A 135,318-nucleotide genomic window follows, 5' to 3' on the forward strand; every position below is an offset into this window, starting at 1 on the left:
CAGTGGGTAAGGCCCTGGACTAGAAACTTGTAATGCATTGTGTGGATTTATTATTGTGTGGATGTATTATATTTCCATGTAGGCTACTTGTTTACAGAAATAACAAATGTAAAAGGGGTGACAGCATTCACCAGGGAAACATTCCAGGGACACAGACAAAGCAGATTGTGTTTTCATGTAATCAAATTTATTTGTTGTTGATCTTTTTTATATGACAGCAATGTTCACAAAAATGATAGCTTTGTATTTTAATTTCACTCAGTTTTGATCTTTACATTGTACAGTTGTGTAAGGACCATAGAAAACCCAATCGACCTCAATATTGGTACAATGTAGTCTACTCATGGGATTTAAAGCATGCAATCTGACTTAAAAAGGTTTCATTTTACAAAGATAAGTTATTTTTTGGAGACAAAACTCACATATGAGAAACTAAAGGAACATACGTCATCTCAGCAAGCCACACGTCTAATTCTATAATTTTGCAAACTATCCTCTAAACTACAGAAAGTTTGTTTCTTTTCCTTCTAAAGTCGATAACAGTAGAAAATATCCACGAGTAAAAGGAATTTCTCACAAAAGAAACATTCATGTAAACAAAGGCAAAAAAGAGGGCATGACAGAGTATCGTACACATGGACAGCTTAACCACCAAATGAGATGATCAGACAATCATGATTGTTTTGTTCTTTACTGGAACGTGAACTATATGAAGGCAGTTTGGGCCGTCTGTTGACTAACGTGCTGTAAATATTCAGTGTTTATCAGTCATTGTTATCAGTAATAATGTTCAGTAATGACCACAGATGAATAGCTTTATGATCCATGGCTGATAGGGGATGACTTATGGCTGTTCATTCTGTTGTGGACTAGCCTTCTAAGGTAAACCGTCCTTCGGGTTGTTCCAAATAATACACGAAAACAATGTTAGTTTCTTAGCTACATTATCGAACAAATGAACTATATTATCAATCTGTTTATTATTGTTGAGTAATATTGTAGTGAGGAACATTTCTTTACAACCCCATTGATGATAGTATTGGTTATTCATGAAAACATCACCCCTGCATACAGTATTGTATAAAGGTTTGAATGGTCTCTTAAATTGACTCTATCCGGGGATTCCTAGCACCATGGTAGAATGTTGAGTATGGTAAGATACTATTTTACAGATATGTCCAAAAGCACTGTCCAATTCGAATCAACTTTGTCATATGGTGTGTACAGTATGTCTGTGTATGAGTGTGTGTGTGTGTGTTTGTGTGTGTGCAAGCATGTGTGAATTTACAGAACCAGTAAAAAGTTTGGACCCAACTACTCATTCAAGGGTTTTTCTTTATTTTTTACTATTTTACACATTGTAAAATAATAGTGAAAACGTCAACAATATGAAATAACACTTATGGAATAATGTAGTAACCAACAAAGTGTTAAACAAATCAAAATATATTTTATATTTGAGATTCTTCAAAGTAGCCACCCTTTGCCTTGATGACAGATTCGCACACTCTTGGCATTCTCTCAACCAGCTTCATGAGGTAGTCACCTGGAATGCATTTCAATTAACAGGTGTGCCTTGTTAATTGTTAATTGTAAATTGTTAATTGTAAATTTGTGGAATTTCTTTCCTTCTTACTGCATTTGAGCCAATCAGTTGTGTTGTGACAAGGTAGGAGTGGTATACAGAAGATAGCCCTATTTCGTAAAAGACCAAGTCCATTTATGGCAAGAACAGCTCAAATAAACAAAGAGAAACGACAGTCCATCATGACATGAAGGTCAGTCAATACAGACATTTTCAAGAACTTTGAAAGTTTCTTCAAGTGCAGTTGCAAAAACCATCAAGTGTTATGATGAAACTGGCTCTCATGAGGACTGCCACAGGAAAGGAAGACCCAGAGTTACCTCTGCTGCAGAGGATAAGTTCATTAGAGTTACCAGCCTCAGAAATGAGTCCTGACGAGTCCAAATTTGAGATTATTGGTTCCAACCACCGTGTCTTTGTGAGACGCAGAGTAGGTGAACAGATGATCTCCGCATGTGTGGTTCCCACCGTGAAGCATGGAGGAGGTGTGATGGTGCTTTGCTGGTGACACTGTCTGTGATTTATTTAGAATTCAAGGCACACTTAACCAGCATGGCTATCACAGCATTCTGCAGTGATACACCATCCCATCTGGTTTGCGCTTAGTGGGACTATCATTTGTTTTTCAACAGGACAATGACCCAACACAGCTCCAGGCTGTGTAAGGGCTTTTTGACCAAGAAGGAGAGTGATGGAGTGCTGCATCAGATGACCTGGCCTCCGCAATCACTCAACCTCAATCCAACTAAGATGGTTTGGGATGAGTTGGACCGCAGAGTGAAGGAAAAGCAGCCAACAAGTGCTCAGCATATGTGGGAACTCCTTCAAGACTGTTGGAAAAGCATTCCAGGTGAAACTGCTTGAGAGAATGCCAAGAGTGGGCAAAGCTGTCATCAAGGCAAAGGGTGGCTACTTTGAAGAATCTAAAATATATTTTGATTTGTTGAACACTTTTGGGGTTACCACATGATTCCATATGTGTTATTTCATAGTTTTGATGTCTTCACTATTATTCTACAATGTTGAAAATAGTAAAAATAAAGAAAAATCCTTGAATGAGTAGGTGTGTCCAAACTTTTGACTGGTACTGTATGTTGAGAGTGTGCGCATAATTGCATAAGGTAGTCATTAGGGTCGACCATCTCTCTGCCGGTGTGCTGGGGTTTATGAGGACCAATTGGTTTTTGCACCAAGTTAGAGGAATGCCTGAGTTTATATAACTGTAGGATGTCATATCCAAGTGGATGAATTACATGCATCTGTATTGAATAGTGTAAGGTACACAGTTATTGTGGATGTATTTAGCCCGTACAGGTGGTTAAGAACATGTGTTGATAAATGTTTTTTTCTTAGGATTGTCTTACTGCAGTTTTAGGGCTCTATTCAATCCGTATGGCGGAAGTTCAGCGTTACAGCGTGATTGAAATTTAAAGGCAACGTTCCCGCGTTCGCGGAGACTGCATTCACGGTGAATATGTCGGCTCAATCGGAAATGACTATAACATTTCTATTGCGCAATCTGTAACTCCTCAGCGAATCAGATCAAATAGACCCCTTAGTTACGCTTGCATTCAGATCTTGGTAAATCATGACTAACATTTAAGATATACTGTAGTAAATGATATGATGGATTTAGACAGCTTTTGTCTGTCTATAGATGTATTTACTACTTGGAAATAATTGACATGCTATTCTGTCTTTATGACTTGTCTTGGACACATGCTCTTTGGTGAGACAGAATGTCTTCCAGACGTCTGGTTAGGTTTTACCAGAGGAAACAGTACAGAACAGCAGTAGCAGTGGTTCAGTGCTCGGCAGTAGCTCCGGCAGGTCTACTAAAGTGCCACTGTCTCAGCTGCATTGAAAGCAGTGTAAACGTGGGGAGCAGTCCCCAGTAGTGTACAGTGCATTTCATTTCCCAGACACCCCCTGTTTAAACTGGAGATTAACGTTTACTGTTGAGAGAGACTCCCAGTTACCATGGTGATTGAGACGGCCAAAATGGTGATCATGAACAGAATAGTAATACCATGCTTTTCACACAGCGTCTGCTCTTTTCTACCTCTTGACGTCTCATCCAGACTTCCCCCTACCAAGAACACACGCGCACGCATGCACGCACGCACGCACGCACACACACACACACACACAGAGAATAAAATACACTCACATGGACACCGTCAAATACACCCCCAAAACCTGTATTGTGTTACCATGGTAACGTATCACAGTTGTTTCCCTTGCTATTTTTAAAGGGTGATATGATCACTTAAAATTCCTTCTACATTCAGCGACGGTTGCATGTCTTCAGAATACAGCTAAGAGGAACTGCTGCAAATATTACACAGTAGGGTCCATTGCAACACAGACCACGCCTAGTATTGATCAAAAACAGATTGGAGATGGACTGTGATGTGACTTCATCATGATAAGATTCATGGATGTGAATATGGATTGGTACCGTGTGTATGTATGGCAGTGGTGGGACTAAAACAATCAGACAGAAATGTAAAATTGTATTGTTCAGTTAAGACTGAGCCAACAGCCATCATTTGAGTACAGCCAGAACGGGAGGTGGAATACAACTCTTTTAATTGCAAAAGGGAATTGGTTAATACATAGAGTGAAGCACTGAAACAAGCCACTGTGACATTGCAAAAACACCATTAAAGAGGACGTTGTACATTTCCCAGTAACCCAAGTCATTCCATCAGAGATGCATTCAAAGAGAACAGAAGGAGAGTACGTTTGCACTATAGTTACCCTGGCATTCTACAAAACAATGTATGAGAGATCACACTGCGCTGATGGCAGCTCTACAATTCAAGACATTTAAAAATGCTTTACAAACAGTTTGTTAACAAAGAGGACATGTCTTAGTTTTCCTGTTTTTTTATTTGTTTTTTTTTTATCAAAAGACGCCAATCAAAAAAAAAAGGCACCACTGGAGGTGAGAGTTTGGCCCACACCTCCTGTATTATATGGTGGTGGCAGCTTCACACAAAACAACGGACCGACACTGTTAATGTTAAGCTGTAGAAAATCTGGGGCAAAGAGACAAGATATTGAACAGCTGGTGAGATAAAGTAGAACTGAATTCTCCAGAAAAGACTTTTATTTTACAAAGTGTTGATTCCCAGAAGATGTAAAAGTGGACATGCAGCTGTAGTGCTGACATCACAGTGACATCACTCCCTGCAGATGGCGGGTGTAAGTAGTCGAGAGTGTGCTGTGCTGCTCATTTGGGTCAGATTTGGGTCAGATCCAGAGAGAGGTTCACACTGGATCACTTTACATACGTAAATACCTTACATACGTAATACTTGGTCTAGTATTTCACACTATTCTTTGGGACGACTGCCACAGAAAAATGTCCCTATGCCTGCACTATAACACAATGATGTGTTAATCAGATTTCGCCGGACATCCTCTCTAGGAACATGACGTTACTATAACCATTCATGTGTTATCCGTCAAGAAAAGGAACAATGTTTTATACATATATATTACTTCATTTTTTTAATAATACTTTTTTCCGAACAAACAATTCAATTTCCTCCTATCTAAACTTTGAATTCAATCAGTAAGCGCTAAGAAAAAAGATTTAGCCATGCAAAATGTGAGAAGCTGTACTTATTTTTTTCTGTGCTGGTGAAAATCTATTTACCCTACAAGGACATGGTCTGGTTAGAATGGTCTCATGGGAGGCCTCAGTAACAAGCAGACAGTACAGCACAGTAGCAGACAGGTATGTCTCCACTGGGGGAACTACGGATGATCTTCATTTTAGATTTCCACTTTGCTTGATACAATATATACTTTGGCTTTGACATTTTTTATTGTAAGGATCATTTATTCTAAACTTGCCTCAATATAAGTACACCTGGCTTTATCACATCTCCATTGAAGTCTCCATCTTAGAATCAGTCACAAAAAGGAGTTCAAATAATCATCACCAAAATACATTTAAGAATCCTAAACCGTTATTTAATAAAACAAAAAAGGATGTGCTTGTTTGTTTTAAAAAAGGGCCAATTTTTTTTCTGGCTTTGGTTGGGTTTGTACACACTAATAGAACTTCCCCCAGTACCCCTACTCTATATGCCCACGGTTTCAAAGCTGCTTGGCGCCACTGTGCCTTGCAGTTTTTGAAGACCTCATAGATAGATGATGCACAGAAAACATGTTATGTTGACTCAACGTTTGGCAGGCGTTGTATTGACGTTTTTATGAAAGCATAGTTATGAATGTTAGGCATTAGCTGGGATGTTGCAATGGCTATACACAGTATTTACAGTAGATGAAAAGGAGGACATTCACCTCTCACGGCTAAAGCGCCTTCCCCTAAAAATGTTCTTATTACTTTTAACAGCTTGAACCATAGCACAGAAAGAGAGAGGACAAAGAGGGACATTATGAGCAAAACTTGACTACTGACTACTACACCCCAGAGAAATAGTCCATTTGCTGCTTGGAATTGTGCACTTGAATTGGGAAAATCGTAGAAATGTGTGATTTGCCCTATATCAGAATGCATGGTTTTCAACTGGAAAGAAATACACTTTTGTAGTTACATTGTGGGAACTGCATCTTTGAAATTGCTTGTTAGTAAATGATGTGCCCCTTCTGAGAGCATAAGAGGAACCATTGGACTTTCACACAATAGAAGGATTTGGCGAATTTGTAAGATGCAGTAATTCGTACATCATTGTCGTATACGCCCAGCATATACATTCTTAACAACATAGGATATAAAAAACAAGATCTAGTGGTGAATTCTCAAGCAGCAAAAGGTGGAACAGCCGTGGTGGCCAAGGTCAGATAGACATAGCACGTGGCACCAGGGAGAGATCAAATGGAGAAGTCCTCCCGGATAGTACACTAGAGGATGCTGGCCGTTAGTGAAGGTGGAGAGCACCAGAGATACCTCCAAGTGGCAGGCCAGGGGGAGACGGGTAGGCAGGCAGCAGCTGACAGACAGGAGGCTCTACATGGACTCCCCAAGAGAATCATCATCATCCAGAGATAGGGGCAGGTAGAGATCCTACAGGGAAAAACATGGGAGGATCAAAGTCTTAATGAGCTAGGGGACACTTCCAATTCAATGAGTTCTGAGCTAAGCTATTGGGCTTGTAGGTGCAGTATGAGAGAGAGGGGGGGGGGGGGAGAAGGCAGTATGAGAGAGAGAGAGAGAGAGGGGGGGGGGGGGGGGGTAGGTAGTGCTATTTAGGTAGTGGAGTGAATGGGGTACCTTCTGCTTGCGGTGGATGCCTGGGCTGTTGGGGGTGGAGGTGGGGGACTGCTTGGAAATTGGGGTGGAGAGCTGGCTGCTGGAGCCCGTCCCATTGGCTGTGAGAACCCAAACGGAGCGAGAAAGAAAGGGAGGTGTAAAGAGAGAGAATACGAAAGGTAAATGGAGAAAGAAAGAAAGAAAGAGAAAGAAAGAAAGAGACCAGTGAATTAGACAGTGTGTATGCCAGGACTCCTTGGCCCCAGAGTAGGGTCATTCCTGGGCTTTGCCCTCACTTGGTTGTAGACAGAGTCTCTCTGGGCGGCTGACTGACTGACCGGGTCCCTGTTTGTTCCTCTCTGCTGGAGGACATTTGGCCATTGCTCTACAGCCCTGGCAGGTTGCTAGGATACCCCTGGCCTTGACAGTGTTTACATCTGAGAGTGGTGTGATGTGTCGTAGTTTGTGTAGTAAGACTTTTTAAAAGGCTTTTGTCTTTAAGAGAAAAACAGAACCCTTAAGGAAAGACTTTGAAACAGATGGTTAGCCTCTCTTCCAGTCTGAATTGTAAACAGGCACAGTGGACCAAGAGCTTTGCAGATGAAGCCAACTCCAATGCAATGAAGTTCATATCTTCATCCAGACCTAAAATATCTATTTAACTAAAACCAGGAAAACAAAAGTAAAAAGCCAAGAAAGGCCTCAAATGTAGCAGTGTCATGTAGAGAGAATGACATGAAAGCAGTATCTACAGAACTAGGTGAGGAAGGCAATAAAGATATCTATTTTAGTCCATAGCCTATTTCAGAAGATTGGTCTATGGCTGTATGTATATATGCTGTATGACAGTATAATGGCCAGGAGATGAACTTCTCCTGTCACATACAGCCAACTGTTAGTCTGATTCCAGTCTTTCAATATAAATCCAATTTTGAAGCAGGGGTTAAACAGAAACATGCACCACAGATAACTGAAAACATGGCTTTTATTTCAAAAGAACAAAACATTTGAAATAAAAACGAAACAAACAAACAACAAAACAAAAGTGTTAATAAAATTGTAAAACCCAAACCACCCCGGGGGGAAGGGGGTATATGGGTTAATATTAGGGTATATTGGGGTATAGGAGTTAATATTGGGGTATAGGGGTTAATATTGGGGTATAAGGGTTAATATTGGGGTAGATGTATAAGAGGGCAAGCATGCTCGACAGGTAGAAACCATATCAGTAAGCCAGCCTAATAAACATATAAGTAATCATATAAGTAATCAGTGTATCAGTACTCAATACAAAACTGTGTGATTGTTAAAAGGGTATATGTTGGATGACTTACATGTACAATAATGAAAAACCAAAAAGAAAACAGTGTGGTGGTGTCATTTAACAGCGTACTATTTTGATAATGTGTCTGACTGCGGTGTAAAATCGGGGCCCCTCTACCCTAAGTGTTTCCCCACCCCTCCTGATCCGTCGCCCACCCGGGTGGCCACCCTACTCTCATGTCTTGACTGTAAAGAGGCTGCTTAACCTTGGATACATTAGGAGGAATACTAGCCACTTGGCTGTCCATCTGCTGCCTTTAAGGGCAAGCCCTCCCCCGACCCCCACCAGCTCTCACTGAAATATTCAAGAGCACTGAGAGAGGGAGTCGGGCAGCAGAATCTGGCTGGGAGGACACACTGACCTCACATTCACCCGCCACCAGCCAGACTAGCCAGCCAACTCACTGTGGAGTGACACAGGGTGACAGGGGGACACCAAGCAGCATTCTACACTATACCCCAGCCTGACACGTCAGCTAGGGTAGCACCTGGTGCGTGTGTGTGTGTTTTAGCCTACGTGTACACGTCGCTGGGTGAATTGATGTTTAGTTGTTCAAGGTGTGAGAATAAAGTGCCTAATTAACGGTCTCTCATGCCATAATCCCTTGACCCATGTAGTGAACCCTCTGACCTGTATAATCAGTGGTTACAACGGGTCTAGTAGTTAGAGCTGAGGGAGACTGCTGCCCCTTCCTGAGTGTTCTCTTCAAACCTCTGTACATCTCGTTGTACATCTCGTTGGCCCTCTCTTTGTCACAGACAGCGTATGTCAAGAATATTAACCGCTCTAAGCGCTTCAGACAGATGTTTACAATCCTCCACTACCTTTGTTTTCTTTTCATATTTCATCTTTTTTTTATCAATGCTTAAGGACAGCAGATCTGGATTAGTATCATTTTGTGATTCGTAATCTGTTCAGATTATCCTGATCAAACAGAGGCTGGATTTCTTTGTGTCCCCATTTCTATGTATTAGTGGGGGTTTGGTGCGGCGCGCAGAAGGTGCTGTGCTACGATTAGAGGACAGTTCCCGCCGGTAAACACTGTCTGCCTCACTGCCTCACTCACAGGACAGACAACGAGCACCAGAGTTTAAACACCCTGTCTGAGCAATACAATCCCGGACAACAACATGCAGATTACAGACATAAAGTATAATTCAACATAAAAAAAAAGAAGAAGAAATGAAACTAAATCAAAACAACAGAAAAAAACTCACATCATATTAATGACATGTAAAAACAGTAATCACCACATGCATTCATATCAGTTGGTTTAAATCTAGCTGCTTTTAGAATCAGGGTGGCTGGATGCTGAGAGTAAGAGGGTGAGTAGTAGTAACTCTGTAATAGTCTATGTGATGAAGCCGGTCTATGTCGGGTGTGGGCTTCCATGGGCAGTCACATTATAGATCAGACAATAATGAGCTCACTCGATTCAGCAGGAGACTTGCTGCGCCGGATCTGACCTGGACTTTTCTTCTTCATCATCCTGCAACCTTCTGTGGAGAGAAATGTACACACACAAACACACACACCACACAAACACCACACACACACACCACACAGTGTGTGAGCATAAGACAAACAAAGGCCACAGTAACTACAGTAGCGTCTTCCACATGAAAGGCCGCATTGACAAAGAAACAGACGTTCATGCAAACAGACTGACACAATGGGAACATGGACACTGTAAATGGTCATTTATGGCCACATATGTGTCTTTCACGGAGTCCACTGTTGCTGCAATGTTTTCAGTCAGGGGGATTGGGTGACAGTTTGGTAGTGTCTGTTGTACAAAGAGTAGCTTCATAGTGAGCTTCAATCTATGTGACTTCTGTGTGTGTGGTCCCGTGTGGCTCAGTTGGTAGAGCATGGTGTTTGCAACGCCAGGGTTGTGGGCTCGATTCCCACGGGGGACCAGTACGGGGGGAAAACATGTATGAAATGTATGAAAAATGTATGAAATGTATGAAAAATGTATGAGATGTATGCATTCACTACTGTAAGTTGCTCTGGATAAGAGCGTCTGCTAAATGACTAAAATGTAATTGTAAAAATGCAGCAATTCTATGTATGGTAGTTTGGTGATATTGTACTGCAGTTTGGTGATATTGTACTGTAGTTTGGTGGTACTGTAGTTTGGTGATATTGCACTGTAGTTTGGTGATATTGCACTGTAGTTTGGTGATATTGTACTGTAGTTGGGTGATATTGTACTGTAGTTGGGTGATATTGTACTGTAGTTGGGTGATATTGTACTGTAGTTTGGTGATGTTGTACTGCAGTTTGGTGATGTTGTACTGCAGTTTGGTGATATTGTACTGCAGTTTGGTGATATTGTACTGTAGTTTGGTGATGTTGTACTGTAGTTTGGTGATGTTGTACTGTAGTTTGGTGATATTGTACTGTAGTTGGGTGATATTGTACTGTAGTTTGGTGCTGTTGTACTGTAGTTTGGTGCTGTTGTACTGTAGTTGGGTGATATTGTACTGTAGTTGGGTGATATTGTACTGTAGTTTGGTGCTAGCCTTGTATGGCATGCAGTCTAATGTGTGTATGTAAAGCGTTGAGGTTTGCTGTATGTACAGTAGTTGTGTATGCCGTGTGGTTTATTCTGGGTCATTGCATTAACAGTGAAGCATGAAGCCGACATCCACAAAGAATCCTAGACATCCTCCCCTCCTCCCTCGCCTTCCTTGCCCTCCCTCTCCACTCCCCCTCCACTCTCTGCTCTCAGTACTCCACAGTGCCTCCGCCTTCCTCTCAGTACCACACAGCCGTTCTATACCTCCACCATCCTCTCTCCTCCTTCAGAATGTCTGATCTTCCACCTCTGTGCTCTCAGTGCCACACAGCCGTTCTATTCCTCCACCCTCCTCTCTCTGTAAATGCTAATCGCACTGTCTGTCTGTCCTTCCTGTCTGCTGTGAGCTGATCACACTGTGTCTGTCTGTCTCTGTTTTCCTAACCTTTACGCACCAGGAGTCACCCACACAGCCAGATGCTTGTGTGCCAGCGCTAGTGTGAAATGCCACCGGGCATTCAAAAATCCTTCACATCCAAAGAGCACATCAGACACTCACCTCCCCTCTAACGCCCCTCTCGCCCACTCTCTCTCTGGCAGAGACTTACGTGTTTAGGAGACACCTGCTCTGCTGCACCCCCTAAGGAGAGGAATGGCATGGCCCAAAGGTGACAGAAGTGCCAGATGGGCTTATTCTGAAAATGGGCATGTTATGCCCTCACTAAAACAGTTACTAGTTCAATAACATACTGCGTTTGGCAACATGTTTATGATGTTTTTCTCAAGGCTTATGCATAATGTATTCAGGCCTTGAACGGGTTAATTAAAGGGCCTTGAGTTAAGCCCACATTTGCCATTTGAACTGGATCCAATTCGGCTTTTAGTGATGCTTATTACATACTGAGCTACAAACTCTCCCCTCTGTCTCCTGCAATGGCCATAAAATCTGGCTGAACTTTAATGTGCAAATCTGATAAAACAACAGGATCCAAATCTATACCAAATAGGGCTGTGTATGGTGATAAGATTGGACTATCGATGTGAAAACGCTGTATCAGCTTGGACCAGAGATAGGGCCCAGTCCTTCCCCTGCCTCTGGCCCCACCCAGGCCAACTCAGTGGTCTCCAGCAGACATGATATGATGTCAGTGTGATGTCGGCATGACCCCACTGACCTTGGTTATTAAAGGCCCCCTGGGCTGATTTGGGTTTGGTTCCAGAGGGGTAGTGTGCTGAAAGAAAGGAACCACAACATTAAAGCACACGGGTCAACTCCTTCACACAAGAACCCAGTGAGAGGCAGGCAGCGGGTCAGGAAATGGACCCTGTCTAAAACACATCAAACCTACACCGATGCTGTATAGTAGTTGTGTATATTATGAGTTCCCTTTACTTCTGATCTCCCTGCTAAACTCAGCAAAAAAAAGAAACGTCCTCTCACTGTCAACTGCGTTTATTTTCAGCAAAATTAACATGTGTAAATACACTGCTCAAAAAAATAAAGGGAACACTTAAACAACACAATGTAACTCCAAGTCAATCACACTTCTGTGAAATCAAACTGTCCACTTAGGAAGCAACACTGATTGACAATACATTTCACATGCTGTTGTGCAAATGGAATAGACAACAGGTGGAAATTATAGGCAATTAGCAAGACACCCCCAATAAAGGAGTGGTTCTGCAGGTGGGGACCACAGACCACTTCTCAGTTCCTATGCTTCACCCTATGCTGGCTGATGTTTTGGTCACTTTTGAATGCTAGCGGTGCTTTCACTCTAGTGGTAGCATGAGACGGAGTCTACAACCCACACAAGTGGCTCAGGTAGTGCAGCTCATCCAGGATGGCACATCAATGCGAGCTGTGGCAAGAAGGTTTGCTGTGTCTGTCAGCGTAGTGTCCAGAGCATGGAGGCGCTACCAGGAGACAGGCCAGTACATCAGGAGACGTGGAGGAGGCCGTAGGAGGGCAACAACCCAGCAGCAGGACCGCTACCTCCGCCTTTGTGCAAGGAGGAGCAGGAGGAGCACTGCCAGAGCCCTGCAAAATGACCCCCAGCAGGCCACAAATGTGCATGTGTCTGCTCAAACGGTCAGAAACAGACTCCATGAGGGTGGTATGAGGGCCCGACGTCCACAGGTGGGGGTTGTGCTTACAGCCCAACACCGTGCAGGATGTTTGGCATTTGCCAGAGAACACCAAGATTGGCAAAGTCACCACTGGCGCCCTGTGCTCTTCACAGATGAAAGCAGGTTCACACTGAGCACGTGACAGACGTGACAGAGTCTGGAGATGCCGTGGAGAACGTTCTGCTGCCTGCAACATCCTCCAGCATGACCGGTTTGGCGGTGGGTCAGTCATGGTGTGGGGTGGCATTTCTTTGGGGGGCCGCACAGCCCTCCATGTGCTCGCCAGAGGTAGCCTGACTGCCATTAGGTACCGAGATGAGATCCTCAGACCCCTTGTGAGACCATATGCTGGTGCGGTTGGCCCTGGGTTCCTCCTAATGCAAGACAATGCTAGACCTCATGTGGCTGGAGTGTGTCAGCAGTTCCTGCAAGAGGAAGGCATTGATGCTATGGACTGGCCCGCCCGTTCCCCAGACCTGAATCCAATTGAGCACATCTGGGACATCATGTCTTGCTCCATCCACCAATGCCACGTTGCACCACAGACTGTCCAGGAGTTGGCGGATGCTTTAGTCCAGGTCTGGGAGGAGATCCCTCAGGAGACCATCCGCCACCTCATCAGGAGCATGCCCAGGCATTGTAGGGAGGTCATACAGGCACGTGGAGGCCACACACACTACTGAGCCTCATTTTGACTTGTTTTAAGGACATTACATCAAAGTTGGATCAGCCTGTAGTGTGGTTTTCCACTTTAATTTTGAGTGTGACTCCAAATCCAGACCTCCATGGGTTGATAAATTGGATTTCCATTGATTCTTTTTGTGTGATTTTGTTGTCAGCACATTCAATTATGTAAAGAAAAAAGTAATTAATAAGATTATTTCTTTCATTCAGATCTAGGATGTGTTGTTTAAGTGTTCCCTTTATTTTTTTGAGCAGTATATTTGTATGAACATAAGATTCAACAACTGAGACATAAACTGAACAAGTTCCACAGACATGTGACTAACAGAAATTGAATAATGTGTCCCTGAACAAAGGGGGGGTCAAAATCAAAAGTAACAGTCAGTATCTGGTGTGGCCACCAGCTGCATTAAGTACGGCAGTGCATCTCCTCCTCATGGACTGCACCAGATTTGCCAGTTCTTGCTGTGAGATGTTACCCCACTCTTCCACCAAGGCACCTGCAAGTTCCCGGACATGTCTGGGGGGGAATGGCCCTAGTCCTCACCATCCGATCCAACAGGTCCCAGACGTGCCCAATGGGATTGAGATCCGGGCTCTTCGCTGGCCATGGCAGAACACTGACATTCCTGTCTTGCAGGAAATCACGCACAGAATGAGCAGTATGGCTGGTGGCATTGTCATGCTGGAGGGTCATGTCAGGATGAGTCTGCAGGAAGGGTACCACATGAGGGAGGAGGATGTCTTCCCAGTAACTCACAGCGTTGAGATTGCCTGCAATGACAACTAGCTCAGTCCGATGATGCTTTGACACACCGCCCCAGACCATGACGGACCCTCCACCTCCAAATCGATCCCGCTCCAGAGTACAGACCTCGGTGGAACGCTCATTCCTTCGACGATAAACGTGAATCCAACCATCAACCCTGATGAGACAAAACAGCGACTCGTCAGTGAAGAGCACTTTTTGCCAGTCCTGTCTGGTCCAGCGATGGTGGGTTTGTGCCCATATGCGACGTTGTTACCGGTGATGTCTTGTGAGGACCTGCCTTGCAACAGGCCTACAAGCCCTCAGTCCAGCCTCTCTCAGCCTATTGCGGACAGTCTGATCACTGATGGAGGGATTGTGCGTTCCTGGTGTAACTCGGGCAGTTGTGTTGCCATCCTGTACCTGTCCTGCAGGTGTGATGTTTGGATGTACCAATCCTGTGCAGGTGTTGTTACATGTGGTCTGCCACTGCGAGGACGATCAGCTGTTCGTCCTGTCTCCCTGTAGCGCTGTCTTAGGCGTCTCACAGTATGGCCACATCTGCAGTCCTCATGCCTCCTTGCAGCATGCCTAAGGCATGTTCACGCAAATGAGCAGGGACCCTGGGCATCTTTCTTTTGGTGTTTTTCAGAGTCAGTAGAAAGGCCTCTTTAGTGTCCTAACTTTTCATAACTGTGACCTTAATTGCCTACCGTCTGTAAGCTGTTAGTGTCTTAACAATCGTTCCACAGGTGCATGTTCATTACTTGTTTATGGTTCACTGAACAAGCATGGAAATCAGAGTTTAAACCCTTTACAATGAAGATCTGTGAAGTTATTTGGATTTTTACGAATTATCTTTGAAAGACAGGGTCCTGAAAAAGGAACGTTTCTTTTTTTTGCTGAGTTTATATAGAGAGGTGTCGATGTATGAGAGGGAGCTGAGTGTGCAGTGGCCTGTGTAGCTATTATGTAAAAATAGTCTACGAAGCTTGTAGGGAGTAGCCAGGGAAGCTTGGTAGCTCCTTTCTTCTCCACTCAGAGTCAGTATCAGCACCACTGGATCATCTGACCTAAACCTGTCACCACCAAGATGAATGACTGTTCCTCTTCCCATGCTTATCCCTCCCTGTTGCTTACTTCACACAACACGCACAGCAGGTCTATACATTAACATACACTACCCACACATAAATACACAAAGCCACACATTCACTGAGAGGAGTGATACATTTACTCTGGTATGTAAGAGGCATCTGTCCCAGCGTAGCATGGAAAAACCTGTCCTATATGTAGACCCGTCTTTTGAAATGTGATGTGAGGAAAACATAAAATGGCCATTCTACAGTCCTTCCCATATGGCCCTGGTGGTGCCTGAACCTATTTGGCATTTGAGGCGCCCTAGAGACTACTTATCGATCAGTTAGCATGGCTAAAGCCTAATTTACATCAACTCCGTCTAAATAATGAGCTCTAGTTCAGTACTGATGTGAAAGACCTAAGTGTTGGACTGCGAGGAGAAAACTCAAAAGGAGACAAAAGGGGATTTTGCTATGTGATGTATTTACCAGTCATTCCATTGAACAGCTAGCTAGCCTACATGTGGACTGAGCTGCTGTATGTTAACTCTAGACAATATCTGGGTTCACTGGCGTGCAGATATTTATTTAACTTTCTATTTCAGATAGATTCTTTACTTTCTAAATCAGACAACAGACCTGTGAGTTCCTGTCTGAGTTCCTGTCTGAGTTCCTGTCTGAGTTCCTGTCTGGGTGGATGTGAGAGAGAATGAAATATACAGTAGTCAGCATACACTCAGTGTACAAAACATTAGGAACACCCTCCTAATATTGAGGTGCACACCCTTTTGCCGTCAGAACAGCCTCAATTCGTCGGGGCTTGGACAAGTTGGCTGGATGTCTTTTGGGTGGTGGACCTATCTTGATACACACAGGAAACTGTTGAGCGTGAAAAACCCAGCAGCATTGCAGTTCTTGACACAAACCGGTGCGCCTGGCACCTACTACCATACCCTGTTCAAAGGCATTTAAATATTTTGCCTTGCCCATTTACCCTCTGAATGACACACATACACAATCCACGTCTCAATTGTCTCAAGGCTTAAAGTGGAACTGACAGCATTTTAGCAACATGAAATCTTAGTTGTTCATAAACACCCCCAGGAAGAATATGACACTTTTAAAAAACATTTTTTGACAAGCGATCACTTAGATATGGTGATTTTCACGTTTTCATAAATTCTTAGAACGTTTGAGAATTACGTATACTAAGGCATTTGTGAAAATTCTATAGCAGTATAGAGTGGGAAAGCTTCTGTGCGTTTGGACACTTAGTAGACACTGCAGTAAATAAAACATCTGTCTCATCCAGGACTGGAGTCTACGCTGACCGGTGCATCATAGCCAATCAGAGCTACAGTAGGCCTTTATGCCAACAAGCCATTGCCACATAGGCCTGCTATCATTCACTTTGAACTGGCCTGTGTGTTTACAGGCAGTTGTAACAGCTTGACTTTAGATCATTAGAAAGCATTCGCCAAAAGCCACAGAATACACCTGAATGGATTTCTGCAAATATGTCAATACCACGGGAGTCCTCTTACATTTGGGAAACATACAATCGTATTGATCAAACAACCATAAAAAGGTTGGCTCTCAACAAGATCAAGAACTAATGCTAACCAGAGCAAGATTAGCTCAAACATAACAAAAGAACATTAGATAAACCCTCTCAAACTTTTTCAGCTAGTTGGCCGTCAAAATTGTACTGATAAACAACGGGGAATTGTAGGCTATACGTCCTTCTACAGCTTGCCTGCCTGGCTAAAGTTGGCTAGCTTGCTATCTAGCTACTTCCAGAGACAAATGAGAGAACACCTCACTCTGACCATTTTACTCATCCTAGCAGAGCTGGTTAGCTAGGCTGTTCACATGTTATCTCGAGTGTTCGTGACGAACCATTTTTTTTGCATATGTTGACTGACACTGGTAATATTCAGCAGGTTTGGCGTAAATTCATCAGTTATTCTCAGTGATGTAAAGTACTTAAGTAAAAATACTTAAGTACTACTTAAGTCGTTTTTTTTGGAGTATCTGTATTTTAGTTTACTATTTATATTTTCCTAAAGAAAATAATGTACTTTTACGTCCCTACATTTTCCATGACACCAGAAGTACTCGTTACATTTTGAATGCTTAACAGGACAGGAAAATGGTCCAATTCACGCACTTATCAAGAGTGGAGGCAGCAAACAATGTACCAGGCCAACTGTGATTTACCTGGTAATCTTTTTTGGACAATCAAGAAATGTATTGGTGAATTACATTAAGCATGCATTGAACTGCATCCATCTAATCTGCCAACAATTTCTTAGTGTACGTCATGGAATGTTGAGTCAAATATAATCTATTTTTAAAACCTCTTATGAAGATGGATATGTAACATAAACTGGGAATTTGATATGTTTGGCTGATATTCTGATTGTCTGTTCGTTTCATACATGCAAAGTAGTTAAAACGCAATCAGTTCCACTTTAAAAATCCTTCTTTAACCTGTCTCCTCTCCTTCATCTGCACTGATTGAAGTGGATTTAACAAGTGGCATAAATAAGGGATCATAGCTTTCACCTGGATTCACCTGGTGAGTCTATGTCATGGAAAGAGCAGCTGTTCTTAATGTTTTGTACACTCAGTGTATAGTAGCACAATCACATTGACAGATGAGAGAATGTCTAAAAAAGCGTTGTTACAGTGGTGTAGTATGTTACTAGTGATGTTACAGTAATGTAGTACGTGACTAGTGGTGTTACAGTGGTGTAGTAGGATACTAGTGATGTTTCAGTGGTGCAGTAGGTTACTAGTGATGTTAAAGTAATGTAGTACGTGACTAGTGGTGTTACAGTGGTGTAGTAGGATACTAGTGGTGTTACAGTGGTGCAGTAGGATACTAGTGGTGTTACAGTGGTGCAGTAGGATACTATTGGTGTAGTAGATGACTAGTGTTGTTAGAGTGGTGTAGTAGGTTACTAGTGGTGTTACACTGGTTTAGTAGGTTACCAGCGATGTTACAGTGATGTAGTAGGATACTAGTGATGTTTTAGTGGTGTATTAAGTTACTATTTGTGTAGTAGATGACTAGTGTTGTTACAGTGGTGTAGTAGGTGATTACTTTTGTTATAGTGGTGTAGTAGGTTACCAGCGGTGTTACAGTGATATAGTAGGTTACTAGTGGTGTTACAGTGGCGTAGTAGGTGACTAGTGGTGCAATAAGCTAATAGTGATGTTACAGTGGTATAGTAGGTGACTAGTGGTGTTACAGTGGTGTAGTAGGTGACTAGTGGTGCAATAAGCTAATAGTGATGTTACAGTGGTATAGTAGGTGACTAGTGGTGTTACAGTGGCGTAGTAGGTGACTAGTGGTGCAATAAGCTAATAGTGATGTTACAGTGGTATAGTAGGTGACTAGTGGTGTTACAGTGGTGTAGTAGGTGACTAGTGGTGCAATAAGCTAATAGTGATGTTACAGTGATGTAGTACGTGACTAGCGGTGATACAGTGGTGTAGTTTGACAGATGATATTAAAGTGGTGTAGCAGGTGACTAGTGGTGCTACAGTTGTGTAGTAGGTTACTAGTAATGTTACAGTGGTGCAGAAGGTGACTAGTGGTGTTATAGTGGTGTAGTAGGTGACTAGTTGTGTTATAGTGGTGTAGTAGGTTACTAGTGGTGTTACAGTGGTATAGTAGGTTACTAGTGGTGTTACAGTGGTGTAGTAGGTTACTAGTGGTGTTACAGTGGTGTAGTAGGTTACTAGCAGTGTTACAGTGGTGTAGCAGGTTACTAGTGATGTTACAGTGGTGTAATAAGTAACTAGTGGAGTTAGAGTGGTATAGAAGGTTACTAGTGGTGTTATAGTCGGGTAGAAGGTGACAAGTGGTGTTACAGAGGTGTAGTAGGTGACTACTGGTATAGCATGTTTCTAGTGGTGTTACAGTGGTGGAGTAGGTTATTAGTGGTGTTACAGTTGTGGAGTAGGTTACTAGTGGTCATACAGTGGTGTACTAGGTTACTAGTGGCGTAACAGTGGTAAAGTAGGTTACTAGTGGTGTTACAGTGGTGTAATAGGTGACTAGTCATGTTACACTGGTGTAATATGTTACTTGTGGTGTTACAGTGGTGTAGTAGGTGACTAGTGGTGCTACAGTGTTGAAGCAGTTTACTAGTGGTGTTAGTAGCGCAGTAGGTTACGAGTGGTGTTACAGTGGTGTAGTAGATGACTAGTGTTGTTACAGTGGTGTAGTAGGTTACAAGTGGTGTTAAAATGGTTTAGTAGGTTACTAGTGACATTACAGTGGCGCAGTAGGTGACTAGTGGTGTTACAATGGTGTAGTAGGTGACTACTGGTGTTACTGTGGTGTAATAGGTGACTAGTTGTCTTAGTGTTGCAGTAGGTTACAAGTGGTGTAATAGATTACGAGAGGTGTTACAGTGGTGTAGTAGGTGATTACTTTTGTTACAGTGGTGTAGTAGGTTACCAGTGGTGTTACAGTGATGTAGTAGGTTACTAGTGGTGTTACAGTGGTGTAGAAGGTTACTGGTGATAAAGTAGTGCAGTAGGTGACTAGTGGTGCTACAGTGGTGTAATAAGCTAATAGTGATGTTACAGTGGTGTAGTAGGTGACTAGTGGTGTTACAGTGGTGTAGTAGGTTACTAGACATGTTACAGTGGTGTAGTAGGTGACTAGTGGTGTTACAGTAGTGTAATAGGTGACTAGTGATGTTACAGTGGTGTCGTACGTGACTAGTGGTGATACAGTGGTGTAGTTTGTTGACTAGTGATATTACAGTGGTGTAGTAGGTGACTTGTGGTGTTATACTGGTGTAGTAAGTGACTAGTGGTGTTACAGTGGTATAGTAGGTGACTAGTGGTGTTACAGTGGTGTAGTAGGTGACTAGTGGTGTTACAGTGGAGTAGCAGGTTACTAGTGATGCTACAGTGGTGTAATAAGTGACTAGTGGTGTTAGATTGGTGTAGTAGGTTACTAGTGGTGTTATAGTCGGGTAGACGGTGACAAGGGATGTTACAGTGGTGTAGTAGGTGACTACTGGTATAGCAGGTTACTAGTGGTGTTAACGTGGTGTAGTAGGTTACTAGTGGTGTTACAGTGGTGTAGTAGGTGACTAGTAATGTTACAGTGGTGTAATATGTTACCTGTGGTGTTACAGTGGTGTAATATGTTACCTGTGGTGTTAAAGTGGTGAAGTAGGTGACTAGTCGTGTTACAGTTGTGTAGTAGGTGACTAGTAGTGTTACAGTGGTGAAGTAGTTTACTAGTGGTGTTACAGTGGTGTAGTAGGTTACAGTGGTGTCACAGTGGTTTTGTAGGTTACAGTGGTGTTACAGTGGTTTTGTAGGTTACAGTGGTGTTTCGGTGGTGTAGCAGGTTACTAGTGATGTTACAGTGGTGTAATAAGTGACACGTGGTGTTACAGTGGTGTAGTATGTTACTAGTGCTGTTACAGTGCTGTAGAAGGAGACAAGTGATGATACAGTGGTGTAGTAGGTTACTAGTGATGTTACAGTGCTGTAGTAGGTGACTAGTGGTGTTACAGTGGTGTAGTAGGTCTCTACTGGTTATACAGAGGTGTAGTAGGTGACTAGTAATGTTATAGTGGTGTAGAAGGTGACTAGTGATGTTACAGTGAGTAGTAAGTGACAAGTGAAATTAGTGGTGCAGTAGGTTAATAGTGGTGAAACAGAGGTGTCGTAGGTTACGATTGGATTACAGTGGGGTAGTATGTGACTAGTATTGTTACAATGGTGTAGTAGGTGACTAGTGCTGTTATAGTGGGGTAGAAGGTTACAAGTGGTATTACAGTTGTATAGTACGTGACTAGTGGTGCTTGTAGTAGGTTACTATTGGTGTAGTATGTTAAAAGTGGTGTTACAGCAGTGTAGTACGCTACAGTGGTGTAGTAGGTTACAATTGGTGCAGTAGGCTACTGGTGATGTTACAGTGGTGTAGTAGGTAGGTGATTAGTGGTGTTACAGTGGTGTAGTAGGATACTAGTGATGTTACAGTGGTGTAGTACGTGACTAGTGGTGTTACAGTGGTGTAGTAGGATACTAGTGATGTTACAGTGGTGCAGTAGGTTACTATTGGTGTAGTAGATGGCTAGTGTTGTTACAGTGGTGTAGTAGATTACTAGTGGTGTTACACTGGTTTAGTAGGTTACCAGTGATGTTACAGTGATGTAGTAGGTTACTAGTGGTGTTACAGTTGGTGACTAGTGGTGTTATAGTGGTGAAGAAGGTTACTGGTGATGTTAAAGTAGTGCAGTAGGTGACGAGTGGTGTCACAGGGGTGAAATAGGTAACTAGTGATGTTACAGTGGTGTAGTACGTAACTCGCGGTGATAGAGTGGTGTAGTAGGTTACTATTAATGTAACAGTGGTGCAGAAGATGACTTGTGGTGTTAGTGTTTTAGTAAGTGACTAGTGGTGTTACAGTGGTGTAGTAGGTTACTAGTGATGTTACAGTGGTGTAACAAGTGACTAGTGGTGTTAGAGTGTTGTAATAGGTTACTAGTGGTGTTATGGTCGGGTAGAAGGTGACTAGTGGTGGTACAGTGGTGGAGTAGGTTACTAGTGGTAAAACAGTGGTGTAGTAGGTTACTAGTGGTGGTACAGTGGAGGTTACTAGTGGTGTTACAGTGATAAAGTAGGTTACTAGTGGTGTTACAGTGGTGTAGTAGGTGACTAGTGGTGTTACAGTGGTGAAATGTTTACTAGTGGTGTTACAGAGGAGTAGTAGTTTACTAGTGCTGTTACAGTGGTGCAGTAGGTTATGAGTGGTGTTACAGTGGTGTAGTAGATGACTAGTGTTGCTTAAGTGGTGTAGTAGGTTACTAGTGGTGTTACACTGGTTTAGTAGGATACTAGTGACATTACAGTGGTGCAGTGGGTGACTAGTGGTGTTACCGTGGTGTTATAGGTGACTAGCGGTCTTAGTGTTGCAGTAGGTTACTAGTGGTGTAATAGATTACTAGAGGTGTTACAGTGGTGTAGACGGTGACTAGTTGTGTTACAGTGGTGTAGTAGGTAACTAGTGCTGTTACAGTGGTGTAGAAAGTGACTAGCGGTGATTCAGTGGTGTAGTTTGTTGACAGATGATATTAAAGTGGTGTAGTAGGTGACTAGTGATGTTACAGTGGTGTAATATGTTACTTGTGGTGTTACAGTGGTGCAGAAGGTTACTAGTGGTGTTACAGTGCTGCAGTAGGTTACTAGTGATGTTACAGTGGTGTAGTAGGTTACTAGCGATGTTACAGTGGTGTAGTAGGTGAGTAGTAGTGTTACAGTGGTGTAGTAGATGAGTAGTGGTGTTACAGTGGTGTAGTAGGTTACTATTGGTGTTAATGAGGTTACTAATGTAGGTTACTAGTGGAGTTACAGTGGTGCAGTAGATTACTAGTGGTGTTACAGTGGTGCAGTAGGTTACTAGTGGTGTTACAGTGGTGCAGTAGGTGACTAGTGGTGTTACAGTGGTGCAGTAGCTGACTAGTGATGTTACAGTGGTGTAATATGTTACTTGTGGTGTTACAATGGTGAAGTAGTTTACTAGTGGTGTTAATGAGGAGTAGTAGGTTACTAGTGGAGTTACAGTGATGCAGTAGGTTACAAGTAGTGTTACAGTGGTGTAGTAGATGACTAGTGTTGTTACAGTGGTGTAGTAGGTCACTAGTGGTGTTACAGTGGTGTAGCAGGTTACTAGTGATGTTACATGGTGTAATAAGTAACTAGTGGAGTTAGAGTGGTGTAGTAGGTTACTAGTGGTGTTATAGTCAGGTAGAAGGTGACAAGTGGTGTTACAGTGGTGTAGTAGGTGACTACTGGTATAGCAGGTTACAAGTGGTGTTACAGTGGTTTAGTAGGTTACTAGTGATGTTACAGTGGTGTAATACGTTACTTGTGGTGTTACAGTGGTGCAGTAGGTTACTAGTGGTGTTACAGTGGTTCAGTAGGTTACTAGCCATGTTACAGTGGTGTAATAGGTTACTAGCGGTGTTACAGTGGTGTAGTAGGTGAGTAGTAATGTTACAGTGGTGTAGTAGATGAGTAGTGGTGTTACAGTGGTGTAGTAGGTTACTATTGGTGTTAATGAGGAGTAGTAGGTTACTAGTGGAGATACAGTGATGCAGTAGGTTACAAGTGGTGTTACAGTGGTGTAGTAGATGAGTAGTGGTGTTACAGTGGTGTAGTAGGTTACCAGTGGTGTTACAGTGGTGCAGTAGGTTACTAGTGGTGTTACAGTGGAGCAGTAGGTTACTAGTGGTGTTACAGTGGTGCAGTAGGTTACTAATGGTGTTACAGTGGTGCAGTAGGTTACTAGTGGTGTTACAGTGGTGCAGTAGGTTACTAGTAGTGTTACAGTGGTGCAGTAGGTTACTAGTAGTGTTACAGTGGTGCAGTAGGTTACTAGTGGTGTTACAGTGGTGCAGTAAGTTACTAGTGGTGTTACAATGGTGCAGTAGGTTACTAGTGGTGTTACAGTAGGTTACTAGTAGTGTTACAGTGGTGCATTAGGTTATTAGTGGTGTTACAGTGGTGCAGTAAGTTACTAGTGGTGTTACAGTGGTGCAGTAGGTTACTAGTAGTGTTACAGTGGTGCAGTAGGTTACTAGTGGTGTTAGTGGTGCAGTAGGTTACTAGTAGTGTTACAGTGGCGCAGTAGGTTACTAGTGGTGTTACAGTGGTGTAGTAGGTTACTAATGGTGTTACAGTGGTGCAGTAGGTTATTAGTGGTGTTATAGTGGTGCAGTAGGTTACTAGTAGTGTTACAGTGGTGCAGTAGGTTACTAGTGGTGTTACAGTGGTGCAGTAGGTTACTAGTGGTGTTACAGTGGTGCAGTATGTTACTAGTGGTGTTACAGTGGTGCAGTAGGTTACTAGTGGTGTTACAGTGGTGCAGTAGGTGACTATTGGTGTTACAGTGGTGCAGTAGGTTACTAGTGGTGTTACAGTGGTGCAGTAGGTTACTAGTGGTGTTACAGTGGTGCAGTAGGTGACTAGTGGTGTTACAGGGGTGCAGTAGGTTACTAGTGGTGTTACAGTGGTGCAGTAGGTTACTAGTGGTGTTACAGTGGTGCAGTAGGTTACTAGTGGTGTGGCTGCTCTCACCATTCTCATCCAGGGAGAAGTCATCCTGGGCGTAGCGGAACTTCTCTGGGCCACAGGCAATGAAGACATCATCATCACCAAAGAAATCCTGAAGACAGGTGACCTGGTGGAGCAGAGAAACACGGGACCATGTGAGAATGCAGCTCTGAGACAATGCATACATACAATTCAGTGGGATCTTAACATGACATATCAGATATAAAATACATTCATCTTTGACAGTGACCAGTCCGACATCTCAGCACTACCACCTCCTTGACTCTGCACTTTTCTCCAGGTCACATCATGTCAGTAACAGCTTTACTGTAACGGCAACAAACAGATAGAGCAAAGAAATTCAGCAGCCAACGTGTGCCCCAAAAAGAAGGGGGCTTAATACTGCATTAACATTCTCAAGTTCGCTAAACTGCTTTTAAAATGCTGGCTGTGTGTTAATTAAAAAAGATAATACACTTGCATTCAACCGCGACAAAACATTGCATATAATTGTGCGAGGTTTGAGATTAGTGAATAGCTGTGGGGCTAGCTCGTAGAATGATCTAAAATCCTGGGTTTAATACCGCTTAAATTGGAGATGGTTGTTGATGATAAAATCTGTGGCTGGTAAAGGACTAAGACATGGGAGATAATACGTGCAACATCCTACTTTACATAAAGAGCTATTATTAGGAAGAACTGACATTTTTAGTATAAGGAGACAAAGGTGAATTTATCTAAGATTTCATCTAATGAGTCAGACCTCCTTCAGCCTTCAATGGAGTCCAACAGCAGACAAAAACTCTCCTACAATAGGTTGTATTCAGCCAATGAAAGAAAGCTGGTTGTATTAAGTATTCTTGGCACGTTAGCATGGCTACTAGAGCCAAACATGTCCCAATCACACACAGTCCAACGTTACTGAGTCTTTAATAATTGTGTATCACAGAGCTCGGTTTAACCCACTCCTCTAAAGGGTCTGATCCCCTTCACTGCAGCTGTTCATATCAGAAGCTACTTACTAGACAGATGTCTTGGGCCACACCCACTTTCACTGATGACCCTCCAATAGAAAAGCCCTGTTACTGGAACTAGCAGGTTTATTAGGCCCTCCCCCGCCTCACATTCAAAACACAGTCTTCCTCTCTGGTCTCCTGGGTGACAGGCGTCCAGGTTGCCACGCCACGGAGGTTCAAAACCTGGAGGGTAACACCCAGGATACATCACATCACAACCTTCTTTGTGACACACTTCTAAACTATGAGCTGATGCTAATTCTGGAGCACCCCACCCCAGCAGCTGCCATGATGCTTGTCGCTACTGGAGGAGTGTCTGGTCTGCATGGCGTCTGGCAGCTGTACATCCTCCATGTCCCACGGGTCCAGGACATAGACAGGGGCAGGAGTGGCACATATCCCTAGGGTCAAACCCTAGTGATGAAATTACTATATATAATCCCATTCTTATTGCTTTTTCATTGTAGACCTCTAATTAACTCACCCAGTCTTTCAGTGTATCATTAAACAGTCAATATCGTGAGCTTAAAATTGTGATTTTAATTTTTTTATTATCTTCAATCTTACAATTCCCGTATGGAATTTAGCAGGAATGTAGCTATAATGGGGACATTTTAAGGATGCCTCTCGGGCTGTCAATCATGTGTCAGATGGGAAGCGTGATGGGGTCTGCCAGCCCTCCACCCAGCCCCCACCACATCTCTAGGTGGTGCTAATGGAGAGGGGATGTAAATGAGGTCTTTGGCGGTCTCTGGGGGGTCTGTGTGTCAATCCCTCTGATGACAACAGCCCATCAAGGCTGGCTGGGCTCCCCAGCTACACTGGTAATGAGGGGGGCCGAGGGGGCTAAGCAGGACACAGGGCCCTATGAGGGAGGCCAAACTTGACTATGGTTCATAACAGTCTCTCTCTGTCCATCCCCCACACCCAACCCCCATGCTTTTGTTTAGGGTCAGGACGAGGCAGAGGTCATTAGAGTGATGACAATACAACAGACTGAAGAAAGGAGTGATAGAGTAGAACTGCTTAGAAGACTGAGAAACATTTAGTGAAAATATAATGGTCTGTAGAAACTAAGCTTTTCATATACCACTTTATGCAGTGATGGTCAACATTAGTACAATTCAATGTATTTATTTATCGATCTTGTCCATTACTTTAGAATGAAAGGTCTAAATCAGATCATCATGATCCTGGACATGATAAGATCCCGGACACGATAAGATCCCGGACACGATAAGATCCCGGACACGATAAGATCCCGGACACTATAAGATCCCGGACACTATAAGATCCCGGACACTATAAGATCCCGGACACTATAAGATCCCGGACACTGTTATTTTGTGAAGGAATCCATTTCTGAGAAAAACATTGGAACTCATAGCCAGCGAGAAGCCTTTTGGAAACCAGCTGTGGTGTGTGAATGTGGGCCGAATAGAAAACATATTAAGCGTATTACTGGGTTTCTGCAGTAATGGAAATACAATACTCTGAACCACAGGAAGGCCCAGATATTCAGCCTTTCCTTTCCAGAGATCAGGTCATACGGCACTACCATTACCACCAGGGAAGTAAGTCTGTCTCATTATACCCATCTCACTATTGAAAAGCACTACTTCATCACCTAATACAACTGAATGTTTGTGTCTATGATCAGACATGAATGCAGCCACTGCTGTAAAGTACTATTGACAGCCTGCTCAGCACACCAGTGTGCTCTACACTAGAGGAGCCGTCATGTCATCCAGTGTGACAGCCACTCTGTGTGTAGATTTGTGCTGACAAATGCATAGAGCTAATTGACTGCAGAGCTTCTGATTATGAAGATGCCTGTCTGATCTGACAGCACTGTTACTGTGACACACATGGCCTAGGAAGGTTCAGGAGGGACAGGGACAGTAGTAGAGGGAGAGAAACATTAGAAGAGGGAAAGGGACAGGCACCAGGGGTGAAGGAGGACCTGGGGACAAAGTCAGGGTCCTTGCTACCCGGGATCCTTGGGACGTCCCTACCCCTTTGAAGTTAACATTTTTAATGGTTAAGGTAAGGGTTAAGGTTAGGGTTAGGTAAGGGTTATGGTTAGGGTTAGGGTAGGCGTTAAGGTTAGGGTAAGGTTTAAGGTTAGGGTTAGGTTTTAGGCTAGAGTTAGGGTAAAGGTAGGCGTTAAGGTTAGGGTATGGTTTAAGGTTAGGGTAGAGTTTAAGGTTAGGGTTAGGTAAGGGTTATGGTTATGGTAAAGGTAGGCGTTAAGGTTAGGGTAAGGGTAGGCGTTAAAGTTAGGGTAGAGTTTAAGGTTAGGGTTAGGTAAGGGTTATGGTTATGGTGATGGTAGGCGTTAAGGTTAGGGTAGAGTTTAAGGTTAGGTAAGGGTTATGGTTATGGTAGGCGTTAAGGTTAGGGTAGAGTTTAAGGTAAGGGTTATGGTTATGGTAGGCGTTAAGGTTAGGGTAAGGGTAGGGTTTAAGGTTAGGGTTAGGTTTTAGGCTAGAGTTAGGGTAAAGGTAGGCATTAAGGTTAGGGTTAGGGTATGGTTTAAGGTTAGGGTAGAGATTAAGGTTAGGGTTAGGTAAGGGTTATGGTTAGGGTAAAGGTAGGCGTTAAGGTTAGGGTAGAGTTTAAGGTTAGGTAAGGGTTATGGTTATGGTAAAGGTAGGCGTTAAGGTTAGGGTAAGGGTAGGGTTTAATGTTAGGGTAGAGTTTAAGGTTAGGGTTATGGTTAGGGTAAAGGTAGGCGTTAAGGTTAGGGTAGAGTTTAAGGTTAGGGTTAGGTAAGGGTTATGGTTAGGGTAGGGTTAGGGTAAGGTTTAAGGTTAGGGTAAGGGTAGCGTTAAGGTTAGGGTAGAGTTTAAGGTTAGGGTTAGGTAAGGGTTATGGTTAGGGTAAAGGTTAGGGTAAGGGTAGGGTTTAAGGTTAGGGTAGAGTTTAAGGTTAGGGTTATGGTTAGGGTAAAGGTTAGGGTAAGGGTAGAGTTTAAGGTTAGGGTTAGGTTATGGTTATGGTTAGGGTAAAGGTTAGGGTAAGGGTAGGGTTTAAGGTTAGGGTAAGGGTAGGGTTTAAGGTTAGGGTAAGGTTTAAGGTTAGGGGTAGGGTTTAAGGTTAGGGTAAGGGTAGGGTTTAAGGTTAGGTAAAGGTTATGGTTATGGTTAGGGTAAAGGTTAGGGTAAGGGTAGGGTTTAAGGTTAGGGTAAGGGTAGGGTTTAAGGTTAGGGTTAGGTAAAGGTTATGGTTATGGTTAGGGTAAAGGTTAGGGTAAGGGTAGGGTTTAAGGTTAGGGTAAGGGTAGGGTTTAAGGTTAGGTAAAGGTTATGGTTATGGTTAGGGTAAAGGTTAGGGTAAGGGTAGGGTTTAAGGTTAGGGTAAGGGTAGGGTTTAAGGTTAGGGTTAGGTAAAGGTTATGGTTATGGTTAGGGTAAAGGTTAGGGTAAGGGTAGGGTTTAAGGTTAGGGTAAGGGTAGGGTTTAAGGTTAGGGTTAGGTTTTAGGGTAGGATGTCTCAAGGGTGCCAGATAGCACTAACCCAAAGCAGGTCGGACTTCCCATTGGGCAAAACAGTCATTATGACGTCACTACAACTAGTTTTGCCCACTTGCTTGACCTGTCCTCCATCCTGTTTTGCTAAAGACGTCTTACAGAGAGAGAAAGAGCGAGAGAGCGATAGAAAGAGAGAGCGATATATAGAAAGAGAGAGATAGTGTTGATGGGAGTCGAAGCAGATCAGGTCCGAGACAGCAGAGAGAATGACAAGATGCCTGTATACCAGGTTAATCCTGATTGGTCTGGCTTCCACCAGCTCATATAAGGACCTGTGTCACGCTAACCAAGGTAAGGTGGGGCCACTGACCCTTTTCTGTCAACTCCTGTCACCCCTCAGCCCTGCAGATACCACAGCTTACACTGACCAGCCAACCAATCCCAACCGTCAGCCAGGCAGACACCACAGCTTACACCGACCAGCCAGCCAATTACATCTCACTAATTATGAGGATGACAGGTGCCAATCAGAGGCACGGTGTACACTTACTTACACTAAGATCAAATATCTATTTGGAGATACTATATGGGTCATTTCAGTCTTATTAAAGTACTTATCCAGAGAGATTGCAGTTGTCACCTTTTACAAGTCAATACATTCCAACTGCTGTTTGATTTTCCTACCAAACTGTGTATGTACATACAGTGTAGTATAAATACATTGATACTAAATTATATCTAAATATACCCTGACATACAGCTAAATCTGTTCATAAACCCTCCCATTCCACGGATAATAGTGGGTCTGAGAGAGATCATTCTCCAGATATCACATCTCTACATCTACATTAATGGCTTTGCTTAGGGCTTTCTTCTTGCAGGGCAAGGGTCGCATTGCCACACAGTGAGAGTGAACGGTTCAGGAGCACAGTAGTGCTGTAGGATGAGGCTGTTGCTGACAGGGCAGCAGACAGTGGTGATGTGATCTGAGTGGATGGGAGAGAGAGAGCGCCCCACAAAAATGGACCAGGGAGGAGGGGGTGACCTTCAACGTGGGTGAGCCTGTCAGACTCGCCACCAGCACAGTAGACACACACACACAGAGCTGGAGCCAGAGACGGTCTACAGCTAGGTCACCAACAAACAAGATCAGACACCATCCAAAAAAGAAGACCGAGACCGAAGCCTCAACAGAGGAACACACAAAAGTAGTCCTCAGCAGCAGTACTGACATATCATCACACCAATCAGAGAGAGAGGGATCGAAGCTAAAGAAGAAAGGAAGTTTAAAACTGATGATGTGAGATGACAGGTTGATAGCAATGCATTATGTCTGAGTTCATGCAATTGTAGACAAGCCTTACTTACTCTTCTGTTGGACCTAGTCCCTTCTTCCTACTCTACCATTGGTCTGTGCAGTTGGATTAGTAGCTAACACTGTAACTTAAGACCTCCGTTTCAGAGGGATGGGTGAATTAGCACTTAATGGGTTAATCCTGTAGCCTACCGTATACTGGGGAGTTTGGAAATAGCCACAGGATGGTTTTAAAACACTGTCAATACCGTTGAAAATATTTATTTGAAGTTTTTCCATAAATTGTAATATTTGTAGCTACTTTTTAAGGAAATACCTGCAGTCAACGTGTGCAATATGTTAGGAGATAAAGCAGATCGCTTTCTTCATTTCACGTCACATTACTTTCCATTATGATGCTTACCATAGTTCCCCAGAACAGTTGAGCCAGTCATGTGTTTGTTTGTAAATAGCACAACGGGAGAAAGCGGGAGTAGGCAAGTGTAACACTTGTCGTAAGTGGTAGTTGAAGTGGACCAAGGTGCAGCATGGTAAGTGTTCATGATTACCTTATTCATAAACACACTCAAACAAAATAACGAAAACGCACAGTTCCGACAGACACTAAACAGTAAACAACCTCCCACAAACACAGGAAGAAAACAGGCTGCCTAAGTATGATTCCCAATCAGAGACAACGATAAACAGCTGCCTCTGATTGGGAACCACACTCGGCCCAAAAACATAGAAAGAGAAAACATAGAGTTTCCCACCCGAGTCACACCCTGACCTAACCAAACATAGAGAATAATAAGGATCTCTACGGTCAGGGCGTGACAGCGAGTCCAACTTTGTATTGACAGAGGTCCCATTTTATATTGAATGTCTAGTGTTTTTTTTGTTGCTTCAATAGTGATCAGGGACGTGCAACTATAGTTTTCCTTTACAGAAAATACACTACCGTTCAAAAGTTTGGGGTCACTTAGAAATGTCCTTGTTTTTGAAAGAAAAACACATTTTTGGTCCATTAAAATAACATCAAATTGATCAGATATACAGTGTAGACATTGTTAATGTTGTAAATGACTATTGTAGCTGGAAACGGCTGATTTTTTATGGAATATCTACAGAGGCCCATTATCAGCAATCATCATTCCTGTGATCCAATGGCACGTTGTGTTAGCTAATCCAAGTTTATCATTTTAAAGGCTAATTGATCATTCGAAAACCCTTTTGCAATTATGTTAGCACAGCTGAAAACTGTTGTTCTAATTAAAGAAGCAATAAAACTGGCCTTCTTTAGACTCGTTGAGTATCTGGAGCATCAGCATTTGTGGGTTCGATTACAGGCTCAAAATGGCCCGAAACAAAGAACTGTCTTCTGAAACTCGTCAGTCTATTCTTGCACTGAGAAAAGAAGGTTATTCCATGCAAGACATTGCCAAGAAACTGAAGATCTCGTACAACGCTGTGTACTACTCCCTTCACAGAACAGCGCAAACTGGCTCTAACCAGAATAGAAAGAGGAATGGGAGGCCCCAGTGCACAACTGAGCAAGAGGACAAGTACATTAGAGTGTCTAGTTTGAGAAACAGACACCTCACAAGACCTCAACTGGCAGCTTCATTAAATAGTACCTGCAAAACACCAGTCTCAATGTCAACAGTGAAGAGGCGACTCCGGGATACTGGCCTTCTAAGCAGAGTTGCAAAGAAAAAGCCATATCTCAGTCTGGCCAATAAAAAGTTAAGATTAAGATGGGCAAAAGAACACATACACTGGACAGAGGAACTCTGCCTAGAAGGCCAGCATCCCGGAGTTGCCTCTTCACTGTTTTCAGCTGTGCTAACATAATTGCAAAAGGGTTTTCTAATGATCAATTAGCCTTTAAAATGATAAACTTGGATTAGCTAACACAACGTGACATTGGAACACAGGAGTGATGGTTGCTGATAATGGGCCTCTGTACGCCTATGTAGATATTCCATAAAAAATCTGCCGTTTCCAGCTACAAGTCATTTACAACGTTAACAATGTCTACACTGTATTTCTGATCAATTTGATTTATTTATTTTAATGGACGAAAAATGTGCTTTCCTTTCAAAAACAAGGACATTTCTAAGTGACCCCAAACTTTTGAACGGTAGTGTATACTGAACAAAAATATAAATGCAATATTACTGAGTTACAGTACATATATAGAAATCAGTAAATTGAAATAAATTAATTAGGACCTAATCTATGGATTTCACATGACTGAGCAGGGGCGCAGCCATGGGTGGGCCTGGGAGGGCATAGGTCCACCCACTTGGGAGCCAGGCCAACCCATTGAGGAGTCAAGCCCGCCAATCAGAATGAGTTCTTCCCCACAAAAGGGCTTTCTTACAGACAGAAATACTCCTCAGTTTCATCAGCTGTCCAGGTGGCTGGTCTCAGACGATCCTGCAGGTGAAGAAGCTGGATGTGAAGGTCCTGGGCTGGCATGGTTACATGGTCCGCGGTTGTGAGGCCGGTTGGACATACTGCCAAATTCTCTAAAACGATGTTAGAGGCAGCTTATGGTAGAGAAATTAATAACATTAAATTATTTCGCAACAGTTCCGGTGGACATTCCTGCAGTCAGCATGCCAATTGCACGTTCCCTGAAAACTTGGGAAATCGGTGGCATTGTGTTTGAACATTTTTTTCAGTCAGCTAAGACAAATTCTTATTTACAATGACGGCCTAGGAACAGTGAGTTAACAGCCTTGTTCAGGAGCAGAACGACAGATTGTTTACCTTGTCAGCTCAGGGATTCAATCTAGCAACCTTTCGGTTACTGGTCCAACGCTCTAACCAATAGGCTACCTGCCGCCCCGTTGTATGACCAAACTGCACATTTTAGAGTGGCCTTTTATTGTCCCCAGCACAAGGTGCACCTGTGTAATGATCATGCTGTTTAATCAGCTTCTTGATATGCCACAACTGTCAGGTGGATGGATTATCTTGGCAAAGGAGAAAAGCTCACTAACAGGGATGTAAACAAATTTGTGCACAAAATTTGAGAGAAATAAGTTATTTCTACGTATGGAACATTTCTGGGATATTTTATTTCAGCTTGTGAAACATGGGACCAACACTTTACATGTTGCGTTTATAGTTCTGTTCAGTATACATTAGTCCAACACATTTGGCAGAAAATAGCTTAATTTTCATCAGATGACAACAGAAGTGCAATGCTATTTGGCTGACAGTAAATGAGCTTACAATAAAACAGCAAAGTATTTCTGGCAAAAAATTATGCATGGCCATCATATTTCTAATGTTTATGATAGAAAGAATGTAGCCAGCTACATTTGCTAATGTGAATTCTTATCCGAGTGGAGAAGTGCAACTGAAGAACAACATTTGTCTGACCCCAAGCAAAAATTACAATAAAGAAGCATTTTAGATCTGCGTTTACAAAATGCAGCAATATATTTCTTATGCTTTTTTGTTTTTCCTGGGTGAAAAACGATAAATGCTGCGTTAAGTTTAACTTGCTAGTTATCTAAATAAGTGGCTGAATGGTTAAGGGCTCGTAATACAACACCTGTTGTATTCGGCGCATGTGACAAATAAAATTCGATTTTTGATTTGATTTGAATTAGTAAGGTGACGGGGCATCATACTGTGTTAGCTTTCTGCTGTGATTGAGAATTCAAAGCCCTTTGGATGAGTTATCTGTACAGCTGCCGCTGCAATCTTTAGATTTCTTCTCTGAGCAGAGCAGGCAGGCCTGTTGCCCTAGCGACTCCAGACTCCACACAGACACCGCGTGTACACATGGTGCTCCAGAGCCAATACTGTTGTTTCTTCACACATGCATGCATCAAGACTTTGTTAAATTGCACAATGCCTCTCGTTCGCATTCGCTTGTAAATGTCCAAACTCAAAAGAAAATGACATTCGGTAGCTCCAATATGTATAACTTCATGAGCTGGATTGCCTGCCTTTGCAATTCGTATATTTTGTTTTGCGCTCGTTAGGATATTTAGCTAGCAGCCTCCATGAACATTCCATGAAAACACCCAATGGTCTTCCTTGCATTTTTTGGCACGCCCTAGTGTACTAAGCTGGTAATAGCGTAAATCCCAGGATGAGTCAAGGACGGTATGACCATATGAAAGTCTGGATACTGCTCCTACCATTGAACACAGTGGAGGAGTTTTACAACAGCTCAGTATAGCTCTCTCTCTGTGTGTGTGTGTGTGTGTGTGTGTGTGTGTGTGTGTGTGTGTGTGTGTGTGTGTGTGTGTGTGTGTGTGTGTGTGTGTGTGTGTGTGTGTGTGTGTGTGTGTGTGTGTGTATGTGTGTGGATGAATGGGAGTATATGCATGTATGAGTGGCTGTGTGTACACACGTGTGTGTGAGCAGAAGTCCTCACAAGGATAGTAAAATGGGGAAATTACAGCGGTCCCCACAAGGAAAAAGACAATTTTAGGCTTAGGGTTAGGCTTTGGGTTAGGGTTACAATTAGGGTTACAATTAGGGTTACGGTAAGAATTAAGGTTAGGGGTTAGGATTAGAGTTAGGGTTAGGTTTAGTTTCAGGGTTAGGGGTTTTGGGTTAAGGGTAGGGTTAGGGAAAATAGGATTTTGAATGGGAATATATTTGTTGATCCCCACAAGGATAGTAAAACAAACATGTGTGAATGTGTGTGTGTGTGCGTGTTTGTGCTCTGAGTGATGTAGCACTGCACCAATACTGCCTGTGCCTGCATCCCCCCTCTCCTCTACGCATGGGTGAGTACTGGAGAGGTTCACTGGGGGGTGGGTGGGGGAGACAGCCATATACCTTTCTGACAGACAGCCCCAATCTACAAACTGGCACATTACCATAATTACATTTACATTTCATATAGAAACACATTGGAGCTTTAAGGCCACTTGCACTCATAAAACATTGAGCAGGAAACACAAAATCAATGAGCAGGGTAACCATGGAAACTGACACACAGGCTCCACATGGTGCAGGGAGCCTGAGACTACAGTTTCCCTGTCCTGTATGTGTCAGTCTGTCCATCCCATTCAATCTCCGGTCTGGAGGTTTGGACAGAGATTCTCACTCCCTACTACTAAAGTATGTCCACTACAACAGTCAAGGCGACTTCAGTATGCAGACCAGTCAAAATTACTTCAGTATACAGACCAGTCAAAATTACTTCAGTATGCAGACCAGTCAAAATTACTTCAGTATGCAGACCAGTCAAAATTACTTCAGTATGCAGACCAGTCAAAATTACTTCGGTATGCAGACCAGTCAAAATTACTTCAGTATGCAAACCAGTCAAAATTACTTCGGTATGCAGACCAGTCAAAATTACTTCCGTATGCAGACCAGTCAAAATTACTTCAGTATGCAGACCAGTCAAAATTACTTCAGTATGCAGACCAGTCAAAATTACTTCAGTATGCAGACCAGTCAAAATTACTTCAGTATTCAGACCAGTCAAGATTACTTCAGTATGCAGACCAGCCAAAATTACTTCAGTATTCAGACCAGTCAAAAGTACTTCAGTATGCAGACCAGTCAAAATTACTTCAGTATGCAGACCAGTCAAAATTACTTCAGTATGCAGACCAGTCAAGGTTACACCATAGGACATTTACTACTGGAGGGCTTCCCAGAATTCATCAGCTCATCTCTTGTGCACAGACTTCACATTGCAGCAATGTATCTTCTTCAGTCCTAGAGACAACTGGCCACTTGGCGAAATATCACTTAAGAGGATTCACTGGAGTCAAATGTTGTTTCAATATGTCTTAACAGGCACTCAACCCTCTGCCCCATTGGTCCAGGGAGACAGAATGCAGCGGCAGACAGCAGCAGACAGGATAGGAGATGATGTCATCCCAATCTGCCTGCTCCCTCCCGACCTGCCTGCCTGGCTAAAATGGCTGTACCAGCGTAATCCCATTAGAGCTAATCCCAGCTCGATGCGTCTCTCCTGGGTACAGCTCCCTGCTCCGTACCCCTCCACGCCCTCTCTTTCAACTGTTATGCCTCTGTGAGGGGTAGGGTGGGGTGAGGGCACACAGGGAGTCTAGGATGCCTCCACTAATTGAGATGTAGAGGTACAGCGACATCCGAACATGCTGATTGGCTGTGTGAATGGCCCTGAAAATGCGTGTAATCCAAACATTAGCTCTCATTATCATAGAGAGAAAATAGTGTTTTTAGCTAATCCTATCCAAGCGTGTCCTGGGACAGTGCCCATAGTGACTGAGGGGTGATTGAGGTTATACACAGCACAGCACACACATGCTTGCCAGCCTTGTTACAGGTCCATTGTTTCACCATATAAACCGGTCTGTGGAGATCAGTAGTGGTGCGTGGGTAAAGTCACTGGGTTAGCCAGAATAAAAAGCCATATTACAACCTATGTGTTGTGATAATTGTGTTGTTTGCTCTATAACCTGTTAGTTCATATGCCTTGCGACTGTGATATATAGGCAAAAAGGCCGAGACAATAAGAAGACACAGCGGCAGAATAAATTCAACCACACCTTTGTTTCATCACAAAACCGGAGAGCAAACTATGTCCAATGAAGTCCACAAAGAATATTGCATGTAACAAACAGCATTGTCAAGCAAGTTAATGTTTCCGACATTTTCGGATTACTAAACAACTACTGATTTAGAAACAGGGAGAGTTACCGCAAGTCACCAAGAAAACAGGAGCTGCTTCCACTATTCCAGCACCGTTTCAACTTCAACATTTCAACATCACCAAATCACCTCTGCTTAGTTTAATACAGTGACAACTAATAGATACCAAAAACAATTTAGTCAACGTAAGCTAAATATGATGTGGATGTCCATAGTTCTGATTTCTGTGTATGTGTGCGTGTTCGTGCAAGTACAAAACATGTCGACTCACCCTACTTGTAGAGAGACACCAAAGCCATCCTCCTCTCTTTCATATTGATGAAACGGTCTATCACTCTGTCATGCAGTACACACCTTTATTGTTTTGTTGTCCTAGGCTACCTGGCTAAAATGTTCTCACTAGCCTAACTTCCTTTCATGCGCAACGTTAGCTAGTTAGCCTTCTGCATCTAGCTACATACTGAACTTGCATCCTCTCAGTCCAGGGGCACAACAATGTATGAATTAATGGTTGGATCAGAATCACTGTTATTATCATTGGCCATTACGGAGAATTAAGTAAAACCACAGTTCCAAATCCCTATTTCCATCCATGGCTAATTTAGGAAAGGGCCCATTTTAGCTAGCCCCCAAGAGGACAACAACACAACAAGATGCAACAATTCAAGTTGTTTCAGTCTATGACGTATGCTCTCAATGCGATTTGATGGGAGTGACGCTTCCCTTGACACTTTGTTTTGGTGTGCCAGGACCATTCACATTTGAGCTCACTCAGTATAGCTCAAATCTGATTGGCTATTATTTTATACTTTTTTTTTAATCAAGGGAGGGCAAATGCTCACTGGCTTCCCTTGCATTCAATGCTACGGGATGCAACAATGTCATACTCTTTTGGACCAGACAGCATCAGATAGATGAGCTACACATACAGAGACAGAGGGGCGCTGTTTCGCTCACTCAGATGCTTTCTCCGGTGAGACACATTCAGCCTCTTGTGAATTGAAGGAAAATTGGCATCCCTTGGCATCCATGAATACATTCCACTGGTGGAGACACACCCAGGGGTGTTCATAGAATAGCTCTAGTCATTTCTATCACAGATCAGGTGATTGTGTTTCAGTTTGGGGTGTTAGGCTCAGAACACTACTGTATACACTGAGTGTATCAAACATGAAGAACACCCTCCTAATACTGAGCTGCACCCCCTTTTTGCCCTCAGAACGGTCTCAATTCGTCAGGGCGTGGACTCTACAAGGCGTCGAAAGCGTTCCACAGGGATGCTGGCCCATGTTGACTCAAGTGCTTCCCACAGTTGAGTCAAGTTGGCTGGATATTCTTTGTGTGGTGGACAATTCTTGATACACACGGGAAACTATTGTGGGTGAAAAACCCAGAAGCTTTGCAGTTCTTGACACACTCAAACCGGTGTGCCTGGCACCTACTATCATACCCAGTTAAAATGCACTTAAATATTCAGACTTGCCCATTCACCCTCTGAATGGCACACATACACAATCCATGTCTCAAGGCTTAAATTGTCTCAAGGCTTAAACATCCTTTAACCCGTCTCCTCCCCTTCATCTAGACTGATTGAAGTGAATTTAACAAGTGACATCAATAAGGGATCATCACATTCAGCTGGGTTCACCTGGTCAATCTATGTCATGGAAAGAGCAGGTGTTCCTATTGTTTTGTATGTTTCTCTATATACACTCTATTAACACTCTCTATAACCTAAAAGGGTTCGTCGGCTGTCCCCATAGGAGAACCCTTTGAAGAACCCTTATTGGTTCCAGGTAGAACCCTTTTGGTTCCAGGTAAAAACCCTTTTGGGTTCAATGTAGAACCCTTTCCACTTGGAACCAAAAAAGGGTTCTCCTATGGGGACAGCTGACGAACCCTTTTGGAACACTTTTATCTAAGAGTGGAGAGCGCTGCAGCAGCTTCTACACACACAGCTGAGAGGTGAAAGCATAGGATTGCATCTTCCCCCGTTTCTATGGCGACAGAGGATGTATGCTTGTTTTACATTGAACTGTTTGGTAGATATGTGGTCCATACAAATAAGGTCTAAATATTCCAGCTACACGTCTCACTATAACCTATTATACGGCATACAGCTAGGCTCCTATTGTAATGCTATAAGAAGACATCCATATGCGTACAGCACATGAGCAAAAATCTATCTAAAGTGTTTTACTAAACACCTATTGATCCATACATTGTATGCTATACAGCACTTCTGCTCGAGTGAATGAATAGCTGTTATAATGGCACTAGAATCAGTTTTGTCCTGTTCTGGCCCCTGGCTGTTTCCCCTGGGAGTCTGCTATGTCAACAGAGACATATTCCTCCACCATACTGCCCCACTGACCTGTCGTTCAGAGAGAACCATGTGATTAAGCCGTCATACATAAACATGACACAGCTCTGTCGATCAGTACCCCCTGCAATCACAAAGACTGGAAGGATCTCCCAAACAAATGATGTAACTGAGCAAGCAAACATTTTTATCTCAATTAATATGAATTAAACAATTCGGTTTTTTTTTTGTTCTCTGACTGCAGGCGAGGCACACTGCATTTTGCGGCCTGTATTTTGGTTACTGAATCTACATTATGAAGCCAGACAAAGAATAAAAGAACAAAGCAATGGGATAGGTTCTAGGGCTCTAATTCTTGATGATCAACGTCCCTGTATTTCCTAAACAGAAACCAGTGACCAACAGAAAACCCTGGCCAGGGACAGAGACAGCAAGGCTTCCAATAGGTGCCAACGTTTGTCTGAGACAAAACGAATAACCTCTTCAAAGGAAGAGAATTGGAAACAATGAGTCTGTTGACTGTAGCCTTTATGCAGTGTGACTGACTGGGGCCTTGAAAGCAGACTAGTTACAGCAGAGGCTGAGGCTGAGCAGAGGCTGAGCAGAGGGTGAGGCTGCCCAGAGAGACAAGAGCCAGAGCCCGCGCTGCTACAGCTCCTTCTTCTAATCCCCTCCCTGTTAAACGTTGCGAGCCGGAGAATGATTAGTCCTGTACTCGGGCTCTCAGGGGTGCCAAGGAGAAGCTGACATATGCTAAACGGATCCTTATCAGCTGCCACTCACAGGGTGTTTTGAGCTGTGATTTCCATAAATCAGGAGGAAGTGGAGGAAGTGAGAGAGCTCACACTCTCCTGCTCTCATCGGCAACTCTCTCCCAGCACTGGAAAGGGATGCGGTGTTTGGAGGGGTAGGATGGGCTGGGAGGGGGGAGGGGATGCTTTCCTCTAGGAGTCTACCTCACAGCAATGTGGTCCCATGTGGCCCGCTGTTTCTAGCCGCTCTTTATAGAGTTGATCAAACAAATGTAAACTCAGTGCATCCTTGAGGAATAAATTGGCCCGTATTTATTGTGTGTTTTTGGAACACAAGGGGATTCTGAGAATCTGGAAAACACACACTAGAGGCAACATTCAAATGTGACTGAATCTGACAGGGTGTAAGACAAAAGCGCGAACGCACTATCATCTTTACACGTCTTGGGACAGACGCGACAAAAGACAGACGACTGTAAACAAACCATATTTTCTGAGAGTTGGCATCTATGTCTAGAGGCCTACCTACAGCTGGTATATGAAATGTCACAGTCCCTCAGAGCCATGGCTATAGTTAAGGGCATTCCAGCTTGAGGGATATTCATATTAGAGAAGATGAGCATCATGTCTGAAAAGGTCAGGTCACCTTGTCATCTAGACTCACCTAGCAACAGTATCCAGACAAGTGGTGGGGTGACACAAGACTCACTCTCCAGATGTTTCAATATTCATCTTTTTCATCTTCTACATGCAATAAATATGTATGTTTATTTAAATTTGTCGACATGTATGCTCTGTACCACAGTACAGTATCCACAGTATTTACACTGCATAGTCTATGTCAATATGCCAATATGAAGTACAGTAAGTGTGTCTGGGTTTTCAGCCCCCTTACCTCTCTGATCTACAGAGAAAGTCCTGCTGAGAGCCTGGCCACTCCCTCACTCCTCACTCCACGTTCTCCCCGCCCCTCTGCCCCACAGAGCCCACCCCTAATCCTTGCTTTAGCAGCTGTCAGGGCCACATGGCCCCCCAAAACTACCACCACAACCAGGACCAGCAGCCAAGCAGGGACCCCACAACTACAGAAACTGAATTATTCAAAGCTCTTTTCTTGAATGACACAATTCCAAACAATGGCTCGTAGTCCCAGATGCTTTACAATCTGATAGCAGTGGATTAGTGAGTAAAGTAATAAAGTCAATGTGTGTATTCCTCTACACTACTTTTATCAACAACAACAAAAAATGGAGAGTGCCCTCGAGCCAATGGAAAAATGCTATCATTTCTCTGAGGCAGTGAAAAACGTGTTTTCATTCCAATATCCAGTCTAAAGAAATAGTGGAGAAACATGACCCAATTACCTAGTCCTAGGCCCAGACGCTTTGCCTTTTAAGGAATTCATTTTCACAACCTTTTCACAAAGTTGCTAGAGGCACGGCTAAGAGAAGGTACTATAGATCACCTCCAAGAAGAGAGCTCATATACTGTAGCAGGAATGACACATACTTTCTATAGTGTAATCCTCATTCTGTGGTTGAATGTTGTGGATTATTGTCGGTATGATATGACTCATACAAGCCAATAAGAACAATAGGGGTATTACTTCCCGGTTTGACAGCTGAAAATGGGCGCTGTATTTAAAACAACAGGTACTACAGAAAAAGGTCCATAACTGGACTATTAATTATAAGTCAGGACCAATGCCATATAGTTTCAAATAAAAATGCAAGTAGCCACAGAGTAGAATTCCAATATATCTATACCCATCAATACATAGTTAACCACCTTTCTTATCATTTTTCTCTGAGAAACAAAGACTTGAGACTTCAGACATCAGACTAAAGCATTAGGATTTCATGCCAGATAATAGCTGAACACCAGTTCCTTGACTATGACCTTGATTTTTGTGCCAGATCTGACAAGCAGCAGGAAGCATTCCCTCCAATCCCCACTCTGGAATCTTCCATTCTCGTACAACCGCCACGGGGGTTTGTCTTGAATGCATTTATTCCCATATCTCTTTTGGACGGAAATTAATGAATGAACAAATTATGAGCCGAGGTACCTCTTCTCTGCCTGGACGCCATCCTTACTGTTGCCCCGGGCAACCATGTTAATTCATCTCCATGCACGACTAAAGTAGAGCAATTACTGCATTTTGGCTGAGAGGTGAGATGGGTGGCTAATGTAATCAGGAAGGAGCACAGACATGGGAGGGATCTTACTCCTCTTACCAACACTTGAGACTCACAACGAATGTTAATGAGGACTCAAAAGAGCACTGCGTTGGAATCAATGATTAAACCATCACTGATTACAGTCATTATCAGAGATCTGCTCCAATTTCCCCCGAAAAATCAGTCGGTTACAGTCAGACACATGTCTGCTTCTATTACAGGATGCAGCTGTTTCATATGCATCCAGTGCTCCTCGTCCACATGTATCATACTATCAAACTATCATACAAAGACATATGTAACTCATATTGCTTAGCATAAGTCAAAAGGAACAACAGTAAACTTTGAGGGAACTTTGTAGGAGTTGTCTTGGGTATTTCAGTCAGCGAGGACAGCCAGATTTGACTAATTGGCAGCCTGTGATACTATTGATCTGACGGGAGCTGTACGTGGGACTGTGGGGCTGTTGTTGTATGAAACGCTGTGTTTGTGTGCGCAGCACAGTATCAACCAGCAGGCCGTCTCACCACTGCTGTATTCTACAGGAGGAGAGGGGCGAGGGGCGAGGGGCGAGGGGAGACAAAAGAGGGATCTTCTAGCTACAGACCCAAGCAGCCATGCTAAATCATTTCGGGCAGCTCTTCAAAGAGCAATTTAACAACATCTCCAGATTCACTATATGATCTGCCTCAGTACACACAGTCCATGATATCGCGAAACAAAGCAAGAGCCATGTGAAATATTAAAGCCCTCGGAACATGGGATATACGCTGTAGCAGAGCAGAGTGCATGCTGCAGCAGTTTCTGCCGCACTAGGCTTTCTCAGAGGAGAGCGTCGGGGGGTAAGAGGAGCAGAGCGTCGTCCCCCTGGCGAGGAGAAGCGGAGCAGTGGGCGGGGCCGGCATCTAGGTGGAAAAGACACGACTCGTTTTTTTTTATTATACAAAACCATACATGTGCTTGTACTGTACAATGTCCAACTGAGTTCATATAAAATGGCATTAGGGATGTGAACGATAATAGGGAAAACAGGCCAAAAGACTACTTTGTAAAACAGTTCGGAACATGCCACAATGTTTAAGCTGTCCGCGATTTTACTGAGAGGATAAATCCTGTGCCTGATTCCAGGCAGAACCAGTACCTGACCATGCTCCGCTAACCCTGAGGCCAACTCCCACTCTATTCCTCCCTCTGCAGACTCCTCACCAGGATCGATAGTGTGGGCTCTGAAGCCTGCATAAAACAGGACACTTTTATCTTCCCAAAAACACTGTATTTCCCTCACCACTGCCTGAGTGCAGTTGATAAAGCACTGTGCTACTTTTCCCTATTGATTGTGTGAAAGGTAATACTCTACGTGCTTTAGTCCTTAATGAAAAGTTAAGCAGAATGGATTACTACCTTTCTCAACCAGCCTAATTCACACTAGGCTCCTAATCAACGCGTTTGTTTCAGTTATTTTAATTGAAAGGAAGGGCTTTGTAAGCAAATTAATTGCTTATTCCGCCGGTAATTTCTTTGCCAGGGATTATTCTTGGAAGAGATCTGCTGCACTATTAAAGAAAAAGCCAGATTGATGTAATCCCTCCAGATCTCTGACTAAGTTAATACGAAGATGGTGAAAAACAATGTGAATAGTCATAATGGCCAAGACTCTCTTTCTCTCTCCCTCTATCGCTCTCCTCTCTCTCTCTCCCTCTATCGCCTCTCTCTCTCTCTCTCTCTCTCTCTCTCTCTCAAAGAGTGGTGTTCCTCTTCAGATTTAGAATACAGAAGTATTACAGCTGTATTTGACTGTATCTGTGAAGCTGTTTCCTCTCATGCCAGAAAGGCCTATATTGATCTGTCATATTTTCCTGCTGCACTCAATCAATACAACTACTGGGGCAAAAAACATGCATTGCACACATATGAGTTATTGGACACTGATTCCATGTCCCATTTATGTCCGCACAGAATATAGATCAGGGAACAACTGAAGGGGAGGACTGGTGGCCAATAAGGTGGTCAATAACACTGTATACTTCTCCTCTGATGCCATGTGGCTTTGAGACATGTTTTAATGTCAGAGCCTAATCCAGACCGGGCATTGAAAAATAGATTATTTCATATTAATGTACATCAGCATTCTCTGGGGGAAAAACCAGTCAGCTCTCTAACAACTGAAAGAGATTTTTGGTCCCGGAGAGTTTGGGAAGGGTTCAGGCGTGTCAGCAAAGCAACATTCCGGACACTTTGACCAAAGACTCTGTTAAAGTCAAACACGAATGTTCCCCAATAATGTAACTTGTTAGAATAACATTTGTTCCAATATATCAGTGTCCCAATATTAGGATATTTGGGAAAATATAGCTATGAAAGGATGGTGGCTCCTTTCACAATGGAACAGATACACTACCGTTCAAAAGTTTGGGGTCACTTAGAAATGTCCATGTTTTTCAAATAAAAGCACATTTTTGGTCCAATAAAATAACATCAAATTGATCAGAAATACAGTGTAGACATTGTTAGTGTTCTAAATGACTATTGTAGCTGATTTTTTTATGGAATATCTACATAGGCGTACAGAGACCCATTATCAGCAACCATCACTCCTGTGTTCCAATGGCACGTTGTGTTAGCTAATCCAAGTGTATCATTTTAAAGGCAAATTGATCATTAGAAAACCCTTTTGCAATTATGTTAGCACAGCTGAAAACTGTTGTTCTGATTAAAGAAGCAATAAAACTGGCCTTCTTTAGACTCGTTGAGTATCTGGAGCATCAGCATTTGTGGGTTCGATTACAGGCTCAAAATGGCCCGAAACAAAAATCTTTCTTCTGAAACTCGTCAGTCTATTCTTGCTCTGAGAAATTAAGGCTATTCCATGTGAGGAATTGGCAAAAAACTGAAGATCTCGTACAACGCTGTATACTACTCCCTTCACAGATCAGCACAAACTGGCTCTAACCAGAATAGAAAGAGGAGTGGGAGGCCCCAGTGCACAACTGCGCAAGAGGACAAGTACATTAGAGTGTCTAGTTTGAGAAACAGATGCCTCACAAGTCCTCAACTGGCAGCTTCATTAAAATGTACCCACAAAACACCAGTCTCAATGTCAACAGTGAAGAGGCGACTCCGGGACGCTGGCCTTCTAGGCAGATTTGCAAAGAAAAAGCCATATCTCAGACTGGCCAATAAAAAGAAAAGATTAAGATAGGCAAAAGAACACAGACACTGGACAGAGGGAGATTGGAAAAAGTGTTATGACAGACAAATCTAAGTTTGAGGTGTTCTGATCATTGTATATTTTGTCATTGTATATTTACCATTGTTCAGTTTTTTTCAGTGTGTCACACACTTAGGTTCTTTGTGGCACCTTTTTAAGTTGAAAATGATAACATCCGAATACCATAACATAAAGTGGGAGATTTGTACAGGGTAAAAGGGATCTTGAAGAAGGAAGGCTATCACTCCAGTTTGCAATGCCATGCCATACCCTGTGGATGGCGCTTAATTGGAGCCAATTTCCTCCTACAACAGGACAATAACCCAAAGCACAGCACCAAACTATGCAAGAACTAGTTAGGGAATAAGCAGTCAGCTGGTATTCTGTCTGTAATGGAGTGGCTAGCACAGTCACCAGATCTCAACCCTATTGAGCTGTTGTGGGAGCAGCTTGACCGTATGGTACGTAAGAAGTGCCCATTAAGCCATTCCAACTTGTGGGAGGTGCTTCAGGAAGCATGGGGTGAAATCTCTTCAGATTACCTCAACAAATTGACAACTAGAATGCCAAAGGTCTGCAAGGCTGTAATTGCCGCAAATGGAGGATTCTTTGACGAAAGCAAAGTTTGAAGGACAAAATTATTATTTCAATTTAAAAAACTGATTTAAAACCTTGTCAGCATCATGACTATATTTCGTATTCATTTTGCAACTCATTTCATGTATGTTTTCATGGAAAACAAGGATATTTCTAAGTGACCCCAAACTTTTTAACGGCAGTGTATATGTACCTTGTTTTAGAACCAGCTCTCTGCTCCATTACCCTCCAAACAGACAGCTGAAATGACCTATTTTGAAATAATCAATGCCCTTATCTATCCCAGCAGTCATTTGTGTATTTTCCAAGGGGAGCTGGGGCCTGTGATATTTTGGTGCGACCGGCGCTTTGAAGCCAGAGAAGAAGAGGAAGTGAATCGGCGGGTTTGGCGGGTTTAGGGATAAGACAGGCCCATGGAAGGGAAGGATTAGCAGGATTTAGAGGCAGCATCGTGGGTGTGCAGCTCACGTCACATAATATACTGTTTCTATCTTAGCCACTGTTCTGAAATGTTATGAGAAACCTTCAAAGCAGAGATGATGACTTTGTGAAAGCGCCACGGGTCATACACACCATAGGTTACTTTGAGGTCAGAGGTAAATACAACAATTCTCTGTCTTAACGACCATTTCATATCATATGGGATCTTTTGACGCTTCTGTAATAAGGGTGGCACACCTATGACAAAGGTCAACTAGGTCTACAAATAAGACAATGACAAGTAATATCGAGACACAACTTCAGTGAATCAAAGTGTTTACCAGCTCTGTTGACAGCGCATTGCTACAACGTGTACCGTAAGGGAGGGGACTCTGCGGTAAATATATGAAATTCCCATAAGCGGTGAGCTCAATTCAATGAGGTTCAAACGACGGGAGAATCCGGGGGAAAATAACGACGCTCCGAAATGGATACAGTGCGTTGATTTTGAAATGAAAGGCCACCAGAGTAAGGGATGAGAGAAACAAGCCTGGGTACATTCAGCAAACAGACAGTAAACAGGGCAGAGGGACAAAACCTGGCATGCAGCTACAGATTCAGTCTCCACATATTGTTGGGGAGAATGGTAAGTGCCACTGGAGGTCGGCTCACAGGCTCGTTGTGGTGGGTTTAGTGCCGTATTAACCATGTTTTTTAGCCGGCTCTCTGGGTGGTTTCTCCCCTGATCCCAGTGTGCAGAGTTGGGCCAACTACTCTAAGTAGAGCACCCTACTTAGTAGGAAAGTGAGCACTATAAATGCCCTCTCAATCTGACATATGAGCCCTTATTTTGGTGTAACACACTAGATTGTTCATTACTGCAATGACAGCGGACACAAATAAAGGTGCGCGGCCGCACGCCGCACGCACGCACGCACGCACGCCCCCCCCCCCACACACACACACACACACACACCACACGCACCACACACCAGAGTAATCACTGTTCAGGGAGCATTGAGGTGGATATTGGACCTTCTCTTTTTGTCAGCTTGTAATCTGATAAGGCTAACTGAGGAGCCTCTTGCTGGTGAGGTAAAATGAACTCCTCTGCTTTTCTCTACATAGAGGTGAAGAGTGGCAGTAGGCCAGAATCTGGGGGTGGGGGGGTTGCAAGAGACACATGTTGGTTGCAAGAGACAAACGTAAGTGCCTTCAAATGGTTTCCCAGGTCATGAGACTTCTAGTCTATTCTCCCCTAACTTGCGTAAAGCGTTCTTTTTTTCCTAACTGTGTTATCTATCAAATCGAAAAAGTCTAGAGGAGATTTCCTGATTTCCGTGCTGCTCGCCTCTTCCATATAAGGACACATAGGTCCTAAGGAGTGGCCACAATCATCACAGAGTCGGGGAAAGGAGAGAACTGTTGAGTGCAGGCCACACAGAGGGACCAGGGGCGAAAGGAAGGAGACTACGCTGCGGAATGACAACATCCTTAGATCTAGTGTTTCACAACCATGGCCTTTGGACCCACACTCACAGAAACAAACCATGCTCAAATCATTACATTAGTATTACTACCTGTCCACTGGTCAGATAATACAACATCAGATAATACAACATCACCATGAACCTTTCTTCCTTAAGCACCCACCAGCTAACTGTTAAATGAGGAGATCCCTGCCTGTAAAAGCCCATAATCACCCTATAACAGATCTCTGATTGGCCCATGCTTGGTGCTTTCAACGGTGTTGAGGGCAGCAGTAAAACAGAAGAGTCAGCCAGGCAGCCAGATCTTCAGAGTCCTGGGGGCCAGCTGGTGCCTGATGTTCCCAGAGGCCCCCAGGGTCATACATCACAGCAGTGATGCCACTAATGGGCTCCAAATGCTTCTGAGGTTCCACCGTGCACACACTGCTGCCTCCATGCTATCTCCATGGAGATGGCCAGGCTGGCCATGTGACTCTTGACTGATGTGGCTCTGCAGTTATTGGATTTATTCTGCTCATCCGCCCCAGGTTGTGGTCACTTGTTGATGCGGGCTAGATATGGGGATCGGGGTTGGGGGTAGGGGCATCCCCGGATGACTGCTGCAATGTCTCATCAGTCAGGATGCTTTATAACGTGAGCCACGCCCCTTGGTCAGCTCATCCATTTCTCTCTCGCTCAAATCCTGTACCAGCGGGCTGGGGTAGGAGGAAGGAGCGACTGTGAATGCACACGGTTACGTGACAGGTTCGGAGTTCTGCGGCTAGCTAGTCACATGGGGGGGGGGGACGGGGGGTGAGGAGGAGCTCCTGTAGGTAGCGAGGGCAGCGTGTACAGAATGTAAAGAGCGCGCTCAGCGTATTACGCTGACGCAGCCATTTGCCACGGATACCGAGTCCATCACTGCGGAGTAAATTGCCATGACAACCGCCTCCTCTAGCATGCCTTGCCAAACCTCCCCTGAACGGAGGAGCATGCAGACAGAAAAACCATTGGAATCGCCAGAGAAAGGCTGCTTTTGATGCGTTCAACCTGGGAACGTTTCAAACCTAAATCATACAATCTTGTGAATGTCCTCTGTGATTCACTGGCCAAACTGGATGGGTCTCTACTGTGCTAAGACAATAGCAGCATGAACTTATGCAGGGAACATGAGATTGTATGAGATTGAATTGACTTCCAATTAGCGTATACACTTACAAAACATGAATTACACCTGCTCTTTCCACGACATAGACTGACCAGGTGAATCCGGGTTAAAGAAGGATTTTTAAGCCTTGAGACAATTGAGACACGTGTGCCATTCAGAGGGTGAACGGGCAAGACAAAAGATTTAAGTGCCTTTGAACAGGGTATGATAGTAGGTGCCAGGCGCACCGGTTTGTGTCAAGAACTGCAACACTGCTGGGTTTTTCACAGTCAACAGTTTCCTGTGTGTATCAAGAAAGGTCCACCACCTAAAGGACATCCAGCCAACTTGAAACAACTTTGGGAATCATTGGAGTCAACATGGGCCAGCATCCATTTTGGAATGCTTTCGACACCTTGGTAGAGTCCAGGCCCCGACAAATTAAGGCTGTTCTGAGGGCAAAAGGGGGTGCAACTCAATATTAGGAAAGTGTTCTTAATGTTTTGTACACTCAGTGCCTATTTGTAGGAAACGAGTTGAAAAGACATACGGCCATTCTCAGCAGCTCAGAACCTCGATAACGAGCACTGTACAGCGAGCGGGCTGCAATGCAGTGTACTCATTGTGTCCTTGAATGATTATGTGATTCAAAGACTGGAGAGCTACGCCTAATAGAGTGATATTAGAAAACGACTGATGTGAAAGCCACAAAGAATCGGATCGACAATTTGCCAGAACCCGCTGCTATAGGCCAAAGACAAGCAAAAAAAAATGAAATCACCTGTTCTGGGAGAGCCATCTAGTTAAAGGACAGTGCCAGTCAGTGAGTCACTCTACCATGAACACAGCTATTAGGTGGAAATAGGGACAAAATGGCTGCCAGGGAACGAAGTCTCTCCTCCCTGATGTACCCTGTAGAGATGCTGAGGGCGAATGAAGGAATAATTATCCCCTGCAGTGAATATAAAACAGATCCCAATTTGCTGTCTTTTAAACTGGAGAATGCATCCTGTTCCCAATCACCCCGCCCCCTGTTCTCCATGGGTCTGAATGCGCAGGGGAAAATGTGGGCGATTTGCTCACTGACAGCAAAGGAGGGGGGATGCGGCTTGAGGGGCTAGCTTCACACAGACAGTGGTGAAGTCTGCATTCAGGGACACATAGCCATATCATAACATGCAATGAGCTGGTTCTTTGCCTCTCTCTCTCTCTCTCTCTCTCTCTCTCTCTCTCTCTCCACACACACACACTGTCAAATGCTTATGCAATGCACACACACACGTACCCAGACAGTGTACAATGAACATACAGTACATACATGACAGCTGATATTGAAACACACACACACACACACCAACACACCCACACCACAGGATGTGGTGACTGACAGACCAGGCCACACCAGCTGGGCTCTCTTTGTGCCTCGGATGTGGTCTCCTAGCAACCAGTCACACCAGCTGTCGGTGAGGAATGGGAAGAGGAGGAACGGTGCAGGATCAGGGAGGGGCTGGCACTGCATCAAGACTCCCTCTACCATACCGCCAGCAGCACATCGCTCCTGCCTCGCCTGCAGTCTGCAGCTAGCCTAGCCAGCGCTCCTCACCTGCTTCAGCACACAAAGAGCCCTAATACTACACATCACATTAGTCTTTTATCACTCCAGAACAGGAAGTGAACCCTGTGTCTGTGCAATACAATGAACCTCAGGCCTGGAGAAACATTCTGAGACAGAGACACTTTGATTAGGTTTATGATGTGAACACATGGTTGGAGTGTGTGTGTGTGTGTGTGTGTGTGTGTGTGTGTGTGTGTGTGTGTGTGTGTGTGTGTGTGTGTGTGTGTGTGTGTGTGTGTGTGTGTGTGTGTGTTAGTGCTCCACAATATGGTATCTGAGAGCCATGTGAGTTCACGAGCGTGCCGGGTAATACCCAGATCCAAAGCAAATATGTGGGTTTGGCTGTGGTAAAAACAAACCACATATGAAATGTTCAATCATATCACATCAAACTGTACTGTACACATGCCACACGCCAGCATTCAAATCAGTAGGGAACGCATTCTGATCAAAGATGTATAGCATGCAACAGCTAACAGCTCCTAGAGAGAGAGAGAGAGAGAGAGAGAGAGAGAGAGAGAGAGAGAGAGAGAGAGAGAGAGAGAGAGAGAGACAAAAGATCTGAGATACAAACCAACAGAGAGGGTCTAGTGCCTTCAAGCAGATGATGAACTTTTGACACCGTCTCTCGTTTAGGAAAAACATCCCCATTCTGCATGAGGTTTGGCAGAGCAGACGTGAGGCATATTACTACTGTACTTCTCATGCAGGTTTTGTGAGTGGTTTTAGAGGGCCCGGTGTGAGATAGCTTCAGGGTAGGTCGGTGTAATATGCTGATCAGACTCAGTAATGTGAGACTGTTTATCCTGTTACACGCACACATGCACAAACATATAGTATGCCCAGCATGTTGCCATTCATATCAGTGTATCAACAGCAACCTTATACCCCTAAAAATATGTAGAGTATAATATGTCCAGCCATCACAACACTGCCTAGAACAAGTGGATCATTTCATTTGATTTCAATCGCTTCTGTTGTAGCTTAGAACCTATTTGACATCATCTGAGGGTTTTTGTGTTGTGCCCGCCATCGGTTGAGACACAGCATGCTCTTGAATACAGGGTGGGTGTTGTGTTTTGTCTGATAAATATACTAAAATGGGAATACAATTGACAAAAAAAGCAGGGGAAACCTGACTTGTCCTCAAAGGCAGAGAAAGAGGGGGATTTCCTGGGTTAGCCTGCTGACCGTGTGATGACTGATACAACCAGACACCAGGGATTAGCAGTCCGTTTAGACACATCAAAAAGGTGGGCCTGAGGAACAGCTGTAGACAACCAGCCTGGCTGGGTCTGGGCTGGGTCTGGGCTGGGCCTGGGCTGGGTCTAGGCTGGGTCTAGGCTGGGTCTGGGCCTGGGCTGGGTCTGGGCTGGGCCTGGGCTGGGTCTGGGCTGGGCCTGGGCTGGGTCTGGGCTGGGTCTGGGCTGGGCCTGGGCTGGGTCTGGGCTGGGCCTGGGCTGGGTCTGGGCTGGGGTTGGGCCTGGGCTGGGGCTGGGCTGGGCCTGGGCTGGGCCCGGGCTGGGTCCGGGCTGGGGCTGGGTCTGGGTCGAGGCTGGGCCTGGGCTGGGCCTGGGCTGGATCTGGGCTGGATCTGGGCTGGGTCTGGGTCTGGGCCTGGGCCTGGGCTGGGCCTGGGCTGGGTCTGGGCCTGGGCTGGGTCTGGGCTAGGGCTGGGTCTGGGCTGGGTCTGGGTCTGGGCTGGGTCTGGGCTGGGTCTATAGCGCTAAAGCCTAATATAGCCAGGCCTCTAGCAGCACTGGGCGGCGATGGGACAGCCAGGAGAAGAGAAGAGGACAATCTAATGAATAGTGTCAGATGGATTATGACGGGCAGAATTGTCTTTTGCTTCCAGCAACGATGTGAAATCAAATGATGCCGTCTTCTTCAAATCAAATTACGCTCCATCGCTGCCAACACACTTTAGGGCGTGAGTTTAATGAAGTCATGTCTCTATATGTCAGCTCAGCAGGGTTGTTTGTACCTCCTGACGTGTCCTCTGTGTGTCTCTGGGACAGACCTGGCCAGACCAGGGCTGTGGTTTGCTGCTGAGGTAGAGACACTTTAACCTCTCAGAGGATCCCCTCTCACACTGTCATTACCTCCATATCTTGTCTTTACGGCTGCTAATTGCTGCACTTCCGAGTGGCTTTCTGGCAGTGTATACAGATGAACGTGGATATTGGCTATTCAAATGTGGATATGTCTTATGGTGCATTACACCCACTCCTAACAGGCAATGTTCTACTCACGTTTGGGATGTAGAGCTCTATCCTACCTCATCTGAGTCATGAAGAGCACGATGAAACCGGGAGTCTATTCACATAATGATTTACATGAAATATATGGGTGTCCACTCCCCAGCAGGTCTAGTAGACCAGAGCAGGCCAGGGAGCCAACATAGCAAAGGAGATCTCCTGCCTCCCTCTGTCTGCCTTCCTTTCTGACTGAGTGATCGATGGATCGCTGTGGGAGTTTCTGATGTTTCTGACGTCCGTCCAGCTCTCTGGCCTACTGAAGGGGCTGCACTCTTGGATCTCAGCCCTCTGCACCTGATGACGTTTCCCACCTTAGCCTTCTGGTGGGCTGCTTGGTCAGGCCAGGGACGTGTGTGTGTGTGTGTGTGTGTGTGTGTGTGTGTCTCCACAGGCAGATGAGAGTTGGACCCTGTCAGTGAGTCGCCCATGATCCATGGACTCAACGTCACGTCCTGGTGCTGCTGTAGAGCGGTTGGTTTCTCTACTCAGCTTCTAACAACCACCCAAATGGGATGATCAACCCGCACAAAACGCGATAGAGCTCAGTCCAGTTAAAACCTTACTGTGGTAATATGAGACGTCTTTGGGATGACATAGCGTGACTTTATTCTATCAAGTCAACAGTACGCTAGGCTTGGGTGATACACTGTACCGCTTATACCGTTTAAAGGGGTGTTTCGAAAATACAGAGAGTATAATCTTCAACCACATTTTTGGGTTGAGGGCCTCGCAGGGGCTGCAAGGGTGTATGCTACCCCACTGTTTATAACTAAGTTAAGTATAACTAACAGAAATCTAAAATGTGTCAAATAAATTACATCCAGCTAGGGCTCCAGGGCTCCAGATATGCATTTGGTTTGCTAACTTGCTAGCTTAGTGGCTAGATATCAAGATCAAGCTTCTTGGTTAAAGCAGAGACATTCAATCCCCTCCTGGATCAAGATCCTTGTTGCCTAAATTGTTTTGTGCGTCCCCTAATGTATTTATTTATACTTTTTTAAATAGCGCCCCTTGTGTGCACATTCGGTAATACCGTATACTCCGGTATGGTACAGAAATGGTATGACGATATGAAAATCTGGATATGTCATTGGGGGGGGGGGGGGGGGGGGGGGTACTGTCACAAATACTCCTGCTCCCTCCCTCCGGCACTCGACATCGCCGGTCTACTAACCACCGGTCCTGGCAACAATAATTACGCAATCTGTTCCCCATCATTACGCACACCTGGTCATCATTTACTCCGTGATTACTCCCCCTTTATTCAGCCCTCAGTTGACATCAGTCATTAGGTAGTATTGTTTTCCCTCACATTCTGTACGTTTCTCATGTTTGTTCATCGGTATCGTTTCTTTATTAAACTCACCTTCTGCACCTGCTTCCTGACTCCCAGCGTATATGTTACAGGATTCCGCTCCAACCCTACAGTACACAGTAGCAACATCATTGCTTTAACAGGCAACAAACAAATGAGCTTTTGTTGTGTCTATTTTAAATCACTGTTTGCTACCCACAAAACGTATCAGCACTTCTAGGGAAACATTGCAGGATTATTTCCATAGGTATCATAGTGGTTGCTTCTGTTTCCTTTGATGCTGAATGAAGATAATAGTCTCTGTGGTTGGGGTGAATGAGGGCTTTGTCCTGACCATAGTGGCCTGCTATGTTGTGGCTTTGCTTTAATCCTTCTCTTACTCCAGTTCGCATGATCCCTAGAGCCTCAATTGAGAATACACTCTTAGAAAAAGGGTTCCAAAAGGGTTCTTCGGCTCTCCCTTTTAGGTTCCGGGTAAAACTCTTTTGGGTTCCATGTAGAACCCTCTGTGGAAAGGGTTTTACATGGAACCCAAAAGGACTCTACCTGGGTTCTCCTATGGGGCCAGCCGAATAACCTTTTTAGGTTCTCGATTTTCTATGAGTATACGTCTGGGACTACATTATAGGTCTTTGTCAGAACGTCTCTCAATATCGACAGTGACAGAACTAAACACAAGAGACTTCTTAGGTATGTTTTTCATTCAAAGTTTGTTTTAGATGTTTGTATAATGACTTGGCGGTAGTAGTGCTGAATGTGACCTTAGTCTGACATCTGTTAACATATTGGAGGTTACCTCCCTCTGGAAGCAGCAGAGGATAACACCATCTTCCAGACGATCAAGGAACAGGGTCATCTACTCCACCAACATCACGACCAGCTGGCGCAACTGGGTACGGCCATGGAGGAGGTCCTCCGCGTTCTCCACCGCCACGACACCACCAGCGAGGCTCTCTATACCCCTAACAGAGGGCCTCCTACCACGGGTCATCACAGTGAGCCAGTCCCCCAGCCTACCCAGCCGTCCGCCTAGGTCAGCGATGCCCAAATGTCTCTTCCGGAGAAGCATGATGGTAGTCCATCGAAATGCCGTGGCTTCCTACTCCAGTGCTACCTCTATTTCGCCTATCAGACGGGAGCCCCCACCACCAAGCGGTCCAAGGGTGCCACAGTAATTTCCCTGCTGACCGGGCGGGCGTTGGGAGTGGGCTACGGCCATCTGGGAGAGAGGAGAGGAGGAGCTGGGTTCCAATGAGAGGTTCATGGCTCTGTTCAGGGCGGTCTTCGACCATCCTCCAGAGGGCAGAGAGGGAGGTGAGCGACTTCTCCAACTCCAGCAGGGTGCCCAGACCGCTGCGGAGTACACCCTCACCTTTCGGACTGTGGCAGCCTCCAGCGGATGGAATGAGCCGGCGCTCCGCACTCTATTCCGGAGAGAACTGCGCGAGGAGGTCCAGACAGAGTTGGCGTGTCGGGATGACAACCTATTCTTGGACGCACTCATCACGATGGCCATTTGTCTGGATAACCTTCTTTGGGAGCGCCAGTGCCCACCTCGCCACTCGCCTCCCTCCTTTGGCTGTCCTGAGGCAGAGCCTGAACCCATGGAGGTGGGGCCACACACCTCTCCGCGGCAGAGCGGCGTCGCTGGAGACAGCTGGGGCTCTGTCCCTATTGAGGTCAGGAGGGGCACCTGCTTCAGCTGTGTCCGGTTCGTCCTAACCCGGGGTCCATTAGAGCAGAGGGGCGGCACTTTGATCTTCCGTCTCCCAGGGTAGGCGTGAGTAATCCATCATCATCGTTTCCCACCAAACCCTTTCTGGTTCCCATTTCACTGGCAGGCTGTCCCTCAGGTGTTGTCTCTACAGCTCTAGTGGACTTCGGTGCCAAAGGGAATTTAATCGACCAGACCCTCGCCTCCTCCCTAAACATCATTTCTAACTCGCTCACCTCTCCTTTTCCTGTCCAAGCCCTGGATAAGTGGCCATTGGCTTCCGGCACAATAACGTACATCACATCACCACTCATCATCTCCGTGGGACCCGTGCACCAGGAAAGCCTTCCCTTCCTTATCATCGCTGCATCTGTACACAAAGTCATCCTCTGCCTCCCATGGATTCAAATTCATAACCCCACCATCCCCTGGTCGAGGATGAGAATGACCGCCTGGGGACCAGGATGTCGGAGGACCTGCTTCCTGTACCCTGCGGTTCCACGTCGATGGAGGATCCTGTGAGTGTCCTCCAGCCCATCAATCTGTCATCCCGTATCGTTGGCCCCATGTTTTGGGACGTAGATGTGGGCATCCGCCAGGTTCTGGAGAGGGAACCCGCTCCTGCTACCTGCCCTCCAGAACGTATCTACGTTCCCATGGGGGTGAGAGATCGGCTGTTGATCTGTGCACACACATTCCTCGCCGCTGGACACCTAGGTATCACCCGCACCATCCAATCCCTCGCCGATAAATACTGGTGGCCCACCTTGGCGCAGGACGTTGCTCACAATGTCAACTCTTGTTACATATGTTCCCAATAAAAAATCTCCCCTACATGCTCCAGCAGGGAAACTACTTCCCCTACCCGTGCCTCAGCGGCCTTGGTCATATCTGTCCATAGACTTTGTAACTGATCTCCCCCTTTCTGATGGTTTTACCACTATTATGGTTGTTGACAGATTCTCTAAATCCTGCCGTTTTATCCCTCTCTGGTCTACCTACCGCTCTCCAGGTCACTGAGGCACTATTCCAGCAGGTCTTCCGGCACTATGGCCTTCTGGAGGACATCGTTTCCGATCGTGGTCCCCAATTCACGTCGCAGGTCTGGAAAGCCTTTATGGAGAAGCCAGGGGCCACGGTCAGCCTCGCATCCGGGTACCAGCCTCAATCCAACGGGCAGGTGGAGAGGATCAACCAGAAGCTGGGGAGGTTCCTAAGGAATCGCTGCCAGGACCGGCAGGGGGAGTGGGCCGTGTTTCTTCCCTGGGCGGAATATGCCCAGAACTCACTTCGTCACTCCTCCACCGGGCTGACTCCCTTCCAGTGCGTCCTGGGATATCAGCAGGCCCTGGCTCCGTAGACTCCAAGCCAGACCGAAGCCCCTGCAGTGATTGAGTGGTTTCAGCACGCCGTCCGTCGTTAGAAGGATCAGGCGGACCACCACAGCAGTGAGGCTCCCGTGTTCCATCCTAGTGATCGTGTCTGGCTCTCCACCAGGAACCTGTTTGTGGGGCCCTTTAAGGTCCTCCAAAGGTTCAATGACGTAACCTATCGCCTAAAACTCCACACCAACTACTGGATCTCACCCTCATGTCATGTTTTCCTCTTCAGACCGGTGGTTCCTGGTCCCCTGGCTGATTCCATCCCCCGCGACACACCTCCTATGCTGTTAGGTCCCTCCTCGACTCCCGACATTGTGGGGGTTGGCTCCAGTACATGGTGGACTGGGAGGGGTACGGTCCTGAGGAGCGCTCTTGGGTCCCGATGGCAGACATCCTGGTCCCAAACATCATCTGGGATTTCCATCTCTGCCGTCCGTACCGGCCTGCTCCTCGCCCTCGTGGCTGTCCTCCTTAACGATGTCATCCTCTGTCTGGACCCGCACTTCGGGGGGGAGGGGGGTACTGTCATGCCTACTCCTACTCCCTCCCTCCGGTGATCGATGTCGGCGGTCTACTAACCATTGGTCCTGGCAACAATTATTACGCAATCTGTTCCCCATCATTACGCACACCTGGTCATCATTTACTCCGTGATTACTCCCCCTTTATTTAGCCCTCAGTTGACATCAGTCATTAGGTAGTATTGTTTTCCCTCACATTATGTGCGTTTCTCATGTTTATTCATTGGTATCGTTTCTTTACTAAACTCACCTTCTGCACCTGCTTCCTGACTCCTAGCGTTTTGTTACAGTATACCGCCCCAACCCTACAGTACACAGTAGCAATATCATTGCTTCAGGGATACAGGCAACAAACAAATCAGCTTTTGATGTTTCTATTTTGAAACACTGTTTGCTACCCACAGAACATATCAGCCCTTCTAGGGAAACATTTGCATGATTATTTCCATATGTATTGGAAGTCAGTTAAGAACAAATTCATATTTACAATGACAGCCTACCCCAGCCAAAACTTAAACCTAAACCAGACGATGCTGGGTCAATTGTGCGCCACCCTATGGGGCTTCCAATCACCGCCGGTTGTGATACAGCCTGGAATTGAACCAGGGTCTGCAGTGACGCCTCTAGTACTGAGATGCTGTGCCTTAGACCGCTGCGCCACTCGGGAACCCAGGTATCATAGTGGTTGCTTCAATTTCCTTTGATGCTGAATGAAGATAATAGTCTCTGTGGTTGGGGTGAATGAGGGCTTTGTCCTGACCACAGTGGCCTGCTATGTTGTGGCTTTGCTTTAATCCTTCTCTTACTCCAGTTCGCATGTTCCCTAGAGCCTCAATTGAGAATACACTCTTAGAAAAAGCGTTCCAAAAGGGTTCTTCGGCTCTCCCTTTTTGGTTCCAGGTACAACTCTTGTGGGTTCCATGTGTGTAATGGGTTTTACATGGAACCCAAAAGGACTACCTGGGTTCTCCTATGGGGTCAGCCAAATAAGCCTTTTAGGTTCTAGATAGCACTTGTTTTCTATGAGTAGGACTACATTATAGGTCTTTGTCAGAATGTCTCCCAATATCGACAGTGACAGAACTAAACACAAGAGACTTCTTAGGTATGTTTTTCATTCAAAGTTTGTTTTAGATGTTTGTATAATGACTGGGCACACCACATCATTTCAACATGGAGAATTGGGTAATGTTTGGTAGATACACTGATCAATGAGATTCCAACCCATTTGCACCCACTCAGAAGTTTGTTGAATTCCCACTGTGTTATCACTATTCATTCAACCATCTTCCAATGGAAAACTAATGTCAGATTTTTTGTTTAGTTGTCATCAAAATGTGTTACTTTCACTGAGCTTTCAAAGCACACCAAAGTTAAAATTGGATTACAATGTCATATATTTTGTTTATTCACAAAACAACTTAATGTGTTATCACTGTACTTCTTCTAATAGAAGAAACAAATGACCTGGATTGCATTTGAGATTACATTGAAAGTACATGTACAAGTGATCAATGCAGTTTTAGAATCTGTGGAGATTATTACAGCGATTGTGAAGATCTCCACAGACCTGTGGCAACGTTTGCACGCTAATGTTGAACATGCATGCTTTACATGATCAAATAATCATCTTGAACGTAGTTTTATTATGTATTATATGTGTAACCAAAGTATGGCGAGTAGGCTAGGTCTACTGTGTAGCCTAGGAATAATATGTTTATGTTTGTACATTTTTTAACCATTTATTTGAGGACCACAACAGAAATATGTTTTCACACTTTTTTTGTGTCATCCTCGATGACTGTAAATGCATTATCCATATGTGTGGCAGTATTGTATTTTAAATTGTAAAATAAATTAATCTATCTATCTATAACATCCACACTTTCTATAATTATATAAGACATTTATTATTAAAGTAACCTGAAAATGTGGCCATGGACGGGATAGGTGTAGATGGATCAACTCTCCAGTAGGAGGTGCTACCCAGCCTATTGCTTTTTTCTTATCGTGGATATTATGTTGAAGATCTGATGTTGTTTCAAAGGTACAAATTCAACATATTTCATACAAGGTTTATCTAAGTTGAAAATTGGTTACCATGATGACATTATTCTGTGGTTGAAATGTTATCCTGAAAACAACAGAATACGTTGAAACAACGTTGATATAACCAGTTTGTGCCCAGTGGGCTGGGTGATGAGGTGAGGTGTGTAAAGGGCGTGACCGACCTGCTTTCCGTCCAGTGTGTAGATCCTCTTAACCACGCCGCTCTCCAGCTTGATGGCCTCTGTGATGTCGGTGAGCACCTGTTCGAAGGAGTGCGCTGTCTTCTTGTTGAGCAGCACGCGGACGGCCTTCCTCGGCTTCACGCCACTCCGCATCACCGTCACCAGCTTGGGCCGAACAAACTCCTTACCCTCCCGGGCTTCGCTGGCCTGCTTACTGGCCAGGCTCTGCAGGTTCTTCTGGCTGGCCGAGGCCTTCACGTTCACAGACCAGTTGGGGTTGACGTTCTTCGTGTAGTCAACCTTCTTGTAGACGTTCTCGGACGCACAGACGTAGCTCTCTCCTGAGGGGATAGGAGAGGACAGGGAGAAGCATAAAACACTGTGAGGAACACAAAGTATTCGCCTTGTTTGACATCTCAAAAACTCAGTAGGTCCCCATTGGTTTCCAACTCCCTGAGGAAAGATTGGCTTCAATGTGAGACATCAATACTATTGGGAAAAAGTGGGGTGTTATGACCTGTAGGATAATCAGCTCAGATATCACATAACGGCAGATCATATTCATGACTTTTGTATTTGGAGAAAATACCGACACATCCTTATGTAAACTATGCATACGATGCTACTATATCTGATACCAAAGGCATGGACACAACATAAACTTGTGAAGAGGATGGAAAAACAGCCTCATACTCAAATAGGGCAATCTAGCTCGACTGAATCTGATAGTGTGTCGCCAAACTTGCAGTTATTTTCCCATACATTTATAAATGGCCCAGTGACCTGTGCTTCCTCCCTGTCAATAATTGCTGTAGCATCTCCATTAACCTAATCCAAAGTGTGCTGACCCATGCACTGAACTCTTGCCCAATCATCAAACAGCAAGAGGAGACTGCTCCGTCGGAGATATGCCAGCCAGTGATGGAATATAGCAATCCAGAAAACGGAGCAATCAAACAAAAGGACCCGGATGTGCTCTTTCCCTCCCTCTTTTTTATCCCTCACTCTCTCTCTCTCACATACATACAATACTGCAATGCCATACCACTTCATGAGTACTCCTTCACCCTAGTTTAATACAGCGATGTGAAGAGGGCTTTATTATACCTGAAGCTAAAGTTCTGGGTGTCTTCAACCTGTCCCTCTTTTAAACACAATAAGTCCATACTCATATTCTGGACTTCCTACTACATCACTCACACTCAACTACCTGCACTCTAGGGACACCTACACCAGTGGTATTCAAACTTTTCTGCGGGGACCACATTTTTTCTGCCAGAATTTGTGGGTACCCCATTTTTCCCCCAATTATTTCTCGCAACCCCAGCCTTTCCTGCGGTGGTCCTCATGAGAGCCAGTTTCATCATAGCGCTTGATGGTTTTTACGACTGCACTTGAAAAAACTTTCAAAGTTCTTGAAATGACCTTCATGTCTTAAAGAAATGATGGACTGTCGTTTCTTTTTGCTTATTTGAGCTGTTGTTGCCATTAAATATGGACTTGGTCTGTTACCAAATAGGGCTAGCTTCTGTATACCACCCCTACCTTGTCACAACACAACTGATTGGCTCAAACGCATTAAGAAGGAAAGAAATTCCACAAATTAACTTTCAACAAGGTACACCTGTTAATTGAAATGCATTCCAGGTGACTACCTCATGAAGCTGGTTGACAGAATGCCAAGAGTGTGTAAAGCTGTCATCGAGGCAAAGGGTTGCTACTTTGAAGAATATAAAATCTAAAATATATTTTGATTTGTTTAACACTTTTTTGGTTACTACATGATCCCATATGTGCTATTTCATAGTTTTGATGTCTTCACTATTATTGTACACTGTAGAAAATAGTAAAAATAAATAAAAAACCCTTGAATGAGTAGGTGTGTCCAAACTTTTGACTGGTACTGTATATATATACACATCTTTTTAAAATATATTTTCCTTTAACCCTACCACCCCTCCCATAATTGGAGTAAACTAATGAACAACAACACTTAGGCTTCTACTTTCAGCTTATACATACTATATACATTTTACGGACACAGTATATTTTACAATAGTTATATTTTGTTCGTTTTTAGTCTGTCCTATTACAATTAAGTACCTAAGTAACCACGTTTCCATCCACATTTTTTACGCGAGTAAAGTCATACCATATAAAAAAAAATCACAACGACTCGGGAAACCACGCAGTTTGAATTAAGATACAGATGAAATAAATGATGGTGAACTCCACAGGGTGGTGAAAGTGCAAGGTGATGAGCTTGATGTTCCTTTCCAATAAATGTCCAGGGTCTTATTCTGGTGACACGATGATCGCTGCTTGACTGACCGTTCTGACAAATGAAAATATTCTCGCTGTTTCCCATAATCTCATCATGTAGACCAGCCTACCGCAGAGCCTACCTGCACTGCATTTGTGAGCTGTTGGCTAGAGCGCGGGTACCAAGACCAGAGTAGGCACATTTGCTATTTAACGCAACAGTTTTAGTGACAAAACTATCGGTAGAGTTGAAAATGCGATGGAAACAAATTGAACATTCAATTCTTATTCGATACTTGAAAACTTAAGCGAAAAATAACATTTTGTGTGCACTATGATTTTTATTTGCAATGTCAGTTTGGTGGAAACACACCAATTGTGGGACAATGCGCATATTTTCTTTATGCAGATTTTGGACTATTCACATTGGAAATCTGTCGTCAATTGGATGAAAACCTAGCTACTGTGATTGTTTTTAGTGAAAATTGTCAAAAAGGGGGAATAAATTTGATTCTTAGCACAGAGAAATTTCTCAAGCAAGAATTTTGCTAGGACTGTCTGGGAGTGGTCTGACTGGGGAAGGGTAAACTGAAAACTACTGTAGCTGTTATTGGCAGAGGTTTGGAACTCTCTTTCTGGAGTTTTGGCCTGCCTTGTGACATCACCAGGCGATCAATTATTGATCGCCTGGTGATGTCACAAGGCAGGCCAAAACTCCATCCCACCAAAACAGGCTGAAAAATCAGGCAGCTTTTTCAAACAGCTCTTACACTAAAAGGGGATTATCATAATTATCACAATTTCACAGTATTACTGTGAAATTAACATAGTGTGGAAATATATATAAAACAAAGGAAATTCAAGTTTTTTAATGCACTAGGCCTTTAACATCAGCTGATGGAATTATCATAGATCCTAGAAGTAATAATGATCTCCCATTTGTCCTAGTTTTAAGAACAGTGTTCATGAAGACCTATGGATCTACTGTGACCTGTAGGTAGTGTTCTGTAGGAGGAGAGCGTAATGGGACCTGTCACTGTGGATCAGTGGTTTCGTCACTCCAGGCCAGCTACAGTATAGTCTTCTCTATAGACTAGTGGTTCACAACCAGGGGTACTAGGACCCCTGGGGGCACTTGGCCTATCCACATGAGAAGACTCATGAGACCATAGTCCTACTGCTAAAATGCATATGAGGGGGTAAATCAGGGGTATTCCTGGGCAGAGCAAAATTCTGTTGGTGGTACAGTAACCGAAAAGGGTTGGCAACCACTGCTATAGACCACTGGCAGGATAACGCCTATACTGCCCTGCAGTTAAGAGACTCAGGGATAAACATTTTATATAGATAAAGACTAGGTAAATAAAAGGGACTGAAAATTAGGTATTACTATTCACATGACCCTGAGGTGGAGAGGAGAGGAGGCAGGACAGTCTGTGGATAAGATAAATTGATGATCCCTGTCTCTGAGAGAGGAAGCGATGCAGTGAAAAGACAGATGGAATCTGCAAACAGGAGCAACAGCTGGGAGACAAATCTCATCAGTAATGTGAGGCTGGTGATGAGAGATAGCTAGGGGACAGAGCAGCAATGACACACCAGAGGACAGGGCAAACAGCAGAGCAGTGTTACCAGGGGATCCGATGACGGGTAGAAACTATATACAATTTTTAAAACAGATGTAGAATCTTAATTTGAGCCAGTTTGCTACAGCAGGAAAATAATCCTGCAGCAACAGTAAATGTGAATTATTATGTGTATTATAATTCATGGATTTTTTCGTAGGGGTTGATACATTTTTTGTTAAGGCAAATCAAGTCTGACATTGTAAAGTGGAAATTACAAACTTTAGAAGCCTTTTTAAACCTTGAATACACTACAAGTTTGCATTTCCTGCTGTGTAGGAAAAATCCCAGCAACAAAAGAGTGATCAAATTAACAGCCTACATCTGTAAGGACATTTGAAATGGTGTCACATCACAGTGTACTGCCTGCAACCACTCAAACAAAGTAAAGCTGTGACAAGGACCTTTTCCTCTGTCTCCTGGGGGCACATGCATGCAACATGGTCTGCATACTCTGACTTCTCACATAAGTGCACACCTTAAATCAGGTCACAGACCATTTAGGCCTAGGACCCCTAGACTTAGCGAGTGTAGCAATACCAGTAGGTTAGCTAGGTGGTTTTGTAACACAGGTAATGTAACATAATTCTATCCAAATACTGAAATATGACAAAAACTAAGCTTTTCTTCACTTAGAAAAATCAGTGGGCTTCTGCTTCCACATAGTCAGCCCACAACTCTCCCAGATCTGCCTGTGTGGGTGGGTGTCCGTGCACAGGCATCTCCATTCTCCGTGGTTGACAGGGCTACTCGTTATATTCACAGCATTTCTTCCAGACAGCACACGGTGAAGGCAAAGCCAGTGCTGTCACTGAGACATGATCATATATAGCCTACTGTAGCAGGCACATCCCTGGAGAACTCATAAAGGAATGTAGATGTACCCCTCCCCCATGAAAAGAAGGGGACTTTGGCTAAGCACATGAATGAGTTGAGTCTAAAATGAACGCCGTCTAGCCAGAATACTAATCTGAATTTCTGCAAGACGTCTGTCTTCCTACCTGCGCTGTTAAAAATGATGACATGTGACATGAGATCCAAGGTATTACAAGTATATTTCTGCAGATGTTTTTCCAATGGAAAGGGAATAAATTAGGCTAGCACATGTGAGAGAGAACCCTGCGTCTGAAACTGTGGCTGTCCTGTGTAACAGTGCATCGAGACAGCAGAGACAGCTTTTCAAAGAGTCTTATGACAGCACCTACCTAGAGGGCACTGCTTACTCACAGCGCTCTTCCATCAGATCTTACAGATTCAGTAGAAGGAAAACTACCTCCTACATTACATTTACATTTGAGTTACTATTATAGCTGAGCAAATCTATACTCTAGGCATACTGCCCAGCAACAGTGTAAATGGCAGTGCTCGACTCTTCCATCCAGGTAAGCAGGTCCTGATTTCACCTAAGGACAAGAGTCAGCCAGTCCCACTAAGCCTAAGCCTTCTGCCTGGGTGGACTGGCAGCTTGGGCTGAGCTCTTTATGACTCTTTATGGTAGAGTACAGTAAGGACTAGAGGCCTGTAAGGTGGCAGCTGGCTCAGGCTAATACTGTATCATATATCATGTAAGCCTTCCTCAGCAGCCTGGGCTGCTTTCCCTACATGCACTGCACTGTGTAAGTGACCTAAATGAGAAAGAGGAGCAGCCAGCCACACCTCCTCCACCCTTTCCCCATCCTCTATCTGTTTTTCATAACACCCTCCATCTTTCTTTTTCTAATAAAAATTCTCAACGTCAATTCTCTACCAATCGTTCCTTCATTTCCATGTCCCCAGACAGTCAGACTGCAGCGTAGAGGCTCTCTCAGGGAGATCCAGAGGACATGAATCAGCTAAGGGCTCCCTCCCTGTGCCACAGCAGCACCAGACAAAGGACAGTGGGAGTAATACAGTGCAGAGGAGGTTTTATTTGACCTTTATTTAACTAGGCAAGTCAGTTAAGAACAAATTCTTATTTACAATGACAGCCTAGGAACAGTGGGTTTAACTGCCTTGTTCAGGGGCATAACAACAGACTTTTACCTTGTCAGCTCGGGGATTCGATCTTGCAACTTTTCAGTTACAAGTCCAACACTCTAACCGCTAGGCTACCTGCCGCCCCTTGTTCGTTATCTCCCGAAAGAGGAAGAGCAGCAGAGTGAACTGCCCTCTTCTCGCCACCCCACATTCATACATACATACAACTCGCTCTCTTGCAGAAACACACACACACGCAAGCAAACCATCTCACTCACTCTCCCTGCTGTGACATACCTTGTCTCCTCTGGCCCGCCGGGGCCACCCCACACACACAGTACACAAACACCCCCAATCACACCCGGACGCCCCCCCCCCCCTCATTTCTAAGCAGCTGAAATGGAAGAGATGATCACCTCATTTTGATCAAATTAAGCCAGGGTTTATGTCTTTGTTTAATTTGCATAATCCCAGCCTCATTTCACCCCGCCCACCAAGCCCCTTTCCTAGAAAAAAAAAACCTCTAGGGCTTCCAAGCTTTTTGGAAAATAATTCTGCCAATTCTGTTCCTATTCATTCCAGTCATAAAAGAGATGAGCAGAAAGATTAGAAGACAGAAGGGTTGATGTGTCAGAGAGGAAGAAAAGAGGAAGTGAGGGCAGGGGTGTTGAGTGTAATTGAAAAACTCTGCCTCCGGGGCAGGTGGCGTTGAGGGAGAGACTTAAACAACACTGGCAGAGGACACTGAATTCCCAGGTCACACGTGTCGAGAGGACGAGTAATTGCGTAAGATTACAGGGTTCTCCTACTCTGAGGAGTGTGGTCTCAAGGTAATGAACCCAAATGTAGAGAAAATCCACTGACAAGGTCTACATAGAAGAGCTGGGTACAGCAAACTAACTGCTGTATAACTACAATCCTTCACTACTCATTCATTTTTCATGGTCCTACCCTCAGTGCTTGTCCTCACTTTTACTGTATCTTCCTCTGTGGTTGAACTCCAAACATGCAGACTCTCTTTCTTTTCCTCAAATCATCCCTTTTAACGACCGTAGAGCCTTTCCCAGCTGGCAAATGCCCAATCTGGCAGCGTAATATCAGCTGAAACGTTTCATAATGCTAAGTAGCAGTAAGATCTATTTCTATTCTATTAATAGGCCACAATATGATCAATTTCCCCTGGAAGGCAGCAACATTACATGGAGCTGGGGAGGGAGGCCTCCTGTTTCCCTCTCCCTGTACAGGGAACCAGCTGGGGAGGGAGGCCTCCTGTTTCCCTCTCCCTGTACAGGGAACCAGCTGGGGAGGGAGGCCTCCTGTTTCCCTCTCCCTGTACAGGGAACCAGCTGGGGAGGGAGGCCTCCTGTTTCCCTCTCCCTGTACAGGGAACCAGCTGGGGAGGGAGGCCTCCTGTTTCCCTCTCCCTGTACAGGGAACCAGCTGGGGAGGGAGGCCTCCTGTTTCCCTCTCCCTGTACAGGGAACCAGCTGGGGAGGGAGGCCTCCTGTTTCCCTCTCCCTGTACAGGGAACCAGCTGGGGAGGGAGGCCTCCTGTTTCCCTCTCCCTGTACAGGGAACCAGCTGGGGAGGGAGGCCTCCTGTTTCCCTCTCCCTGTACAGGGAACCAGCTGGGGAGGGAGGCCTCCTGTTTCCCTCTCCCTGTACAGGGAACCAGCTGGGGAGGGAAGCCTCCTGTTTCCCTCTCCCTGTACAGGGAACCAGCTGGGGAGGGAAGCCTCCTGTTTCCCTCTCCCTGTACAGGGAACCAGCTGGGGAGGGAAGCCTCCTGTTTCCCTCTCCCTGTACAGGGAACCAGCTGGGGAGGGAAGCCTCCTGTTTCCCTCTCCCTGTACAGGGAACCAGCTGGGGAGGGAAGCCTCCTGTTTCCCTCTCCCTGTACAGGGAACCAGCTGGGGAGCTCTGCTCCACCTACCTGTCAGTCTCCCCAGACTACGTATCACTTCATTCCCGGCAGAGCCTGTTTCATATACAGTTGCAGAACCCCTTTCAAACAAGAAATAACATGTCCTCGTGCTGTTGAGGGGGTACTAATACGACACAGTAAGAGATCCAGCAGTCTTCATGATATCCTGCCTCAGCCACAGGGAGATTGCTGATCTGGCTGGAAGACTCGCCTGTGGATAAGTCTGCAGAGTCTGAGACTCAGTGTTCAGATCAAAGGTGGAGGAGTCCCCCCTAATGAGGGGAGGAGACATTACATCACGCCAAGGAAACGGGCAGAGACCCCGTCTGTCTGCTCATCAAACAGAATGATGCCTGAGCTCCAGGGGATGGATGGCTCCAACAGGCTCCATTTAGGAACCATTTTCTAATTCCTGGCTGCCAAGCATCTCACTGCTGTAAAGGCTCTGGTCTACACTTCTGTTGGGGAGAATTCCACGTGTACATGCCACTGAAAGTCAGTGACCCGGGTAAAAACCTCCGTGAGAATCTCTAATAACAGTGTAGGGCTTCACACAGCGAGCGCAGCAGACCACTACGACACCATGCAAATCAATGACAACCGTGTCCACCCTACTGACAATGAGGATGATGATGATAAAGGACGACGATGATCCCGTTGACAGTAAAATGCATCATTATCCCACTCCATTAGCCTTCAGAAAGACCCAGGGATACAGTAAAGCAGTCATAACGGTGGTACACTCTTAAAAACAAAGGTGCTATCTAGAACCTAAAATGGTTCTTCGGCTGTCCCCATAAGAGAACCCTTTGAAGAACCCATTTTACTTCCAGGTAGAACCCTTTTGGTTCCAGGTAGAACCCTTTCGGGTTCCATGTAGTAAAGTGTTAAGCCAACATAGAAGTGTTCTACAACAACCTCAGCTCCACACGTCATAGGAGAGTCAGCCTAGCTGATGCTCTGATGCTATGATAGGTCTGCTCCAGACATACTGAGACCACTGCTCTGTGGCTCCTGGGGCGCTGAGTGAATCACTGGTATGAATTATTGAGGCTAAACAACATGACTGTAGTGACTACTCTGCTGCTCACTAACTACCAGCATTTAGCAGAGTGGCAGAGTCTCTGGAGGACACGGTGTAAACTAGCCTAGCATACTGTCCCACTGCTCCATTCCCCTGTAAACCATCAGATTATCATATGTAATATATAGTGAGATTACAGCCGGCTAGACCGGCCAGACAGTCTCCTAATCTCATAGCAGAAGACGTTTACGCCTCCCAATCTTTCCAGCGTTACAGGCGATGACACACTCGGCTGGTGATCTCCATCATACTGCTGTGTAACCTTTCATAATCACATTAACAGACCTTAGAATGATAAGGTTCACTCACAGGGGGAAACGAAGCACAAACAACGGCCTACGAGGAGTCTAAACATGTAATAACACTGAAGTATGATGACCCCCCCCCCCCCCCCCAAACTCCCTACCTACCACCCAGCCTCCCTGTGAGCTCACCTTCCTCCAGCTCGTCCATGGTGGTGATCTTGCGCGTTCCGTCGATGGAGAAGATGAAGCGCACCCCCTGGGGCAGGTTGATGTGGTCGGAGAGGGAGCGCGTCAGGTCGGCCAAGAGGGCGTCGAAGGTGCGGAAGCGTTCCACGGCCACGGCGTACACGATGCCCTTGAAGTAGCGGTCTCCGTTGCGGTAGAACCTCACCTTCTTGGCCTTCTTCTCGTTGGTGAGGGCCTGCAGGGTGCGCGTGCGGTAGAAGCTGCAGTGGGCGCTGTGGGTGGGGCTGGGCAGCCCGTTCATGCGCCCGCCCCGTGGGTTACGGGGCTTGTCTCGCTCGTCGAAATGGCCGAAGTCCAGCTCCATGGCAACAGAGGTCCGGGAGGGTCCGTGGTAGACGGGTGCTGAATGTGGAGAGCTCTGGGGAGTCTAGCATTGAGAGGAATAAAACAACAGAGTTAGAACGACATTATATACAGTACAGAAAAGGTGAATTGGTAAATATATTTCCATGGATGAACTCATAAGACTCTCAATGACGGAATACCAAAGTGGGAAATAAATCCCTGAACATTCCACCATCTAGCCACTGTGAAATTCCCTTGCAGTGGGTATCACTTTCCATCTCTATCCCTCTCATACAATAGTGCACCGTGCACCACCGGGGTGCTGGGGTTCACATGCAGTAAACCCAGCCAGCCCTCCCACGTCCCTCCAGAGGGTGTCTGGTTTCTGCAGGATGAAGAGAGGCCGGGCCAGCCCAATCAATTACAGCCCTCACTATCGATTAGCCCACCCCCTTACAGACGCACACAGAGGTGTGTTAACCTGCCGCCCCTCTGTGCGTGTAGGTGTGCGTGTAGGTGTGCGTGTCGGTGTGCGTGTGCGTGAAGCAACTGGAGAACGTTCTGCCACGACGGAGCTGCAACAGAGACACAAGCCTCATTTGGGAAGTTTCCGAGTTGAACAGGGCATCAATATTTTACGTCCAGTGAACAGAATCCCTCTGCAGTAATACTCGGTAGTACATGTCCTACGTAAGCCCCTACGACCCTTTAGTGACCCTAAAACTAAGGCCATTAGCTTCTGAACATACATATCATTATGGACGAAATGGACTCAACATTTACATCAGTTGTACACGTCTTACGTAGAGCTGGAGCTGCTCCTCCGGTAAGGCTGCCAGTGTCCTGCCCTACATTCAGCGCGAGCCCTTGGGAGATGGGAATGGAAGCGTGGATAGTAAGAGGTTCTTATTAAGAAGCCCCAGTGGATGGGTGATATTTTGGAGAAAAGGTCTCTCATCAGAGTGAGCTGCTGTTCGTGGTCTGACCAGGATGTTTTCACAGGAAACGAGACAACTTTTCCTCGGCCTCCAGGAAACGTGCATAAGTGTGATTCTGGTTTCTGTATGTTGCCTTACTACAGCCATCAAATAAAATCTAATTTGATTCGTCACATACACATGTAGCAGATGTTACTGTGGGTTTAGAGCTAAACGCTTGTGTTCCTAGCTCCAACAGTGCAGTAGTATCTAACAGTGACGTAGTATCCAACAATGACGTAGTATCTAACAGTGACGTAGTATCTAACAGTGACGTAGTATCTAACAATGACGTAGTATCTAACAATGACGTAGTATCTAACAGTGACGTAGTATCTAACAGTGACGTAGTATCTAACAGTGACGTAGTATCTAACAATGACGTAGTATCTAACAGTGACGTAGTATCTAACAATGACGTAGTATCTAACAGTGACGTAGTATTTAACAGTGACGTAGTATCTAACAGTGACGTAGTATCCAACAATGACGTAGTATCTAACAGTGACGTAGTATTCAACAATGACGTAGTATCTAACAATGACGTAGTATCTAACAGTGACGTAGTATCTAACAATGACGTAGTATCTAACAATGACGTAGTATCAGTGACGTAGTATCAGTGACGTAGTATCTAACAGTGACGTAGTATCTAACAGTGACGTAGTATCAGTGACGTAGTATCTAACAATGACGTAGTATCTAACAGTGACGTAGTATCAGTGACGTAGTATCTAACAATGACGTAGTATCTAACAGTGACGTAGTATCAGTGACGTAGTATCTAACAATGACGTAGTATCTAACAGTGACGTAGTATCAGTGACGTAGTATCAGTGACGTAGTATCTAACAATGGCGTAGTATCTAACAGTGACGTAGTATCTAACAATGACGTAGTATCTAACAATGACGTAGTATCCAACAGTGACGTAGTATCTAACAGTGACGTAGTATCTAACAGTGATGTAGTATCCAACAATGACGTAGTATCTAACAGTGACGTAGTATCCAACAATGACGTAGTATCTAACAATGACGTAGTATCTAACAGTGACGTAGTATCTAACAGTGACGTAGTATCAGTGACGTAGTATCAGTGACGTAGTATCTAACAGTGACGTAGTATCAGTGACGTAGTATCTAACAATGACGTAGTATCTAACAGTGACGTAGTATCAGTGACGTAGTATCAGTGACGTAGTATCTAACAGTGACGTAGTATCTAACAGTGACGTAGTATCTAACAATGACGTAGTATCTAACAGTGACGTAGTATCTAACAATGACGTAGTATCTAACAGTGACGTAGTATCTAACAGTGACGTAGTATCTAACAGTGACGTAGTATCCAACAATGATGTAGTATCTAACAGTAACGTAGTATTCAACAATGACATAGTATCTAACAATGACGTAGTATCTAACAGTGACGTAGTATCTAACAATGACGTAGTATCTAACAATGATGTAGTATCTAACAGTGACGTAGTATCCAACAATGACGTAGTATCTAACAGTGACGTAGTATCTAACAGTGACGTAGTATCTAACAGTGACGTAGTATCTAACAGCGACGTAGTATCTAACAATGACGTAGTATCTAACAGTGACGTAGTATCTAACAATGACGTAGTATCTAACAGTGACGTAGTATCCAACAGTGGCGTAGTATCTAACAGTGACGTAGTATCAGTGACGTAGTATCTAACAGTGATGTAGTATCTAACAGTGACGTTGTATCAGTGACGTAGTATCTAACAATGACGTAGTATCTAACAGTGACGTAGTATCTAACAGTGACGTAGTATCAGTGACGTAGTATCTAATAGTGATGTAGTATCTAACAGTGACGTAGTATCAGTGACGTAGTATCTAACAATGACGTAGTATCTAACAGTGACGTAGTATCTAACAATGATGTAGTATCTAACAGTGACGTAGTATCTAACAATGACGTAGTATCAGTGACGTAGTATCTAACAATGACGTAGTATCTAACAATGATGTAGTATCTAACAGTGACGTAGTATCTAACAATGATGTAGTATCTAACAGTGACGTAGTATCTAACAATGACGTAGTATCTAACAGTGACGTAGTATCTAACAATGACGTAGTATCTAACAATGACGTAGTATCTAACAGTGACGTAGTATCTAACAGTGACGTAGTATCTAACAATGACGTAGTATCTAACAATGACGTAGTATCTAACAGTGTCGTAGTATCTAACAATGACGTAGTATCTAACAGTGACGTAGTATCTAACAATGACGTAGTATCTAACAGTGACGTAGTATCAGTGACGTAGTATCTAACAGTGACGTAGTATCTAACAGTGACGTAGTATCTAAAAATGACGTAGTATCTAACAATGACGTAGTATCTAAAAATGATTCACAACAATACAGCCATGGTGTCATGTTAATGTTTGTGACGTGCTTTTTTGGATTTTGCAAGCGTCGCATATCTTACAAGAAAAGTATTTCACCTCATGGGTCTTTTTAAAGACAGATATGGCAGAAATAAGCCCGGGAGCATCCGAATTCGTGGATCATCCCAGTCGGAGATATGAGCAGGCAGACTGGGAAGGATATGTAGCATTCTCATCGCCCACCTCCGCACCAAGGGCTCATGGACAAGAGAGACTAGAGCTGATCTGAACATTTGGAGCGTTAGTCACTGATGTAAAGTAGATGGTGTCCCAGTCTTCTCTGTGGTGCTGAGCACCATGTGCGAGGGTGTATTCACACTTTTCAATGGTTACTCATCCTCTACACCACAGGGTAAAGGTACAGGTGCCACTCACCCACAAGTTGCGTGATCCAATGTGCAACTGAAGCCTGTCTAGAAATAACTGCAAGAGAGAACAGTACTCAGGTCGGGGGTAAAAAAAAAAACGATTCAATTTCAAGGTTTTTATTTCGGTTATTGGTAGATAGGATAACTAGTGTAAAGCCATGAGCAGGTCTTTTTCAGGGTCTCGCCTCTCTGTACAATCTGCAGTGCATATAAAGCATTCAGTTAGACGCTGCGAGGGGTAGAGAGCACAGCACGCCGTTCCAGAACTCTTCACTAACATCTGCTCTTTTTAAACACAAACAGACCTTTTTATCCCCTCGGCAAAAAGACAGAAGAAAAGAAAGCATGGTGGGAGGAGCTAGCTGGCTGGCTGGCTAACTGACTGGCTGGCTGGCTGGCTGGCTGACTGGCTGGCTAGCCAGAGAAATGTCTTGTGCTACCCAGTTCGGACTGGAACTTTGCAATAGGCAGTTTGAATAATGAGGAGATCAGCCACTGAATGGGCAGAGAGCACCCATTACTGTGCCACTCTGAATGAGCAGAGAGCACCCATTACTGTGCCACTCTGAATGGGCAGAGACCACCCATTACTGTGCCACTCTGAATGAGCAGAGAGCACCCATTACTGTGCCACTCTGAATGAGCAGAGAGCACCCATTACTGTGCCACTCTGAATGAGCAGAGACCACCCATTACTGTGCCACTCTGAATGAGCAGAGACCACCCATTACTGTGCCACTCTGAATGGGCAGAGACCACCCATTACTGTGCCACTCTGAATGGGCAGAGAGCACCCATTACTGTGCCACTCTGAATGAGCAGAGACCACCCATTACTGTGCCACTCTGAATGGGCAGAGACCACCCATTACTGTGCCACTCTGAATGGGCAGAGACCACCCATTACTGTGCCACTCTGAATGAGCAGAGACCACCCATTACTGTGCCACTCTGAATGGGCAGAGCACCCATTACTGTGCCACTCTGAATGGGCAGAGACCACCCATTACTGTGCCACTCTGAATGAGCAGAGACCACCCATTACTGTGCCACTCTGAATGGGCAGAGACCACCCATTACTGTGCCACTCTGAATGAGCAGAGAGCACCCATTACTGTGCCACTCTGAATGGGCAGAGACCACCCATTACTATTACTGTGCCACTCTGAATGAGCAGAGACCACCCATTACTGTGCCACTCTGAATGGGCAGAGACCACCCATTACGGTGCCACTCTGAATGGGCAGAGAGCACCCATTACTGTGCCACTCTGAATGAGCAGAGACCACCCATTACTGTGCCACTCTGAATGGGCAGAGACCACCCATTACTGTGCCACTCTGAATGGGCAGAGACCACCCATTACTGTGCCACTCTGAATGAGCAGAGACCACCCATTACTGTGCCACTCTGAATGGGCAGAGACCACCCATTACTGTGCCACTCTGAATGGGCAGAGACCACCCATTACTGTGCCACTCTGAATGGGCAGAGACCACCCATTACTGTGCCACTCTGAATGGGCAGAGACCACCCATTACTGTGCCACTCTGAATGGGCAGAGACCACCCATTACTGTGCCACTCTGAATGGGCAGAGACCACCCATTACTGTGCCACTCTGAATGAGCAGAGACCACCCATTACTGTGCCACTCTGAATGGGCAGAGACCACCCATTACTGTGCCACTCTGAATGGGCAGAGACCACCCATTACTGTGCCACTCTGAATGAGCAGAGACCACCCATTACTGTGCCACTCTGAATGGGCAGAGACCACCCATTACTGTGCCACTCTGAATGGGCAGAGACCACCCATTACTGTGCCACTCTGAATGAGCAGAGACCACCCATTACTGTGCCACTCTGAATGGGCACCCAGCAGCCACCCTCTCTGCCATGTTCACATCTCACCCCAGTCATGAGTCTCTCCTCCGTAGGAGGAAAGAAGGCACCGGGAAGGTCATCGGTGCCACGCCCTACCCTGGAGCATGCTGGGAGTCCTGCCCTGCCCTGGTCAGACTGGCAGTCTGTCTGTTCGCTCCGACAAACCTTTCCATGGTGGGCATTCAGGAGTGGAACGAGCGTTTCAGTGAAACTAGCCGACTGCAGAGCAGACAAAGAAACACGTCAGAGTCGTTCTACTCCAGTGGGGCAGGTTTGCGTCGAAACAGCGACACACAAAACCCCCTTTCTAATGAATCTCATTAGCCATCTCTGTGTGATCTAATCAAAATGAATAGAATTCCTCTGTAGGAGATGGAAAATGTGTGGTTATGATGACCACACAGTAGAGCTTTATGCTAGCTGCTGCATGACAGAACAAAGACTCTCTGCAATACTATAGCGGTATACACGTGGTCCAGCACAGACACAAACGCAAACGCAGACACAGACGAAAAAATACAAACACAGATGCACACACAGACACAAACGCAGACACAAACACAGACACAGACACAGCAGCCAATCTGTACTGTACACGACCTGTGAATGAGGTTAGCTGCAGCGGGATAAACCTCATCCACACCTGCCTAGAATGTGCTGATACCCAAGTCTGGGCTGTCTGGCTGTATTTGTATCAGGCTTACATCTTCTCTGTAAAGACGCGCAGCAGATAACAGGATGGGTGTCCTGGGATACACTGTGTCACCCAGCAGGCTATTGTGCTCTGTCTCGCTCCAGGCCTTGTCCTACACAACGCCGTGATGCAATTTCCTACATCTTCCAACCATCATCAATAGCCCCTCACACTCAGTTGCCCAAAATGGCCTCTTCTAAACAATGCTGATCGATAACCACTCGTCAATAATCCTATCCGCTTTCAGGCCCCTTGTTCACAAACAAAAGCATGTGTCAATATCGCCCCCCAGTCTGTGTCCCAGGATATGGGCCAGTAGGGTGTTGTGTTAAAGTGGGCAGGAGGTGTGGCGGCTACAGGAGGCAGGAGCAGGTGATGTGTGATAAACAGCCCACTGAGCCCCGTCCACTGGAGCCCCCACAGAGACCACATCCCCTTCCTGGAGTGGACACAACAGAACAGATGCCAGAGGGAACAAGAAGCATAACAGCACCCTCTCTACCCCCCTCCCACACACACCCCCACACCCCCTCGCATCTACTAACACCACATCCCCCTGCCTGGTGACTTCCCAGGAGAAGCCCTTTTCATGTGACCTTAACTCATCCCATCTAAAAACATATATATTGTTCCTGTTGTGAGCCCCCTGGGGCACTTCTATATCCTGTCGAGAATGAGACTTGTCTGCTAAATTCTTAATGCAGTATTAGTATAAGAACGAGGCTGGAGGTGCTGCTCTCTGGAGAAATGTAGCAGAAGCAGGCCTGTGTTTAAGAATAGGTTTAGAGGAGCACAATCCCAACTGATTCGCCGATGACTAACTGACACCCTTCTGTCGCTGCGGCCTGCTTCCCTCAGGTACAACGAACTCCACGAACAGATTCTTCAGACTATTGTTTGGGAACACGGATTGATATGTAGACGATCGACGATTCAGTAATTCATTGCTAGTCTTGGATGAAAAGCGTAACGATGCCCCATTCTAACGACAGCACCTCAGCGCACCATGTGGTGGAATCAACTTTTAAATAGCACATCCACCCTGTGTCCTAGTTATATTTAGCTGGACAATTATTGGATTTCTCGGGGGTTAGATCTGGGGTTGTCGGTTTGATTATTGGTGGGACTGAAATCCCCTATCTAAACAAAAACCTGCCACCTGGCAGTAGGAAAGTAGCAGCCCCTATTCACCATGCCCCTACCCGACCCAGTTCCCAGTATGTACAAAAACACAGACCCACACTGTGGGGAGGTGTATATCTGACCACTGATCAACCCAGGAGTTGGCACACGTTGTTATGTCAACACATTCAGTCCACCTTGGTCATTATTGTGTAGACTAGAAGCTGCTCCGTGTGACTTCTAAAGCTCTGATCTGTGCCAGGGGGACGGACGGACAGACAGACAAGAGTCCAGGCCTGGGCCAAGAATTGAAGCAGATTTACCAATTAAAGGCCACTTCCTGCCAAATCCACACCTAGTGGCTGTGACCAGTGACCACACCTCGATGGGCTCAGACAAAGACAAAGACATGCAGGCAGCCTAACCCCTGAACATCTCCACACCTCTATCACCCAACTCTCTCCGCATACAATGCCCACACATGGCTCAGCTGCTGGGTAATGGCAACCCCATTTAGACTCCATGGTTTAACAGGGACATGTTAACCTGTATCTGTGTAAACAGTGATTGTGTGAGACTGGCAACGCCCCAATGGCAAAGGCCATGAAACTCACTGCTTTTAATGGTGAAATACTGATTGTGATTTATATGTCCTCCTCCCCTAATCCCTCAATAGCCCTGAAACACATATGTGCCCTTCATGGAGATAAACAGAGAGGACCACATTGTCCCCACCCAGGGATGTGGCTGGGACCACCCCTCCCCCGCCCACCCTCGACCTGCAGAGCCCGGAGTCTGATTGGGGTTTTATGACAGCCAGGCCCTGGGATGCATGGGATGGGGATTGGGGTGGGACCGAGGGAGGGACCAGAGTGGGATGGGTTATGGGCAGTGGTACTCCTCCTGACAGACAAGTGCTTGGCTCCCAGTCCAGCTGCTCCCATAATGGACAGAGAGGTAAAGCACTGACCTTCTCCTCATGACGTCACTGGAGACAGCCCATTGTCTCACAGAGACACCCCCATCACTTTCACTACTACTACTACTACTACTACTGTAGTACTACTCTATCACTACTACTACTGATGTAGTACTACTATATCACTACTACTACTGATGTAGTACTACTCTATCACTACTACTACTACTGTAGTACTACTCTATCACTACTACGACTACCGTAGAACTACTCTATCACTACTACTACTGATGTAGTACTACTTTTTCACTACTACTACTGATGTAGTACTACTCTATCCCTACTACTACTACTGTAGTGCTACTCTATCACTACTACGACTACCGTAGTACTACTCTATCACTACTACTACTGATGTAGTACTACTATATCACTACTACTACTGCTGTAGTACTACTCTATCACTACTACTACTGCTGTATAACTACTCTATCACTACTACCGCAATAGTACTACTCTATCACTACTACTATTACTACTACTACTATAGTACTACTCTATCACTACTACTACTGCTGTAGTAATACTGTATCACTACTACTACCGATGTAGTACTACTCTATCACTACTACTACTGATGCAGTACTACTCTATCACTACTACTACTGATGTAGTACTACTCTATCACTACTACTACTACCGTAGTACTACTCTATCACTACTACTACTGTAGAACTACTCTATCACTACTACTACTGTAGAACTACTCTATCACTACTACTACTACTGTATAACTACTCTATCACTACTACTACTGTAGAACTACTCTATCACTACTACTACTGTAGAACTACTCTATCACTACTACTACTACCGTAGTACTACTCTATCACTACTACTACTGTAGAACTACTCTATCCCTACTACTACTGTAGAACTACTCTATCACTACTACTACTGCTGTAGTACTACTCTATCACTACTACTACTGCTGTAGTACTACTATATTACTACTACTACTGCTGTAATAATTCTATATCACTACTACTACTAATACTACTGTATTACTACTCTATCACTACTACTACTGCTGTAGTACTACTCTATCACTACTACTACTACTGTAGTAGTACTACTATATCACTACATCTACTAGTGTAGTACTACTCTATCACTACTACTACCGTAGTAATACTCTATCACTACTACTACTGCTGTAGTAATACTATATCACTACTACTACTGCTGTAGTAATACTATATCACTACTACTACTGCTGTAGTACTACTCTATCACTACTACTACTGCTGTAGTAGTACTATATCACTACTACTACTACTACTGCTGTAGTACTACTCTATCACTACTACTACTACTGTAGTACTACTCTATCACTATTACTACTGTAGTAATACTATATCACTACTACTACTGCTGTAGTAATACTATATCCCTACTACTACTGCTGCAGTACTACTCTATCACAACTACTACTGCTGTAGTACTAATATATCACTACTACTACTGTGCTAGTACTACTATATCACTACTACTACTGCTGTAGTAATACTATATCACTACTACTACTACTGTAGTGCTACACTACACTACTACACTACTATTAGTAATACTGCATTCAAACATGAGCACACTAATATAATGTATCAATACTAGTGTTATTACTAGACTAATGACTCACCCCAGTGCATTCCCACCACCAGAGCAGAAATTACAGGAGTGGCGCCTAACTATTGAAATATTTAAATTGCCATCCCCATAAGCTCCAGACCCCTACTCATAGGGCAACCCCAACACTTAATGTCATTCAAGCCCTAAATATAAAAAATCAATTCATGTGTCAAAAAATATACCGCTCTCACCAGGCTTACCTAACACAGGGCAGGGTGCACATTGAAGCAGATAGACAGCAAGGCAGTTATATTGTGTGATAGTGACATGTCTAACTGCACCACAGAGATGTGAGCCATTCCCACCATTCCCACCACTACAGCCGCCCATAGAAAAAAACCCTGATCATTCTACCTGCCCGCCAGCGTCCTGTATCCTCATCACAGCTGATCTGTGTAACACTAAGCCAGTCTTAGCTGGTTTTAAGTCATATTCAAAAAAAGAAAAAAGTTTCTCTGTACTCCCTCTCTCATTAGTGTAACAAGAAAACCCATCCGTTGAGCACATGATCTCAGAACAGTGCAGTGGTCGCAGTACCCTGCATACAGATGAGCTGTGTTAGTTGTGTACTAACGGGTACGCGCACACCTACAACCACCTGCTCAGCTAACTGCCTAAATAGCGTCCAATTCGAACAATCCTCAGAAGTGTTCAATACTCAAAACAACAAATCAACACACCGTCAGAAACAGAAGTAAAATACCGAAATAATATGTTTTGCCATTTAATTACGTTTAACCCAAATATATAGTATCCCACTAACGGTACTCACCCGCGCTGGAGTGTATGGAGTGAAGTGGGTGGGTGTGGATGCTGCAGGAAAGCGGCACGAGCTCTTTTTGCCTTTGTCTGCCTCGCTCTAGTCCACGAGCTGTGCATACCTGACCGGCTGCACTGCTGGGTCCTAAAGCCGACCGCCGCTGAAACCGCCCTAGCATGCCAATGGCACAGACCGGTATGTTAGGGTATTTCTCACAAAAGGATGACGTAAACCTTTTCAAAGCTGCAAAAGGTTTACTTTCGGACTATTACTGTGTCATGATTAATACTTGTTCTAATTCAGATATCCATGTAGGCTATAATGCTGCTTAATGAAATTATAAACACTAATCTGAAGAAAGAAACAATCTGCATCAGTTTGCTGAGTTCATTTGATCCCTGTGTTTTGAGAAAATCATGCCTCCATTTCATTCCTCTATTTTGCCACTTCTATTGTAAGGTGATGTAGTGTTGATAATCTCTTACAACAGATTGAACTGGGTGGGTGTTGCACCTCTCTTCACACCATACATGTTACAGCATATTTCCAGAGGCAGAAACAGCAGGATAATAAATTGATACATTTGCAGTTGAGTGTGTATGTGTGTGTGTGTGTGTGTGTGTGTGTGTGTGTGTGTGTGTGTGTGTGGTGTGTGTGTTTGCGTGAGCTGGCTTCAGAAGGTCAAAGCCCATTATGTACACCACTGCCAGAGATAGAGGAGAGAGGATAGCTCTAAGAGCTGATGTCCTTCCAGATAAGAGACTATGACATGACAAAGCAGGACTGCAGTCACCCACCCTCTGTAAATGGGTTGCATCTGCCGTGTGTATCAGGTGGAAGTGGAGGTGTCTACGAGCACCTGTGTTTAGATGTGTCTGCGGGTGTGTGTTTGTATTAACTTGTCATACAATCCTGCCATGTGCGTAGTGAACTGAGACAAAGTCATCAGAGTGCATCTCTTTGAGACTAATCAGTAATGACGTCGTGATGCTGGGCCTCTATGGGGAGTATGGATAAAAGCCTAAACACCTCAATACATCTGTCCAATCTGCTTTCCTTCAGTGGAGTTTGTTTTTTTAGAAAGAACAGGCCCTTTAAATCAAATCTGTGTCTTGGCCCAGTCAACAACACACACTCCATCACCCTGTGCTGACAGGGTATCAAATAAACCCAGACACCTCTTTATAAGTCTCCTGTCACCATCAATAACAATACAGCTCTCCATCAGATGAATGATCCATTGGACTCTGTCCAAGTGAGTCCCTATAGAATTTGATCCAGCTGATGTCATACTGAATTTACAGGCTGTACATGGCTATGTAAGATGTATCATAAAATAAGAGTATGGTGTAATGTAGTATTGATGTTAGTGGCATCCTCCGACATGGCGGTGCAGGCATAAAGCGTAGACAAAGTGCGACCCGGTCTCGGAGTGTTCCATATTATTCTTTACGTAAATCTGAGACAAGCCATTTAGTTTGATACGTTACGTTTTGTATGGTATGTATTTCATTTGTAGATGTCTTTTTCCCATTTTGTATGATATGTTACGAATTATAATTCATATTATATATCACAATTTGGAAAATGTATAAATAGGATTAAGTTTAGGAGTTAAGATCAAGGGTTAAGGTTAGGGTTTGGGCTAGAGGAAGGGTTAGCTAAAAGGGTTAGGGTTAGGGGAAGTGTTAGCTGAAAACGTTATGGTTAGGGTTTGGGCTAGAGGAAGGGTTAGCTAAAAGGGTTAGGGTTAGGGGAAGCGTTAGCTGAAAGGGTTAAGGTTAGGGTTTGGGCTAGAGGAAGGGTTAGCTAAAAGGGTTAGGGTTAGGGGAAGTGTTAGCTGAAAAAGTTATGGTTAGGGTTTGGGCTAGAGGAAGGGTTAGCTAAAAGGGTTAGGGTTAGGGGAAGCGTTAGCTGAAAGGGTTAAGGTTAGGGTTTGGGCTAGAGGAAGGGTTAGGTAAAAGGGTTAGGGTTAGGGGAAGCGTTAGCTGAAAGGGTTAAGGTTAGGGTTTGGGCTAGAGGAAGGGTTAGGTAAAAGGGTTAGGGTTAGGGGAAGCGTTAGCTGAAAGGGTTATGGTTAGGGTTTGGGCTAGAGGAAGGGTTAGGTAAAAGGGTTAGGGTTAGGGGAAGCGTTAGCTGAAAGGGTTAAGGTTAGGGTTTGGGCTAGAGGAAGGGTTAACTAAAAGGGTTAGGGTTAGGGGAAGCGTTAGCTGAAAGGGTTATGGTTAGGGTTTGGGCTAGAGGAAGGGTTAGGTAAAAGGGTTAGGGTTAGGGGAAGCATTAGCTGAAAGGGTTAAGGTTAGAGTGAGGGGAAGCGTTGGCTAACATGCTAAGGAGTTGCAAAGTAGCAAGTAGCTGAAAAGTTGCAAAAATGCAAAAGTTTTCAGTGATGAGTTTCAAACTTGCAACCTAAATCTTTAGAACGCAAGACCAGTGCACTTGATCCCTGCTTCTCCTATGACCCATCAACAGGCCAAAGTGGGTCAGGGAAGAAAAAATCATGTCAGAGAACAATGACAAAAAAAAGAACACAAAAACACCTACCCAGCCAGGTATGAAAACTGAAACAGTAGGTGGTGACTTCAGGGACCATGTGGACTGCTGGAGCAAAGTGAACGTTGACTTTCTCCATTTGTGAAACTATTTCAGTCGGATATGGGTTTCCAATATATTTCAAAGAAACTGCCACCAACAACCTTTTTCAGAAAATAGTTTCGAATTGATCCTCGAATTGATCCTGTAGTTCACAATAAGAAATTACCTGTGCCCATTTTCATACCACAGAAACCCCCAAGCTCTGCCTCTGTGACAAGAGAGAGCTATACTACAGTTTAATGTTTCATGCTCTCTGGTACAGTTGGTGCCCAGAACGTGGGAAGGGTGGAGGGCCGTTCTTTTGTATATTTTCATTTGTTTCTCTATCCATTGTGTTTCTTTGGTAGATACAGAGAATGGTTTATATTTATATCCCATGGAGTTCAAAAGCCTGATAATAGAGCACCTAACTTCTTCTCTACATATGTTCATCCTATTTAACTCTGTGAAATGACAACCACAGTTGGTTGTTTTAGAGGGATAATACAAGGATAAGACTGGTCGCCTTAGAAAGCTAACATGGTTGGTCCTTTCTAGAGGGTTCACTGTGGTTTTGACTGCCCCGCTCCCCTCAGGCGTAAAATACACTTTCGGACTCAGCTGTTGCTGCATTCTGGAGTCTCTCCTGTGCATGTCACACATAACTCTAATTCAGTCTGACCGCTGCCTCCTCAGCACCTCCCTCAGCTGTCTGAGAGGGGCTGCCTCCTGCCTGCAGACCGCCGGGCCACAGACAGGAGGGGCAGCGGGTACATTTGGTTGGGGGGACGGTCACAGGAAGAGGGGCAGATTTGGACATTAGCCACTCAATGGGGTGCTGTGTCACATAATGCTTCGGGGCAAACTGAACACGTGCTGTGCCTCGTTCAAAAGCTGTTGTGGATTAGTCTTCTTTGGGCTTCACTTCAAAATCATTTTGACTAACTTGACCAACGCAGAAGACCTAAATCAGACTAAGCTGTATGTGTTTTCCTTTGACTCCTAGCTTATTGTACACATACTATTTCAACATGAGTCAATTAGCAATATGTTCAAATGATGAACATATTCTTTACAGTGAACTAAATGTTATTTTGTCAGTAGGAATAGTAAACACTTTGATAAACACCAAGTAGAAGGGAGCAGCACTTCAGATGGAGGTACTGCTCCTGTGACAAGGGTGAGTGGGATATGACTGAGACTGAGAAACTCACAGCTGGTGTTTTTGGGAAACATGATAAAAAGGAGGAGGGCCTGCAATGGGGAGTGGCATGGTATCTTCGTGAGGGGGGCTGCTATGACGACGAATGAACGAGGATGTAAACAGACGATGGGTCATGGAGACAGATGTCCAACAGGCTGGCAGAAAGAGGCACTGCCCAGGCTGGTAAAGCTATAGGAGACAAGTGGACGAGGGGGGTCCTGGCTGCTTAGACCACATAGTGAATGTGAGACCCAGTAGGGTATTCCTTACATCAGGATCCACATATGCCCGCAGAAACTCCCCCACTATTCTTCTGTAAGACAGGGGAAATGGTCGATACTAGACTATATCCAATAATATCGCTGTTGTGTCTCATCTTCCACTATGCTGTCAATGACACCACACACATTAAAATGTTTATTTTGCTTTCAGCTGTGATCAAATAAGGATCATATCCTGGAAATGGATTCCATAATTCAGTTTGTGCTAAATTTCATTTTATTACCCTGGTGGTGTGTGTTTCTAGAAAACCACCAGCTGCTTCCGTCTATTATGTCACAAAGAATCCGATCATACAAAAAGTGAATGATGCATATTATTACATACAGTACCAGCCAAAAGTTTGGACACACTTACTCATTATTTTCTACATTGTAGAATAATAGTGAAGACATCAAAAATATGAAATAACACATATGGAATCATGTAGTAAGAAAACAAGTGTTAAACAAATCAAAATATGTTTTATATTTTAGATTCTTCAAAGTGGCCATCCTTTGCCTGGATGACACTTTGCACACTCTTGGCATTTTCTCAACCAGCTTCATGAGGTAGTCACCTGGAATGCATTTCAATTTAAAGATGTGCGTTGTTAAAAACAACAAATGAAAAACAATAAATGAATCAAACGAAACGTGAAGCTACTGCAGTGCTCACAGGCACTTTCACATAAACAAGATCCCACAAACACAGGTGGGAAAAATAACTACTTAAATATGATCCCCAATTAGAGACAACGATTACCAGCTGCCTCTAATTGGGAATCATACAAAACACCAACATAGAAAAAGAAACTAGAACACAACATAGAAATAAACAACATAGAACACCCCCAGTCACGCCCTGACCTACTATACCACAGAGAACCAAGGGCTGTCTATGGTCTGGGCATGACAATATCCACATAATTTTCCTCCCTCATGAAGCCATCTGTTTTGTGAAGTGCACCAGTCCCTCCTGCAGCAAAGCAGCCCCACAACATGATGCTGCCACCCCCGTGCTTCACGGTTGGGATGGTGTTCTTCGGCTTGCAAGCGTCCCCCTTTTTCCTCCAAACATAACGATGGTCATTATGGCCAAACAGTTCTATTTTTGTTTCATCAGACCAGAGGACAATTCTCCAAAAAGTACTTTCTTCGTCCCCATGTGCAGTTGCAAATCGTAGTCAGGCTTTTTTACGGCGGTTTTGGAACAGTGGCTTATTCCTTGCTGAGCAGCCTTTCAGGTTATGTCGATATAGGACTTGTTTTACTGTGGATATAGATGCTTTTGTACCTGTTTGCTCCAGCATCTTCACAAGGTCCTTTGCTGTTGCTCTGGGATTGATTTGCACTTTTCGCACCAAAGTTTGTTCCTTTCTAGGATACAGAACGCTTTCCTTCCTGAGTGGTATGACGCCTGCGTGGTCCCATGGTGTTTATACATGCGTACTTATTTTGTACAGATGAAAGTGGTACCTTCAGGCGTTTGGAAATTGCTCCCAAGGACGAACCAGACTTGTGGAGGTCTACAATTATTTTTCTCAGGTCTTGGCTGATTTCTTTTGATTTTCCCATTATGTCAAGCAAAGAGGCATTTAGTTTGAAGGTAGGCCTTGAAATACATCCACAGGTACACCTCCAATTGACTCAAATGATGAAGCTTCTAAAGCCATGACATCATTTTCTGGAATTTTCCAAGCTGTTTAAAGGCACAGTCAACTTAGTGTATGTAAACTTCTGACCCAATGGAATTGTGATACAGTGAATTATAAGTGAAATAATCTGTCTGTAAACATTTGTTGGAAAAATTACTTGTGTCATGCACAAAGTTGATGTCCTAACCGACTTGCCAAGACTATAGTTTGTTAATAACAAGACATTTGTGGAGTGGTTGAAAAACAAGTTTTAATGACTCCAACATAAGTGTATGTAAACTTCCGACTTCAATTGTAGACCTATTTGGTAAAAGACAAAGTCCATATTATGGCAAGAACAGCTGAAATAAGCAAAGAGAAACGATGGTCCATCATCACTCGATACAGAAAATTTAAAGAACTTTGAAGGTTTCTTCCAGTGCAGTCGCAAAAACCATCAAGCGCTATGATGAAACTGGCTCTCATAAGGACCGCCACAGGAAAGGAAGACCCAGAGTTACCTCTGCTGTAGAGGATAAGTTCATTAGAGGTACCAGCCTCAGAAATTGCAGCCCAAATAAATGCTTCACAGAGTTCAAGTAACAGACACATCTCAACATCAACTGTTCAGAGGAGACTGTGGGAATCAGGCCTTCATGGTCGAATTGCTGCAAAGAAACCACTACTAAAGGACACCAATAAGAAGAAGAAACTTGCTTGGGCCAAGAAACACGAGCAACGGACATTAGACCGGTGGAAATCTGTCCTTCGGTCTGATGAGTCCAAATTTGAGATTTTTGGTTCCAACCGGCGTGTCTTTGTGAGACGCAGAGTAGATGAACAGATGATCTTGTCACGCACGTCGTTAGAAATGGCGGACCAAAACGCAGCAGGTATGTGTATACTCATCCTCTTTATTTACGGGAAAAGAAGGAAAAACCAAACAAACACGTATACAAAAATAACAAAACGATGAACGACAAAATAACAGTCTTGAAGGCAACACAGCAATCCAAGAACAATCTCCCACAAATACAAGACAAACACACCCAACTAATATAGGACTTCCAATCAAAGGCAACACCAAACAGCTGCCTTCAATTGGAAGTCCACCCCAATTAACTCAACATAGAAACACACTCACTAGACTACACATAGAAATACATAGACATAGACCATAACTCAAAACCCGGAAATAATAAATCAAACGCCCTCCTACCTAACACACCACCCTGAACCACATAAAACAAATGCCCTCTGCCACGTCCTGACCAAACTGTGTGGTTCCCACCGTGAAGCATGGAGGAGGAGGTGTGATGGTGTGGGGGTGCTTTGCTGGTAACACTGTCTGTGATTTATTTAGAATTCAAGGCACACTTAATCAGCATGGCTACCACAGCATTTTGCAGCGATACGCCATCCCATCTGGTTGGCGCATAGTGGAACCATCATTTGTTTTTCAACATGACAATGATCCAACACACCTCCAGGGCTATTTCACCAAGAAGGAGAGTGATGGAATGCTGCATCAGATGACCTGGCATCCACAATCACCCGACCTCAACCCAATTGAGATGGTTTGGGATGAGTTGGTCCGCAGAGTGAAGGAAAAGCAGCCAACAAGTGCTCAGCATATGTGGGAACTACTTCAAGACTGTTGGAAAAGCATTCCAGGTGAAGCTGGTTGAGAGAATGCCAAGAGTGTGCAAAGGCAAAGGGTGGCTACTTTGAAGAATATAAAATGTAAAACATATTTAGATTTTTTTCACACTTTTTTGTTTGCTACATGATTCCATATGTGTTATTCCATAGTTTTGATGTCTTCACTATTATTCTACAATGTAGAAAATAGCAAAAATAAATCAAACCCCTTGAATGAGTAGTGGTGTCCAAACTTTTGACTGGTACTGTATATACAGAACATATTTATTTTCATAAATGCTAAGTGATGTAAATTTCAGCTGTGTTGTATTTAAATGTTGGTTAGACGGCTGCGTTTTGAGATAGCTTATATATGGTCTCTGATCACTCCTCTTTCACAGAGGGTTTGGAATGAGTGCCTGCATGTGTATCAGGCTGATATGATCATGGTCCCCAGGCTGGAACAGTGTAAAGTCTGACAGTCAGTCCATTAACCATGGACATTTTAATAGAATTACCCATCATTCACCACAGCTGATGAATCTCATCATGATAAAAGCCATCAGCAAGATCGCTTTGACGTGACTTTTATGGATGTCGATTAAGGCAGCCCCCCGCACCTCTATGATTCAGAGGGGTTGGGTTAAATGCGGAAGACACATTTCAGTTGAATCCATTCAGTTGTACAACTGAGTAGGTATCCTCCTTTCCTTTTCCCTTCATTGATTATATTTCAGCATCTCATTCATACTTTATGTTAAAGACATGCTCCGGAACTTTGGCGACTACTAAGGGTTTTTTAATTCTCCCGCTTTGGGCTGGATGTGTCAATGTTCATACATGCATAATCTCTGAGCAGAATTACTGTCTTACCTCACTTAGCCACAAAATCCCTAGTTTGAAAGTGGCTGTTTCTCTGGAAGCTGTACATGCGCCATTTTCCCCACATTTTCCCTCGCGTGGGTGAGAGAGCAATGACTTGGTGCACATATTTGCACGTATGTGACGTAGTACGCAATTTACGGGGGCCACTTTTGGCTCGGGAGAGCTACTTTCACAACTGCTGGCTAAAAAGTATACAAATGTACCGGAGAATCTATTTAAATTCATTGTGGATCGAGTGGATGAGCTAATGTGACTCTGGGAAACTGATTAGTGCTTTTTATCGCAGCGGCAGTCTGAATGGATCAATCAGTCTGTCTCTTCCTGTTCTGCCCAGCTCAGTCAGCACTCTGCTGGAGCACTCAGTGACATCATCAGTAAGAGGCTGACCAGCAGGACACATGACAGGGCATTATCACACCAACCCGACCTGCAGCCCTGAATCAAACAGACAGGCAAGTAAGTCAAAAGGGTTAGAGGGTCCAGGGGGGTTGAAGTTTGTTGCCACAGAGAAAGGAAGACTGGGTGGAAAGGGAGAATTTGGTAATGATGACCGTTTCACTAGGTTGACGACCCCTCCATCAAACTGTGTGTCTAATGTGACCCCGTTTATGCTCTGACGAGCCATAATCGGGTTTACATCCAGAGGCCCAGGGTTAGGTTATGAGCTCAGTCACACACACTGCCAGGACATCATGGTGAACACTAGAGGACTAGAAGATAATGTCATGTGTGTGTGTGGAAGTATCTCTCCCTCAAAGATACTTATCATCACATCACATCTGGCGAATCACAGCTGCTCCACGCCCTGTGTATGTGTGTGTGTGATATCACAGCTTCGTAAGGTGATAGACAGTCATTGCCTGTGCAGTCAGTGTGGCGGAGTGCTTTGTCTCTCCCACTGCCAGTTGAGACTGAGGCAGACGTACAGCCAGACTCGAGCCTGGTATGACCCCTCTAACTGAATGCAGGAGAGAAAGCGTTAGAGTGGGGTCATGGCGGGTTCAGTCAGCCTCCCGTTACGAAAGACTGCTGCCCTCCTTCTCCCTGTGCCTTTGCATGACTCCCCCTCCATCTCCTGGTTATTGTATCAAACATCCCATCAATGGGCAACTTGAAAAAACAAGCACTCCAGAAATCCTATATAAAGCAAGCCCTCCTTTCATTCATTTAGTTTCATGTATGTTTAAATGTTTGTTCTCACTCAGTAGTGCTGAAGACTCTCAGAACCTCACCTGTGTGCTCCACTTCTCTTTATCTGGCTGAAGACAAGACTGAGCTCCTGGTTGTACATGCTCTTTAGTGTGGTTCTACTGCAACTCGCCATTGCTGTTGTAGACCGAGCCGTTCTGCCGTTCCTAAACTGGGGTCTTTTTTATGCTTGTTACACTGTATGAAAACAAAGATGGCGTGTCTAACAGTGAAAGCGGAGAGTGTTATAGAGACTGTGCAGGCATGCGGGCTCGGAACATTGTCGTCATATTTATCGTATGGCATGGATTCAATTAAATTGGAGGTTAGTGGATGGGTGGGTATGGAGGAAGGGGTGGCATGGGAGTGGCGATCTAAAGAAAAAGACATGACCTGGATTTCCTTTATCCGCTCTCCCATCACTATGGTTACCACAGCCAGTTACCTTTTGTGCAGAGTAACAAGTAGCCTTCTCTCCTTAGCCAATGTTCTAATGAGGTGGTTTGGAGTGGGATGACAGCACACGCTGCATGCTCACAGTGGAGGGGACGGCCATCAAAAGGGAATGGGCTTCGGGGTGTGGGACAGCCTCAGACTGTAACCCCCTGCTGGCAGTTTGGCAGTACCACACAGTCAGACAGCGGTGGCATTAGTTAGTTTGTAGCACTTATTTTATGCAGTGACTCACTGAAAGCCCCTAATTTAAACACTGTTTAGAAGAACGGTTTAGGGAGGCGGGGGGATTTAGATTTTTTGTTGTTGAATAATATAGGTAAATAAAGAGAATAAAAGCAAAGCTCCCGCATACTTAAATTAGGTGAAGAAAGTCTTTGTTTTGCAGCTGCATTTCCCACACTTAGTATTTGATCTCAGCCCAATACTGGATGTGATTATAAAGCCCTCACATGCTACTTTGATGTCCAATGTGAAAACTTTCCTAATATCCCCCCAAAAAAACTGAACAGGGAATATCAAAGCATATCTTATTTTGTGTTCCAGACAAAAGGACAGCGAGAGTTCAATCCCTCGTTGACCACTACACTGCTAGAAATACCAACCAAAAGAAACCTGGATCTAGCCTGGGTACCAGTCTGTTTGTGCTGACATTCCACACCTTACCACTCCGTGTCATGCCAAACATATGACATGGGGTACAAGGAGTGGAATCTTAGCACAAAACAGGTCTGTATTTCAGGCTAACCTGGATCATATTAGATCCACAACTATTGGTGCAAAAGAATATACAACTGTGGGATTGTGTGTGCAGAAGGTAGCTGGAGCAAACACAACGGAGCGTCTCCTTGACATGAGAGGCCAGACAAAAGAGTCAAAACAGTACCCAGTTATTACGGTGACACAGGGTTGGCACCCTATTGTTAGACTGTGCCCATGTGCCTCCCTAATCTTAACTTTCCATGGAAACATTTCGGGAAGATGGGGTTATGCTGGGTTCATCAGACATATTATGTTTTACAATCTGTTAACATCTTATATTCTAAACTTGTTTTAATGAACCCTTAAAGATACGATCTGTGATTTAAACAGTGAATAGCCATTAGATGACCCAGTTGAGGGATTGCACAACAAATGAAACCCTCAGTAACTCAGCAGGCGACAATTGGTTTAGCTGAATGGAAATAGTGTATTCATACTGAGTGCACAAAAAGGAACTGGCGGAGCATAAAGGCTTTGCCACAGAATAATCTATATTGTGTGGATAGTGGATACTCACATTGTCATTTCTCTTTGATGAACAGCTGTGCCCTAAAGGTATCAGAGAAGACAAGAAACTAAACACAAAACACAGGACATCGGACAAAAAGCATCCCAGGTGAGTTCAAACTGACCTCGGATCAAACAGGTGAGGACTAAGGACTCCACCCAGCCACGCCTTGCCTCTGACCAGACCTACCACACAATTAAATGGTTTCACATGAAGGGGAAGAGCAAAGATTGACAGATATACCTTTTAAAGATCCTCAGGGCATGGCTAGTTGTAACTGAGGGTAAAAAGAGAAGGGCAGATATTGTGTAGGGAGTAGGGACATATCCCTCTCAACCAGTGATCGCAATCCCAGAAAGACCAAAGGAAGAGACCTTTACCACTATTTGTCTCATCTTGACATCTTTAAAGCAAAGTTATCCATCATACTTGAGGATCAATAGCAGTAGTCCAATAGAACTGCTTAATTGTTTTACCCCAGACAAGATTTCTACTGGTGGGAATTCAGCAGATGATCACAAGGGCCAGAAAACAATTGTGATGTCATAAACGTGAGACCAAAGTGCCATCTTGTGGACAATCGAAAAATGCACATTGAGCTCGTCTTTTTTTCATTACGGGTTACTGCCGTAAGGAGAGAAGTCCAAACGTGATCCGTTTAATCTGATCCACTTCCAGATATAATATTAAGTGCAACATCATTATGCTATTGCCCTTCCTTTCACAGGGATTGTATTCAGTGATTACATGTTTGGTTCATTGCCATATCTTCGCATCTACTGAACAAAAATCGTGTGGCAGAAATTGGGTAGCTGTGGGCTAAGGAGTTGATGTATTGCATAAATCCCTGAGACAATCTATAAATGTCTGCATCTTTCGACCCTTAATGGTAAATCTTCAGCCAAGGTGAGGTTATTATAGTTAGAGCCTGTCAGAGAAGCTGTGTGAGTTCCTCCTGGAGTGTGGGTTCATAACCACACTCCACATCAGCCTCAGGGCAGGAGGAGGACTGAAAACCGACTAGCACAGCTGGCTGGATTAAACTGAACATATGTCTCCAGGGTGTAGGATCCTATCTATCCATCCAACTGAAGAAGAAGAAAAAACATAGAACTGCTAACAGCGTTCATTACAGCCACTTAATGAGCGAGTGGTGTAGCCTTATGCGCAGGTAAAATCTTTGATGACTAAAAAGCATTGCTACACTGACCTAAAGCCCTGCTGCTATTTATATGGGCATGACTTTCACAGCAATAACTGGCAAGGCAAGCTCCCCCTGAGAATACCTGACAGCAGCCATCGCTTATTTGCTTATTCTGAGGCCACGGGTGACAAATGAGCTCAGGATGGCTAGTCACTCAGGCTCCCTGGGTTTTAATTCTCCTCTATTTTATTCATCTGGAAAAGATGTGCCATGTCCTAACGGTCCTCAGATTTTCCCACTACCTGCTCTGGCACCAGGTGATGACGTCAGCATCTCTCCAGGGCAAGAAAGCAGGGCAAGCAATTACGGGGAGAAAGAAGAGAAAACACAGCAGCAAATAAAGCCATCGGATTCAACTGGGGTGGCTGGCTGTGAAGATAGACTGTTCCTCCGTCACCCCTGAACAAACACAGTGAGTCTCTACGTGGATAATCTGACAGAACAAACACAGTGAGTCTCTATGTGGATAATCTGACAGAACAAACACAGCGAGTCTCTATGTGGATAATCTGACAGAACAAACACAGCGAGTCTCTACGTGGATAATCTGACAGAACAAACACAGCGAGTCTCTACGTGGATAATCTGACAGAACAAACACAGCGAGTCTCTACGTGGATAATCTGACAGAACAAACACAGTGAGTCTCTATGTGGATAATCTGACAGAACAAACACAGCGAGTCTCTACGTGGATAATCTGACAGAACAAACACAGTGAGTCTCTACGTGGATAATCTGACAGAACAAACACAGCGAGTCTCTACGTGGATAATCTGACAGAACAAACACAGCGAGTCTCTACGTGGATAATCTGACAGAACAAACACAGTGAGTCTCTACGTGGATAATCTGACAGAACAAACACAGTGAGTCTCTACGTGGATAATCTGACAGAACAAACACAGCGAGTCTCTACGTGGATAATCTGACAGAACAAACACAGTGAGTCTCTACGTGGATAATCTGACAGAACAAACACAGTGAGTCTCTATGTGGATAATCTGACAGAACAAACACAGCGAGTCTCTACGTGGATAATCTGACAGAACAAACACAGTGAGTCTCTACGTGGATAATCTGACAGAACAAACACAGTGAGTCTCTACGTGGATAATCTGACAGAACAAACACAGCGAGTCTCTACGTGGATAATCTGACAGAACAAACACAGTGAGTCTCTACGTGGATAATCTGACAGAACAAACACTGAGTCTCTACGTGGATAATCTGATGGAGAGGCTACGGTACAACATGGCTCATGTCACCAAAGCCCCATCTACTACCCACCATTGCGACCTGTACGCTCTCGTTGGCTGGCCCTCGCTTCATACTCGTCGCCAAACCCACTGGCTCCAGGTCATCTACAAGACCCTGCTAGGTAAAGTCCCCCCTTATCTCAGCTCACTGGTCACCGTAGCAGCACCCACCTGTAGCACGCGCTCCAATAGGTATATCTCTCTAGTCACCCCCAAACCAATTCCTCCTTTGGCCGTCTCTCCTTCCAGTTCTCTGCTGCCAATAACTGGAACGAACTACAAAAATCTCTGAAACTGGAAACACTTATCTCCCACACTAGCTTTAAGCACCAACTGTCAGAGCAGCTCACAGATCAATGCACCTGTACATAGCCCATCTATAATTTAGCCCAAACAACTACCTCTTCCCCAACTGTATTTATTTATTTATTTTGCTCCTTTGCACCCCATTATTTATATTTCTACTTTGCACTTTCTTCCACTACAAATCTACCATTCCAGTGTTTTACTTGCTATATTGTATTTACTTTGCCACCATGGCCTTTTTTGCCTTTACCTCCCTTATCTCACCTCATTTGCTCACATTGTATCTAGACTTTTCTACTGTATTATTAACTGTATGTTTGTTTTACTCCATGTGTAACTCTGTGTTGTTGTATGTGTTGAACTGATTTGCTTTATCTTGGCCAGGTCGCAATTGTAAATGAGAACTTGTTCTCAACTTGCCTACCTGGTTAAATAAAGGTGAAATACACTTAAAAAAAAATGAGCAGCAGCTGTCGTCAGGCCGAAAACACGTCACATTGTATCAAATTAAGAAAGACATATACTGCAGATCATTTAATCAAAGTCAACAATGTCACTCACAGGAGAGAATTGAGAGATGCGAAGCAAAAGTAGGAAAGCCATAGTCCTACCAACAAAGTGAAATCAGGTCGGTAAGGGGCAAATGGTGGTCAGAGAAAGACAAATAGAATGCACACATGGGTAAAGGAAGCAGAATAATCTGCATGCACAAAAGGAATAGACAGCATAATCCTACACAGATATTGAGTGAGACACCTACAGTACATTCAAGGCACATACATTGTGTAAAATAATCTTAGTAAAATCCAGGCTGAATTGTAAGTCAAATGTCATAGAAATATGTTATTTTTGTTCTTAATTACATCCTGTTATGGTAACATAGATGAGCCAACACCTCAGACAGACAGATCGCTAACAGTGTTCTAGCCTGCCTTGAGTCTGATCCTTAGTGATCATATTGGCAGGTAGTCTAGCTGTTAAGTGTTGGGACAGTAACCGAAAGGTCACTGGTTCGTATCCCTGAGCTGACTAGGTGATAAAATATGCTGCTGTGCAGTTGAGCAAGGCACTTAACCCTAATTTCGCCTGTAAATCACTCTGGATGAGAGTGTCTGCTAAATGACTCCAATGTAAATCAGGCAGGCTGTCATGTCAGGCCCTTCACTGTGGTGGCTCCTGTTATGCAGGAGATCCTACAGGTGGGGGTGGGGACTATGAGGTGGGATGAGGGCTCTCAACACAAGAGGGCAACCAACCAGGAACTCGTTCTCTGCCTCAATTAGCTTTCATGTACTCAAGAGCACTGAGGCTGCGTCCATTATCTTCCCACCACAGCTCAGGCACCAGACTGATCTGTGAGTAGCCTAATACAGGAATATTTTAATGTTAATCTCCTGCCGGAGCTTTAATTTAGCATTTCATTAAAACATGATAAGAGAAAAAAAAAAGCACTTGAAAAAGCAAAAACGCCTCAGCAAGTTAACCCTGTAGGCTACACAATAAATAATCCATAAAAGCTCTCCTAACTGATTCACTGTGCTGTGTGAAATAATGGCTCTGTAATAGCAATATATATATATAAGCAACACTACTGGAGGATCCACAGCCGCAGGTCTTAAATGTTAGATGTGGAGATAGTATATGCCAAAATAGTCAAAAGTAATATCAAGGTCGTAAGTATGGCACTATTTTCTGATAATTTTTCAGCACTGCCACTGCTTCAATGATCCAGAATTTGCTGACAATTCTGTTTAGCTGGCACTTGAAAGTAGGTTGCATCCTATTACTGAGAAAGGTGAGAGGAACTTTACAATATCATCTGTTTATCTAAACAGTACCCCAGCTATAACAAGACAGGTACCCAGAACATAACAGAACGTTTTCATTTGGTTTATGAGATCACAAGACAGACGAATATTTTCCAAACATTGTTCGAAGGTTTTTAGTCAGGAATGATGTTGTTCTTTTCAGGAACATGTCTCTGGAGGTCTGAAATTAGCATAAGTGCCAAAGAAAATGCTTAAATGTAAAAGTGTTTTACAAGTGTAAACATTTATAGCATATAAATCACAAAACAATTAGACTAATTTGAAAGGCAGCACGACACATCCGAGTGGGCGCATGCGATGGTCCGAATGATGATGCTACACCGTGGCCAGTTCAACTTGATCTGGAAACATCTCCGTATGACCAGCGTTCTCCATATCCGTGGGCAATGGAGCAATTTTGTGTTTGATTCGATAAAGCATCACGATCAACATGGCAAATAAAAATAACAGCAAACATACAAAAAGTCCAAGGTACGTCGACAAACTTGGTAGCCTTGGGTCTTGACGTCCTATTTCCGCGACAGTTGTTGTCCAGATGTGCTCGTCGCTGGAGTTTATTAACATTTTGGAAAATCCATCAGGGCTTGGAGTAAGAAAGTTCCTCCAGATTATTTGGCCATTCATCATGGTGAATATTACAGTGCTGTCATCAAGCTGTAGACTCCGGGTTTCATGTGAACAAATGGTTATGTCCAGTCGCGCAATGCCCAATGTATGTCCCAATTACATTTGAATGTACAATTATCCACATAATTCAAACGGTTTGGCGAGTACAGTCCGTTGGCCAGTCCGAGGTCAGGTTTCGAGGATACACCGTAGTACTTTATTGGTTTTGAGGTGTGTGTAATAACGACGCGGGCGCGCGGTTTTCTGTCACGCCTGAGTGCGCTCTTCGCGTTTTCTTTATTTGGACGATCGGTACGTCACTCGATCAGAGCAAATGTATTACACAAATGTTACCAAAAGTCCCCGCTTTATTTGAAGGGATTTAACATTGACTTCTAATACGTTCTAAAGGTGAAAATAGATACATCTATTTTCTAGTTATTTTGCGCACTGTCGTGACAGCGTTTTTTGTTGCCTCCTCCGGCGACATTTAAACAATTCATGAACGGGGTCTTGTGTGAAGAATTGAAGCCGTGACCTTGCATTCTGTTAAAAACAATACCTCTTTCATATAGACTCGGAGTTCTCATACAATACCCTGAACGTCGAAACAATGACAGAAGGCATTGGTTTTGGGAGCATAAGGATTTTAATGTATTAAATTGTTTCCATCCATATGGTTTTCTTCTTCATATGAGATTCCAGTCATGTTTCATGCGCAGTGTCCTATCTATGCTCTTTATTTTACTCTTATTATTATCTATCCGGATGCCTTCATATACATACAGTATCTACCTCAAGTATCTTATACCTCTGCACATTGATCTGGTACTGGTACTCCCTGTATATAGCTCCACATTGATCTGGTACTGGTACTCCCCGTATATAGCTCCACATTGATCTGGTACTGGTACTCCCTGTATATAGCTCCACATTGATCTGGTACTGGTACTCCCCGTATATAGCTCCACAGTGATCTGGTACTGGTACTCCCTGTATATAGCTCCACATTGATCTGGTACTGGTACTCCCCGTATATAGCTCCACATTGATCTGGTACTGGTACTTCCTGTATATAGCTCCACATTGATCTGGTACTGGTACTCCCAGTATATAGCTCCACATTGATCTGGTACTGGTACGTCCTGTATATAGCTCTGCACATTGATCTGGTACTGGTACTCCCTGTATATAGCTCCACATTGATCTGGTACTGGTACTCCCTGTATATAGCTCCACATTGATCTGGTACTGGTACTTCCTGTATATAGCTCCACAGTGATCTGGTACTGGTACTCCCTGTATATAGCTCCACATTGATCTGGTACTGGTACTTCCTGTATATAGCTCCACATTGATCTGGTACTGGTACTTCCTGTATATAGCTCCACATTGATCTGGTACTGGTACTCCCTGTATATAGCTCCACATTGATCTGGTACTGGTACTCCCTGTATATAGCTCCACATTGATCTGGTACTGGTACTCCCCGTATATAGCTTCACATTGATCTGGTACTGGTACTTCCTGTATATAGCTCCACATTGATCTGGTACTGGTACTTCCTGTATATAGCTCCACATTGATCTGGTACTGGTACTCCCTGTATATAGCTCCACATTGATCTGGTACTGGTACTCCCCGTATATAGCTTCACATTGATCTGGTACTGTCCTGTATATAGCTCCACATTGATCTGGTACTGGTACTCCCCGTATATAGCTTCACATTGATCTGGTACTGGTACTTCCTGTATATAGCTCCACATTGATCTGGTACTGGTACTCCCTGTATATAGCTCCACATTGATCTGGTACTGGTACTCCCAGTATATAGCTCCACATTGATCTGGTACTGGTACTCCCTGTATATAGCTCCACATTGATCTGGTACTGGTACTTCCTGTATATAGCTCCACATTGATCTGGTATTGGTACTTCCTGTATATAGCTCCACATTGATCTGGTACTGGTACTTCCTGTATATAGCTCCACATTGATCTGGTACTGGTACTCCCTGTATATAGCTCCACATTGATCTGGTACTGGTACTTCCTGTATATAGCTCCACATTGATCTGGTACTGGTACTTCCTGTATATAGCTCCACATTGATCTGGTACTGGTACTCCCTGTATATAGCTCCACATTGATCTGGTACTGGTACTTCCTGTATATAGCTCCACATTGATCTGGTACTGGTACTTCCTGTATATAGCTCCACATTGATCTGGTACTGGTACTCCCTGTATATAGCTCCACATTGATCTGGTACTGGTACTTCCTGTATATAGCTCCACATTGATCTGGTACTGGTACTTCCTGTATATAGCTCCACATTGATCTGGTACTGATACTCCCTGTATATAGCTCCACACTGATCTGGTACTGGTACTTCCTGTATATAGCTCCACATTGATCTGGTACTGGTACTTCCTGTATATAGCTCCACATTGATCTGGTACTGGTACTTCCTGTATATAGCTCCACATTGATCTGGTACTGGTACTCCCCATATATAGCTCCATTCGTGTGTATTTTATATTATTCCTCATGTGTTAGTTACTATTTTATTTGTAATATTATTTCAACTCTGCATTGATGGGATAGGTTCATAAACAAGCATACCAGTTGTATTTGGCTCATGTGATTAATAAAACATTTGATTTGATTTTAATTTGATCCTCTGATGGTGGTGACCTGCGCTGCTTCTGTCTGTCTGTCTGTCTGTCTGTGTGTGTGTGTGTGTGTGTGTGTGTGTGTGTGTGTGTGTGTGTGTGTGTGTGTGTGTGTGTGTGTGTGTGTGTGTGTGTGTGTGTGAGAGAGATGGTTTGGGATGAGTTGGACCGTAGAGTGCAGGAAAAGCAGCCAACAAGTGCTCAGCATATGTGGGAACTCCTTCAAGACTGTTGTAAAAGCATTCCAGGTGAAGCTGGTTGAGAAAATGCCAGGAGTGTGCAAAGCTTCCATTCAGCCACAAGAGGATTAGTGAGGTTGGGCACTGATTTTGGCGATTAGGTCTGGCTCGCAGTTGGCGTTCCAATTCATCCCAAAGGTATCGGATGGGGTTGAGATCAGGGCTCTGTGCAGGCCAGTCAAGTTTTTCCACAAAGTTGGAAGCACAGAATTGTCTAGAATGTCATTATATGCTGTAGCGTTAAGATTTCCCTTCCCTAGAACTAAGGGGCCTAGCCCGAACCATGAAAAACAGCCCCAGACCATTATTCCTCCTCCACCAAATGTAACAGTTGGTACTATGCATTGGGGCAGGTAGCGTTCTCCTGGCATCCGCCAAACCCAGATTAGTCCGTCGGACTGCCAGATGGTGAAGCGTGATTCATCACTCCATAGAACGCGTTTCCACTACAACAGAGTCCAATTGTGGTCAGCTTTACATCACTCCAGCCGATGCTTGACATTGTGCATGGTGATTTTAGGCTTGTGTGCTGCCACTTCACGGCTGAGCCGTTGCTGCTCCTAGACGTTTCCACTTCACAATAACAGCAGTTACAGTTGACCGGGGCAGCTCTAGCAGGGCAGAAATTTGACGAACTGACATTTTGGAAAGGTGACATCCTTTGATGGTGCCACATTGAAAGTCACTGAGCTCTTCAGTACGGGCCATTCTACTGACAATGTTTGTCTATGGAGATTGCATGGCCGTATGCTCGATTTTATACACTTGTCAGCAACGAGTGTGGCTGAAATAACCGAATCCACTCATTTGAAGGAGTGTCCACATACTTTTGTATATATAGTGTATGATTGAACAGGGTCTCAAGTGGGGCAGATCTAGTAGTGAAAAGGTCTGAGATTTCTAATCCACCACTCTGGATCCACTGTGTGAATAAAAGTTTAGCTCTGCATATTGAAGTCACCAGCCACCTATGCAGACCGGGTCTTGACTTACAGATAGGCAGCATCCAGAGTGGTCCACCACTCAAAGGACATCCAGCCAACTTGACACAACTGTGGGAAGCATTGGAGTCATCCCGCAGTGTTTGTGAATATACCCTGATGAAGACAGCTTGGCTGTCTAAACGTTGGATATAACATTTTTGCATCTGAGCTCCTAGAGTGTGCGGCTCTCCTTTATTTTCAAGTTTTCTACTCCGCTAGCCAGCACCTCGCCTAAATAGGTGTGCGTTTATTTTTCTTCTAGAGCGTCCAGAAGAGTACCAGATGTCTGGTAATTATATTTGTACATCTGTGGTTGTTCCATTGTTCTCCTGTGAATGTCTCGCTCGCTTTCTCTTTCCCTCTCTCGACCTCTCTCTCTCTCTCTCTCTCTCTCTCTCTCGCTGTCTTTCTCCCTCTCTCTCAATAATTCATCAGTCATAGAGACAAAGCCCACCTCTCATCATCTTCCAAAAGCCTTTTATACTCCTGCTCTGACATATTCAGTAATGGCCAAGACTAGGTTTACAGGCCATCGTTGTAAATAAGAATTTGTTCTTAACTGACTTGCCTAGTTAACTTAAGGTTAAATAAATAAATAAAATATACAGTATTTACACTGCAAAGTTACCATAAGTGCCAGAACATGTTTCAATGAAAGGACAAATGCAGTTGAAAAAGGACAAATCCACTCCAAGGCCAAAGTCCACCCTTGATGTGATTCAATATATCCTAATGTATGTACAGTGTGTAGTGATGGATTGTAGATCGTAGAATAGTTGATCAAATCCATTAGGTTCATTGTGCTCCAGTTAACAGCCAATGCCATATCAGTTGACCAGACGGGGGAGCACGGGATCTAAGTAAAGCGCATTGTGCGCACAGACAGACTCGAGGAGGAGAGGACTTCATCAGGGTTTTCATCCCAACTCGCTACAGTCGATTCTGAACTTTCGGATTGAGGGTGCTGGAGGACGAGGTCACAGCTTTTCTTGTCTCCTCAATTTTAAAAGGCGTGGATCGAAGTAAACTTAATATGAAAACATGTCTGTAAATGAAGTGTACGTTTTCAGACCATTCAAGTTGATTGCTTTACTTTGTGTATTTCTGGCATTGTGTCTGGACATTGTAGCGTTATTGAGTCCCGCCTGGGTAACCGCAGAGCGGTTTTCTTTGTCGCTATGGGAATCATGCACCGAAAAAGATTCTGGCTGGAGATGCCTTTCCACCCTCAAATCTGGTAAGAAGCAATATTTTTTCATTTTCACATTCTTCTTCGTTTTGATGTAAATGATGCCTTTCAAGTGGTTTTCTATCCAGATGAAAAGGGATCCCCAAAATTAGTTCTAATCCTTGGCTCCCAAAATAATGTAGAAGTATTTTGGCAGCAAATGACGGGGGAATATCACTATAGGAACCCAAAAATGATGATATTGGCATTTTTTTCATGCTTTCCCCCTGCGCGTAAGGCTCATTATCTATTACAAACTCTATAAAACATGGCCTAGAAATTGGTGCAGTTGTTTCCCTTTCTCAACCGTGTTGAAGTTCTATAGCATACACATACACTTTATAGACTGGTCCAGATGGATACAGAATGAATGCGTAAAACAATCGGATTATAGTGAGAGAAATACCAGGAATTGACGGTGAATTTCTACTGTATGTACGTCATGGATGAAGAGATCAACAATGGACCATTGTGAATGTACTGTAATTTGCTTGTTCAACATCGCTCTTGGTCCGGCTCCGTTGATACATGTCTACTGCAACACTTGCTTTCCAGGGACAATATTTTTGAGCCTGGTTGCCTCTCGGTTAAACTATTCCGCTCTTTGCCACTTGCCACTATTACATTCCACTCATTGCCACTCCTGTCATGAGTGGAATATGTTAGCTGAGACGGACCCAGCAGCCCCCGCCCGCCACGTGCGTACCCCGGAGGACCGGTACAAGTGATGTTTGGCCGGGCCCTGGCGCGCACAGTTTGTTGATCTTTTGTAATGTGAAGTTTTCTTTCTCAGCGGTGTGTTGTATTGCTGAGCAATTAGTCCCCATGACGTGCCATCTGGGAGCTCCACTGACCTCTGCAGAGCTTTCCCACTGGGCACAGACGTCAGTCCAACGTCTAGTTTTGATTTAGCCTCCATTTGGTTGAATTATCATATAACGTGAATTCAACTAGAAGAAGAAAAACAAAATCATGTCATTGGAGTTAGGTTACATTGATGACGTATTGCAAATCCAGTCAGTTTTCCAGGTTGATTTAATGTCATCACATAGAGTTTTTGCGTTGAAATTACGTGGAAACCACGTTGATTCAGCCAGTTTTTGCCCATTGGATTGTGAATGCAGAGTAGTGTTCCACCTATTGTTGCATTCCTCTGGTGGAGAGGGCAGTCTTGCTCTGGTATCTCTTTTTGTGAGTCTCTTTCCCTCTCACTCTCTTTAAATGGGGATGGAGGGGCTGTGGTTATGGCCTGAAAGCGTCATCATAGATACATTTCACAGTTTAAGGGGGGATGTTCTCACGCATTCCGACATAGGCCTAAGCAATATATTTAGGGTAAGTGGCGACCCCTCATTCAGGGCAGGTGGTTGGTAATCTTCTCTAGTTGCGCTGTGATTGGCTCAGTGTGCTGTCACTCATGGGGACACTACGTCTCTGCAAAATCTACAAGGAAAGTGAAAAAGTTCAAGCCCCCTTGGGTACTGCCATATATTTACATTAGAAGTGCCCATCCAAGAAGGATCAAGGTCATTGGCCACATATAAAATAATGTCAAATCATGTTATATCTACCTTAGCTTTGATTGGACTTATCTGTGTCAATATCATACTTTCAAAATCTTGTCTACAGTAGCAAGCTAGACAAGCAGTCATCATCATGAATCACATCGACAATCTGCTGACAAATCCTTTTCAATCCTTGTCATATGAAGAGAAAATATAAATAAAATGTATCGGTGCTCATCGGCCATTGGACATAAACATTACCCAACAAGTTGGAAATCGCAAATTCAACAGTGAGTGGTTTGGAAGAAATCAGTGGCTAACTCTAAGCGTCGCAAAGCAATCACTATTTTGCTTCCCCTGCTATTCAGTGAAGAGGGTGTGTGGTCCAAGTTTGGGTTTAAGGATCTCTTTTCCAAGCTTAAAAGGATAAACATTCACATGCAATACCATGGGCCAGAAAAGGTTAAATACATTGGCCATGCTGTTAATCCAGCATGACTTCTCTCATGTTCAAAACAACTGGAAACTCGGAACTGGGAAATATCAGACTTCGGTGAGTTCAAGACAACTGGGAACTCTGAAAAAACAGGCTCCGACTGGGAAAATGTGTTTTGAACGGTCATCCAACTCAGAATTCCAAGTCAGGAACTCTGGCCTCTTTCTAGAACTTCGACCTGACGATCACTGATTTCATGATTCGACCTTGTTGTTTTTTATGTTACCAGGGTAACCCTACATGAAACACAGCCATTATTTTAAGTGTTTCTAATATCCCCTATGGGAAAAATGAATGGTGGAAAAACAATTGAAACCATTTCCCTATTTGACCTCTAGGTTTTATGGGTATTTTGACACCTCCACTGTGGGGCTCTAATGTTGGTCTTTGCTGCTTCCTTAGTTTCATCCCTCTCCTCTACTGTTTCTCAGTATCTCAGTAGTTGTTTTGGCTGAGCCTCCCAGCTGAGTAGAATGTGCTGTTAGGGAAGGCCTCAGTGAGGATGCTACTGCCACTGCAGCCAGCTTTACTACTGCCTCCAGGCTCCAGCACAGAGCAGAGAGGACACCATATGGGTGCTGGAGAGGCAGGTTAACCCTGGCGGTCTCCTCTGATAGGACCCTCTATCTCAGTTCAGTGCCCTCCCCTGTGGTGTCCAGCCAGCCACACCCTTTCCAAGCTTGATGGTCTGTCTCTGTCAGACTAACAGAAGAAAAAAACAGTAGGGGGAGGTTCTTTTCTGCACTGTTTAACCAATCCAGTAAATGTGGAAGAGTTAATATGGAGTGTCGCCTGGTTAGTATTCCGGATGGAAACAACTTCAGAGAGCTAGCTGCTAGCCAGATATTAGCTAGCGTTATCTAGCGATAATGGAATCTCCGACAAAGTTGACACCAACACAATTGGTATGTGGTGTCTCGCGACTTTGTGGCAAGAACTTCATCGCGAAGACAGACAGGCACTATCTATAGTCATCCGCTATATGTTTCACCCGGAGACTGTAAACAAGTGGCATCGCAGCCTCTCTAACTTTTCTCCTGAAAACCGGATGTTTCTGTTTTGTTACAACCCTACGGAGCTTGCTGTCAGACAAATACCTGTCACATAATGAGCTGCTGTGATAGATCTCTTTCCCTCTGTTGTTGTGGTGTAATGTGGAGAAGGAGGGGGGGGGGGGGCTGAATGTGAGGCGGTTCCAAAGAGATGACCCTGTCCCTGGGCAGAGAGAGAGAGAACGCCTGCCTGCCTGGCGGAGCTCATTAGGACCAGGGTGTCTGGGTGCAGGGGCGTGGTGGGGTTAACACTACAGGAGACAAAGGAGACAGTGACCTGGGACCTGGGGGCAGAGAAAGACATGACAGAGCGGAGCTCATTAACTGCCTCCAGTGGAGCTTCTCTCTGTTCTCTGAGGCGAGCCATCCAACCGAGACGCAACAGACCTGCGGGAGAACTGAAGGGTCAGTTGGATTTTGGAACGCTGCACCATGGCTATGTCTGCACAGCCAGAACCTGGACAGAGGAGAAGCAGAGGCAGATGGGATGGATGAGATGGAAGAAAGGGTTTTGCACGTGGTCAAGTGAGCATGTTTGAAGTAGCTCTGTGGATCAAGCTCCCTTCACTGTCTAAATTAAAACACCAGAGAGGACTGTGAATGTTGGGGAATTTTAAACTCTTTCTTGACCACAAATACACACACACGTGTTTTGAGTTGTAACAAGAGCAGTAGGCTATTTGTTTCCTGCTTGTCTCTCATCACTGGTCTGAGTTTATGGGGGATCCATTCAATTCCACCATACAGTCATACACTACATGTTTGGAACATCTCATTCCAAAATCATGGCCATTTATGTGGAGTTGGTCCCACCTTTGCTGCTACAACAGCTTCCACTCTTCTGGTAAGGCTTTCCACTAGATGTTGGAACATTACTGTGGGGACTTTCTTCCATTTAGCCAAAGAAGCATTAGAGAGGTCGGGCACTGATGTTGGGTGATTAGGTCTGGCTCGCAGTCGGCATTCCAATTCATCCCAAAGGTGTTCGATGGCGTTGAGGTCGGGGCTCTGTGCAGGCCAGTCAAGTTCTTCCACACCGATTTTTACAAACCATTTCTGAATGGACCTTGCTTTGTGCATGGGGGCATTGTCATGATGAAACAGGAAAGAGCCTTCCCCAAACTGTTGACACAAAGTTGGAAGCACAGACCAAACAGCCCCAGACCATCCACCAAACTTTACAGTTGGCACTATGCATTGGGCAGGTAGCATTCTCCTGGCATTGGCCAAACCCAGATTCGTCCGTTGGACTGCCAGATGGTTAAGCGTGATTCATCACTCCAGAGAAGGCCATTCCACTGCTCCAGAGTCCGATGGTGGCGAGCTTTACACCACTCTCTTAGGCTTGTGTGCTGCTGCTCTGCCATGGAAACCCATTTCATGAAGCTCCCGATGAACAGTTCTTGTGCTGACGTTGCTTCCAGAGGCAGTTTGGAACTCGGTAGTGAGTGTTGCAGCCAAGGACAGATGATTTTTACACGCTACGTGCTTCAGCACTCAGCATTCCCGTTCTGTTAGCTTGTTTGGCCTACCACTTCACGGCTGAACCGTTGTTTCTCCGAGATATTTCCACTTCACAATAACTGCACTTACAGTTGACCGGGGCAGCTCTAGCAGGGCAGAAATTTCACGAACTGAGTTGTTGGAAAGGTTGCATCCTATGACGGTGCCACGTTGAAGGTCACTGAGCTCTTCAGTAAGGCCATTCTACTGCCAAAGTGTATCTATGGAGATGGCTGTGTGCTCGACTTTATACACCTGTCAGCAATGGGTGTGGCTGAAATAGCAGAATCCACTAATTTGAAGGGGTGTCCACATCCTTTTGTATATATAGTGGATTTCACTGAATGATTAGACAGGAGTACCCTATGAATCAATGTTGGTGATGGTCATTTGTAACATGTGTCTCCTCCTGCAGACTGGCAGATAGCCACCCTCGTGTTGCTGCTGGCCGGTGCTGCGGTGACTCTGGTGGCCTTCCTTGTGGCCCTCATCTCCCTGTGCCGGGGGACACACAGACAGCACTACCGCACTGTAGCTGTGTTCATGTTCGCTGCAGGTGAGTCCACCAAACTTAAACTATCACAAACCCAACACCAAACAGGGTCATAGTGCGCCACAACACAATCACATACAAATCAAATCACATTTTAATCATCATATGCTTTGTAAACAACAGGTGTAGACTAACAGGGCAATGCTCACTTACGGGCCCTTCCAAACAATGCAGAAAGAAAATATAGGAATAATAGAAACGTAATAACGTAATAATTAAAATAATAATGAATACACAATGAGTAATAATAACTTGGCTATATACACAGGGTACCAGTACAGAGTGGATGTGCAGGTGTACGAGGTAATAGAGGTAGATATGTATATATAACTAGGAATAAAGTGAATAGGCAACAGGATAGATAATAAACAGTAGCAGCAGCATATGTGATGAGTCAAAAAAAAATGTGCAAAAAGGGTCAATGCAGATAGTCCGGGTAGCTATTTGATTAATTATTTAAGCAGCCTTATGGCTTGCGGTAGAAGCTGTTCAGGGTCCTGTTGGTTCTAGACTTGGTGAATCGGTACCACTTGCCATAGGTTAGCAGAGAGAACAGTCTATGACTTGGGTGGCTGGAGTCTTTGACAATTTTTAGGGCACCGCCTGGTATAGAGGTCCTGGATGGCAGGGAGCTCGGCCCCAGTGATGAGCTACCCTCTTTAGCCCTTTGCGGTTGGATGCCAAGCAGTTGCCATACCAAGCGGTGATACAGCCAGTCAAGATGCTTTCAAGGGTTCCACTGTAGAACTTTTTGCGGATCTGTGGGCCTATGCCAAATCTTTTCAGCCTCCTGAAGAGGTGTTGTCGTGCACTCTTCACGACTGTGTTGGTGTGTGTATCACAACTCAGGATATGACCCAGATGCAGGCACGGGAGGTGGATAGTTTGATTCTTAGAATATTAAATATAACAAATGGGCAGGCAAAAGGCAGGTCGAGGGCAGGCAGATGTTTGTGAACCAGGTCAGAGTCAGGCAGGTACAGGACGGCAGTCAGGCTCAGGGTCAGGACAGGCAGAAAGGTCAGAACCGGGAAGACTAGAAAACAAAAACTTGAGAACAGGAGAAACGGGAAACACGCTGGTAAGACCTGACAAATCAAGTCGAACTGGCAACAGACAACAGAAAACGTAGGTTTAAATACACAGGGGATAATGGGGGAAATGGGAGACACCTGGTGGGGGGTGGAGACAAGCACAAGACAGGTGAAACAGATCAGGGTGTGACAGTATGTGGATCATGATAGATCCTTAGTGATGTGGACACAGAGGAACCTGAAGTTCTCGACCCGCTTTCACTACAGCCCCATTGATGTGAATGGGGGCATGCTCGGACCTCCATTTCCTGCAGTCTACGATCAGCTCTTTTGTCTTACTGACGTTGAGGGAGAGGTTGTTGTCCTGGCACCACAGGTCTCTGACCTCCTCCCTATAGGCTCTCTCATCGTTGTCGGTGATCAGGCCTACCACCGTCTCGTCGTCGTCAGCCAACTTAATGATGGCGTTGGAATCATGCGCAGCCACACAGTCATGAATGAACAGAGAGTACAGGAGGGGAGTAAGCACGCACCCCTGAGGGGCCCCTGTGTTGAGGGTCAGCTTGGCGGATGTGTTGTCGCCTACCCTCACCACCTGGTGGCGGCTCGTCAGGAAGTCCATCATCCAGTTGTAGAGGGAGGTGTTCAGTCTCAGGGTCCTTAGCCTAGTGATGACCTTGGAGGGGACTATGGTGTTGAACGCTGAGCTGTAGTCAATGAACAGCATTGTCACGTAGGCAAAACATGGAGATACAGTGTAATTCTTTCCTCATACCGCATTGGTCTCCATACAGACAGAACTCACCATTTGAGGTCATAGTCAAGTTGTTTGCACAAAGCTAAATAGACACTGACTGAGACTGTGAGGGTGGAGAAGGAGAGGGCGGGTGGCGGGGGGATGAGAGGGGAGTTGGGGGTGAGAACTCTCTCTGTGGTGCTTTGAGACCCAGAAAGCAGGCTGATGCGTGCCAAGAAAAAGCAGCCGCAGAATCTGCACAGTTACCAATGAAGAGTGGAATGTATTCCCTCATGGATAATATCCATGAAGAAAAAAATGAATTCTCCCACAGCTTTCTTTGATCGGTCTGCTCCCCCCCCCTCTGCTTGCACTCTCTGCTCCTTCTCTTCCCTCTCTCTGCCCCTCTCAATGGTCTCTCTTTCATTTTCTGCTCTCTCTCTCTCGTTCCCCCTTTCTCTCCGCTCTCTCCTTCACTAGGTCTCTCCTTCTCAGGCTCAGTCAAAACACAATTAAAAGGCCATGCCGGAATAACAGTGCTGTGGAGCATTTAACGCTTAAAACAAACTAATTGTTCAAAACAAACTCATTTCACAATACTTTTTATTTCTCTTCTGTGAACTGTAGCAAATCAACAGCTGCATATTACTACCAATACATCACCATATAAAGCATCCACAGAGAGGACAAGCACGGTAAGCCATACTGAATAAGTAAGCAATATTAAAACCAACATCGCTTTTTGCTGTTCTTGTAATGAAAAAGAGTGTGTGTGTGCATTTCTGTGTGTGCATGTTTGTATGTGCGAGGTCAGGAATAGAGCAGTGTGCAGTCAGTCAGTCAGTCTTGTGGTTTGGAAATAATGATGGAGCAGTGACAACAGCCTTTGCCTGGTTTGTACTCAGTCTCACTTTCCCTACCATTCCCCAATTTTAAACTTTCTTATATAACAGACAGGCATTCTATTATTTAATTTATATAGAATGAAAACAAATACCCTTGCTCCCACTCCCTGCACTTTCTCAGGCCTGAACACATACAGTGCATTCGGAAAGTATTCAGACCCCTTCACTTTTTCCACATTGTTACGTTACCGCCTTATTCTAAAATGGATTAAGTTGTTTTTCCCCTCATCAATCTGCACACAATACCCCATAATGACATCACAATACCCCATAATGACATCACAATACCCCATAATGACAAAGCCAAAACAAGTTTAGACATTTTTGCACATTTATTAAAAATATAAATGGAAATATCACATTTACATAAGTATTCAGACCCTTTGCTCAGTACTTTGTTGAAGCACCTTTGGCAGGGATTACAGCGTCGAGGCTTCTTGGGTATGATGCTACAAGCTTGGCACACCTATATTTGGGGAATTCCTCCAGCCGTGACGCTTGCCATTCAGGCCAAAGAGTTCAATCTTGGATTCATCAGACCAGAGACTCTCATGGTCTGAGAGTCTGGCCACTACCAAAAGGCCTGATTGGTGGAGGGCTGCAGAGGTAGTTGTCCTTCTGGAACGTTCTCCCATCTCCACAGAGGAACTCTGGAGCTCGGTCAGAGTGACCAGTGCTCAGTTTGGCTGGGCAGCCAGCTCTAGGAAGAGTCTTGGTGGTTCCAAACTTCTTCCATTTAAGAATGATGGAGGCCACTGTGCTCTTGGGGACCTTCAATGCTGCAGACATTTTTTGCTACCCTTCTCCAAATCTGTGCCTCGACACAATCCTGTCTCGGAGCTCTACGGACAATTCCTTCGACCTCATGGCTTGGTTTTTGCTCTGACATGCACTGTCAACTGTGGGGCCTTATATAGACAGGTGTGTGCCTTTCAGAACAATGTCCAATCAATTGAATTTACCACAGGTGGACTGCAATCAAGTTGTAGAAACATCTCAAGGATGATCAATGGAAACAGGATGCATCTGAGCTCAATTTCACCTTTATTTAACCAGGTAGGCAAGTTGAGAACAAGTTCTCATTTGCAACTGCAACCTGGCCAAGATAAAGCATAGCAGTTCGACACATACAACAACACAGAGTTACACATGGAATAAACAAACATACAGTCAATAATACAGTAGAAAAAAAAGAAAACAAAAAGTCTATATACAGTGAGAGCAAATGAGGTAAGATAAGGGAGTTAAGGCAATAAATAGGCCATGGTGGCGAAGTAATTATAATTAGCAATTAAACACTGGAATGGTAGATGTGCAGAAGATGAATGTGCAAGTAGAGATACTGGGGTGCAAAGGAGCAAGATAAATAAATAAATACACTATGGGGATGAGGTAGTTGGATGGGCTGTTTACAGATGGGCTATGTACAGGTGCAGTGATCTGTGAGCTGCTCAGACAGCTGGTGCTTAAAGCTAGTGAGGGAGATATGAGTCTCCAGCTTCAGTAATTTTTGCAGTTTGTTCCAGTCATTGGCAGCAGAGAACTGGGAGGAAAGGCGGCCAAAGGAGGAATTGGCTTTGGGGGTGACCAGTGAGATATACCTGCTGGAGCGCGTGCTACGAGTGAGTGCTGCTTTGGTGACCAGTGAGCTGAGATAGGGCGGGGCTTTACCTAGCAGAGACTTGTAGATGACCTGGAGCCAGTGGGTTTGGCGACGAGTATGAAGCGAGGGCCAGCCAACGGGAGCGTACAGGTCACAGTGGTGGGTAGTGTATGGGGCTTTGGTGACAAAACGGATGGCACTGTGACAGACTGCATCGAATTTGTTGAGTAGAGTGTTGGAGGCTATTTTATAAATGGCATCGCCAAAGTCGAGGATCGGTAGGATGGTCAGTTTTACGAGGGTGTGTTTAGCAGCATGAGTGAAGGATGTTTTGTTTTGCGAAATAGGAAGCCGATTTTAGATTTAATTTTGGATTGGAGATGCTTAATGTGAGTCTGGAAGGAGAGTTTACAGTCTAACCAGACACCTAGGTATGGTGTGAAATAATTATTTGATACATTTTAGAACACCGCTGTAACGTAACAAAATGTGGGTAAAAGTGAATGGGTCTGAATACTTTCCAAATGCACTGGAGTCCATTGAGAGACAGGTGTCAGGATGTATACAAGCAACCATTGGTTCCATCAGCTAGTTACTTAGCCAGTTGCTCTTCTAAAAAGCCAAAACAGCCAAGAAGTCTCCAATACTGTAGGACCAGTATGTGGTGGGATAGATTGTGGTAGATGTCTGAGGCTTTCGCCGTTTGTCATTTGCTGAGAAATGTGGGAGATGCAGTGTTTTCTTTCCCTCTCTGTAATTGCTTTCAGGCCTGTTAAGGATAAAGGTCTCCTTATGCAGGAGAGCCTTCAGTCACAGGATGGAGGGGGCAGGGGGGGCTGTGTAAATGCCCCCAGTCAGAGAGAAAGGCTGAGAGTCATTGTTGTGCCTGTCTGCTGGCCAGAAGTACGGCCCCAGCCCAGCCGCCTCAGTCTGGCCTCTGTCAACAGTCACGTTCCTGAGCTTATGTCTCACGCCTCTTCACCCCTTCTCCTCCAGGTGGAGTCTCAGTAAATGTCCCCTCTCTGAGTCAGTCGACATATACGCACACTCACACGTGCACGTACACAGGTTTTAATAGGGAAAAGGAACAGTAGTTAACTTTATGTCTAGAGAGCCCACCGTGTGGTATTTCCTCTCCTCCTCTTTCAACTTGACGCCTTACTGTTTGACCATAAAAGTAGGAGGAAGACACATGCCTCACCGCACACACGTGAGTACACACACACACACACACACACACAGCACACACACAGACGGACCAACACTCGCTCTGATTCTTTGCCCAACACAGTGACTGCTTTCCTGCTCTTAAATATATTCATTAGGAATGTGTTGACTCGGAATGTGATGTGATGGATGAGTTTACACAATGTGAATCCTAAAGTTAATAGTTATGTCTGTGTTGGTATTTTAACAAAGTTCAATCGACTAACATTGGCGACTATCCCACAGGATGAACAGGACACCCACTGATCCTTACAACAGTCTAACAACTGTGTGGAAACGAGTGCGTCAAACCTTTCTTACTCCACATACAAAGTACACAGAGAAATGGTAACACAGGATACACACAATAAAAGTTCTGTCGCTCTAGGGATATTTTAGTGTGACCCAATGTGTTTTCTGTTATAAGGTCTGCCACCACAGTTCCGACCACAGTCCAGTGGAACACAACGTCACAAGTTATAAAAGCACACTTTTGACTTTTCTTTAGAAGTTCAGGGTTATAGGCTTTGGCCACTTGACAGTATAAACCCACAAAGAGTTAGAATTATAATAGGCTTTTACCTACAGACTTCAGTTCAGCGTGTAAAATGCTGGACCAGAATTCTTCAGTACAATAATCCTATATTTAGGCTGTGGTCAGTAAAGGCTAGGAAAGTTCTGACACAAGCATATGGTAGAGCGTTTCTCAGTGGCAACCTAAGGAGGATGCATTAGAACTTCCTTAGAGAACTAGAGATTGGATACAGGATGCAGTAGTATGTTTTGTTTGTTTACTGTGTAGCGGAGCATGGGCGGGTGGGTTTGTTGTTGGCTGCTGGCTGCAGTAATTAGCAGCTGTTGGGTCTCTGAGGGAGGGACACAGAGAGTGTGAGGGGAACACAGGGGGAGGAACAGGGTTTGTAGAGTGTAGAGGACATTGAGGGGAGGGGGTGTGATAGGACCCCCTGTGTAGCGGCTGGTTGGGGGTATCTATCACCCCTCTCCGAGCCTGGCTGTGGTCCCTACTCTGACTCGCACGTGGCTCCAGTTTCCCATCAGCAGACTTGGCATCACTAGCTCTCTACCTGCACACAGGTAGTCATTCATACAACAAGGCTAGCTGGTTCCCTTTTACCAGAACACATCTCAAATAGTAGGGCCCTATACAATGTGTTTTATCAAATTAAATCAAATTTTATTTGTCATATGCGTCGAATACAACAGGTGTAGACCTTATAGTTAAGTGCTTACTTACAAGTCCTTAACCAACAATGCAGTTGTAAGAAAAATACAAAAAAAAAAAATTAAGTAACAAATAAATAAAGAGTAGCAGTAAAATAACAATAGCGAGACTATTTACAGGGGGTACCAGTACAGAGTCAATGTGTGGGGGCACTGGTTAGTCGAGGTAATATATACATGTGGGTAGAGTTATTTAAGTGAATTATGCATAGATAATAACAGAGTAGCAGCGGCGTAAAAGAGGGACCAGTAGTCTGGGTAGCCATTTGATTAGATGTTCAGGAGTCTTATGGCTTGGGGGTAGATTGTAACGATCGTCTGGAAGAGGGGACCAAGATGCAGCGTGGTAAGTGGTCATAATGATTTTTAATGATACACTTCAAAAAAACAAACAGGGAAAACGAAAGCCAACAGTTCTGTCGGTGCAAACCACACAACAGAAACAACTACCCACAAAACCCCAAAGGAAAACAGGCTGCCTAAGTATGATTCCTAATCAGAGACAACGATAGACAGCTGCCTCTGATTAGGAACCCTACTCGGCCCAAAACAAAGAAATACAAAAACATAGAAAAAGGAACATAGAACGCCCACCCAATGTAATACCCTGGCCTAACCAAAATAAAGAACAAAAAACCCCTCTCTATGGCCAGGGCGTTATATAGATGCTGTTTAGAAGCCTCTTGGACCTAGACTTGGCGCTCCGGTACCGCATGCCGTGCGGTGGCAGAGAGAACAGTCTATGACAAGGGTGGCTGGAGTCTTTGACAATTTTTTGGGCCTTCCTCTGACACCGCCTGGTATAGAGGTCCTGTATAAAAACACCACAATTGGGTGTTCGATGTCCATGACAATGCTTAAACCACATCAGAAGACCCCTTTTGAGGTCTGGAAAAAATCGAAGAAATTTCGATTTTGGGGTGTAGTTACCCTTTAATGCCATTGTGCACCAACGAGAGAATGTTGTTACTTTAGTGATGTTTCTGTAGCGCTCATGTGATTGCAGAGTTTGAAAAACAAATGGCCACTGGATTTATGCAAATAATAATGATGTCATTCGGCCAGGTAGGCAAAGGCTACTTTGTAGTTAACATTTAACTGAGAAGATTTCCATCTTCCAGAAGACAGTTGTCATTACATTAGCGTCATCGCTAACGGCTACACAAAGTGGTAGACAAACACGCACTCACAGACAGGGGCGTTCTTGTGTCATTGCCTCTTCATAAAGTTGAAGGAAAATATAAATCATTGATGCATTTTTTTCATGTCTTATGATAATCATGGGCATATTAATGAATGTTGCAATAAGTTCAATACATTTAGTTGATTTCTTACTTCCCTACATTTTTTTATATTGTTGAATTCCGTTTTAATGTCTGTATTCCGTGATTCCGTTGGCAATGTGGATTTTATAGGGCCCTAAAATAGTGTACAGAGATAGAAGACATACATTGTCTGACTATAAAATGTTAACATGTTTATATCTTTCTGTGGAACTATTATCTTGATTTTTTCCCCTTTCTTTCAGTGGTCCTTCAGGCCTGTGCACTGGTCCTCTACCCAATCAAGTTCATTGATGGAACCGTCCTGCAGACCTACCATGAGTTCAACTGGGGCTACGGACTGGGCTGGGGAGCCACCATCTTCATGCTAGGAGGAGGCATCCTCTTCTGCCTCCGTACAGACATGTATGAGGATGCTATGTACTGAGTCCTTATCTCTCCTTCTCCTACTCTCTCTATCTCTCTCTTGCTCTTTCTGTCCCCCCCCCCCCCCACACACACACACACACACACACACACACACACACACACACACACACACACACACACACACACACACACACACACACACACACACACACACACACACACACACACAAACAAATCAATATTCACACCCATACTCTGGTACAACAACACACACACATAAACATACACACACATGCACACACATCGCCTTCCTCTGCCACCATAGACAAGCTTAGACACCTACATATATCTCACAGACACCACTCCACGCTGTTATTTATAGACAGAGTGTGAGGACCTGTTCTAAGACAGGGCTCCTGGCTCTGGCTGATCAACAGGAGAGATGAAGTCGGAGGAACAGCTGTGTGGAGTGTCTGTCTGTCCTCAGTGGGCTCCCAGAGACCCCCACCACGGTCAGACAGATGGCGATGCTGTTAAAGCACAGAGATGGTTTTGGACAGAGATGGGCCACTCGACCTATGAACTTTTCTACAGCACATCCCATGGATCTCCATTCGTAGAGGAACAAGAAAGATTCTCTGAGCCCTCCCCTCTGGGCTGAGGTGTTTATATAAGGGATTGGTATATATTCCTTTTATTGGGTGTATTTTATGTTGTTTAGAATTTCATGATGACAAATCAAATTAGGGATGTATTGATGTTATCATTTATCTTGCTATCCGATCTCCCACAGGAAGATATATTTTATGTGTCGCTGTTTGATAATTGCAGTTTCTGAACACTGATAACTTAACATGGGATCAGAGGTGAATCCCTAGCTACGTGTCTTCATAGCTGAAACATATCTGGTTTTGCCAGCTCCTTACATTTGAAGTGTAAAATAAACAGTACTGTTACATATGCAAAAATCAACACGTGTTTCTCATTTGTTTTGAATTATGACAGCAGTCTTCAGCTTTTGCATAGCTCTGGCTCTGAGTTATGTCAACTGAGCTTTGCAAATTGATTTGGTGGTCTTTATCCATTCTTTGGATCTGTTCACGTCTTTTCATAATGAAGAACACAAAACATTTGAACAACATACATAACAGAGGGTCTTTGAATAGTTGCACACGTTTAGTTTGTCGAGTAGAATCTGTCTAACACCCCTACCATAAGACCTCGGGACCAGAAATAGCCAATCAATGCTATGGCAGGAATGTACCACTGAGCAGGGGAGGAGGGGGGTAAATGATAGGTGCCTTGCTTTGGAGGAAATGGCATGGCAGGGAGCCACTTGCTAAATTTCTTACTATACCATTCTCTCACGACCCAGGACACAAGGGCCTCGCAGGCCAGAATGAAACAGCCGCACCAACCCAATTATAGTTGCCATTACCAGTGTGGCTGCTTGTGGATCTACTTCTAAATGGGACGTGGGAATAAGACTCCTGGGCTGGAGCGTAATGAGGTTTGGAGGTATTGGCTGGCAGGATATTGATGGTCTCTCAGGGCTTTACCAGACACTAATAGTGCTACTTCCTGTCCACTAGATGAAAGTGGGGCCAAACACCAGAGGCAAAATAGTTCAGGACCTCCCATGTATTACACGTTTATGCTGCCATTAGAGTGATGAAGTATCATTATTAGCTATTTTGTCAGCTCTCCTCGTAATGGGTATGTAAATATCAAACATGTCCAAAGGCTGTGCAATTCATTTCACTTGTGAATTATTCCATTGACAGGCTATGGGTAAACAAATGGGTATAACAATACATTCGAGTCAAAGTCATTCTCCTAGAGTCAGTCCACCCTTTCCCTCAATGCATTCCTTTGCACACCTGTAACTACCGTTCCATACATTCCCGTTTCCCCCTGGATATTCTACAGAAGCTCACTGTTACGTAATCAGCTGTAACTACCGTTCCATACATTCCCGTTTCCCCCTGGGTATTCTACAGAAGCTCACTGTTACGTAATCAGCTGTAACTACCGTTCCATACATTCCCGTTTCCCCCTGGATATTCTACAGAAGCTCACTGTTACGTAATCAAGCCGTCGTTTCAGGGGCTGTTGTAAATGACTTGTTTATTAGCTCCTCAAAACAAACCATCAGCGTTCTGGTTCCCCCTCTGTGACTCCAGACTGTTTTTCCCCTGCAGGCTGTGTTTTTAAGACAGAGAGGGGAAGGGAATGCACTGCCTGGGATGTTGTTTCAGTTCAGCCCATCTCATCTGGTTTCAATTCCATGGATACTGAGGGCTGTGATAAAATTAGCCTTGATATAAAAAAAAATTCTTCAAGAAACCAAAAACGATGATGGCATACTCAGCGAGGGAGGTCTTGAGCCACTCTCCCTTTTTGTCATGCTCTCAGTAATGAGACTCATGTTGTGTCTGCGGGCCCCAGCGGGGTTGCTATGTAACTGTGTAACTGTGTGTTCAGTAACGCAGGACCCAGAGGACGTGTCCAGGCACGCCAGTGCTCAGCTGTTCCTCCCGAACCACTGACTCTCAGGTGTCAGGTGGAGAGTCTGACCACCTGGTGCCTGTCCTCCCTGGTGCTGCTTGCCCACTCCTCTGTCCCTGCCCAGCAGAGCGCACACTGCAGCAGCTGGGGCTCTCTGCCTGGACCAGGGAGATTCACAACACCATCTAACTTCAACCTGTTTTGTATTTTAGCTGCACCAGTGAGAAAAGTTATTGTGCGTGGGGGCTCTTGTAAAACACTTCTGCCACGGTGTCGGCCTCTTGTCCCCAAGCTGTCAGCAGCTTCTCACAGGAGTCTGGAGGGCGTTAGGTCAAAATGGATGCTTAGCTTCTCTGATCGTTACTGGAGTGGCTGTGCTAGGGTCAAAGTTGATCAATTTCTTATTTTAGAAAGGACGTTCCAAAAATCCACGGACTGCAGCTGGTTGGTTAGTGGTGCATGGTCACGTGGTGTGTGGAGTATTGGGTACATATACTTTACATAGGGGGAGCTTCTATAGAATGACAGGTGTGCAGCTGTGTTATGCCAAGGGCGTATCCTAGGTTGTAACTGGAGGAGTCTAATCTGTGGCTCATGTCATGATGCACTGACATGTGGAGTTTGGTAGCAAAGGAGTACCACGTATTTATTTCATCATGCATACATGCACTTATGAATACGCAATAAAAGTTTGCACACTGTCATTATTTAAAATGAGAAAAAAAATCAACAATCAACTTTATGGAGCTAAAGAACATGTTCACTGCCACAATTATTTGGTTCACTTTACAATCCCTCTCGTTATGGAAGAGCATCCGACAGCATCGAGGTCATTGGAGAATTTAGTCTGACCACACCTGCGCTATAAACATGTCTCCCTCTCGCCTCCTAGTGGACAAACCTAACACTGAGCTACGGCTGGGAAAAGGCATGGCCTCACTTGCCTGGACGTTTTTGTGATGATGTGTGGTTGTTTGTAGATGCTGTCTCCTGAGTAGGGCCTTTGTCTTGAGGGTGTCCCCTCTTGGGCAGGATGTTTCTACAGCTGCAGCTACAGGTCCTGCTGCTCACCTCTGGAGGTGTGGAAGGTGACACCATACAGGCTCCACAGTCAGCACCTCCTGACTGGTCCTGACGAGTCCTGACACCATCACACCTGGCCCTTCTCTCCCCTCCCCAGACTTACACCAGCTCAGCTCTAGGTCAACATTCACACTGCTAAATAAACAAAGTAGGAAATAGTATCCCAGGACTACAACAAAACCAGTTAGAAGTGCAACTGGTTGGAAAAACAGATGAAATAGCCCATGTGTTCAATATAAATAACAAGTTCAGACACAAATGGAGTTGATGGTCCTTTATTTGCAAGTGTTGCGTGGTTCACGCAAACATACCCTGCCCATCTTACGAAAACATCTGAAACCCTTCCTCTTCAAAGACTCTTAAATAATCCTCCTCCTCACCCCCCCCCCCCCCCCCCCCCCCCCCCTTCTTTAGCTCTGACTCTACTGATAGCTACTTGTGATATGTGGTTGTCCCATCTAGCTACCTTAAAGTCAATGCACTAACTGTAAGACGCTCTGGACAAGAGCATCTGCTAAATGACTCAAATGTAAATGTGATGTAATACACATTACAATGTAATCAATGTTACTGCACTGGCCACTCCTGCCTAAACATTACAGACGTGAGTCCAAATGCTGATATGCAGTCAGTGATATAGCTATACAAACAAAAAACTCCCACATGCAAACTATATACAGTACATATAACTCCCCAGTGAGTCCTCTATAAGCGTGAGCAGCCAGGGCGAGCAGCCTGACCCCAGGGCGCAGTAACCAGCCGGCCCTGCTCTACAGTGTGTCTGCAGGGACAGATTCCAGTTACTGAGCATGGGGGACAGAGGTAGGCAGGGGATGCAATCACAGGCCTGGGCAGTGAAACCATTAACAAGGGCAGGGCCGGCCCTGGGCATAAGTAATAAGAGGTCGATTAGTGACTCCTGACCTAAAAACAAATAAAGACAAAAGCACATAAAAAAACAGTTGAGAGTAAGTAGAATACGTAGGGTGGCATTTTGGAATTTGGTTGTGCATCATCAGTTTTTCTCTTGTTATGTCAGTCACTGACATTCACTCAATTAGCCTACGTCAGCAAAATAAAAATGGATTGGTAAATTAGTCTAACCAGCTATCTAAACCTTGTAGTAATCATGGCCAAATTACCCAGGGGCCCTGACCTCCAGGGGCCCCCATTGATTTTGTTAGTCACTCTCACTCAGATATCATATTAGCATGGCAAAATGTGTAGAATTGCAGGAAATTCACTTTTAACCTGCAAAAAGTGTCTCTACCCCATGGCAAAATGTGTAGAATTACAGGAAATGAATTTGTCAACTTAAAAAAAAATCTTGCTTAGGGCCCTCAAAAGGCTTGGGCCTGCCCTGACCAAGGGCCATTGTCAGCACTGTTAATTAATAAAGCATAATAACTGAGTAATTAAAAATATATGTAAAGAAGTTAGTCAAATTCCAAACAAATTGTTGCTAAAAGTAAAGACTACCTCTGGTTGGCACCTTCCTCCTGAGGCGAGGGATCCACAGCAACTCCACCACATGGCCCAGGAACAGGTGGAACAGAGCAGGTGGGACACCCACCAGCAGCCTGAGTGGACCAGAGAGCTCCCTAGCTGTCCCAGCCCTATGTCAGAGCCTGAGAGGTGTTCTGTAGCTCTGCACCTGGACAGCCCAGAGCAGGACCTTCCCCCATGACCCTGTACTTCAACATAGCCCCTCCTAAATTAAATATTAACTAGAGGAACAAACAACCCCCCCCCCCCCCCCCCCCCCCACTCTGCCAAGCATCTGCTCTCTACGCACCATGCTGGCCGGGTGCTCTGTGCTCACACCCCATGGAGGCTGGGCCTATTCAAGTGTATTGCCTTATTAATTATCAGTGAATTGCAATTAGTAACAAATGATTCATCAATGCTGAATGCCTAGTGAACTCAGCTGTGTGAGTCAGGGCTTTGGCTCCCAAACCGATTGTTGGACTCAATCATTCGATTCCTCTGATGTTATATAATAACTACACAACAGCCACATTCCATCTAGGTATTTACCGGCACTCGTCATGCGCTATTACAAAACATGCGAGATCAAAATCTGACAATTTTGTGTGTGTGTGTGTGTGTGTGTGTGTGTGTGTGTGTGTGTGTGTGTGTGTGTGTGTGTGTGTCCACGTGTATGTGTCTATGAGTGTGCGAGCCAGTCTGTCACTCTGACACATCCCTGGGGCACTAGCTCTGCTTTCCTCAGCAGTCTTGTCACATCAGTGCCTCTGTTCCCTGAGCTATTGAACCGAACCGTGTGTGAGTGTGAGTGTGTGTGTGAGTGTGTGTAGCTGTCCTCTGTCTCTGGCGGTTTGTGAATAATTAGTAGAGAAGTGTTCCTGAGTGATAGTAGAACAGCAGGATTGTCTGGCTGTATAACTCCTCTGACTCCTCACTGGGATGAGTCCATTATATAACGGTAAAATTAGACACACAGCATGGAGAGTGTTACTAGTACTCCTTTCATGTAACCTGGTGAGAGTAGACCAGTATGTGGTCTTTATCATGTGTCCTGGACAGAGAGCCCCAATGCTGTGGGAAGTGCTCAGCTGCTTCTGTGGCCTTGGGCATGTCCGTCGGTGAAACAGTACAGAGGAGAACTACCAGGACAAACACAAACCAGGTGGTCATTCTCCCAACACCGCAAAGGGTATTTATTTAATCATATTTACACTCTGTAGCACAGCTAGAGGGTAATGAGTTACATATCTACTCAAGGCAGCTCAGAAGATTAAATTGAGTCGAAACAGACCAACCCTAAAAGTGACATCGCAGTAAAACAGAACATTTCAAGCAGTTATATTGAAAAATGGTGGAAAACTTGCATACCCAAAGGTTTGGAGCAGGTGCCGTACACAAATGTTCATTAGCAAAAAAGACTCCTCTGCACACTAGAAGAAATGCTCCCTAGTGTGTCTATTATAAGACGGCTTTGACCTTTCATCAGGTCTCAATGGGTTGAATGGCACTATAATAAATACATGGAAGTGTATATTGTAGTGTGCCCTTTTTTTTTGCTGACTATAAATGTTCCGTTACATGAGGTAATTAACTTTTACTATGTGGACAGGGTTGGTGAAAACATTTTTGTGTGCATATCAAAGTGATAACACGTAATATCGCCATCTAGTGGTGTTGCATGGCATGTATTCAATTGAGAGGTGGCAGAGCGGCAGTGTTGCATCTAAAATATACACTGAGTATACCAAACATTAGGAACACCTTCCTAACATTGCGATGCACCCTCACCCCTTTTGCCCTCAAAACAGCCTCAATTCGTCGGGGCATGGACTCTACAAGGTGTCGAAAGCGTTACACAGGGATGCTGGCCCATGTTGACTCCAATGCTCCCCACAGTTGTGTCAAGTTGGATGGATGTCCTTTGGGTGGTGGACCATTCTTGATAGACATGGGAAACTGTTGAGCTTGAAAATCCCAGCAGCGTTGCAGTTCTTGACACAAACTGGTGCGCCTGGCATCTACTACCATACCCCATTCAAAGGCACTTAGATCTTTTGTCTTGCCCATTCACCCTCTGAATTGCACACATACAGTATTCACGTCTCAATTGTCTCAATGCTTAGACATCCTTCTTTAACCCGTCTCCTCCCCTTCATCTAGACTGATTGAAGTGGATTTAACAAGTGACATCAATAAGGGATCATAGTTTTCACCTGGATTCACCTGGTCATTCTATGTTTTGTGCACTCAGTGTATGTTCTTTCAAACAAACTTATGGAGGCAGAAAAACAGAAAACCCCATATTTATTGTTATAGGTGTTGGTTTAATCTAGGCTGAATGTTAGCTTTAGTCTGTGAACTGTATCAAGTGGAGTCTGGTCGGACTGAAACTGTGTTATGGTAAGTCTATTAATGGCTCTGTGCAGGTGTGGGCTAGCCTCTAATCTCAGAGAGAAGTATATGATCAGAGTCAATTTCCAGAGGTCCATTTATCCTCTGAAGAAAACCCATTGGAAACATAGAGCCGTGGAGAGCTTTGTATGTACAGTTGAAGTCGGAAGTTTACATACACCTTAGCCAAATACATTTAAACTCAGTTTTTCACAATTCCTGACATTTAATCCGAGTAAAAATCCCCTGTCTTAGGTCAGTTAGGATCACTACTATATTTTAAGAATGTGAAATGTCAGAATATTAGTAGAGAGAATGATTTATTTGAGCTTTTATTTCTTTCATCACATTCCCAGTGGGCCAGAAGTTTACATACACTCAATTAGTATTTGGTAGCATTGCCTTTAAATTGTATAACTTGGGTCAAACATTTCGGGTAGCCTTCCACAAGCTTCCCACAATAAGTTGGGTGAATTTTGGCCCATTGCTCCTGACAGAGCTGGTGTAATTGAGTGTCTCCTTTGAATGCAGGTCTATAAGGCTGTCTATAAGGCTGTCTATAAGGCAATATAACATGAAGGTAGTATCATCATCATTAGTATTTATAAGCCCAAGCTATGTGAAGGAGGTATCTATTGGATCTATAGGATCTTTACAGAAAAATGTATTGGCTAACAGAAATTGCTGCATAACTTGCCAAAGAAAACATTTATTAGACAACTAGGATAGCATTAAGCTCAACATGTTACAATTTCATTATCACAATACCACCATCACAGACTGAAAGCATACAGCAATGTGACAGCTGTAGTAAACATACACAGAGTATATTTAACAATGTATTCGGGTTATATCCTAAGGCCAAGCTGAGTCATCCTCTAGGTGGACAGTCCACCAGAGAGAAGGATGATTATGAAGTCACCCTCTTCCCTGGTTGTTTACACTTGGCAGTGACTGCTCTCTGCCATCTTCCTCTTCCTCTTATCTGTGGCCTCCAAGCACATCTTACCACACTGTTAGAGCATGTCCCAGTTTGACCGCTAAGTCTGATGAATCCCACTGAGCCCAACAGTCTCACTGGCAGTGGTTGGACAGGCTCCTTCTATCTATGCCATAGGTCTGTAGGCCTGGGGTGGGGTGGGGTGGGGTCATCCTCACTTGTCCATGGAGCTGCATCTGTAGGGGGACAGAACACCATCACCAGCTCTACCTTATATGTACTCCATTTTACAGAGTGGGATGAAATACAACACAAAGGCAATATTTTTACACAGAAAATCTCATCTTAATGGATAAACCCATACAGCCTATAGGCCTATTGTTGTCCACTTTTGACCTTGTAAAAAAAAAAAATGACATGTTCAAAATTACTGAATAAAACAGAGATTATTCAATAAAAAATATCGAACTGTTAACGATTGACTTACCAAATTGATATGGGAGCTAAAACATCAACATTTCATTTGGAAGACGCAACATCAGCTGTCATTCAACAAGTAGCCTAAGCACACAATGGAAAACGTCCGGCAGCATCAATTCATACATCTGTTGGCTAAAAACCAAAAATATTCAAAGGAATGTCACCAAATGCCACTGTCCAACAAAAGCCATAGATGCCATATCAAGCCCCGTTTAAATGGCAGCAGTTCGATCAATACCGTTTCCTTACCTTGGACAGTTCTGTTATCTCGATAAATGACCTTCGCTTGTTTAAATGTAGTCATTGTCGGCGTCTCGGCATATATACCAGAGGATGACGTATAGAATGAGCAGGATGGCGAAGAGAAACAAAGCAATGAATATGGCTTTGGTGACAGGGGACACCGACTGCATGGCAAGGAGGACGGTTGAGCGGAGCTGTGTCGACGGTGGAGCTCTCAGACATCTCTGGTGATCAGGATGCAGGAGGCTTCTCCAGTGCCACAGCGCATCTAATATTAGACGACTAGCAGTGCCCATCAACCTTCCGCAGCAGTGCCAATATAAAAACAAGGTGCTTGATGGGTGGTATTAAAACTGTAACCAATTGTTTGCCTCCAACTTCAGTTAGCTAAGCTACAAGGAGGTAGGTAGCCTATATCCATATTCTCAATAATACTACCATATCAAAAAGATTCAGTACATCACCCCATTACTTAGAATCATTTAAAATATGTATATATATTTTTTTTATTCACAGTGGATTATGGTCTTTAGCTTTGTTTGACTGGGTCTGAGACTGCCCTCTCAAGAAAAATCAGGTTAATAGGTGATGCTGGATTACTCAGAAACATCATCCTCATATTCAGATGCATCTTCTTCCTCCTCATCTGAGGAAAACTGCTCTGATGGCTGTGGTCTGTTAGGAGTGTTGAGGTAGTATGGATGGGGACTTCTTGCCTTGGGCATGGGCACCGGTGGGGAGTGGGCTGGGACAAACTGTTTTTTAGCATGTTCTCAGTGGGTACAGGAAGTGATGCAGGTGCAGGTGATGCCATCATATCAGTGGGTGACACCACAGTGGTAATGTGACTGAAGTAAGGGGTGCCAGTGGGTTATCTGGGACAGCTCCCTCTAAGCGACAGACACGCCCCACAAGCATCTCCACCAGCTGAGTGGCATGCCTCGGATCAGTCCTGATCTTCAGGGTGAATTTGGCCTGGGTGTCTCTCTCTGGTCCATCACCTGCTGAGATTATCTCTGTCAGTCAGTTTCCTGCAAAACATCAGACAGACTTTGTTAACCTATGCATTGCATGCTCACATATGGTCTATGTTAAAATATATATATATATGCCTCCACGTCATTGTGACCCTTTAGCTACCAGACTTTGATCCGATGAGGTCATCCCTCTCTTACTCTGCTGTAGTCCTCTGGGTTCTATTGTTTCTGACGACCCAGCATACTGCTCTCAGCGCCAGGAGGACGAGGAGCAGAACCACCACATAGATGATGAAGATGTCTGAAGATAACCCACTGGGACACTGTTGCATACGTGTCCCTGCTGGCACTCATGTCTAAGTTGTCTTTGGGACGGACAGCCTCCTGGAATAGTGCCAGTAAGACTACGTGTGGCATATGCAAGGCACATATGTCGGTTCCCTACTCTCTCCCTCAGTCACATCCATGTGTTAGTGAAGGGTTAATCACAGCATACAGATCCATGTGTTAGTGAAGGGTTAATGACAGCATACAGATCCATGTTTTAGTGAAGGGTTAATCACAGCATACAGATCCATGTGTTAGTGAAGGGTTAATGACAGCATACAGATCCATGTTTTAGTGAAGGGTTAATCACAGCATACAGATCCATGTGTTAGTGAAGGGTTAATGACAGCATACAGATCCATGTTTTAGTGAAGGGTTAATGACAGCATACAGATCCATGTTTTAGTGAAGGGTTAATGACAGCATACAGATCCATGTGTTAGTGAAGGGTTAATGACAGCATACAGATCCATGTGTTAGTCAAGGGTTAATGACAGCATACAGATCCATGTGTTAGTGAAGGGTTAATGACAGCATACAGATCCATGTGTTAGTGAAGGGTTAATGACAGCATATAGATCCATGTGTTAGTGAAGGGTTAATGACAGCATACAGATCCATGTGTTAGTGAAGGGTTAATGACAGCATACAGATCCATGCCTCCTGGCCATTATGTTTGATCTGATCACACACATATTCTCATATAGCCTTTATCGTTCTCCCTTTATTGGTTACTAATTATCCATCACCATCAGCATTTCAGAACTAAAGAAACAAAGTGATTGCAAAGTAAGAAGAGGCTGATAGACATCGGCATGGTAGAGTCCATAGTTGCCATGGCACCGTGAGGTAGCCTAGGCAGAGAGCTCAGTAAATGTTGTATGTTTTGTACCGACCAACCGACAGACAGGTAATGCAGCTTTTTGTTTAATCTGTTTGGAAGAATTACAGCGAGGACTGCATGCTGTTTCCAGAGGTGGCAGAGGAAGTTCAGGGACTGTTCAGGGAATGCTCCTAACCACCGCCAAGATGTGGTGGCTTTTCGTGTGCTTTTCAGCAGCCGTTGCATCACCCAGGTGGGTACTACATTCCTGGAAATGGACCATTCAGAGAAGCAGGTGTGGTGGGCTGTTGAAGAGCTCCAGGCCTGTTTTTTTAGACTTTCTTTGTTTCTCATTGGCTGTCCCATCGATGCCCCCTCCACTGAACCTACACTGCCTTCCCAGCCAAAACTGCCTCAAATGCCATCTCCATCATTTACAGTTGAAGTCGGAAGTTTACATACACCTTAGCCAAGTACATTTAAACTCAGTTTTTCACAATTCCTGACATTTACTCCAAGTAAAAATCTCTGTCTTAGGTCAGTTAGGATCACCACTTTATTTTAAGAATGTGAAATGTCAGCGGAGAGAATGATTTATTTCAGCTTTTATTTATTTTATCACATTTGCAGTGGGTCAGAAGTTTACATACAGTCAATTAGTATTTGGTAGCATTGCCTTTAACTTTTTTAACTTGGGTCAAACATTTTGGGTAGCCTTCCACAAGCTTCCCACAATAATTTGGGTGAATTTTGGCCCATTCCTTCTGACAGGAGGTTTGTTGGCCTCCTTGCTCGCACACGTTTTTTCAGTTCTGCCCACAAATTTTGAGGAATGAGGTCAGGGCTTTGTGATGGCCACTCCAATACCTTGTCTTTGTTGTCCTTAAGCCATTTTGCCACAACTTTGGAAGTATGCTTGGTGTCATTGTCCATTTGGAAGACCCATTTGCAACCAAGCTTTAACTTCCTGACTGATGTCTTGAGTTGTTGCTTCAATATATCCACATAATTTTCCTCCCTCATGATGCCATCTATTTTATGAAGTGCACCAGTACCTCCTACAGCAAAGCACACCCATAACATGATGCTGCCACCCCCATGCTTCACGTTTGGGATGGTGTTCTTTGGCTTGCAAGCCTCCCCCTTTTTCCTCCAAACATAACGATGGTCATTATGGTCAAACAGTTCTATTTTTGATTCATCAGACCAGAGGACATTTCTCAAAAAAGTACAATCTTTGTCCCCATGTGCAGTTGCAAACCGTAGTCTGGCTTTTTTATGGCGGTTTTGGAGCAGTGGCTTCCTCCTTGCTGAGCGGACTTTCAGGTTATGTTGATATAGGACTAGTTTTACTGTGGAAATAAATACTTTTGTACCCGTTTCCTCCAGCATCTTCACAAGGCCCTTTGCTGTTGTTCTGGGATTGATTTGCACTTTTAGCACCAAAGTACGTTCATCTCTAGGAGACAGAACACTTTCCTTCCTGAGCGGTATGACGGCTGCGTGGCCCCATGGTGTTTATACTTGCGTACTTTGTTTGTAAAGATGAACGTGCTACCTTCAGGCATTTGTAAATTGCTCCCAAGGATGAACCAGACTTGTGGAGGTCTACCATTTTTTTCTGAGGTCTTCGCTGATTTCTTTTGATTTTCCCATGATGTCAAGCAAAGCGGCACTGAGTTTGAAGGTAGGCCTTGAAATACATACACAGGTACGCCTCCAATTGACTCAATTGACTGGAATTTTCCAAGCTGATTAAATGCACTGTCAACTTAATGTATGTAAACTTCTGACCCACTGGAATTGTGATACAGTGAATTATAAGTGAAATAATCTGTAAACAATTGTTGGAAAAATGACTGGTGTCATGCACAAAGTCGATGTCCTAACTAACTTGCCAAAACTATAGTTTGTTAACAAGAAATTTGTGGAGTGGTTGAAAAACTAGTTTTAATAACTCTAACCTAAGTGTATGGAAACTTCAGACTTCAACTGCACATGTTTTGTTTGTTTTACTTTTTAATGAGGCTTTGAGATTCTTCTTTACAGGGCACTATTTTCTCAGAGAGACAATCTGTTCTCGTGATCCGTGAGAGCAGAGTGTCTGACTGTCACTGTGTGTTAATGTAATTAGAGCTCTAATGGTGCAATATTCATAAGGGAACCCTGAATGAAAAACTCTTAGAAAAAGATAGCTGCAAATTATTTTTTATCCATTTTATTATTTTTATCAGATAAGCTCTTGAATCTAAATTTGGTTTCAAATTATAGCAGGATTTCATTTTAAGGATACCTCATTTTCTACACAAAGGCAATTCCACAGTACAGAATTAAGCTGAGACTCAGATTTTTCACTTTAAAATGTATACAAGCAGAAAAACATTGATTTCAAAGTTTAACAAATCATACAACTCTCTGCACAATAACTACTTTGAACAACGTGCACAGTAAATGAAAAAATATATAATTTACTTGAAAAATCTGTTACCAAACTTTGTATCTGCACAGTTCTTCCTGTAAATGTGTTTTTGTAACATTTTCAGTGGAAATTGTGAAAAGTATTCAGACCCCTTGACTTTTTCCCCATCAGGTTGGATGGGGAACGTTGCTGCACAGCTATTTTCAGGTCTCTCCAGAGATGTTCGATTGGGTTCAAGTCCGGGCTTTGGCTGGGCCACTCAAGGACATTCAGAGACTTGTCCCGAAGCCACTCCTGCGTTGTCTTGGCTGTGTGCTTAGGATCGTTGTCCCGTTAGAATGTGAACCTTCGCCCCCAGTCTGAGGTCCTGAGCGCTCTGGAGCAGGTTTTCATCAAGGATCTCTCTGTACTTTTCTCTGTTCATCTTTCCCTCAATCCTGACTAGTCTCTCAGTCCCTACATAATGATGCTTCCAACAGCACCATGATTCATCGTAGGGATGGTGCCAGGTTTCCTCCAGATGTGACGCTTGGCATTCAGGCCAAAGAGTTCAATCTTGGTTTCATCAGACCAGAGAATGTTGTTTCTTTTGATCTGAGAGCTCTTTATGTGCCTTTTGGCAGACTCCAAGTTGGCTATTATGTGCCTTTTACTGAGGAGTGGCTTCCATCTGGCCACTCTACAATAAAGGCCTGATTGGTGGAGAGATGCAGAGATTGTTCCAGAAGGACAACTTTCTCCCATCTCCACAGAGGAACTCTGGAGCTCAGTCAGAGTGACCATTGGTTTCTTGGTCAACTCCCTGACCAAGGCCCTTCTCCCCCGATTGCTCAGTTTGTCCGGGCGGCCAGCTCTAGGAAGAGTCTTGGTGGTTCCAAACTTGTTCCATTTAAGAATGATGGAGGCCACAGTGTTCTTGGGGACCTTCAATGCTGCAGAAACGTTTTGGTTCCCTTCCCCAGATCTGTGCCTCGACACAATCCTGTCTCTGAGCTCTACAGACAATTCCTTTGACCCATGGCTTGGTTTTTGCTCTGACATACACTGTCAACTGTGGGACCTTATATAGACAGGTGTTCTTCATTTTTTGTATGCTCATATTTCTGCTGTTTGGAAGAGAATAGAATGTTATGCAGAAAATATGTTGGTAAGACAGGATGTCTGTATGTTTGTCCACATGGAAGTGAGTGTTTTATGTTTACTATAGGTTAATGAGGCAATACAAATGTGATGTTACTAAAATGAAAGGGCATTTAGTTAAAAGGGCCCCCTTTTTTCATAATTTGACAGTAACTAGAATAAATCATAATTCTAATTACAAAAATGTGACTGACAATGATACTTTAGTCAGAATGACTGACTTGACTAAATCTTTAAAAAAAGAGTGCCAAAATTACAGCAGTATTTCTGTCTGTAATAAAGCCCTTTTGTTAGGAAAAAACGAATTCTGATTGGCTGGGCCTGACTCCCCAGTGGGTGGACCTATGGACTCGCAGGCCAAGCCATGGCTGCGCCCCTGCCTAGTCATGTGAAATCCAACGATTATGGTCTAATGAATTTATTTCTATTGACTGATTTCCTTCTATGAACTGTAATTCAGTAAAAACTTTGAAATTGTTGCATGTTGAGTTTATATTTTTGTTTACTATAATTTCCCCCCCCAAAATGGCATAATAATTTCAGACCTCACTGTACTTCCTTCAGACTGAAATTTGGAATGAACTGTTGTGACACATCTTAGTGCTTTCATTGAGGTCATGGCAATAACGCCAGATTCAAAAGATTCATCAAATGATTTTTACACATTTGTTTCTGATACCCCCAAGTGTTCTGAAATAGTGAATGAAATAACTTGATGGTCCATGTTAATAGTATCTTAAAATATCCTGTGTGAATCCATTTGACTTTGTGACTTCTCCCAATCCCCCTTCACCGATGGGTATGGCGGCTCGCACAGCGAGTTTGCTTCACAAAAGTGTCTCCCTCAGAAATATTAGTGACTTCCACTGCTCTAAGGCCAACAATGTTAGAAAAACCAATGCACAAATCCGCTATAGGGCATTTGAGTAGAGTTTATTCAGAATTAAATGATTTTAGACTGATGGTCTAAAGATGCTTAAAACAAACGCCCCTTGAAAATATGAAATCCATATACTGTTGAAGTTGGAAGTTTACATACACTTAGGTTGGAGTCATTAAAACTCATTTTTCAACCATTCCACAAATTTCTTGTTATTAACAAACTATAGTTTTGGCAAGTCGGTTAGGACATCTACTTTGTGCATGACACAAGAAATTTTTCCAACAATTGTTTACAGACAGATTATTTACAATTCACTGTATCACAATTCCATTGGGGCAGAAGTTTACATGCACTAAGTTGACTGTGTCTTTTAAACAGGTTGGAAAATTCCAGAAAAAGATGTCATGGCTTTAGAAGCTTCTGATAGGCTAAGTGGCATCATTTGAGTCAATTGGAGGTGTATCTGTGGATGTATTTCAAGGCCTACCTTCAAACTCAGTGCCTCTTTGCTTGATGTCATGGGAAAATCAAAAGAAATCAGCCAAGACCTCAGAAAATAAATTGTAGACCTCCACAAGTCTGGTTCATCCTTGGGAGCACGTTCATCTGTACAAACAATAGTACGCAAGTATAAACACCATAGGACCACGCAGCCGTCATACCGCTCAGGAAGGAGACGCGTTCTGTCTCCTAGAGATGAACGTACTTTGGTGCTAAAAGTGTAAATCAATCCCAGAACAACAGCAAAGGACCTTGTGAAGATGCTGGAGGAAACAGGCACAAAGTATTTATTTCCACAGTAACACGAGTCCTATATCAACATAACCTGAAAGTCCGCTCAGCAAGGTAAAATCCACATGGGGACAAAGATTGTAGTTTTTGGAGAAATGTCCTCTGGTCTGATGAAACAAAAATAGAACTGTTTGGCCATAATGACCATTGTTATGTTTGGAGGAAAAAGGGGGAGGCTTGCAAGCGAAGAACACCATCCCAACCGTGAAGGACGGGGGTGGCAGCATCATGTTGTGGGTGTGCTTTGCTGCAGGAGGCTTGGTCACAAATGGGTCTTCCAAATGGACAATGACCCCAAGCATACTTCCAAAGTTGTGGCAAAATGGCTTAAGGACAACAAAGTCAAGGTATTGGAGTGGCCAACACAAAGCCCTGACCTCAATCCTATAGAAAATTTGTGGGCAGAACTGAAAAAACGTGTGCGAGCAAGGGAGGCCTATAAAACCTGACTCAGTTACACCAGCTCTGTCAGGAGGAATGGGCCATTTCACCCAACTTGTTGTGGAAGGCTACCTGAAACATTTGACCCAAGTTAAACCATTTAAAAGCAATGTTACCAAATACTAATTGAGTGTATGTAAACTTCTGACCCACTGGGAATGTGATGAAAGAAATAAAAACTGAAATAAATAATTCTCTCCACCATTATTCTGACATTTCACATTCTTAAAATAAAGTGGTGATTCTAACTGATCTAAGACAGGGAATTTTTACTAGGATTAAATGTCAGGAACTGTGAAAAACTGAGTTTAAATGTATTTGGTTAAGGTGTATGTAAACTTCCGACTTCAACTGTATCCACTCCATTTACATCTTATGGGATCTCTAACGTATCACAGATGAGTCTTCACCACAGTGGCCTGTCACATGGTTACTGTTGGCAACATCCTTGAGTTGTGGCAACTGATGGTGGTCAGGGCTGGTTGGGGGGAGCTGGTGACCAGGGATGGAAGGGGACTGGTAGTCAGAGCCAGGAAGGAAAAGCTGCAGGTCAGGGGAGAGTTTTTTGCTGACCCTCCTGCAGGCGCTGAAGAATATACTGTACGGGACAAAGGAGAGGAGGAACCCCAGTCAGGTAGAAGGCCATGTAGTAATCCCCAAAGCGGTCATGGTCTGTCATGGAGTAGTCCTGTGAAGACATAGTACTCAGTATCACACAGAGAGGCGTCATTGAGGATTACTTCATGATGATTCATTCACAACTGACAAAAGCAGTGTCAAAGATAAACCAATTGTACAATAAGGCTCATGTGTGTATAGAGTAGGACGATTTTAACAATAGATCAACTAAAGTTTACAACAGGGTGTATGTGATAAAAAAGCACACATCAAATTAGTGGCCCATTTTATTACAGTCCGAAATGAGGTGAAGGGAGGGTAGACCTGCGAGGGGGGGGGGGGGGGGGGGGGGGGTCAGGCGGTCATTGGGAGGGCCATGAGGCCCAGCAGGTAGCCAATGGCCTGGGAAGCTCTCAGGGGGCCCACCAGTTCAAAGGCCACAGGGGCCATGAAGCTGACGGAGCAGCCGTCACACAGCCCCCAGCAGTAGACACACTACAACCAGCCCTTCAAACCTGACATACAGAGGAACCAGCATAGACACCAAGCCCAGCACCAGCCTATCTAGAGGATGATGCCATGATGATGTTTCCTTCTAATCCTATTCAACATTGAGTCCTAAGGACAACCTCAGACACCACATAATGTTTTTTTGGAGCAGGTTAGGAGAATTAGCATAGCAGGTTAGGAGACTGAGTTAGCTAAATTGCACTCCTGACCTGCTACGAAAAGTCACAACCCAATGACGGAGGACTGCGTTCCAATCTTGTTCACAGTATGTTCTCTTGGATGTGGTTAACTGCAGGAATATCCTGCATACCCCTTGGAGCAAGATCTCCCATCCTGCCAAACAGCAGGTGGACCATGTCAGAGAACACCCCAATGCACAGCAGCAGGACCCACTCCTTCACTGAGCTCTCAACAAACTGCTCCTCCGCAAAACTCATCTGACAAGAGACATCAATAGGATACACTGAATCAACGGGCAGCTTTTGTAGAACGATCAATATTAACAACGGTATGGCCGGGATTCAAAAAGGCAATGATCCCATGTTCGCAGAGATCGCATTCACGTTAGACGCTGCAGATGTCAGATTAATCGTAAATTACCTTTAATTGTCAAGCTTGCTAAAATACGCCTTAGACTGAATCCCAGCGAAGGTCAGAAAGATCCAAAATATTTAGACACAAAGGCACAAAGAGTGCTGGAAGTAGCATGTCTGGATCACCAGGCCACAGCCAAACAGAACCCCATGGGTGAAGTACCACAAACCCTTGAACCTTGGACACAAAAAACAGCACCAACATGTTTAGTATTTATAACATGAAATTAATGTACAAAATGTATGAATAGATTTGATTGAATTCTTGAAAATAAATGACAATTATATCACTAGGATTTGCAGATTAACCAGTTTTCCTCAATGCAATAATTTATGAGAGCAAATATGGTAGAATAGAATTTTCCTAAATTACATGGTGATCGAAATTGTCCAAAGAAAGTCACCCTGCAGTCGAGGTGATCTGTGGACATGCTGACCAGGAGGCAGCGGAGTAAAGTACAAATACGTTAAAGTACTACTTAAGTATTTTTGGGGGGTATTTGTACTTTGCTATTTATATTTTTGACAATTTACATTCCTAATGAAAATTATGTACTTTTTACTCCATACATTTCCCCTGACACCCAAAAGTACTTGTTACATTTTGAATGCTTAGCAGGACAGGAAAATGGTCCAATTCACACACTTATAAGAGAACATCCCTGGTCCTCTCTACTGCCTCTGATCTGGCAGACTCACTAAACACAGATGCTTAGTTTGTAAACTATGTCTGAGTGTAGGATTGTGCACCTGGCTATCCGTAAATAAAGAAGCAAGAAAATGGTGCCGTCTGGTTTGCTTAATATACAGAATTAGAAATAATTTATACTTTTACTTTTTATACTTATTAAGTATATTTAAAACCAAATACTTTTAGACTTTCACTTGAGTCATTTTCTATTAAGGTATCTTTACTTTTACTCAAGTGTGACAATTGCATACTTTTTCCACCACTGCCAGGGGGAAGCAGACAGATCATACCCAATGGCCAAAGCACCAACCCAGGTTGAGAAGAGAGAAAGGGAGTGAAGATCCTCCAATTTCTTATTTATAGGGTAATACAGCAGTACAGTTATGAGGTATTTTGTGGGAGAAGCAAGTATGAACATGATTGTGTACATGCATGCGTGTTTGTGCGTGTCCAATAATCTGTGTCAAGCAGAGTGGCCCCACTGGCATCATGCCTCATCAATGTTTGAACAAATCAAAACTAAGATCGATCAACTATTCACAGCATTGTCTGAACAATAGATATCCAAGCAAAACTGACCTTTCACCTATTGCAAATGTAGAAACTTCATTATTTGAGTCCTCA

The 135,318-nt window shown here is 44.3% G+C and overlaps 2 protein-coding genes across 3 annotated transcripts; one reads left to right on the top strand and one right to left on the bottom strand.

Annotated features, from left to right (window-relative positions):
* Positions 1–4,160: 4,160 nt before the first annotated feature.
* LOC106603110 (neuronal migration protein doublecortin) lies at positions 4,161–80,552 on the bottom strand. Of its 2 annotated transcripts, XM_014196346.3 has the most exons (8): positions 80,435–80,552; positions 69,231–69,654; positions 59,946–60,286; positions 24,425–24,527; positions 11,839–11,895; positions 9,570–9,638; positions 6,837–6,934; positions 4,161–6,629 (listed from the first exon to the last, which is right to left on the bottom strand). In XM_014196346.3, the coding sequence occupies exons 2-8, from the start codon at positions 69,589–69,591 to the stop codon at positions 6,573–6,575; spliced, it is 1,086 nt and encodes a 361-aa protein (XP_014051821.1). In that variant the 5' UTR covers positions 69,592–69,654; positions 80,435–80,552; the 3' UTR covers positions 4,161–6,572. The 2 variants fall into 2 exon arrangements, with proteins under 2 accessions (XP_014051821.1, XP_014051822.1); XM_014196347.3 differs by lacking the exon at positions 11,839–11,895.
* Positions 80,553–101,537: 20,985 nt separating this feature from the next.
* On the top strand, positions 101,538–115,455 carry LOC106603112 (transmembrane protein 47). Its single transcript, XM_014196349.3, has 3 exons — positions 101,538–101,869; positions 106,832–106,972; positions 115,224–115,455. The coding sequence occupies exons 1-3, from the start codon at positions 101,674–101,676 to the stop codon at positions 115,403–115,405; spliced, it is 519 nt and encodes a 172-aa protein (XP_014051824.1). The 5' UTR covers positions 101,538–101,673; the 3' UTR covers positions 115,406–115,455.
* Positions 115,456–135,318: the final 19,863 nt, after the last annotated feature.

The sequence above is a fragment of the Salmo salar genome, chromosome 04 (genome assembly GCF_965601325.2).
Source record: "Salmo salar chromosome 04, fSalSal1, whole genome shotgun sequence".
Lineage (NCBI taxonomy): Eukaryota > Metazoa > Chordata > Actinopteri > Salmoniformes > Salmonidae > Salmo > Salmo salar.

Bases quoted from the DNA above. Each gene is read 5' to 3' on its own strand.
- LOC106603112 (XM_014196349.3), top strand. From the start codon at position 101,674: ATGTCTGTAAATGAAGTGTACGTTTTCAGACCATTCAAGTTGATTGCT. The intron at 101,870-106,831 runs GTAAGAAGCAAT...CTCCTCCTGCAG, and splicing joins CCTTTCCACCCTCAAATCTG to ACTGGCAGATAGCCACCCTC. The intron at 106,973-115,223 runs GTGAGTCCACCA...CCTTTCTTTCAG, and splicing joins TGTGTTCATGTTCGCTGCAG to TGGTCCTTCAGGCCTGTGCA.
- LOC106603110 (XM_014196346.3), bottom strand. From the start codon at position 69,591: ATGGAGCTGGACTTCGGCCATTTCGACGAGCGAGACAAGCCCCGTAAC. The intron at 9,639-11,838 runs GTCAGTGGGGTC...TTCTCTCCACAG, and splicing joins GGGGGCCTTTAATAACCAAG to AAGGTTGCAGGATGATGAAG. The intron at 6,630-6,836 runs GTACCCCATTCA...TTTTCCCTGTAG, and splicing joins GCATCCACCGCAAGCAGAAG to GATCTCTACCTGCCCCTATC.